This window comes from Girardinichthys multiradiatus, chromosome 14 (genome assembly GCF_021462225.1).
Source record: "Girardinichthys multiradiatus isolate DD_20200921_A chromosome 14, DD_fGirMul_XY1, whole genome shotgun sequence".
NCBI classification, from domain to species: domain Eukaryota; kingdom Metazoa; phylum Chordata; class Actinopteri; order Cyprinodontiformes; family Goodeidae; genus Girardinichthys; species Girardinichthys multiradiatus.
The window spans coordinates 31,726,906-31,849,062 of record NC_061807.1 but is presented as its reverse complement, the minus strand read 5'-3'; the positions used below and the strand labels follow the sequence as shown (position 1 = coordinate 31,849,062).

The following is a 122,157-nucleotide window of genomic DNA, read 5'->3' as shown; positions in this document are numbered from 1 at the left end:
TTCTTCAAGATTAGGCAGACCATCAAAGTCACTAATGACCTTGATGTCTCTGAGGAGGAGGAAAAAGAACGATGTCCTCTGGAAGGTGAGACCTCAATAAAAAGTAACTAAAACGTTACAAGAACAAAGCAGAGGCACATCTGAAATGGTTGTCCACAAACCATTAGAGGTTGTAATGAGAAAGTGGCAGGACAATAAGGTGGTTCTGATGCCTTCAAGTGGCTATTGAATAGAGCCCCAGGATACCTGAAGGGGAGGGTCAGCAGAAGAGAGGTGCCGCATTATTGTACCCAGACCTGCTTTTGTGGCGGAGTACTACAAAATATGGGTGGGGTTGATTTCTGTGATCGCATAATCAGCTTTTACCCAAAGTCAAGCCACACTAAACTACTGACTATTCATACTATCACGTTTTTGATCGGCAGCCACAAACAGCTGGATTGAGTGCAGGTCAGACCACCAGGTGTTTGGGAAACCAGAGAGGAAGAAGCTACAGTATTTTGACTTCAAGTTGCGTCTGGCTGAAGAACTGATTGCTCTGGTACAGGGTAGTCTAGGTCAGCAGGCTGGCAAGGTGGCCAGTGATGATGATGAGAGGAGCCATGAAGATGAAGAGTACATTCAAGATGAAAAGTACAATACTAAGAGAAGGCATGTTGAACCCCCACCCAAAGATCACATAAAAAATATGGGTCTCTCCGTTTGACAAAGATGTTAGAGGCAGTACATTTATCACGGTGCTGATTTTTTGTCTAATTGGTATTATAAGCACTTCTTAATGCCATTCACTCAAATGTTCTGAATGTTTATGAACTTAAAAAAAAGATTGATCTGTTTTAAGTATTTAGTAAATGGAATTTATCAGTTTTAAATGCTCATTAAGTGAAGAAAACTTTTTTTTAACCATGCAAGACCCAATGTCCAGTGTAAGAGACGTTTGATAAAATCTAAATAAATAACAATAATGAAAAAAAAAATGGTTGCAATATGTTTCTTTCAACCTTAATACTTAAACTATCAAAAAAAATCTAAATACCAAGTTACTTTTCTTCTGGGTCTCAGGAGGAAAAAATACATTTTGTTGACATAGAATAAAACAAGTTGGCATCTTTTTAGCACTTGTAAATATCTATTCATTAGCTAATAGCTAATTATCAAGTGGTGTTAAAGTGGCACTTTATACTTATTATACTTTGACATACTTTGTTGCCGCTGTTGAGATTACACAAGAAACTGAGGTCTTCCTTTTCCTGCCAGTGTTCAGACAGTTTTTACTTTAGGCAGTGACTAAAGCTGGTTTACTAACAAAATTAGCCGGACTTCCATTCATAGCAGAACTAGCTTAATATAGCAAAAACACACCAGGTATGCATCTATAGCTGTAATACAATTCCTATTAAATACTACAAGCAGCATATTTCTGTACATGGCGTCCTCCTTTCGTGTACCAGCATTAGCAGTTGGCTCGCTTCGTATGAAAACAAAGCCGCACGGCCACATAACGGAGCGGTGCGTGGGCTCCGTCTATTTTCCGGGCCACTACGTTGACACGTTCGTTGCTACCTTCGTGAGTCAAGAAACGACCGGGTCAGTAAGCAAATGTGTACATCTGTTAAATATAAAAGAGCTTAAAGCGTCTTTGTAATTATCCAACTTCATTTTTGGTATAGATAATAGCATCAGGGCCTGGGATGCGGCTATATGCTGGACAGCGGTTATATATCATGGCAGCTTATGAGAAGTGTGTCACAGCGAGCTGTTGATGGAGGAAGCGCCTAACCTAACCTGACAGTGAGGGTTTTTATATGTACAGCTAAAAGTGTCGCAGACAACAGGCGGTACATCGTCAAACGGGGATATAATTATTAGTGTGGCGTCGTAACGTTACCTCCACGACGAGCACCAGCAAACGGCCAGCTCAGCATCGACGGCAGCCGATGAACCACCCGAAAATAGCCACAAATTCCGCACCTCCCCGATGAGAAACCCTTCGTTTTTATACTTACATCATCGTCTGTGTGCCAATAATGCTCCAGTGTTTGTCTGAGACTCTTCAAGTCGATAAGAAAGGAGTTATTTCTGCTCCGGGATCTCCATCCTCCTCCTTCCTGCCTCCGCTGCCCGCCCCGGCACCGAGCTCAGAGAGGGAGGAAGGAGGGCACAGAACCCCGGCTGCTCAGGTTACACTTGGCTTCCCTAAAAATGGGAACTGCTACTGGGAATTCTCATTTCTCGCTATGCTGTATCATCATGGAAAATAAAGCAAAAGAAAAACAGCTGAAATACTGTTTGGCACTACCTCTTGGAGTCAGTCTTAATCCTATTTCACCCATCGCTCCTATTTTTTGCCCGAATAGTACTATTGTAGGGGTAGGTAGGATGTAATAATAATAATAATAATAATAATAATAATAATAATAATAGGCTCTGTGTAGAAAAGGGATGATGATGGGACACCGTTCTCCACCAGTTAAAAATCTGATTTTCATGTCTTCCAGTGTATTTTATTAAGATAAAAATTAATATTGTGCATTTGATTGCGATATTTTCTGAAATGTCGTTTTTTGGCATTTTAGAAATGCAACGAAATTCCCGTCAAATAGCAAACATGATATAATAAGCCAAACATATCTTAAATAAATGGTAGTATATTTATATTTGAGTCATAAACAAGTTTAATCTATTTGCTGACTTTCCTGAGTCTGATTCTGACAAATCACGTTTCATTAACTGGTCCACTTGTGGACTCATATAGAGGAACACTCCTCGATGTTCTGCAGAGACCTGTACTTGGACTTTTTTGTATGTTATAACTTCAAGAATTGTGTTTATGGACACAAATGCAATTTCCTTTCAAATGGAGCATCGTTGAAAGGCAGATGAACAAGCTTTCCAACAAGCTTTCTTCCTGGACTTCTTATTTGTGTGTCCCACTCTTTAGTCTGGATGGATGGATATTTTAGCCACTACCTGAATTGAGTGCCATGAAGTAAGTAACGGGTTACCATAAAAAATGTGATTCAACATTAAACTTCAAGGTAAAATTATTTTTGTAATGTTTTTTTTTTCTCCTTTTGTTTGATAAACTTTAATAAATCATTTCTAAGGTTGGAATCTACATACAAACAGATGCTATGGTTGGTTTATTCTGTCTATAAAACTAAAAAAAGGCAAAAGCAAAGATTTTCAAGCTGTTAGGATTATGTTGCCATAGTTTAATATAATCTCTTTAGCCATTCAGAATTTGTGCCACATGGGCAAGTTTTCAGGTCATCTATTTGCAAACTCTGGTTTAACTTTTTTTCTGAATAAATACAGTCTAGTTACCCACTCAGGCCACACTGCAATTGTAATCACAAACATTTTATTGTAAAGAATTGTTAAAAAGATATAGAAATATGTGCTCATAACCCAATTAGGTTTGTGATCCTTTGCAAAATCCATGTGAGGTTACTCAATCTCAGCTAGGTTATGTCTCAAGAACTCCTCCAGTAGAAGACAGAAAACCCGGAGCACAAAACAGCACTCAACCTGTTGTGCCTACGTCTGCAATAACCTGATACATAGTAACTGGTAAATTGACAGTAAAAAAAAAATAAACTAAACAAGCTAAAATGTTGCATGATGATAAGGCCCTGGAAGTGGAGCGTTGTGTGTCTGGATAGCAGAATTGACAGTAGAGAAATAAGGCGCCTTTCAATAGAGACTAAATCAATATTATTCAGCCTGTATTTTTGTGGTCCAAACATGATAAGAGACAGCCTTAAAGCTGCAGCGGGTCTAAATATCAGTGCTCTGGTTGTGGCGAGGGTGCAATTGTTAAGTGCGACCCATGTACAGAGGCCTTGGTCCTTGTCGTGGCTATCACGAGTTTTGAGTCCCAGCGTGTGTTCTGCACCAAAGCTGAAGCAAAGCAGGCAGTCAACACCAAAGCCAAAAATGCTGTGATTATAAATAGAAGCTATCAGTGTTAAGAACAATTAGTTTTTTATGCATGGATTTGGTTCAAGATTAGATTGAAGGTCGAATTTCTTCTTTCTCCACATATTTCCCTGCTCTGAATGTCTAGAATCTCTTCTTGGCAGTAGATACCTAGAGGTACAACTGTTCTGCCAGTGAGTGCACATCCAAGCACATTGTTATATTGGCCATAAGAATCAATGCTTTCCTTTGAATTTAACATAACAAACAGGAGCAAAGCTGTTTTACAAGCTTTGTAAGATATTTGCAAGATCAAATTTGCATTATTTTTTATGACGGTGCACAATGTCTATGATAATATGTTCAGGACAAATTCTTATTTTGTCCACACACCTGCTGGTGTCGCAACAACCGTATTTCGTCTCTACCTCCCTGACCCCATTATCCTTCAAAGATGAAAGCTCCTGCTTTACTCAAACACTTCTGAGAGCTCAGTCACGCTGCAACACAAAGAGCTACATCTGAGCACAGCAGGGAGGAAGTCTGTACAGAGGGAAGGAGAGCAGTCAACAGATGTACCCTGTTGTTCTCAGCAGGGACCATTATGTGATCACCGGCCATGCTGACTTTAAAAGATGGATGAAAACGAGTCACAGATGACTCCTTCATTCTGACTCAGCTTCGAGTGGTGTCACTAATACCCCTGCATACAGGGAAATTATGCCCCTGAATTGTTCACAGCTTGTTACACATCTAGAAAACTTAAGAAGACCTGTACCACTGACAGGTATTTTGGCAAGTTATGTCAGAGCACATCAGCCTACTGGAATAAATGCTCACCACAGAGTAAAATCATTTATTTTAAATATGTTTATGCTTTACTCACCAGTTTCTGCACCACAGTTGCTGTCACATGGTTTCCCCATGTATGTTGGTGTATTAAAAAACAAGTGTCACGTGGGTCTAAACATGTGATACATTAAGTTACATCAAATCCTTTCCCTTTGTTTAACTATCTGTGTCAGTTTTTATGCACTACGGGTTTTGAATATCACAAGCATAATGGGTTTGAGGGTCTAGTATTCACGGTGTTCTGCTGCATCAGGATTGGGTATGTAACTTTTGCCATGAAGTCCCTGTCTAGTTTCATTTCCTTTCATATTTAATGATAAACTGACCACCAGGAAATGCTCTTCAATGCTCTATAAGTGTCACCAAGTGGTCAGATGACTACTCAAAAAACAGATCATCCGGTCAAGCCTCCTGCATGCCAATTTCACGTGAAACATAATCAGTGCAGGTTAAGATCTGTTATTACTGGGTCACTGGTGCAGTATATGTAACATGTGAGAGTTGCAGAGCTCATGCAATGGCATTGTTGACATGTCCAAAAAATATTTGGTGGCATATCTGGTGATCAGATTGTGTATATGAGAGTGTTAAATGTGTGGGAAAGGCAGTACTGGAGCATTTTTAACTTATGCATATGCCATTGAAACATGGCAGATATGCTGTTAAGAAGAAATAATTCTGTTTCAGAGAAAAACCAAGCTGTTTTGGTTTCCCAGTAGAGTCGGTCCAGGCTGTTGAGGGTCGCTCAGATTAAAACCAATGCCTGAGGTCACAATCCAAACATGATAATGCGGAAAGTGGTGCAAAGTAGTTCTGTTCTTTTTATGTTAGGCTAAGACAATGAAATGCCTCTATAGGCATGAAAACACCGATGAAACAGGCACAATCAATGTGTGTCAACAGAAAGCCTTCTATAAATAGCTCCACAGGCCTATGACATTAGTCATAAAACAATTGCACCTAAAAATATTCAACCCCTACTGCAATTAGGAATATCAGCAACATAAACAAACTAGCAGCTGTTTGTAATGAATAAATCAATCAAGATAAATTTAAATAGTTAAATGCAACTAATATCGCATGGTTATAATGGTTTCTCCAAAATAAAATGCCACTTTTAAAGAAAACTGCAGTCTCACTCTTATTCACCTCCTTCATGAAAAGCATCTTTAGTACTAGTGGAGCATCCTTTTGATGTTATGACCTGCATGACATGAATCACAGCCATACACTAGGTTTTGGCAGCAATCCTGAGGAATCTAAGCCAGCTTCTCATGGGCAAAGGCCTCCAGTAGAACTCTTGGGATTTCCTGCTGGAGGCCAATGATCTCTTCTATCTTAATCACACCCGACTCCACTGCTAATGTGTGCTCTAATAAAGAAATCTATTCAGGGGATTGAATAAGTATGAGACTGGAGTAGTCAGCGAAAGTAGGACTATTTGAAACATGGTCAAATCCTTGTAATATTACTTTAAATGAACCATTTAAACTATTCTTGTGTAATTGGTTAATTGCAAACACATGAACAATTTAGGATTTTAACAGTAAACATTATTTAAAATGGTCTCACCCATAATAATAAACCCATTATTAAACACTTTCAGTTTGAAGTATAGGAAATACAGGTCCTTCTCAAAAAATTAGCATATTGTGATAAAGTTCATTATTTTCTATAATGTAATGATGAAAATTTAACATTCATATATTTTAGATTCATTGCACACTAACTGAAATATTTCAGGTCTTTTATTGTCTTAATATGGATTATTTTGGCATACAGCTCATGAAAACCCAAAATTCCTATCTCACAAAATTAGCATATTTCATCCGACCAATAAAAGAAGAGTGTTTTTAATACAAACAACATCAACCTTCAAATAATCATGTACAGTTATGCACTCAATACTTGGTCGGGAATCCTTTGGCAGAAATGACTGCTTCAATGCGGCGTGGCATGGAGGCAATCAGCCTGTGGCACTGCTGAGGTTTTATGGAGGCCCAGGATGCTTCGATAGCGGCCTTTAGCTCATCCAGAGTGTTGGGTCTTGAGTCTCTCAACGTTCTCTTCACAATATCCCACAGATTCTCTATGGGGTTCAGGTCAGGAGAGTTGGCAAGCCAATTGAGCACAGTGATACCATGGTCAGTAAACCATTTACCAGTGGTTTTGGCACTGTGAGCAGGTGCCAGGTCGTGCTGAAAAATGAAATCTTCATCTCCATAAAGCTTTTCAGCAGATGGAAGCATGAAGTGCTCCAAAATCTCCTGATAGCTAGCTGCATTGACCCTGCCCTTGATAAAACACAGTGGACCAACACCAGCAGCTGACACGGCACCCCAGACCATCACTGACTGTGGGTACTTGACACTGGACTTCTGGCATTTTGGCATTTCCTTCTCCCCAGTCTTCCTCCAGACTCTGGCACATTGATTTCCGAATGACATGCAGAATTTGCTTTCATCCGAAAAAAGTACTTTGGACCACTGAGCAACAGTCCAGTGCTGCTTCTCTGTAGCCCAGGTCTGGGGAATGCGGCACCTGTAGCCCATTTCCTGCACACGCCTGTGCACGGTGGCTCTGGATGTTTCTACTCCAGACTCAGTCCACTGCTTCTGCAGGTCCCCCAAGGTCTGGAATCGGCCCTTCTCCACAATCTTCCTCAGGGTACGGTCACCTCTTCTCGTTGTGCAGCGTTTTCTGCCACACTTTTTCCTTCCCACAGACTTCCCACTGAGGTGCCTTGATACAGCACTCTGGGAACAGCCTATTCGTTCAGAAATTTCTTTCTGTGTCTTACCCTCTTGCTTGAGGGTGTCAATAGTGGCCTTCTGGACAGCAGTCAGGTCGGCAGTCTTACCCATGATTGGGGTTTTGAGTGATGAACCAGGCTGGGAGTTTTAAAGGCCTCAGGAATCTTTTGCAGGTGTTTAGAGTTAACTCGTTGATTCAGATGATTAGGTTCATAGCTCGTTTAGAGACCCTTTTAATAATATGCTAATTTTGTGAGATAGGAATTTTGGGTTTTCATGAGCTGTATGCCAAAATCATCCGTATTAAGACAATAAAAGACCTGAAATATTTCAGTTAGTGTGCAATGAATCTAAAATATATGAATGTTAAATTTTCATCATGACATTATAGAAAATAATGAACTTTATCACAATATGCTAATTTTTTGAGAAGGACCTATATAGGGTCCATTCCATATTGTTTTGTTGTACTCGAAGGTTCATGGGAGTTTGCCCAACTGGTCCACTTGTGTTTTGTAGACCTGGAGAAGGCTTTTGACTGTGTCCCTTGCCTGTGTCCCTGTGGGGGGTGCTGCAGGAGTACGGAGTCGGGGACCCTTTATTAGTGGCCATCCTCTGTATAAGTGGAGCAGGAATTTAGTCCACATTGCCGGCACTAAGTCGGTCTGGTTTGGGGACCAGTGGATTTCGTCTCTTCTTTTTGCAGATGACGTGTTCCTGCTGGCCCCCTCTAGCCAAGACCTACAGCATGCACTGTGGCGGTTCGCAGCCGAATGTGGAGCTGTTGGGATGAAGATCAGCTCCTTCAACTCCGAGGCCATGGTTCTTGACCGGAAAAGGGTGGCTTATCCTCTTCAGGTTTGAGGAGAGTTCCTGCCTCAAGTGGAGGAGTTTAAGTATCTCGGGGTCTTGTTCACGAGTGAGGGGAGAATAGAGCGGGAGATCGACAGACAGATCGATGTGGCTGCCGCAGTAATGGGGGCACTGTGCCAGTCCGTTGTGGTGAACAGAGAGCTGAGCTGAAAAGCGAACCTCTTGATTTACCGGTCGGTCTACATTCCTACCCTCACCTATGGCCATGAACTTTGGGTCATGACCGAAAGAACGAGATCCCGGATACAAGCGGCTGAAATTCGGGAGGAGCTCGGAGTAGAGCTGGTGCTCCTCCACATCGAGAGGAGCCAGTTGAGGTGGCTCGGGCATCTATACCGGATGCCTCCTTGACGCCTTCCTCGGGAGGTGTTCCAGGCACGTCCCACTGGAAGGAGGCCCGGGGGACGACCCAGGACACGCTGGAGGGACTATGTCTCTCGGCTGGCCTGGAAACGCCTTGGGCTCCCCCTGGAGGAGCTGGAGGAGGTGTCTGGGGAGAGGGACATCTGGATGTCTACTGAGTCTGCTGCCCCTGCGACCCAGTCCCGGATAAGCGGAAGAGTATGAGTACGAAGAAGATGGGTTCTGTTTCCTAGAGAGCCAAGACCTACAGCGTGCACTGGGAGTTACAAAATTAACTTATGTTAAGTAGGCTATCCCATACAATAATACCGCTAATTACCATGTATAGGTATGTTGGTGTAGTTATTATATATGTAAGAGTGTGGATTTAAAACTTTACTTGACTGCATAGATGCATCACAGTTGTAAACAGATTTGTGTACAAAAACAAATGTTTTGGTGTCAGTATACAAGTTTTGTTCAATTGTGGACTTCACCCACATGGACTAATGATGTGATTGACATTATGTGATGAAGATGAGGGTACTGTACTAGTTTGCTTGAATTTTTGCCCATTCCTCTAAACAGAACTGGTGCTGCCGAGTCATGTTTACCTTGCTCACACACACCTTTTCTGCTCTGACCACATATTTTCATTGAGACTGAGATCAAGGCTTTGTGATGTCCACTCCATAACATTGACTTTTTCGTCCTTAAGCCACTTTGTAACTGATTTAACAGTAAACTTATAGTCATTGTCTATTTGGAAGACCCTTTTGTGCCCAAATATTCACTTCCTGGCTGATGTCTTGAGTTGTTGCTTTAATATTTCCCCCAACATGACTCTCTCTGGGTGCATTTACAAACAGTAATCTGGCTTTTTTGCTGCTTTTGGAGTAATGGCTTCTTCCTCTCTGAGTGGCCTTTCTGGCCATAGTGGTACAGAACTAGTTTCACTGTGGATAATGAAAGTCTTTTACTAGCTTTAGCCAGCATCAAAACAAGGTTCCTTTGCTTTTGTTCTGAGATTGATGTGCACTTTCTGCACCTTAAACACGGTTCTCTCTAGGACACCGAACCCATCTTCTTCCTGAACATTATGATGGCTGGACATTAATGAAGTGTTTATATGAATGTGGCATCTTCTGGCATTTAGAAATTGTACCTAAGGAGGAACCAGGCATGAAGAGATCCATAGTTATTCTCAATATCTTGGCTGATTTCGTTATTTCTTTATGATGTCACACAAGGAAACAGTGTATTTGAGGTGTTGCCTTAAAATATATCCCCAGGTGTTCCTCCAATTAACTTAAATGCTGTGAATTAAATTAATCAGAAGCCTAAATATTAAACTTTTATTATAAAAACGTGAAAAACATTTTTGAAATTGAAATTTTCTTACCATAGCAAAAATCTGACGCTCTTTGTGCTGCTCCACCTAGCTGTTAGGGTTAAAACTAATGAATGGTTTCTTAAAGTGAATGTGCTAAGAGAGTTATCTAGTGTAAACAAACCCTTCATGAGTCTATAAATCACCCTAAATTGAGACACAATGGTAAGATTTAAGCAATGATTATCATCCACCAACCATCTGCACATTAACATTCGCTGTAGCAGGCTACTTTGGGTTTAATGAGTTTCCACTGGACAACATCAGTTACATTCCCCAGCCTTCACATGAGGACCCAACACATATGTTCAATGATGTGTCTTTCTGTTGGAAGATTATTTTACCTCTGACAAAAACCTTTGAGGTTCTGTTTATCTTTATGACAAACTGCAGAAACGATACACAAATGTTAAAAAGTTCCTAATTACTTTTTTTGTACATTACGAAGATAAGATGTATTCCTTGCCTTCCTTGCTACACAGGTTTTACATTTAAATAAAATGTGATAATTTGACTTTGGTTTAAATCTTTGATTTAAATGCTTCAAAGTAAAGTAGTCCTTGCACCAAGCCATAAATTAAAAATACAACATCTCCCCAGGAGCTCTGGTCACAAAGCATCTTTGATGAGTAAGGAGAGTCTTCTGAAACCCTGTGGACAGAAATGTTTGAGATGACAGTCAGGTCTTTTTACCAGTATGAGTCGTTGCGTGTTTTTAATCTTACTTTTCTATTTTACTGCATCGTGTTAGTCTGCATACTTCATCAATCTGCTCCGGTGTGGAGAGGGAAAAGGCTGCTCTGACGTAGGGACAGGGGTCGCCGCTGTTGATCATAAAGACGCCTCCGGGAACCAGCAGCACCTTCGGGGATGTTTATTAGACAGTCAAAACAACGACAGACAAAACGTGATCTTGGATTCTCATTGTTTATTTGTTTAAGCTTTACGTTTCCTGCATTCCTTCATCCCATGTTCATTATTTGACTAAAACAATTAATAAAAGTATAAATGAGTGCACTTTTCAAGCTGCTATAGTAACGTTTGTGTTCAAATCTGGTAACATAGAAGATGTCAACAGCTTTAGACCTATTAGCATATACCCAGTTTTATTTTTCCAGGGTTGTAGAAGACAGATTAATTGCCAGATTTAGTAAAACACTTAAACAGTTTGCAACTGCCTACTTGAAGATAATTAAAATTAACCTTGATCAGGGAGGAGTAGCGGGAGCAGACCTCTGATTTAGGCCACGGTTTTTCCACAGTCAGTCATGAAATGCTATAAAGAAAACTGACAAATTGTCATATCTTTATACTGATAAAAACCCCAGTTAAATTTAGAGCTATACAGCATATTGCAGATTTATCATGATTGTTGTATCAGTGTGTGCAATATCAATAACGCAAAGAACTGCGTGGATTGCAATAAATATCACCTGTTTACTGTATATAAATACCATGATACTCACTACCTGGGGTCTGTGACTGCAATAAACCCAAATCAGACTTACATTAAAACTGCAGAGTTAAATATTTACTTATTTAACACAAGTCATACCGTCATTGCGACATTCACTAAGATTATTGCATACTGCATATTTTTCTGATATCATTTAACCCCAGTTAAATTGTGCCTGAGTAACAAACACCAGTGTGTGAAGGTCAACAACACCTGCTTATCCATTTAAAGCTTTTTCAGTGAGAGTGCCACTAGGGTCAGTTTTAGGGCCCCTGCTTTTTATATCGACATCAATACCCTACCAACTATATGTAAAAATCTTCACACAATACTGTATGCTGATGATCCAGTGTTGTACACCCATAGGAAAACTGCATCAGATGATGTAATGACATTAAGACAATGTAGTTGAATGTTTTTTTGCTTTGTTTTTTTTTTTTGTTTTTACCAAAAGGCAAAACCTAGGGAGAGTCCTGATATTCCAGTTAACATGTACGTACCTCTTGAATTATTATATAAGGCCACTTTTAAGATTTATGAAACGTTTCTCAGTACCACTGCTATATAATCATTAAAAATAATAAATATTTTTAATTCTCTATTGTTTATTTTTATTCTTTTTGCTCTAGTGGCCTTTATTCAACAGTTATTTCACAGAAAGCAGGGTGGAGAGAGAAAGGGTATGACCTGAGACGGGGAGTCGAACACAGCAACTGCTCTACCAACTAAGCCACAGAGTGCACCTACATTTTGAACATGTAATTATGTATTCAAATGTTTTCCTATGTTTTTAAATCCTTCATAATAGTATAAATCTTTTAAGATGAGGATGCTACATTCTACGATGTAAAACATCATTTTGGAAATCGTTTTCTGTCATGGCTGTTAATCAGTGGCATGCTCTTCCAACTTACCGACTCTTATCTCCAGACTTTTGGCTTTTCTTGCACCAACAAAGCGTGGATTCTAATAAACATCTTGTATTCATGGGTGTGTTGGGGACTCATTTCAGATATGGAAATTTTATTTTTCACTTTGATGCTTAAAACTGTCTCACTGCCTATATTTAAAGCGTTAGTAAACAGATCACTTTGTACTTCAATATATATTTTATTGTTATGAATTTATGCTCCAAGGACTCCAAGCAAAAAGTAGACAATTTGCTACAACCTAATGGAATTCATCCTTTTAACAATTTTACAAGGTTAATGTTTTTGTTGTGCATTGTTCTTGATTAAATAAATACATACCTACTCTAATCTACCTAATTGTGTGAGGGCTTTAAACGGTCAAGATAAGGAGGAGATGGGCTCACTGTGCACAGACCTTAGAAAAGCCTGACTTCGCCCACTCACAGTTAAACAAAGCCAATCAGCTATTCGTCATAAAGGTTTTACACTCTGTGTGTGTGTGGGAGGAAACACCGACAGTGTGCCCAGTGCCTGCTTAATGTTCACCAACCTACACTCCACTGAGAGACAAAACCTAGCACGACCCCAGTGAAGCACATTTTCACAGACACAGATATCTCCAGGGTACCTGCAACATGCAGGTTAGAGTGTGGTATGTAGAAGTCAACATGAGGTGCAGTTAGGTCAGGTGTTAATATCTTAACAACGTGTGTACTGTGTCTACTGACCTCTTTCTCCAAAGCTTTCTCCATTATGAGCTGCTGGCTATCTTTTATGCCCTTCAGTTTCATCCACAGGAACATGCCTGCTGAGGGGGCGTGCCACTCTGCCACATCTACAAACAAAACCACAAAGCGAGTCTTTAAGTGGGGCCTTTCTGATCTAATTTTCATTTTTTTAATACTGCAGCACATTTCTGTCCAATACACTGTAAATGAAGACAGTTTGTTTATCTCCTGTCAACAATGATTCACCAAGATTTCTTCACTCTTGGCGGGTACGTTGTTGAAACAAGATGGTTAGTTGCACAGAACCATCTCGGACAGAATTTGTACCAACAGTAAAGAAAAAGCCAGAAACTTGGGGATACATTTCTGCAGGAATACAGGTCCTTCTCAAAATATTAGCATATTGTGATAAAGTTCATTATTTTCCATAATGTCATGATGAAAATTTAACATTCATATATTTTAGATTCATTGTACACTAACTGAAATATTTCAGGTCTTTTATTGTCTTAATACGGATGATTTTGGCATACAGCTCATGAAAACCCACAATTCCTATCTCACAAAATTAGCATATTTCATCCGACTAATAAAAGAAAAGCGTTTTTAATACAAAAAACATCAACCTTCAAATAATCATGTACAGTTATGCACTCAATACTTGGTCGGGAATCCTTTGGCAGAAATGACTGCTTCAATGCGGTGTGGCATGGAGGCAATCAGCCTGTGGCACTGAGGTCTTATGGAGGCCCAGGATGCTTCGATAGCGGCCTTTAGCTCATCCAGAGTGTTGGGTCTTGAGTCTCTCAACGTTCTCTTCACAATATCCCACAGATTCTCTATGGGGTTCAGGTCAGGAGAGTTGGCAGGCCAATTGAGCACAGTGATACCATGGTCAGTAAACCATTTACCAGTGGTTTTGGCACTGTGAGCAGGTGCCAGGTCGTGCTGAAAAATGAAATCTTCATCTCCATAAAGCTTTTCAGCAGATGGAAGCATGAAGTGCTCCAAAATCTCCTGATAGCTAGCTGCATTGACCCTGCCCTTGATAAAACACAGTGGACCAACACCAGCAGCTGACACAGCACCCCAGACCATCACTGACTGTGGGTACTTGACACTGGACTTCTGGCATTTTGGCATTTCCTTCTCCCCAGTCTTCCTCCAGACTCTGGCACCTTGATTTCCGAATGACATGCAGAATTTGCTTTCATCTGAAAAAAGTACTTTGGACCACTGAGCAACAGTCCAGTGCTGCTTCTCTGTAGCCCAGGTCAGGCGCTTCTGCCGCTGTTTCTGGTTCAAAAGTGGCTTGACCTGGGGAATGCGGCACCTGTAGCTCATTTCCTGCACACGCCTGTGCACGGTGGCTCTGGAAGTTTCTACTCCAGACTCAGTCCACTGCTTCCGCAGGTCCCCCAAGGTCTGGAATCGGCCCTTCTCCACAATCTTCCTTAGGGTCCGGTCACCTCTTCTCGTTGTGCAGCGTTTTCTGCCACACTTTTTCCTTCCCACAGACTTCCCACTGAAGTGCCTTGATACAGCACTCTGGGAACAGCCTATCCGTTCAGAAATTTCTTTCTGTGTCTTACCCTCTTGCTTGAGGGTGTCAATAGTGGCCTTCTGGACAGCAGTCAGGTCGGCAGTCTTACCCATGATTGGGGTTTTGATTGATGAACCAGGCTGGGAGTTTTAAAGGCCTCAAGAATCTTTTGCAGGTGTTTAGAGTTAACTCGTTGATTCAGATGATGAGGTTCATAGCTCGTTTAGAGACCCTTTTAATGATATGCTAATTTTGTGAGATAGGAATTTTGGGTTTTCATGAGCTGTATGCCAAAATCATCCGTATTAAGACAATAAAAGACCTGAAATATTTCAGTTAGTGTGCAATTAATCTAAAATATATGAATGTTAAATTTTCATCATGACATTATGGAAAATAATTAACTTTATCACAATATGCTAATATTTTGAGAAGGACCTGTAGTTGCTTCCTGCCTCCGGGGGAAATATTCTGAAACTGCTTGTAAACTCAGAAGGTGGCACATAATTGTAGTAATAGAAATTTTATACTTTGTTTACATTTTGTTTGCACAAATAAAAATCAGAGTCCACTTGTGTGTAATTTAATCCCAGAAATCTTTTCAGCAATTCTTCATAATCTATCTGTTAGTCAGAGAAACAGCTAAGAGCTCCATAGTATATCTGGAGGAGCTGCAGAGGTCCACAGCTCAGGAATCTGCCGACAGCACAACTATTGGGCATGTACTCCACAAATCTGTCCTTAATGGAAGAGTGGCATACAGAAAGCCATGATTAAAGGAAAGCCATGAGTCCAGTTTGCAGTTTGCCCTAAGCCATGAAGGAAACGGAGCAAAAATATGTAAGAAGACACTCTGGTCAGATGAGACCAAACCAAAACATTTTGCATACATGCAAAATGTCATTTGTGCAGGAAATCTGAGACTGAACATCACCCTGAACACGTTATGCCTACAGTGAGACATGGTGGTGGCAGCATCCTGCGATTGGGAGGCTAGGATGTTCTGGTGTTTTGAGCAGAACATCTGAGGCCTCTTTCTGTCATCTTTGACCAGAACCAAGTTTCTAGGACAGCCTTTTTCCTCTGGGATAGAAATATTCTTTTCCAGAGCAATGCAGAAAAAACAGTCCATGTATGTATTACTGCCCTAGACTGTGCTATTGTATTTCTATATTACTGGAAAGCCCCAAAATGTATACAACTCTTTATTTTTTCCATTACTCTACTTTTACAGGTCTGATGATAAAGATTTTTTAACTTACCTGTATTGTTTCTTTATCAAATCCAGAATGTACAGTACTTCTGAATTCTGCTTCCTACACATCAACCCCTTAATATGCAAAAAGCTCCAACTTACATTAAAGATATGATTGTGACATATAGTTAAGGCAAAACTTATTCACATCCTTGGCAGATTTAGATTTAAAATAGAGCTGTAGAACAATACATCATGTTGCAGCTGTCAATACAATTGCAGTGTGTGCAATAATGCGATAGTAAACGACTGCTTCTACACAGTATTTGGTCGGATGCTACCAAAGTGTCAGACTGTTGCATTCTGAATATAGAAAATATGTTTTCCCGGATGCCTGGACTGTCCTTAATGTCCACACCTGATGTAGATCTTTAGTGGCTGAGAAAGAAAGAAACATGTTGGTAAAATATAGGCGTTTGGTTTAAACCCTATGATTTTCATATGTTTCCATGGAAATAAGTTTTGAAAAAACAATCCAGAATTCCTCATTTCAGCACACAAATCTGCAAATCCAAAATGAATAAATGTACATAAAGAATGATGTTACCATGTAAACAGCTTTTAAAATTATATTTCAAAAACTGAAGTTAGCTAATTGTTGAGTGTTGTTTTCACGGCTGGCCTTCAGTGAGTCTACTAACCTTTGAGCCACTTGTCAGCTGAACTTATCATAGCATCTCGCTGCATCCTGTAGAACCCAATCACCCTGCAAACACAAAGAAAGCCACTGTTATCATCTTATTAACTTTGTGCAGCATAACAGGATCTAAGTGCGTCCTAGGCGGGTCAGACCTGTCATGAGGGAACAGATGTACCTGTCTATGTGCTGGAGGAAGCCCTCTTGTCCCCAGCTGTGCAGCAACTGAGACACCATGAGCTGAAAAGGGAGAAAAACATCCTGCTTAAATGACGACATTGCTTCTCAATGTTGCTAAACGAACCTTTAGATATTTTTTCTTGTTTGAACACCGTTATTAGAAACAATATAAATCATATGTTGTTATTACAAGCCTTTTTTACCTGCTTGTTTCAGCCTGTTCGTGTTTCTGTTTGATCCCTACATGGTTCGAAGCAAACAACACCTCTTATGGCTTTCTTTCAACAATGGCTTCCTTCTTGCCACTCTACCATAAAGACCAGATTTTTTGAGAACATAACTAATAGTTCTAATGTAAACAGATTTTCCCAACTGAACAGTTGATCTTTGCAGATCCTCCAGAGACACCATGGGATATAAAGTCTTTCATAAGACAATGTTAATCTTTCATAAGGTAACCTCATACAATCAGATGAGGGTGGCTGTAGCTGGTTTCTAATTAATCCTCCCTTGTTGACGCCACCTGCTCAGATAATCCTGCCCCGTTTCATTTGGTGCCAAAGAGGCATGTCTGGAAGGTGGGATGACTAGAGCGGGCAGAGCATTCAAGTGTGTGATGACGCTGCTCTAAAGTATGCTTCAATGTAGGCCGAGTGAGTGCAGAACCGAGCCATCCAGCTTTTTGTTCTTTGAGGTTGGAAAAGTGTTGCAATGTCAACGGTAAAAAAGTGAAAAACCGAGGAGATCAAAGCTTCACTCACTTGGGTGAAGGTGCTGGTGTGCATCGTCGAAGCCTGGATGTGCAGCACAATCCTGTCTACGAGCGGTTTGGGACCCGTAACAAACCCAATCCTGAGGCTGAAAACAAACACAAGACCAGAGCAATGCGACGAAATGCCGCAACATGAAGCAGAGGTGCAGCTGTGCATATAACTTACTGTAAAATATTAACTCTGTTAAATCTGACAAGCTGCAACTTCTAAATCCAAATTCACTTGGCTGGCACACATTGTGCTTCAGTGTGCAGATTTCCATTAACAGAGAGGGTAGATAAATAGTGATGGGAAGATCTAACACTGTTTGTACCTGATAAAGCTCAGTAAAAAGATTCAGAGCATCTATAAAATCCTATTGCTGTTTATTTTATTTTTAAAATTTTAATGTCAGATTACTTCTCTGCAATAAAAGCTTAATTCATTTAAAAGCTTTCTTTATGCGTCTTCACTAGGGGAGATCATCATTTTGTTGCGCAACATGAGACAAATGGGTGTTAACTTTCTGTTGAAAAACAAAAACACGATCCTCCACCCAGAAATATGGCCCCCGGTCTAGCAGCCGCTGTCAGGTCCAGACTTGTTGGGGCCCATCAGTCAAACCAGACACTACAAACCTGGAGAAAAACACCGCAAGGAATCAGATGCTCACCCTGATGATAGGATCTTAGAGAAAGAGTCTGTCCTGATGATCCTCCCGTCTACATCCATAGAGAGAAAAGTGGGAGCCCATGGCTGCCGCAGAAAGACACAGGTGGAGAGTCAGCTTCATTCAGGTAGATCTGACTCATTTTCAGCCAAAAAACAAGGACAAAGTCGATGAAAAGAAGGGAGATGTTTGTACCTTTTCAAACTGTAGGAAGTAGTAGGGGTCGTCCTCAATGATGAGCATGTCGTACAGCCGGGCCAGCTGTGAAAACATATAGGAGGTTATATAAATACAGTGAACCTTGTGGGAAACAGACGCACCAGCACTTTACTAAATACATTATGGAAATCTGAGGATTCAGAGTGAGTCAATAAGATCAGCAGGACGGCAGACAGACACCTTATCTGTTTGTGTCTCCATGACTTCACAGAATGCACAAACCTCATACACGTCCCTCTTCCTCTTTGCCGTCATGGAGGCACCGGTGGGGTTCCCTCCGTTTGGGATGGTGTAGAGGATTCTGGGAGCCGTGCTGTCGGGCTTGTGCACCTCTGATGGGTCCCAGCGAGACAGGACCTCTTTCAGGGCTTCAGGGATCATGCCGTGTTGATCACTGGGTACGTTTATAATGTTACATCCAAGAGGCTGGAGCTACAGAGGCAGACAAGGTTATGAGGTCAAAGCAGCTGGAGTTGCCGTACGTTTGCGACCCAATGAATAAAAATGACTCACCGCTGCAAGCGTGCCAGAATACGTGGGTGCATCCAGGAGAACGTTGTCTCCAGGGTTAACCAGCATCTCAAACACCTAAAAAGACAAACAGGTCAGTTACAGCGCACAAAAAAAAGTTAACGATGCAAGTTCTAGTATAGGCTGCTTGTTTAAAAGGTTTGAAAGACACTGGTCAGTTAAAACTACTTCAGCCAGCCCAGAACCACAGTATTTCAGACTCTGCCCAAGCTTCAAGACGTGACTAAAAACCTTCATCTAAGCAGGATGTTACACACAAACCTCAGGACTCCTGAATAATTTCATTTCAAAACTCCAAACATTTTCAGAATCTAATTTCCAGAGTTCTCAATGCTTTAAGCCAATTTTTTAAACTATACTTTATAGTTATCAGCCATAATACTTTAAATATAGTGTGAAAGGGATGGACGGACGGACGGATGGACAGACGGATGGATGGATGAATGGAGCTTTCAGAAGATGGAATAGAGAATAAATGCGGGAAATATAAATATTTTTCCATCGTCTACTCTATTTTCCCATATTTATCCAGACCAAGAACATCAAAAGGATCACATTCCATAGTTTTCCTGACTCCGTAGGAAGCACGTCTGCTGTGTGGTGATGCTACCTTACAGAGCCCCTCCTGACTCCCTGTCGTCACACACAAGTCCATCTGTCCCTTCTCATGACTGTAGCTTATGGTTGGTGGGTTGTGTAGGTCCTTCTGCAGGTTCTTCATCCATGTCAGCAGTTCAGGGATTCTAACACAGGTGGAAGTCTAACTTTAGTCATCTGCCTTCCTGCAGCCTAAAGGCTGCTCTCATACGCACCAGCTCAAAGTAGCATGATGTAGGAGCTTGGAGCTCAGCATGATGCTCTGTATACAGGTCCTTCTCAAAATATTAGCATATTGTGATAAAGTTAATTATTTTCCATAATGTCATGATGAAAATGTAACCATTATATATTTTAGATTCATTGCACACTAACTGAAATATTTCAGGTCTTTTATTGTCTTAATACGGATGATTTTGGCATACAGCTCATGAAAACCCAAAATTCCTATCTCACAAAATTAGCATATCATTAAAAGGATCTCTAAACGAGCTATGAACCTAATCATCTGAATCAACGAGTTAACTCTAAACACCTGCAAAAGATTCCTGAGGCCTTTAAAACTCCCAGCCTGGTTCATCACTCAAAACCCCAATCATGGGTAAGACTGCCGTCCTGACTGCTGTCCAGAAGGCCACTATTGACACCCTCAAGTAAGAGGGTAAGACACAGAAAGAAATTTCTGAACAAATAGGCTGTTCCCAGAGTGCTGTATCAAGGCACCTCAGTGGGAAGTCTGTGGGAAGGAAAAAGTGTGGCAGAAAACGCTGCACAACGAGAAGAGGTGACCGGACCCTGAGGAAGATTGTGGAGAAGGGCCGATTCCAGACCTTGGGGGACCTGTGGAAGCAGTGGACTGAGTCTGGAGTAGAAACATCCAGAGCCACCGTGCACAGGCGTGTGCAGGAAATGGGCTACAGGTGCCGCATTCCCCAGGTCAAGCCACTGTTGAACCAGAAACAGCGGCAGAAGCGCCTGACCTGGGCTACAGAGAAGCAGCACTGGACTGTTGCTCAGTGGTCCAAAGTACTTTTTTCGGATGAAAGCAAATTCTGCAGGTCATTCGGAAATCAAGGTGCCAGAGTCTGGAGGAAGACTGGGGAGAAGGAAAAGCCAAAATGCCAGAAGTCCAGTGTCAAGTACCCACAGTCAGTGATGGTCTGGGGTGCCGTGTCAGCTGCTGGTGTTGGTCCACTGTGTTTTATCAAGGGCAGGGTCAATGCAGCTAGCTATCAGGAGATTTTGGAGCACTTCATGCTTCCATCTGCTGAAAAGCTTTATGGAGATGAAGATTTCATTTTTCAGCACGACCTGGCACCTGCTCACAGTGCCAAAACCACTGGTAAATGGTTTACTGACCATGGTATCACTGTGCTCAATTGGCCTGCCAACTCTCCTGACCTGAACCCCATAGAGAATCTGTGAGATATTGTGAAGAGAACGTTGAGAGACTCAAGACCCAACACTCTGGATGAGCTAAAGGCCGCTATCGAAGCATCCTGGGCCTCCATAAGACCTCAGCAGTGCCACAGGCTGATTGCCTCCATGCCACGCCGCATTGAAGCAGTCATTTCTGCAAAAGGATTCCCGACCAAGTATTGAGTGCATAACTGTACATGATTATTTGAAGGTTGACGTTTTTTGTATTAAAACACTTTTCTTTTATTGGTCGGATGAAATATGCTAATTTTGTGAGATAGGAATTTTGGGTTTTCATGAGCTGTATGCCAAAATCATCCGTATTAAGACAATAAAAGACCTGAAATATTTCAGTTAGTGTGCAATGAATCTAAAATATATGAATGTTAAATTTTCATCATGACATTATGGAAAATAATGAACTTTATCACAATATGCTAATATTTTGAGAAGGACCTGTATTTGGTGGAAAATGTGAAAAGGAAGAGTTTTGTTCACCCGTTAGAGGCGGAGTACTGTAGGGCCCTCTTCATTGCAGTCTCGTCAAAAGTGACCGTCTGACCGTTTTTTACCTGGATGGACGCCGACTGGAACGGGAAGGTGTTCGGGTTCGGAGCTCCACCAGCCAGGGAGATGAGGGATGGAGGCGACCGCTGCTGGAGTTCAGCTTCATAAGAGAGACAAACAGAAGACACTGAAGCATCAGCTCATATTATAAGATCTCAATGGATCATCATGAGTGTTGGGAATAACCATTATTAATATGACTCATAGCTGTTTTCCCCATTTATACCATAGTGATATAAAATATAAGTTCTAATGTTTCCCTTTTGTTAGAAGAGGATAAGAATGCTCATCGACACACAGTACAAGGATAAATAGCCCAACGTTTGTCATAAATGACCTGAGGCTGAGGCACTGGGTAGATAGTGGAGCAGCTGGTATAACTGGTTTGATTAGAAAGCTACAGCACACTTAGATTAAGTATGGACACCCGCTACTATACAATCTAACAGAAAGACACCACAATGGTGACACATAGTCTGCTGATAATTACTGAGGGACGGAACATCCATTGCATTGGAGAACCAGATATAAAACCTGTATGTGACCTTCTATCGAGGCTCTTTGTCGTCCTCTATCAGACGGCGACGGTCTCTGATCTCTGTAAACATTTCTCTGCCTTAATTTAGATTAAAGGAGCTAAAAGTTAGAAAATGGTTGAGATTCGTTCCTTGACGAGTCATCGTTAGATAGAGAGTGTGATCGCTTCTGGGGACCAAGTACTGGAGGAACTCCGAGGAGTCTGACCGCCAACAGGGTGCGGTAACTCGGACATAAGCAACACCATCAAATTATAAAAGGAAAGGTTTGGTTCTACCAAAAGCACACAATGACATCTGTATTTTACATCTGGGTAGTTGTCATTTTTCAAGAATGTGAATAATTTAAAATAAAAATAAAAACTCATGGCCGTGCATGTAATTACATCACATTTTGGTCAGTTTAATATCAAAACGTTTTTTATAATGTCTTAACAAGACAAACTTTGTTTAGCACATGTATTTTAAATAGTTTATGTTTTATAGCAACATTTTTGTGCCTGGATTTGTGTAAACGTGGATGTATTTCCTTACATTTGAAAGGCAGAGCATTACCTGTGAACGGCTGGTTCCAGCTTTATTAAACGGACCAGCTGCTTAGTAACTGGTTTGATCTAAATCAAGCCATTAAAATCCTAACTGCTGAAAATAGAAGACGCCATTGAAACAGTCTCAACATGTTCATTTTCATGGTAAGCAGATAACTGTGATCAGACCACTCAAATTGAATTTTAAAGCCAGGTGTTAACGGTCATTGTTAAGCTTGCCTACTTCTATCTGAATCAGCCAGATTGCACTTTAATACCAGGTCTGAACAGGGCCATGGACCAACCCAGCCATCCTGTGAGTCGTTCAGGCTTTTGTCATTTGTGGGATGTGTCCTAACGATGTATGTGGGCTGTTCACATTGTTACAGTTGAAAATACTCGTTAAACTGACTGAGAAGACGAACCAAAGCAGCACCACCGGTGTAAGAAAGACAAAACGCAACCGATAACAGCTCAGATCATCAGAGTATTCACCAATAACATTGTAATTGTATGTTTCTTCTAAGATTGTGTAGTCCTAGTTGGAGAACACAGACAGATGACTGTTTGCACAATCTCTCTGGATGAGCTAAAGTCCTGGGTCTTCTCTTATGTTCCCCCACAATTTTTATTTAAAATGTCCTGGTATTTCAAGGAGTTCTTTATGCCATGCACTCCAACATGGTCCCCTGAGCATTTAACAGAGGAAGAGGCCCACAGCATCACAGATCATGTCACATACTTAACAGTGGACAAGAGGTGCTTAACCACACCTTCATCTTTTTTTTATGTCAAACCCACCTGAAGTGTCTCATGGCAAAAAGATAAATCTTAGGTTTATCTGACCAAATAACATGGGTCCAGTTGAAGTCCAAGTATCATTTAGTGGACCTAGCATTTTTATTTCTATGATATTGGGATAAAAATGGCTTTTCCTGCCTGGTAGGCATTTAGATCCCATCTATTGGTAGTTATTAAGACTGGTGGCCAAGATGCCACTCCGTTACGGTGATGTTTGGAGATTTTTATTTACCCGCCTTACCATCTTGCTCACTGTGTTGGGTGGCATGATAAATATGGCTCCTTCTTTAGCCAAGTGGTCAGGGGCTAAAAGAAATATCTTAGAAAGTCAGAACAACCTTGAAAGAGTAAATGATAGTTATGAATGCTTCAGTTAAATGGTTAGGCCTACCCATAATTGTGTCTGCAGTAATTTTGTTAAAAACAGTTGTCTTACATAGAACGTTTTCCACACTCAATATATGTACTTAACATAAAGATCAGACTTTCCGATGTGTTGGTAAATAAATGTGACTAAAGTTTAAAGTAATTACTTCAATGTGTGTGTGCTTTTGAAGTGTGGGCATGCAGTCCATTAGATTTAGTTACATTGAAAATTACCACACCCAGGCTGTCTCACTGCGCAGAGTTTACAAAAACACAACAGACTGGAATGGGTCCCCCTCAACCAAAAACCAAACACCAGCTAAGCCATGTTTCAGTGCATTAAAGCTCTGTGATCCCACATGGAACCTCAGGTGGTTGTGATGGAGAAGATACTCACTCAGCATCCTGATCGGGGACGGTCTTCTGGCCCCACTGACTGCTGTAAGAAAGCGAGCGTAATTCATGGTTCCTGAGAAATACAAAAAAAAAAAAAAAAGCATGGAAGAAATGAAGTTTCTCTCACACGTTCTTCTGCAGATCAGCTGTTTTCAGTCCAGGTCCCGCATGATACATACAGAACCATCTGGTGTGTTTTTGTGAGTTACAATGTATTTTGGGTTTAAATGCGTTCTCAGTTGAACTTAGGATGAGAGAGAAAAATTATATTAAAGATTTTAAGATATCTTTTCAGTATGCTGTCAACAGGAATGACTTTATACCGAACACTTGGAAAATCAACTCGCATGTAAACATAAAACCGCGACTAAAAATTAGAAACATAGCAATAGAAGAAATACACACACAAAGCTGTTACTGCGACCACGCTTTTCTATACGTAACTGACCTTTAACTGTGTCGCGCTCGCTCTTCCCGGTGGATTCTGGTTAATGTATTTCTACGACGGGGATGCCTGCAGTGGTCCGCAGCTGTTACCTGAGCGACATTATCCGAGCTAAAAAATAAAAACACATTTAAGAGCAACCGTTCCGCTTCATAACAACAGCTGCATGAGAAATGGCTGTCAGTCCTTCCCTGGGTGCAACGCGCTCTCCAGCTTTTCCCGTTTCTGTCCAGTAGGGGGCAGCGGCGTACCGTTTCTAGTGACGGGAAACGGAAATGACCAGAAATACGACCGTGTTGATAGCTTAGCCCATCTTGGCTTAACTATGCAACAGCTCTGTTAGAATATTTTTTCACGTAAATAGATAAAAAAAAACTGTTTGCTTCAAACGGACCGAGTCGTTTGTGTGTCGTCTCAGTGCCCAGCAACACTGAACAATACCAAATACTGTACTTAACAGCCGCTGGTGCCAGTTAAGGTTAAAAAATGATCGCATGTCTTCTGTTGTGGTAGGAAACCAAGACATCGAGATTCTTAAAGACTTTTTGTTGACAACATTGAGATCTGCGTTGAGATGTAGAGCTGCAGACGTTGCTTTCTGCCGTTTCAATGGGGAAAAGGAAGGACATGATTCACCCCAGGTTTCTTGGTAAGTAACCTATAAACCTGAGGGTTAATTTGAACACTGTTTCCACCTACTCCAGTTTGTGGTTTGATGATTTTTGGTTTTCAGTTAGACCGCATGAGAATCGATTAGAAATAAAACAAAATTAAGAGATCATTTGATTTTAATACTGAAGGTTAAATTGAAATACAACTTTTTATTTTTTCAAAAACAGACAGGTAGCAGTGCTTTGAATTTGGTTTGTATTTATTTTCAAACATAACATAAAACAACTTGGTGGCAAAAAAAAAATTAAAATAGTCAGTTTACATTTACATTTGCACTGGCAGAGTGTGTGCTTCCCCCCGTGACGTCACTGTTCATATAGTAGGATTGACTGTTTTCAGCATTGGGCTATCAATGCTATAAAGACGTAACAAAACAACTTTTTATATACCTGTTTTCAACCAGACTCGTCCATATTTTAATTTTAAGGGTTTTCACATTGCATTGTTAATCTATTTGTTCCATGTCTTTGAGGTAGTAAGATATATAGAATTAGATGCCTGACTCGGAACATAAAAAACGGGCGCATTTTTCATTTTTGTTTGTCTTTGTTTTTGTTATTTTAAACATGAGAAGAACTCAAACTAAAGTTGATTTCTACTAATCCGTTTAGGATAACAAAAAAGACCAAGCGCTTGTATTGCAATTAAAATGTTCTTTTAGTTCAAGGTAAAAATTAAATAACCACATGCTTTCCGTTTTCATTCTTGATTTCTTATGAGAACATCCAATAAGCAAAACATGCATGGATTCCGACAAGAAGTGTTGTCGCAGATATTGCTGCGTATTGATTTATTACTGTGGAACATTTCTATATGTTTATTTGGTATTTGTGTCTTTTTCTCGTTCGCTGAAGATGAAAGCAGCTCCAGCCTGCACAGCATCCACAAGCGGAAACACAAAAAACACAAGAAGCACAAGAAGAAACACCACAGCTTTGCCGAGGCCCCGGAGCCAGAACCCATCCCTGTCCCAATCCTTCGGCCTCCGTCTCAGTTTAGACTGAAGATCAAACTGGGAGGTCAGACTCTAGGCACCAAGAGGTTAGCTGCATGGGCCTAGTTTTAAAGTGAGTGTTTATTTATCCAGATTCACAATCACCTAACGGGGTGATGTCTGTTCCAGTGTTCCCACCTTCACGGTCCATCCTGGCGTGGCTCGTCCTCCCTCACCATTGATGATCCTTGATAATGATGTGGACGACGATGATGATGATGATGACGATGAGCCCTCTGTGCCTCTGGAGCAGTATCGAGCCTGGTTGGGTAGGTTGCATTTAATACTTAAAGCATAAATAATGGGCCAAGGTAAATTTTTTAACTCCTGCTATTTTGAGGATGAAACCATTAGCTGAAGAAATACGTTTCACAGCTCAGACAAGTTGCAAGAATTTGCTTGTGTTTCTTTGGGTTATACATCCCAACCGAACCCTCAGAGAGAGGATAAGCAGCCTGAATATAGTGAATATAAAATAATAATAATATATTGTTGCCCCTGTTAAGACTATTATGTGCCAGCATGTTCTTTCTCATTTTGCCCCTTATGAACTAGCCATACGTAGTGGCAAACAGCTCTAGTTAAACCACCACAGAATATAGCATCATAATCAATGAAAATGATCATGTAAATTCATGATCTGCTGATTAACTTTTTAAACTGTTGCCTGAGGAAAGTAACAGTGACGGTAACACACCGATGATTGTATCTGTGGAAGGCCATTTTAAAGAGGTTCTCCCTCCAAGTACGTTAGGTAATAAATATGCCGCCATCTCTGTCTGTATCTACTTTGTTGTATGTTAGATGAAGACAGTAATATGGCTGCATCCCCTCTGCCAGACATCGACTCTGACTCCATGCTGGGTGGGCCTGTGGACGAGGAGGAGAGGTGGCTGGATGCTCTGGAGAAGGGAGAGCTTGATGACAACGGAGAGCTAAAGAAAGAGATCGACGAGTCTCTGCTCACCGCCAGACAGGTGAGATGGAGACCAGGGATGGTGGAAAAATGTGTGGATGTTTACAACATAATAAAACGTTCCTGCTTTAAATATTTTTTACTTTAAAACGCAATAAAATACACTGAAGTTTCTGTTTGTAACATGAGAAATTTGTAGGAGTGTGAAAATGTTTGCAAAGTACCATAAACTAATCCTTTAGGGATTTATGAAATCCGCCTTTTAAGGAAACATTTCTTAACGTCGCTTGGTATGTCTTCCATGTTCCTCTTCAGAAAGCCCTCCTGCACAAGCAGCAGAGTCAACCTCTGCTGGAGCTACCCATGGGATACAAGGAGAAAGAGATGACGGCAGAGATGATGCAGAAACGGGAGGAGAGAGCTCGGAAGAGACGTCTGCAGGCCGCCAAGAAGGCGGAGGAGAACAAGAACCAGACAATAGAGAGACTGACAAAAACGAGCAAGGCCAAGATCAAAAGCCTAAAAGAGAGGAAGTCCAAGCAGAATCAGTGTCCCATGATTCGCTACAGCGACTCAGCACAGGGAATCGCTATCTCTTTCCCCACAGGGGTCCCCTCGCCGGTGCCGGCACCTCCAGTTCATCCACCATTGGCTCCGTTGAACTGCGGCGTGAGTGGGTGCACCAACTTCAAAAAGTACTCATGTTCTAAGACCGGGGTTCCTCTCTGCAGCCTGGAGTGTTACAGGAAGAACCTGCAGCTTGTGCAGAGCGCAGCTTGAACCTGATTGGTCTGCATACTGATGAAATATTCGTCAGATACCCTGATTGGAACGGTATATTTTTTTTATTTAAAATATTTTGTGAGAAATGAATGAATTTTTAGTTTGGAGTGACGTCTCAACATGGTCTTTTTGTTTGTCTGCTTTTAACCAACTTAAATGCTACAAATGTTTGTACCAAAATGTAACCAAATATTTATGATTTCTATCATCATCATGGCTACAGAGAGAAATCTTTCTAAGTTCTGCAAAAGGTAGTCAACGTTTTGGTTATTGTTAAAATTGTAAATTCTGAATTATGTTTAAAACTCAACACAATCAAGTGAATTTATCTTGAAATAATAAAAGGTTGTGGCATTTTAATGTCAAATAGTTTTTATTATGTAACAATTCTCCATACAAAACTCTAAAAAATTTAAATTAACAACAAACATTTACTATTTTGCATACAAAGAGTGAAAACATTATTCTAGCATCACCGACTGACAGGTTGGAGGTTCATGCAGCAGCATCCTTCTCTTTTTTCAGTTGTAGAGATGTAAAGTTCACAGCACAAAACCATCAAGGCAGCTGGTCATAATGGAAAGGAGGTATTCACTCATTGAGACGCTTACCATGCACTCATGGTGAGAAAAAACAATCTGTTCTGAATCTGAGGTCTGCTTCTCATTTATCAACATGAAAAAACCTCTGTAATGCTCCACTGCTTATCTGTAGAAAGACATCTGGAAGGTAAAAGCCTTTCTAGGAGAAAATAAACCTCACTGTTGGATCAGAAACCCCAATGATGACACACAGGAAAGAAACGCAGGAAATCTTCATATCGTCATCCATCTCCGATGAGGACGAAGCATCAAAAAGCCAAACCAAAGGACAGTCTGAAGGCCATCTCCACAGGAACCTCCGGCACAGAGTCATGGAAGCACACATAAAACTCCTGAGGAACTGGCTCCAGCAACATCCGCCTGGGAATGAGAACAAAAGAAAGATGTTTATCTTTGAAAGAGGCTGGGAAAGGAGGGTGTCCCGATTTAACCCCACCTGATCCTCCTGCTCACTCATGACACAGGATACGGGTACATTTGCAGCTCCATTCACTTTAAAAAAAGATCCTAGATTATGAGAGACATGTTTGTTTTCATCATGGCAGATAAAAACGTGAACCTCCAGTTTTCACCAGCTGCCTGTTAATCAGCAGCTGCCAGACAGATTAGAAACGTCTAGAGCTACCAAGCTGTATTATACCAATTTGGACACAGACGTACCCTATTACCCAGTAAGTCATGGTGGGGGCTGGTTTCCTCTGGTCGGTCCAGTTCTCTGGCTTGCACTGAAACAGAACCCCGTGTTCTTTAACCGGGCCCAGACCCCAGCAGGACCTCTGAGGCCGGTCTGCTGCACGGCGATTCTACATGAGACAAAGTAACACAGAGAGTCATGCAATTTCAGCCGACAAACGCAAAGGATGCTGGGAAGACAAGCGGGTTTTCTGTGGGTGCAAAGTTTTTTTTCTTCAGATGTGAAACAAAACACAGGCAGTGCCTTGCAAAAGTATTAACACCCCTTTAACCTTTGCACATCTCGTCAGGATACAACTACAAACTAATGTACTTTATTGGTTATTTAATGCAATAGTTCGATGCAAATAGTGCAGAATGAAAAGGTTATTTGGTTTTAAACATTTTGTACAATTAAAAATCTTAAAAGTGTGGTGTACATTTGTATTCAGCCCCCTTTACTCTGACACCCCTAGAGCCAGAGATACAATGGAGTGGTTTAGATCAAAGATTATTCATGTGTTGCAACGGCCCAGTCAAAGTCCAGAGCTAAATCCAGGATCACTGACCAGATGTGAATTTTATTGTACTGGTGGGTAAATAAACAGAATAAGTCCCAGCCGTAAGATGTGGGGTTAGAGTGTTGAACTAGTTTTCACACTGAGGTCTTTATCTATAGAAAGTGTTGATATAGATAAATTATTAATATAACCGCAGCAGTAGTTCCTTTAGGAAAATGAGTTTCATTCCAGCAGATTTTGATGTCAGGGAGTGTATTCCCCAAGGATTATGAAAGCATGGTTCTCTTTTTTTTAACTGATTGGATAAAATATAAACCTCGCTGTCATAATGTAAAATGGTAAAACAAAATTACTAAGATGACAAATCTACACAATTTAAAGACTTAAACTGTAATTATAAAAGACAGGGACTAATAGCAGCTTCCTAATGCTTTAAACATGAGTTCTGGAGATGCCTAACTGCATCCATATGGAAAGGTCTGAGGAATGATCACGTGGTTTTTAAGGCAAATGTCCAGACTACCTCTACCTAGAGCTTTAGGACCATTTTTAATACAAAGTTCACTATGGATCTACAGCAGATACTTCTACAAAGCTCACCTCTGAATCACCCGACCAACGGATGGACGAACAGACAGAGTGATTCAGTGTTTTGCTTTTTGGCTGAACCTTATTTCAGTCTTGCTCAGGTCCTGTCATCGTGTTCTTTCTCTCTTTATCTGTGCAGAAGATTAACTCGTTTAGAAGCCAGTGATCCGCCTCACCCTTGCTGGCAGACTCTGCTGGAAGGCGGCTCGTATGGAGAGGCAGCAGTGGTTGAAGTTGCGTATGAGCTGAGGGTGGATGGAGCCGCTGAGCTGAGCCACTTCTCTGTGAGTGGGAGCGATGAAGATCCCCTGCACGGTCTCCATCAGGACGTAGTGAAACAGAGTGTTCTCTGTACCCGAAGACAGTCTGTTAAGGACAAATAAAATCATCTGTTTTGAACCGACATTGAATACCTAAAAAACACACAGGAGACTAATTATTCTGCATGTCTTACTTTATGGTGTTGTACATTTCCTCTGTCTCCCTCTCAGTCAGGGTCTTCTTCAGGGTGCCTAGGTAGAAAGGGTTTGGGTGCTTCATCCGGGGCATCTGGACAGCGATAAAATAGAATGAAAAACTCCGAGGGTAATGTGATATGCAGTCAGGGCTGTTTTATGAAGCTCACCAGTTTTGCTACCTGACCTTTAGAGGAGCAATTAATACTTATAAAACACTGAGGATGCATCAAAGATGTCTGGCAGATACAGGGTCCATGTTTTGTTTGTAATTTAAGAAGAAGCTCACCAGGAAATAATGCCTTAAATCTTCTTGTACAATAATCATTTTACCTTCGTTTCGACCGTAACTTGAGCCAGATCTCCTTTAGTTTGCTGCTACAGGCAAACCAAGCAGTCTGTAACAATCCAAACAAACCATTTGAGGAGGCTACAACTGTACCTTAAAGAGGCCTCCACTGCCTCCACTTCCATCAGAACCACCAGACCCCAGAGAGTCCCGTCTCCCACCATGCCTTCTCGCTGAGTCCGGGGTGGAGATGGGACTGAGGCCTGGAGCCGCTGACCCAGCATCCATCTGAACCTCACTCCCACTGTCCGACAAGCTCCTCTGTGGGCTGGACTTGCGGGACCTCTCGCCAAAAAGGCTACGCCCCCTAGACCCGGATGGAGACCCTCGAATGGCCCCGGCCAGCCTGCTGAAGACGGGGGAGGAGGACGCCAGGCTGTCGAGGCGATCCCGGGTTGTGGCGGCAGGGAGGAACCAGTCGGCACAGGACAGACAGGGAGCAGAGGGGACATTTAGCCGCTCCTCCATACCCGCCTCCAACACCTCCAGCTGCAGAAGGGTGGCTTTCACCTGAGGACATGACATGACGCATCTTCATTTCAATGTGGAGTTTAGCAGATTAATTGTAGTTTATATTAGAATGCAACAAAACCTACCTGATCCACATAAACACAATCAGGTCCTGGAGAGGCCAGAGCTGGAGAAGCACAACCACCCGCCTCCAACAGGACACACTGCATTAAGTGCCTCTGTGGTGGAGACAGAATAAGGAGCAGGAAAGATTAGTGTAGCTTCGCAAAAGCAGCATCTTGCTGTGTTCATCTGCTTCAGAAAAAGAAAGCACGAGTTAACGATCTCCGTCCCTGCTCCTCACCAGCCCCACTATGAGGAGGAAGTGTCGTCCCTTAGGCTGCGTGAAGCCTGGCGCTGCACTGCCGCCTCCGCTAGCTCTCTGCTGAGGAAACACTTCCCTCCAGATGACCAGCTGACCCAATCGCTGCTCTGACGCCAGAGGCAGCAGGCAGAAGTGTTGGCAGTACAGACACACATCCAGCAGGTCCTCCTTGGGCAGATGGTTAGCAATCAGGTAGGACTGAGGGGAGAGAGGTGGAGGCTTCAGCATCTAACATATGGTGCTTTGCAGAAGTATTCATACCCTTCCAACAATTTATCAGGTGACAACTATAAACCTCAGTGTATTTGATTGGTATAAAGCATCGCAGGATTATAAAGTGGAAGGAAAACGCCACATGGCTTAAGAAAAATAGCTATATTCAAATTTTAAAAAAGTGTGGCACGCACTTGTATCCATTGTCCTTTATTCTGACACCTCTAAATAAAATGCAGCCTAACCAACTGCTTCCTAAACTGACAGCACAAGCAAGGAGCAAAGAAGTCTGTGGTAACTCTGGAGGACCTACAGACATTTACAGCTCAGGTAGGAGAATCTGTTGACAGGACAACTATTACCACAAGGTTAGCCTTTATGGCAGTGATAAGAAGAAGTCTGTAAAAGACTTGAAGCTGGTGTGGAGGTTTACCTTCCAACTGAGAACCAGTGACTGGACTCATGTTCACTGAAACTCTCCAATCTGACTGATCTTTAGCCATTTTGAAAAGAAAAATGGGCTTCAGTCTCTCGACGTGTAAAGCTGCCAGATACATATCCCAACATACCACCAGCATCGAACTGAAGCCTACAAGGACACTGACTCAGTGGGGTTCAATACAAATGCACGTCACCCTTTCCCATTTTTCCCCTTTGCAATTGTGCACTACCCTGTGTTGGTCTATTGCATAAAATCCCATTCAAATACAAAAACGTTTGTGGTTGTCCCTTGTCACGAACAAGCATGTGTGAGCTTGTTTTGAGTCCTACCTTGTAGAACAAACAGGAGCCGAGTATAACATAAAGACGCCTTAAGCCAAAGAAGTCCTCTGACTGTAAAAATAAAAAACAAAATGATGGGCATTAAAGAGGGTAGTTAAAGATGGAGATGTCACCTTAATATGTTGGACGTGATAAATGATAATGGTATTCCCCAGAACACATTTCTCAACTAACATGTATGGGTTTAAGATCCACTATTATGGCCCTAACACTCATAGAGTATGATGAACTGATGAATAAGCAAACCATTCAGTTTTTTAATGTGGAATAACAACCATTCTCACCATTTCTCCAAAGTCAGAGGACTCGAAATCAGAGAGGACTGTATCCACCTCCATCTGGGGAATACACACCACCAATCAATCACCAACAAATACATTTATTTTAATTCAAGTGTCATTTTAAAAATGAACACAGGAGGGCACCAGGGCTGCACAAATTAGTAATAAGACTGCACAGTTCTGCTCTTGTGGTGTGAGAATCCAGCTGAACAAACCTTAATTTCGGGAGGCAAGGTAAGCCATCGGACCGCCGGCAGTCCGTCCAGGAAAAGGCTCCCCGACACGACGGGCGATGGTGGGGAGCCTTCCCTCAGGCGCCACGGCTGGATGAGCTGCTGGAAGAACAAGCAGAAGAAATGGTCCAACCTGGGAGCATGGTCCGCCATACAGAACGCGCTGTAGAAGACACATCCGGGATGTCGAATGAATTTATGAAAGTAAATGAGAAAGATCACATTCCAACATCCAAGCAACTGAGGTTTGAGAAGGAATGACAATAAGGAAAGATTGGTAATTAGATTATGCTTTCCTGAAAGAACATTACTTTCATCAAAGTTAGGATTGTGTGCAAAACAATGAAAGGAATCCTTGAGAGACTTACCTATCCAAGGAGCCGTACATCACCTTTAATGTCCGCACCACGTCTCCAACCACCGTCTGCAGAGACAGCAGAGGAACCCTGCAAGGAAACGGGGATAAAGTCAAACACATACCTGGCTAAACTCCGGCTTCATAGTTCGTGCTAACTTGGTGTTAGTACCATCTAAAAAAAAGAAAAATACGGTTGAAACCAGATGTTTACATACACTATAGAAAAAGACAAATGTTTTCCTCACTGTCTGACATTATATCAGACTAAACTTCTCCTAATTTATGTCAGTAAAGATGACCAAAATCATTCATTTTTGCTCAATACCAGAATAATAAGAGGAGAGGAAACTGTATAACCTGAGTCAAACATTTTGTGTATCCTTTTACAAGTCCCTCATAATACCTCACTGGAATTTTCAGCTCATTCCTTTGGATAGAACTGGTGTAACTGGGTCAGGTTTGTAGGCTTCCTTGTGATGGTTTCCAAAACGGTGTCTTTGTTGTCTTCAAACTTCTTTGTAACTAGGCACGACCCTATGCAGAAGCTCTAGTCCTCAATGTGGCTGTTTCGGGTTCGAGTCCTGGACCTGGCGACCTTCACCGAATGTCTCCCCCTCTCACCAGTCTCCCTACTGTTAAAAAATGAAGGCCTCTAGTGCTAAAAAAATATATCTAAAAAAAAAACTTCTCTAACTAATATGGCTCTGATCACCGCTGGACTGCCCATCAGGCATACCAAGCACTTTCTAGGTGGGCTGTGGTACACAAAACTGGTAGATCAGCCCATTAGTCATGATTGATTCTGGGCTGGACCAATTACAGCAGCCAGGGCTGATGCCCCCTCCCTCTTGGGCCACGGCTGCCAATCAATCAATCATACACAGAGAGAGGATAAAGGAGAACGACATGGAGAGTGGCAAAAAACAAAAGGGAGGCGTCGAAAGAAAGATGCTTTCAGGCAGATGTGTGAAAATAACACAGATGTTTGCTGGAGGCTGCGGTGGAGAATCTGCTTCAGCAGCAGCATCCGAAGCAGGTGCTGATGGTGGAGGTGGCCGGCAGGTGGAGGGGAAAGGGCGGCAGGAGGAGGAGAGACCCGCGCAGTGCGAATGTGGGGAAATCTGTGCTTCAGGTGAGAAGTGATGAACTGCAGTCTGCTGGGTCAGATATAAATCAGGTCAGTAGTTACATGTAGGCCGTTAAACAATTTAGTTTCTATGATGTTATACTAGTGATAGTGATCTTAGTGCGTCAGTAACTTTATTTTATTCATTTAGTTAAACACAGTCTTTATTAGTTTGGTAGTTAAACATATTAGTGTTTATTAATTGATATGTAGGCAGTACACAGTACTCAGAAACAGCTAAAGTGCAAAAGAGCCAAAATGTTCACATAAAACCAAATGATTAGGCCATTATTCATCATTAACCTTCCACACTTGCAGATATAATTTAGATTGAATCAAATCAGGATTTGCCAGATGTGATGCTGTTCATAAACATAAAAGTTGCATGAAGTGTAAAGAAGCTAGTTTAATGTATTTGTCTTTTGTACATAGATATCCTCTTTATTCTAGAGGAGTTGTCTTTTTATCTTATCCTTTTTTTCCTAACATTTATTAGCAAACTCTTGTGGACTATAATGACGTTTATTTTTTTTATGTAGGCATGTTACCGTTCAATTTAAAATACTTTTTGGTAAAATGTTCTTATGGCCCTTTGCTAATTTCTTCAGCTTGAGGTCGTAGTTATGACATGGTATGAGTATAGTATGGGGCCACAGTTGTTGTACTTGAAAACAGTAAACGTAAATAGATTGCATTTGTTATATTATTTGTTCACCTGGTTTATGTTTGTTTTTACTGAACAGCTATTTGGCCATTAAATTACTGAATATCGTTAAACTTATACTTCTTAAAGGTTTCCATGTTTGCCGAAATATTCTGAGTTGCTGTGCTGAGTGTTGCTGTTGTGGAGGTCTAAGGTGACCTCTTATTGATTTGATGAGTACATAATGTGTAAAAATATCACCGTCACAATCTGTCATTTATACATTTTAATATACATCAATTTCATACATAATATAGTCTCTGTCCAAAGTTCAGGATCCTATTATACGTTGTGTGTGCATTGTTCAGGAGGTTAACTACATCAAGCAGGCTTTTGGTCCCTGCTCAAAATGACTGGTCCAATTTATTGTCCCAGTCCAGCCCTGGCTGTGACCTTAGGATCATTGTCCATTGGGAAGACCTACTGTATTTGCACCTAAGATTTAACTGCCAGGCTGATGATTTGAATTGTTGCTTCAATATTTCCACATTATGCTCTTTTTTCATGATGTATTTAGTTCCATAAGGTGCACCAGTCCCCCTGCAGAAAAACACACAAACAACATGGTGCTGCCACCCCCTTACTTCCCAGCTGGGATGGTGTTTTCAAGCTTGCAAGTTCCCCATTTTTTCTCCAAATGTCACAACAGTCACCGTGACCAAACACTCTAATGTTAGTTTCATCAGACTACAGGTGTAGAAGAACATTTATAATTAACTAGGCTTGTTTATCCTTATGTATGTGAATAAGGTAAGGTTAGCAGTAGACGTTAAGCTTGAATGCAGCAAATAGGAAATGGGAAAATGCCTGTGTGACATTTGTACTTGTACAATTAGACTGCAGGGATCTAGGAGTTATCTGAGCAGAATGTCAGCCCATTAAGGAGAAACGGAGCAAACGGATGAGTGCAAGGACAGAATATTGGAGTTAAGAAAGTTAGCATATTTCCATGCTGGGAAACTTTGTGAATGTGGGTGTTGCATGGGGGGGGGGGTTTGGTAGTGGTTATAAAGACTCTGGGTGGTAGCTGAGCTTCAAAGTGTCATTGTAAAGCCTGATGGTTTTGTTTGATACTCTCATGTTGCAACAGAAATAAATAGTTTATTCTACTATAACCAACAGTTTGTTTCTCCAGATTCTTTAAAGGTTTAATTTCCATCACAACTGGACAGGTTTAAATGTTAAAATAAGTGTACAGGAGGGCCTCCAATTACCTGAAAGGTTGTAAATTGATCAGAAAACCATGACGTCATCATTATCATCTGGGCTTTCCCAAATTCTTTAAAAGACAACAATCTTTCCATAGAGAAATGAAAGAATAAAAACAATATTGAAAACTTATCTCCCTCATTATTCTGGCATTTTGGTCATTCTGACCTAAAACAGGAAATGCTTCGTCTGACTGAATGTCAGACAGATAGTAAAATGTGTCTTTTGATACATGTATGTAAACATGTGGTTTTATCTGTAGGTGCATAGCTTTCATGCATTAATTATCCTCTCTGGGGTAGGTAACTTGGCAAACATTGCTAATGGAAGCGGCTCCGTCCAAGAACAGTTGCTCCTTTAAACAGACATTCATCTTCCAAACAAAAAGAGTAAAGAGAAGCACATGTTTAAAAGCCATCAGCAGATGGGCTTTTCAGATGCTCTCTTAAATCTTTACTTCTACAAATACATATTTTTAAAGCACTTTGAAAGACTCAGACAGCAGCGTTAGAGTCCTGTTTTTCATTATACCCACTGCTGTTTGTGTAATAATAGGCCCTCAGATATGTGTGTACGTGTTGCATGGGCGGGTTTGGTGCTGCCTGCCTCTACCTCTCAGCAGGAAGGCCGACAACCAGCAGGTTATTGTGCTCCTTCCAGTAGCCAACGTGAACCAGATGTTTCCCGAGCAACAGAGACGAGCTGAGCAAGGGAACAGGAGAATGGAAAGAGATAAAGAAAAAGGAATGCCAAGGCCAACGGATGAACTCAGCAGAAGAAACGTTGGATTTACATGGATACAAATAGGGTTTAAAAAAGAATTACCACCAATCAAAACTTTCCCCAGCTTTTGGCTGAAAAAAAACACTAAATTGGCATTTGCCATTACATCAACATGATCAATAAACATTTCAAAGTTCAGCTGAGAGGATTGCATGCACTCGTTGGCCCAATTGTCACTAATTTGGGGTCTTTAACAATGAATTACCAACAGCTTCAGTGATTTATAAGAACAAGTTCACATCATATGTTACTATGGTTTTCCTTTAGTCCAAACATGATCACCCTCAAATAGATTTATACATCAACCCTAACTTTTGGCTAAATGTGGCAAGTTGTACCTCACTCACAAGCTTTTGACAGCCAATAACAAACTTGTATTCAATTAAGATTGCTGGTTTTCTGACACTGACGCCACTTTTAAGAACAGATTGTACATTTTTAATGGAGTTTAGGTCAATAAAAAAAAAAAAAAAAGACTCCAGGATCTTAATGTTAGCCTGCTTCAACTATCTCGAAGTTTTACGCCCGTATTTCAAGCTTCTTATCCAAACTGCCACCCTCAGATGAAATGAAATAGGTTGGTGATGTACAAGAACAGCCCATGACTTTCCAAGGTTAAAGCCTGCAAGGAATTATAAACTGCTGAAACATCTTTTCCATGTCCACATCACTATGGGTTGAGTGGATGTCGATTAAGCAAAAAGCACAGCATTAAAATGGACACCTTCAAGCTCGACTAAAATCTGCACGCGGCCACAAGAACAAGCCAAATATAATCTGGAGAAACGTTTTATAGTCATCAGAGTCAAAGACTGTGATGTTTGACCCCAATGAGGAGATTAATGTTTGGAGGGGTCAAGCTGAGGCTTTTAAGTCAATGAAAACTTTACCAACTACCAGGTAGTAGGGTGTTGACTGCACAAAAGTGGATGCAATAACGAAGAAGGACTACATCTAAATTCTTCAACTTCATAACAAACACACATCAAACACACATCAAAACTGGCTTTAGAAAGGATAAAGTAGGCTGTAGTATAGTTTTTCCAAACTCCACCTCAAATTTATGGACCTTGGCTAAAACCCAGGTTCATGCTAGGGAGTATCCAGCCATCCAGTCAGAACTACTCCAGACATTTTGCTGATGCTACAAAAAGTTTCTGGTTGATTTGCAACTCGTTGAGGGATATTTCACCAAATACTAGTGGTAGTGTAGTGATTATATTTGAGCCTGGGTATATAATTACAAAAATGGTGAATTATGCAAAATCTGCTAAACATTCAAACTTTGGAAACCAATTCTAGCATTTCAAATCTGTCTGCAGATATATACGGCTGGAGAAAGGCGATGGATGAATGGATGGATGTTTTTATTATCTTTCCACCTCAAAAGGAACAATCCAGATGGTCTTTAAAAGCTCTAAGTTACCCAATAAGACATTCATTCTCATGATGACATTTTCCAGGCAAGTCACTGTCCCAACCTGATGATCTGTCCACCTGTGACATTCTCCAGCATGTCGCACAGAGTAAGGAAGATGCCTCTCACTCCTTTCAGCTGGCTTGATGCTTCAGACATTGGGTACTGGTACAGGATTTCCTCCTAAAGAGATAGATGGTTAATTTTAGAAACACACTGTGTAAAATACTGCCCGGTGTCTTGAAAATTACACACAAGCAACTAGATGTTTTGGCTACCTCAGTAATGCTTGGCTGGGTTCATTTTAACCAATACTTCTCTATGGAACCACAAGAATGTATCTTTTCGGGTGAGAGAAACCAGAGTATTTGGAGAGCATCAATTTGTGGTGCTGAGAAGAAAATCTTAACAGCTCGTCTTCACTGTCAGAAACTGGTTAGCACACTAAAGTGCCTCAGGGATGTGTTCAGACCCCTTAAAGTTTTCAAAATTACATCATGTTACAAATACAAACTTCAATGCATTTTCAGGGGATTTATTTAACAGACCAACACGCTGTAACTGTGCAGTTGAAGAAATATTACACTGAGTTTTCAAAATTATTTTACAAAAAGAAAACATCTGAATTGACCTCCTTTTACTCTGATACCCCTAAATAAAATCCAGCTAACCATTGCCTTCTGAAGTTATTTAATCAGTAAATAGGTGACCTGTGAAGGCCTCAGAGGTGAACAAACAGCTTCATGGAGACCAAGGAACACAGCAGATGGGTCAGTTGTGGCGAAGTTTAGAGGAGCTCTGAACATCTCATAGAGGACTGCTCAGTCCATCACCTAAAAATAATGTCTGCAAAAAATAACAAAACATGGCCGTCCTCCTAAACTGCCCAGACAAGGAGAGCACTAACCAGAAAAGCAACACAGTAAAAGAACACAGTAACTCTGGAGGAGCTGCAGAGATCTACAGCTTAGGTGGGAAAATCTGTTGACAGGAGAACTGTTAGTCATCCCCTCCACAAATGTTGTCTTTGTGGAAGAGTGGCGAGAAGATCGCCATTGTTAAAGGAAAGCCAGAAGATGCCCTGTTTGCAGTTCACTACAAGCCACGTAGGGGACACAGCAAACATGTGGGAGGAGCTTTGGTGAGCTTTAGTCTGCAGCATAGGCCCTGTCCCAATACCCACACTACACCCTACGCCCCTCTATGAAGTGTTTACTTTGTACAAGTGCATGTAGGGGTTGAAGTGCGCAGGTTACAAGCTGCAAAATTGGAGAATTGGGACAGTAGGGGTTACGTCCTCGACTTGCACCTCTGAACCGTAACTGCAACATCAAAAAGGGCGGGAACCAGCGCTGTTTTCAGTCTTGCTGCTAAAAAAACTATTTAAAACTGCAACAAGCAATTGTTTTAAGGAGAATAAAGTGCAGGAAGCGAAGGAGGCTTATACACCAGACTCTCGCCATGTCAGTGTTTGTTTGAAAGGTAACTTCAGTGTTATGACCTACTGACTGCCCAGACTCACTCTGAACCCACTGGTTTCTTACAATGTTGAACCTGGAAAACCAGTAAAAAAATATATATTTGTCGGCTTGCTGTCTAAAGTTTACGCAGTTTTTATTATTCTGATTTGATGGTTGATTACGTTGACGGTTGTGATTGGTTTTTGCTCAGAACGTCATCTGCAGCAGTGAATTGTGGGTAATATACTTCATCGAAGTCTGCTTAGATGTACACTTAGCCGAAGTGCGGATTGAGGGCACAAAGGGGGCGGGGTTAAGGACCACTCTGGAGAATTGTGACACACTACACACTCGAACCCATCAACGGGAACGCACAATTCAGGGACACAAGGGTGGAAGTGCGGGTATTGAGACAGGGTCATTATGGTGTGGGGAGCACAGAAAGGGAAGCTAGTCAGAGTTGATGGGGAGATGGATAGAGCTAAAAACTTGTCCATTCCTGAAGAAAACCTGTAAGAGGCTCCAAAAGCCTCGAGACTGGGTCGGAGGTTAACCGACACTAAACGTGTAGCCAGAGACACACTTTCCATCCAATCTGACTGAGCTCAAGCTACTCTGCAAACAATAATGGATGGAAAAAGCAGTATGTATGTGAGAAAAGCTGGTAGACATACCCAAAGCTGGTTCTATGATGGTTTTGACTCGTGAGGCTGAATACATTTACATTCCAAAATTTCCTGATTTTATTTGTAAAAAAGAAAAAGCAAAAAGAAACCATACACTAATTATTGTTGCTCTTACATATAAATTCCAGATCAAATACATTGAAGTTTGTGGCTAACAGGACAAGATGTAAAAAAGCGAATGGGTGTGTAGACTTTTGAGCGACAGTGTATAACACAAACCTATTATTTCTGTGGACAAATTCAGGGCATTGCTGGTTATTAGTTTTCCTTCCAGCAAACCGGCTGGTTTGTGGGAATTCAGGGAAGGAATGGTGGGTGTGGGAACTGAAAACCCTGAATGAACTGCAGCCTTGGCAACCGAAGCAAAAGACTCACAAAAGATATTGACCATTAGGTGAGGAATGCAGGCTTGGAGGCTGCTGTGTGAAAGCGTGAGAGCTCACATCAACAAGCTGTTGCAAACTCCAACCTGCAGCAGCCGCTGAACATCTCACGTTCTACCACCCTGAAATCATGAGACCAAAGAATCAAAGTCAGGGTTTAGAGGGTTTGTGCACAGTGCTGTCATTTAGCTGCTCGCTGATGTGGCTCCGGACAAACCTGACTCTCCTTCACCGCCTTAGCTTAGATCAAGATAAATAAAAGATCTGGAGAACAGCAAACGCGACCACTGAGCTGAAATCAGCGCACCACAAAGAACATGTAATTACACTGCCAGAAGTGCTTTTCACAGCAAGCTGTGTCCTAACTTATGAGCAACAACTGGGTTCTGATCAAATAAAAACTCACTCACTGCTGTTACGCTCTGATCCGAAACAGATTTGCTTAAGACTCTACAGAGTGCAGCTGACAGCGTTTAAATTATGGATCATTTGCCTTAAGAAGCCGCACCAATCATGAAGCTTTCTGACTTTTCTTTTCCTTTGACCTGGTCACAGACGGAAGTCGTCCAGAGCAGTAGTTTCCGGAAAGCATCTGGAGAAATTCAGAGAAAGCTTTTTGCTTTAATGCTGTGATTTCCTTTGCGACTTCTCCTCTTAACACTCGATTACTAGGATCCACTTTTTGAGAATGAACACAATTAAAGTGGTCTGTGCAATGTTCTAATGGTGGTTTATAAGGGTTGCTAAGAGCCATAATAATGATCTGGTTTCCCCTTGAAACGTACTTTCCAAAGGGATGGAAAAGTGTTTAGACATCCAGTCTTTCAGCAGAGGCAGCCTTTTTGTTCTGTTCATTCTGCATATGTGGTTTTTATACTGACCCTAACAGCCTCCACTGCATGCTTGGCTTAAAGCTTCTCACCGTTTCCTCTAAAGGTTTTAGCCTTAGCAAACAATCCTATAGACTGTATTCCTGGCTTTGTCTGAATCATTGATTATTATAACCATTTCACACCAAGTTGTTTTACAGTGTTGATGATGATGAATGGATAATGAATAACAGATGAATGGATGGATGGCAATGGAATAAGTAACAAAGACTGGACATAAAGTCATTTCTCCATCGCTAATTTTCTCACTCCATACTTATCCAGACCTGGAAAACAAAACTCCACACTTTTCCAGACTGCAAACAAACCCTCTGCATTAAGGCCCGAAACATTTAATGGTGGAACTGCAGAAGAAACAGGCTAACAGCTTCATGCTCCCTTGCTTTATTTGTAAAATATGTGCTTCTAATCAGGACCTTTCAGTGTAATAGTTCTGACAGACTGTGGACAAACTGACCTCCTCCTGCAGAGATGTTGAGTCAAGCTTCAGTGATAGGTACATGACAATATGTGGGATGTGTCCTATGGCCATCTGGAGTTCAGCCGTGTCTTCCCCCCATAATAAGCGCACCAGTTGGCTCACTGGTGGAGAGGCCTTCATCTTATGGACTGTCGAGGAGTCCCTGGGCCCACCCCTGTGATCTAGATCCGCCGTCTCCAATGTCAGCTTCACCTGGAGGAAAAGAGGGGGACAGATGTATAGCATTATGTAAAGAAGAGGACATACTCAGGACAGAAATAACTACTAATAAGAAAGTAGCAATAAATAAGAGTGTAAAAGAAAAATGTTCTGGCTGGTTATTGCATCTAATGGTAAAGCCCCTCTCTTTGGTGCTTCAGATTTATCTAAAAGTTGTCTAGGTCACCTCCCACCCACATGATTACACTTGATTTGATTTTAACCAGGTTCCTGAGTTTGTCTATTGGAAGCAGATCTATGGAGATGTGTGAATAGTAGCAATTCTGTTATGTTACAACCAGAAACCTCGACGTACTTAATTGGAATTTAATGAGACAGACCAACACAAAGTGGTGTATAATTGTGAAGCGGAAGGACAAGGCTACATGACAGATTTTCAAAATGTTAAATAAAAACCTGAAAAGTGTGACACGTACTTGTTGTCAGCAACATTCACTCTGATGCACTTCAGAAGCTTTACTAATTAGTAAACAGAGCCCACATGTGGTAGATGCTTTGGTTAAATGAGACAAAAGTTGAACTTTTTAGCACGCCAGCAAAACGGCGTGTGTGGCGGCAATCTAACATTACACATCACTCTTAACACACCATCCCTGCAGTGAAACACAGGGCTGGCAGGAGGCTTTTGTTCCGAAGATTTAAGGATTCTGGTCAGATGTTTGTGGCCATAACACGAGAAAGGGTGGTAAAGATGGTATTGACTCATACAACATGTATGTGCCACATGCCCAAAAATGTAAAGACTTCAGTAATTAGATTTTCACAAACAGGAACAGGATGGCAGCCATAAGACAAAAAACAGCTTTTTCATCTAGGAACCAGGAATAGGTCTGGGTGTTTCTGAGCATTTCTGATAAAATAAAAACTAAGTCAAGCCTTGAGTGAGTGTCCAGTCAGGAGATTCATGCATGCCTCAGTGTTACGTTTAATCTTGCTCATAATATAAAATAATCGAACTGCAGACAGTTCGATTTTTGGAGCAGTTTAGAAATTCAACAAACACACAGACTTTGAACAACATTAGAGGTCAATGCTTGATGTGCTCCTTTTGGTTTATGGTCGTTATTAAACAATCGAAATAAAATGCAGCGCTGTAACGTATGATATTAACAACTACAGTTCAAAACTTATTTTTTCTCTTAAAAGTTAAAAGGAACACAGTTAATATTTCAATGTTTTTTTTCTTTTAACACAGAGTTCCAACACATTTTCATGTCTAAATTTCATACTTTTTTGGATGGATGGATGGATTCAACCTTTAGATAATGGGATATGATATAAAGTCCAGAAAAAAACTAACATTTTTCAAATTTTATTTTATTTTTCCATCATTTTCCAAACTTGGAAAATATTCATTTTAAATTCCAGGTTTTCCATGCAGTGCAGGAAATCAATAGGTTTAATGTAAGCATTATTTGGATCTTTAGGAATAACATAAAAGCTGCAAAACAATTCTAGGTCTGTATATTTCTCTGTTTTCGAGCTTATGGCAGTGACCAAAAATGGTGTAAAAAAAAGATCAAATTACTGTGTCAGAAATGTGGAAGCTATATTTTTCTAATCCAGCAGTCTGTGTAGAGTCGGTCAGCTCTAACCACAGGCCACCGGCCCCTCAAACAGGCCCCTACATCAGGGCTCCCAGCTATTTTAGCCACTTTTACTGGAAGACTGTTATTACACAACCGGTAGGAAATTCTGAATCATCATAAGATGAAAATTTCCACTTATTATTCTGATTAAATAACCTGTCTTAGTGAAATTCCGAATACAGCTAAAAGGATTTAACTTGACCTTTGTCTTTAATTATTTGGGTTTCATAAATGATGCCAGTGAAACTGACCCCAGCGCATCAAATGTAGACATGAGTAAACCAGCTCAGACCTCAGAATCAGGAAAACACTGAGGAAAAAGCCTGAATGGGCAAACTGTGGTACTTTCCTTCATCATAAATTACACGGCTGTGGTTAGACATGAGTGTGCTTTCACTGAAATTCCAGCCTGTTGATGTCAGTCATACACCAACCATCCACTGATGGACACACACACACTGGAGACACTGTAGTTAGGGTTAGGAAATGACACAGTGGACTGACTTTAATGCTAATATTCGTCCCTCCTGACATAATAAGCTCTGTGTGTTCCATGTGGGATGGCCGCCACAGAAAAACCACCCAACATCAAACTCACGCTTATATGAATAAAAAAATCATTCTGTCAGCAACACAACTCTATTTCCAGTCTGCAGCTCATTCCTGTGCCCAGAGAACCTTGCTATTTTTCCATAAAAGCCTTCCCTGCATGTAATTTAGTTTGTGACTACGTCTTCTAATCAGTCGAGCCTCCTGTCCCACAACAGCTTCCTGTGGCGCCAAAACTGTCAAACAGCGGTCCGGTTCACCCAACATGTTTCGCCTTCAGCTCTGCACACAGTCTATCATTTACAAATTCCTGCTTTTTGATGGTTTGTAGTTTGAGGGAAAAATGCTCAACTGAAGATTGAGGACTTTTGTGTTTTGTTTTTTTGGATCCAGTCAAAGGATATTTTTTTCAGTTACTGAAGGTTTTCTATGGTCAACCACTCTGTTCTGTGCTTTAAGTGCATATTTATGACATTCTGAAATCCTGAAGCAATAAATCCAGCAAAAAAGCAGTCAGAATAGGTAAAAGTGTTTCAGAAAAACAAGACATTAACTAATTAAAGCTTGGCACAAGAAACATTTACAACAATAATTCAGGTTTAAAAGAAAACACAACTGCTATTGAATTTTGCTCATTCTTAAAGAATGACCTGACCTTGTAAAAGAAGAAGAGGTCTCAGAAATACTTTTATCAGAAAAAGATGTTTGGGATTCCGGGCTTAAAGGGGTTTCTGTCTATAAGAGCCTTTAGGAATAGGAACCTCGGAACTTCCATCACACTGACCTGTGTGGGTCCAGGGATGCAGGACAGAACCCTCTCGATGTTCTCAGAGGTCACGTCAACGTCGTCCACTGCTAAGAGCACATCGCCTGAACAGAGTTCAGAGACAACAAACCTAAAATGCTTCGAACATTTCTCTACAAAATCACCTACAGTCCCATGAGGCATGGCTTTACTCCATGTAGTAGCCCTAAGCTGAACTCCGTACGTTAGGTGACCTAACAAAGCAGATACAGAAATATATTCATTCTCAGCTATTACAAAATACCTGAAAACACACACCTTACCAGCATGTTGTCGGGTTTAGAAAGTTATAAAACTGTTGGCATTAGACATCTGTGTTTTTTTTGTTACCTGCATGAACCCAATAAGAGACGGTTAAACAACTTCATATGCTTGTGATCAAGGCCTGCCTGCTGCCATTTTAGTCTCTGCAGCTATTTGACTACTCTAACGGGTCAAACATGTTGCTTTCAGGCTATAAACTAACTAATAATAATGGACTAAACATCCAGCACACATCTTATACAAACACTCGGTTTACAGTGCTTTGCAAGAACAATTTCATGATTGTACCTTAAAATTACTTAATTGTATTTTATTGAATGCGTGGATCTAGACCATAAAATCCCGTTTTATGCAACAGATCAACACAAAGTAGCACATATCTGTGAAGTCAAAGGAAAATGAAACGGCTTTCAAAATGTTACAAACAAAAATCCCACAGCTAAGGTGTGGGTGTAGGTCCTCTGTTTGGCTTCAGGGGGTTAGTTTAGAAAAAGCTCGGACACAAATGTTGATCTAAACCTAAAATAAAGTTCCATGGTCAATTCATCCCTGATTTACAGGGATATGTATGCAGCTCATGATCCTGCCAGGTAATTGCTGGTCGGTTAGAAGAACTACCAATGTAAAATCAGACCTTGTTGAAAAAGATAAGAGCTCCTGCTTATGTTCCTGTAGCCAACCAGGCTTAACTACAGGTCAAATGTTTTGAAGCAAGCCCAAGACAGATACGACAAGTTCCTGTTTATAGTGAGTTTCTTTGAAAACCTAGTTCTATATATTATAGGATGTATTTACTGCATGGTCACCCTTAGTTTTCATTAGTAAATAATTCTGTAAAATGTATATATCTGAGCAGTAGAAACAGTGTGTTTGCTGAGATGACACATCTTCTGAAATATTTGATAACTGATTTTCTTGAAGTTTGGGCACCCCGTGTTAATGTTTAGATTTATGACATCGTTTTAGATTTAAATGCAAAACAATACGGGCAGCAGGCTGCAGAAGAACTGTGACCTGTAATGGTTAAGATCTCTTACTGGTTAGTTAACTCATAACTGCATCTTGGTGTTAATAAAATTGTACACATGTTCTCATGGAGCTGTAAATAAACAGTTAAATCCATGTTGTAGCAGCAGGGAGAAAACTGGCACTAGTTAAGCATTATAAACATCCAGGTCTAATAATGGCATCTAAACTTACTTTTAAAGCATATTAAAAAACTCTGAGCGAAACTAAATTTGACATATTTTTGACACACAATTAAACTGCTCAGACTTTGCTGATCTACATGAACGCTATGATTCTGGCATGTTAATTACTGGATGATCAGTTGGACACGAGGAAAGGATACTCCCCAGTTAGTAAAAAATCTACATAAACTGATTTTTTACTGAAAAGTTTATTTTGTTGCAATGCAAAATAAAACTATGATTTCGTTATGATGTTTAAAGACATTTAAGATGAAAATGGATAGAAATTATGATAACCTAAGGTTGCCTGATGCACTTTACAGGTATATAAGGGTCTTACCGATCAAAATTTGACCACATTTTATAGCTGGACTGTTTGGTATTAATCCATGAACAGTCAGTCTCCCCTCCGTTCGGACCTCCCATTGGTCTTTCTGACCTGCAGTCCAGGCAGGACGATGCACCACCCCCAGCAGTGCTTCCAGCAGTCCTCCTCTGTCACGCAAAGGGGCTGGCGGACTCGCCAAGCGTTTGGGGTTCAGGTAGACGCACGCTTCCTTCAGCCGCCGCTGATGAACGGTCATGCCCTGCCGCTGGCCTGGCTGGTTCTTTAGGATGGAAGCTGGAGGCAATGAATTTGATTTGCCTCTACTGCCATCCTTACTTCCTTTCCGCTGAGAGGGACGCCGTTTCCTCCCCAGGATCCTGGCGAGCTTTTTGAGAGTGGGCTCACCTTTCTTTCGTGAGCTGCGTCTCTGTGTGTTAGTTTGCTCTGTGATGACCTCGGCCTCCTTTTCACTGAAGCGGACGTGGTTAGTGGATAAACAGTGGTTTGCTGTGACCTGAGCCAATGCGGCCTCCTCCTCACCCTCACTTAGTTCCAGGTAGAAAAGTTCCCCGTTCTTCTGAATGTCATCCAGCCATTCTGGTTCCAGGTCACTTAGATAAAACAGAGAATTACAAGCCAAGATGAACAAACCCTGGTAGAAAATATGGAATCACAATTTTTACTTTCTAAGAATTAAAAAGGTTATTAAATGTCTCCAAATGTAAATCTGCTGACAACATGTTGAAAGATATTAAGTACGAGAACCTAAGTTTTACATCACAGAAAAAGGTTTGTTTAGAAAAAAACACAACACACTAAACAACCCCAGAGGAAATCTTTCCTATCTGTGGCAACAAACTTCATGATGGAGAGACGATTCAGCACCTTGGAAAAGCATTCATACCCTTCAAATCTTTTCACATTGATCTAAATTAGATTAGAAGCACTTTTCAAGTTTTGCTATTTAATTTACATCTGGTCGGTGACTAGGCCATTCTAATATGAACATGCTTTGGTTAACAAACTTATATATCTAGCTCTAACTTTAGAGCTAGACATATTTATTGCTTTATAACCTAACCCTGCTTTAAACCTCTCCACAGCTTCCTCCCTGACCTGTCTGATGTGTTCCTTGGTCTTCATGTTTTTTGTTCACTAATGTTATCTAACAAGCATCTGAATCCATCATAGAAAAGTTGGATTTAATTACACAGGTGAGCTGTTCACTATATGCTGACTTCTGAAAGCAAATGGTTGCACTAATTTTGTTTAGGACTATCAGCATGAAGGGGGCTGAATACAAATCCATACCCAAATAATGATGTACTACTTTGTGCTTTTATTTCACATAAAATCCCAATGCAATCTACTGAGTTTGTGTTTATAGTGTAACAAAACATCCTGTTTACAAGAAATTAGCAAAGGCTCTATTAATGTGCATCATTTGTAATATATATATTTATATATATATTTATTCTTCCTCATACTAGATATAAAATGCAATGGAAGCCAACTTTAAAGGGACAGCTCTATTAAAAATGTATTTACATGGCCTTACCTACTGAGATAAAAAAAAACAAAAAAACAGTACTCTTAGCCAGTGTTTTTCCAACCCTGGTGGTAGAGCCAAACTAACCAGCATGTTCCAGATGTTTCCCTGCTTTAACACACCTGATTCAGATTATTACAGTTCAGCAAAAAAAAAGCTGTAATCAGCCATCAACTGAAATCAGGTGTGCTGAAGCAGAGAAACATCTGAAACATGCAGAGCGGTGTGCCTTGAGGAATCAGGGCTGAAAAACACCACTCTATTATAGATAGAAACTGCATAGATGAGAAAATCCATACTCTACAAAACTGAGGGTTTCCTGGTATTTACTGGGGCGTCCCATCCAGAAATCAGCTTTGTATTCTACCTTTCTCGACTTTTAACTGATCTAGGGCAGCACAATACCGTTGGCTGGCACTGTTGTTGCCTCTAAGCCCGGACTGAAACAGTTTCTTACTCGTTGTAGTCGGAGCTGCTGAAACTCGATGATGTGGATTCGCTGTCCCCATCTTCTTTTGCTCTCTGGGCTCTCGAAAGTGTATTTTTAGAACAAAGTCCAGGGCTCACGGACGCCATTGTGTTGTAATACCATAACATTCGAATATAAACCAATAAAACCGGATAAAAGTGTATTTCAGATCTTTATTTCTGCGTTAAAACAAAAGCGAACTATTTTCGCCATGTTTGATGTAACGCTGGCGAACGTCCAAAGAGCGTCACGTGACAGAAGAACGTGCGTTCTGATTGGTGGATGCACCAGTTGCCCTTAACAACGCACAAGCGTCGTCTTACCAACGGTTCGCAGTCGTTTCGGACTATTTACACAGAAAAAAGACGATATTCCGTCTCCCAGATATGGGCTCTGAACTGGTTAGAGCTTTAATGGATATTTTCGTCAGGTTCACTGACGCATCAACAGTAGCAACCAGCTAAAGATAAGTAGATTACATTTGCTTACTTGTCAATAAGCAAATAAATTAGAATTCAAACCTGAAATTAAAGATTCACGCCATTGAACTTGGCTCCTAACTCAGTAAATGACAGAGAGTAAAAACATAAACATAAACAGGCAAATAAAAATTCAAGATACAACATGGCACATCTATCCGGGATTCAGCATGTAGTCAAATATTGAAAAGCACATCGATTGTCCGAAGTTGTTTTGTATAAAATGAAACATTAACAAGTTGATTTATAAGCTCAGCAACTCTGCAGACCTCCACGGGGCTTTTTAAGTCCCGTCGGCATTCACCGCAGGTCCCCGGCTCGCAAACAAAAGTACACGATCGGCTTTGTAAAGAAATCCTAATATAACTTCTATGTAAATATGAATTCATACGATTTCTGACCAGATCCGACTGACCTGTAAAGCAGAACACTGCGGATGGAGTCAAAATCCTCCAAATTATTTGAGAAGGAACTTCCAACTGTAAGATTAAACATCCTCTGGGTTTCATGTTTTGAAACGATGTTATCAGTGAACAAAATAAAAAGGTAATTGCATTCCTTTACAAAAATCTGATCCAAAGGCACTGCTTTCCCCTCAAAATCATGACTCTGACTACCCCAACTAAGGCAACGTTAAGGCTGAGCTCCCTGACGGATCCTCCCCTCAGTTTCCCACGTCAATCACGGTTTGTTTGCTTTTTTCCGGCTATTTTAAGTCCTGAGTATTTCTCCAGGACAGCAGAGTGGAATTTACGCCGGCTATCTTCTTGGTATTTTGAGAAAGAGCCCACCTACAACAAAAAGCTCAACAGGGAAGCTTAAGATTCCAGTCAAAACACAAGGATGGAGTAAACAAGTCTGCCATTGATGACTCAAATGTTCACTCATGCTGCACCACGTGGTCTTATACAACTCACAAATGTGGGCTAGCACACAGCTTAGTGTTGCAGTTACTAATCTGGTTTTGGATATTCCAACAAAGAGGATTATTCATAATAAAACTAATGCAAGATTATTCATTACTGATGACATGTCGTACATAATATATGAAGAAATACAGTTAAAAAACCAGATATTTACATACACTGTTTAAAAAGACAGCCTTTTTCTCGTTTGATGTTAAGTCAAGAAAAACCTTTGGCAGAAAATGACATGTTTTTTTTTTTTTCTTTACCTACAGAGAGTTACACATAGCCCGTTTGTTGTGCATTTTAAACTTATTTGGGAAAGGCTCCGGGAACCCTCCACCTCTCCCAAAACAGCATCATGTTGTGGGGATGTTTTGCTGCGGGGAGGACTCGTGAACTTTACTAAATAAATGACATCTTGACAAAAGAACATTAGGTGTAAATACTGAAGCAAAACATCCTTACATCAGACAGGGAGTAAAGAACAACAAAGTCAATATTCTGGAGTGGCCATCATCTGATTTCAGCCCCATAGAACATGTGGGGGCAGCACTAATGTGTGTGTGAGCGAAGCAGCCTACAAATCTGACTCAGATACACCAGTTTTGTCAGGAGAAATAGGCCGAAATTCCAGCAAACCATTGTGAGAACCTTGTGGAGAAATTCTCCAAAAATGTGGCCCAAGTCATGCAGCTACTATCAGATACTAGGGACCCAAAACAGGAAACTTATATATAGTATGATTTACCTCATGCAATGAGGAAACAAATTGTCATGTTTCTATTTTTTCAGTTTGTCTCAACATCTAGTTTCAAATGAATGTGTCACTCGACAAGCAAAACGTAGGATTAGAGTTTAAAATCTGCCATTGACAAGCTGAAGTTAATAGCATTACACCTATTCACAGCATCTTGTAGGTTGTGACTCATCTCTACCTTTAGTAAATCTATTTAAAAATATTGAGTTTACATTAAATATTAAAGCAGAACCACTCTGACCATACTCCAACCCTCGCTGCTTCCGAAGAAGTAGTGAACGGTCATCAATGGTGGAGAGCACATGAAATTAATCATAACTCTCCACCCGCTTCGCGCTCAGGAAGGAGTATCAGTAACTCATCATCGTGGTTAGCGAGACCATACAAGTTAGAAACACATTTCTCAAGTTAAAAACTATAGAAATGATCCCTGAAAGTATAGTCTTAACTTCACACAGCTCCTCCCCGCCTTTTAGTATGAACGTCCTGCTCTTCTCGGTGACGGTGCGGGCAACACGTTGCGCTCTCTACACGCAATTAAAGTCAAATTAATACACACACCGATAGCACAACCGGGTTTCTTATATATATCATTATAATTTTGTATTATTTATTATTTCTGGATTTATCGCACCCTGTAGCAATTTATTAATAGCGTTTAATTGTAAATAATATTTCACTACTACAAATTTCAATCATTGGGGTACATATAACACGCGAAATAATTAACATATGACTCCTTTTTTAGAATTAAAAGCTATACAAGCATTAATAAGGCTTATAAATTGTATCACATTACCCACAATGCATTGTGGATTTGTTTTCCGCCTCTCATTGGCTGCCTCGATCCCACATGGTAGCACATGAGCCTTACATACTAACAACAACAGAGGCAGAATCACCGCGTTATAACAGCCGAGGTCTGAAATAATGTTCAAATCATGCGCTTTGATTAAATGCTACAGTAACGACTGGTAAACAGACTTCCGATAGAAACAGACCGAAAGACTCACAAGTGCGCCGGATTTAACAACCGACTAAAAAAAGAGGACAATAGAAATGGTTCCTACCAAACGCAAGCTTGTCAAATTTTGAATGTTCTTTTCTACGGACACAATCACTCATGTGAAGTAAATATTCCGTGTCATAAAAGCATTAGCTTATAGATCATCTAATATTAATATGACGATTTTTACTTTAAGGAAAACTGTATGTTGGACTTAAAGTGCAGCTTTGAACGGACGAGACGTCCTAAAAAAGTAGCTAATATGCTGGTTCTTATAATTTATTTCTCCATGGCGGCTGAAAATATAAGAAGCTGGACCACATTAGAACAGGTTCAGCTCACAAACTAGACTCTTCAAACCTGGACCAGATTATTCTACACTAATAGCAGAATATTTCAAACCCAGTTTGTAATTTGTGAAACCTATATTTGATTTGTGTTAACAGTAAAAGAAAAAAAAAAGGCCATATTAATAATTTTTTGCACATGGACCACATTTGAACGGGTCCAACTCAAAAACTACAATCCTTGGACTCTTTAAACCTGAACTAAATTATTCAACACTAATAACAGCTATATATGCACTATTGGTTTATACCTTGTTGATTCTCCGTGAGAGAGTAAAACCCTGTTTTTATCTAAAATTAAATTCCAATGTCTGACTTAAATTTATGAATGGTCTGTCTTGTAATTATATGATTTCCTAAACAGATACTTTTACTAATTTTGGCTGTTAATAAGAATACGGTTCATGTTACTCAACCTAAACACAGAAGAGGAAACGTCTTGGGGTTATTTCTACCTATTTTCATTTATATGTTAAGTTTGTGTCTATATATTAAGAGATTTTGGGGGAGAAAAAAAAAAAAAAGTCCACTTAACTTAGGTTCCTAGCATCAGAACCAGTCCACCCTGGCCGCTGTAAAACGTCCACTTTGTAAAATGTCTCTTGAAGTTTGGGTTTTTAGTCAATTTAATCTATCGCGCAACTGGAAAGTGTTATAAGAAATTAAAAATTAACTGGCTAAATCAGGGTGATGGGTGGCCATGCTAACATGCTACAGCTAGCTACACTTTAAAAGCTACTTAGATTACTTTGTTGCGGTTAGAAGCTTTGTGGGGCAAGGTTATGTATTTGTATTGCGTATTAACTTTTTTGGACGAATACAATAAAACTAATTTAAGTTAAATCAAAACCTGTACTCACCAAAACTGTTGCAACGCGGTTTGGTGCTTAAAGGGCAGAACTGAACTAAACCTGTAAAAGGTGCGTTCACGGTCCATTGAAATGTGTTTCATTTGCGCAAGTTGTTCACTGTAGAAGCTGTATGGTGTATATGCGTTTAGTAATGAGGCAGTAACTTCTTAAATATTGAAAATATGACAAAATATCACAGTTACATTTAAGGAGCACACAGAGCTACAGTTTTACATAGTCAAACATCAATCTTATTTGTTTTAAAAACTTTAAACTGCATACTGGATGTGATTGAATGATTGATTGCATAGAGAAAATGTTCTGATCACTCTACAGCTCTGCTCCTTTATGGGCCCATATGGCTGGTTAGGCAGTTCAACAATAATCACTCAGATATTTAACGAACAGTTGTATATTGTTTATAATGTTTAAATACTTCTCTAAATAATATTATGTGTACTAGCGAATTAAAAGTTAAATATTAGTTTGACTGAATATGATTGAGACGAAAATAGCGTTTTAATTTACCCTACTTGTTCTGGTAATTGATTTTATTTCATTTCATTCAACGTTGTAGCCTCCACTGCCCTCTTCTGGTGGATCGGCGCCACTGAAACGTTCATGTTTAAAGGGACAAAATGTTTTTGTATTTCTTTTTAACTTCACTACCCTGCATTAAATACATTATTCAATTAGCTTAGTAAAGTAATCTGTAAATGATTTTCCCTTTCCCCTTTACTTTTGTTTACTCTGACGTCATTCACCAGGAGCCTTCACGTGTTCGTAACCAGGAAGCGAGTTCAAGCATGTGTCGCATGTATTTCTTTTTCTTCTCTGCCTTCGTAACTCATTTTCGCTTCTGTCATCGGGTTACAGTTTGGGTTTAAGATAATTCCAAAATATTACTACTAATAATAACGAGTTACCAGTGCGACCGTAACAACATTATTCTTGATTTTTACTACGCCCCCAGACTCTCGCACTCGTCTTGATCAACAAAAAACAACCATAAAGGGGATATTTGCAGCGAAACAAGAGGCCTCTGGAGATTTTTGAGTAAAAATAGGGTATTCCTTTCTGCAGATGATGCCTCTGGACCCCGCAAAACAGCAGCTGAGTGAAAAGCAACGGATTTCGCCAGAAATGTGTGAGACCGAGCTGGATGAGGTTTCAGAGCTGATGGATCTGCTGCGCATGGACCTGGAGGCTGATGGAGAGGAAGGAAAGGCTGGGAGAAGAGATGCAGCGTGTTCCGTACGTAGGACAGATGAAAAAAATCTTACAAAAAATGCATGAATCCGAATTTGTTGCTTTATGTGGGATTTCCTTTTTAAATACGGACATGATCGAAAGTTTTAGCAGGGATGCAAAGGTGTTTGGAAAACTTTGCAGCCTCGAATAGCCTTGGTGAGAGGATACATTGCTTTCGGATTATTGTGCAGAGTTATCAGATCCATATGCATTTATAACATGCAGTTTTATAGTTTTAAAGAGACGATTTTATAAAAAAAAAAAAAACCACATATTACTGTATTTTACGAAAAATTATCAGTTTAAGTCTACAAAACCGGGACAAGCGTGGCCAAAATCATTCTCCTCTTGTGTTTGCAATCGTTAATGCCCAAGAAAAGTGTGAAGCTATCATTGCTTTACATCAAAATGATCTCACATATAAGAATATTCCAGCTGTAATAATAGTTTTCAGGAACAGGAACGTAAAGATGAAAGGTTCAGTGACAGTAAAGAAGGCTGCAAGGTTTCCAAGGGTTTCCAGCAACCTCCAACCTACAGATAGATGTTGCTTGTTCAGCAGTTGGAGCATCTGCCTGCACAACAGCCTTATCCTTATAGAAAGCCAGATAGTGGGTGGATAAACAGAAGGCAGAAAATCATTATCAACTCTAATAATAATGATAAGAAAAATTCGCAGTCAGGATTTGGTCCAGAGGTTGATATTCAGCATGTCGGAGTGAACCCCAGAAGTTATAAAGAAGGGTCAATGCTGTAGATATTGACTCTTCACATGAATTTCATTATTTGCTTGTAAAGGTCCTCATAACAAAAACTAATAATACATTTAAAAATAATAATAATCTAAAAATGCTTCAGCAATTTGTTTCACCGCCAAACCCTTTAGCCATCACTGTGCTCAGAGAAGACAATTATCTTAAATATCAACGTATTTCAGATGAACTGTATTCCTTTTTTACAGCATTTAAATGTAACTTAAATGATCATGGTCTAAAACAATGTTTTCCTGAAAGCAAACAGGGTATCAACATATCAACACAGTATCAACATATTCATACAGTGATGCAGCAGCAACATTCTAAATGTAAAAGCTGCTCTGATATATGAATTTAATTTGAACTTTAAGGAATCATTTTTCCTTTACCATAACCCAGTTTTTTGTAATTTCTGTGTTCTAAAGCTCTGAGTAGCTCCTTAACACAATCAATCAAAGATATTAATGTCTTTTATTGGGATTTTATGAGATAAATCACCAAAAAGTAGCCCATCACTGTGAAGAGGAATAAAAGGAGGCATGATTTTCAAAAGCTTTAACAAACCATAGTCTGAAAAGTGATGCATGCAATTGTATTTATGCATACTGTGAACCACCGTTTGTTGCAGTAACAGCTACAAGTCTTTTGCCTACTTTGCACAGCCAGACTGAAATTATGTGCTCCTTCTTTGCAAATAGCTCAACTTTTACTGGACTTTTCTTACAAATGAATATGCTTTGATCTAAAACAGTCCATTGCAGCTCTGGCTGTATGTGTAGGGTTCCTGGTTGCTGGAAGGCTAATCTCTTCCCCAGTCTCAACCCTTCTGCCGCCTCTAATAGGTTTTCTTTTACCTGTTTTTGCCTAATCCCATCTTCCCATAATTTCTGACCAACTTCACTGTCTCTGTTAAGGAAAAGCATCCCACAGCATGATAATGCCACCACCATGTCTCATGGTAGGGATGGTGTGTGTGTTTCATTTTTTTTTTATATTTCATGAGCAGAAGAACGTACTGAGGAAGCAGCGACACTGGGAGAGGCAGCTGGCTGCGAAGAAGAGCAAACGAAAAGAAGAGAAACAGAGGAGGAGGTTGAATCGGGCCCAGGAGTCCGGTAACGATGGAAGAGAATTAAACTGCTGCAGAAATTCTGAGGATTATTATCTAATTCATCAGTTTTTATAATATTTTCTTCTTTTTATCAAGGTGCTAACACAGACCCCGCTCAGTTTACCAAGCGAGTCATGAAGGCAATCACCAAAGAGCGTTTAGCAGCGGCTCGGTCCACAGGTCTCAAGCTCTGTGTGGATCTCAGCATGACGGACTGCATGTCGGACAAGGTGGCTGGTAGACCATCCTTTGTTCTGAGACAAATCCTGTAGAAGTGAGCATAAGAAACTGACTTCCCTCTCGCTCAGGAGATAAGCCGACTTGCAGGCCAGTTAAGACGGCTGTACGGATCTAATAAAAAGGCGACTCGGCCATTCCATCTGTTCCTGACAGACTTAAAAGAGGACAGTCGACTCTACCGGGAGTGTGTTCGAATGAACGATGGCTTCCTCAGCTACACTGTGATTATTGTTCCTATTCATCATTCTTTGATTAACACATTACCATAAACAGTCAGATGATCTCTATGGAACTGTTCTGACTAAAGAGTAAAATAATATTTCACTTTTAAGCTATATTTTATACAACATCTTTCAACATTAATGCTCGATTTCTTGTTGCCTCACTCTCATTTTCCTTTTTTTGTGTCATTTGTTTCTAGATGGAGATAACAGAGGAAAGCTGTTTAGACCTGTTCTCTTCAGAAACCATTGTTTACCTCACCCCAGATGCTCAAGAAGGTCTGGCAAATTTCTGTTAGTTTCTTACGTACACAGATGCATCTCAGTAAAGGAGAATATCATTGAAAAGTTAATTTGTTTCTGTAATTCAATTAAAAAAGGGAAACTCATATATTAAATATATTCATTACACACAAAGAGAAATATTTGAAGTGTTTATGTCTATTGATTTAGATGATGATGAACATCCCAGTTGCTTGTGCGCTTTTCTCTAACACACTTTTTTCTTCCACTTAACTTTCCATTAATGTGCTTAGATACATTGCTCTCTGAGCAACTAGCTTCTTCATCTGACTCTTAAGGGTTACCTTCCCTGTGAAGGGTATAAATCACTGTCTGCTGGACAACTTTCAAGTCGGCAGGCTCATGTCCCATAATTGTGTCGATCAAACATGGCCCTCACGCCATTTCTGTTTAAAACAAAATCAGTTTTCTCTAATATTAATATTCCCTGGGACACAAAATTTTTGATTTTCATTAGCTGTAAACCATAATCATCAAAATGAACAGAAATAAACATATAAAGTATACCACTCTGTATAATGAACCTATATAAAATCAGAGTTTTAGCTTTGAATTGAATTACTGAAATAAATTACCTTTTCAATTATCACGATGCACCAGTATTGCTGTTTATCTATGCAAAATAAGTCCAAATCTTTGGACCTATGGATTTTTATTGCATCTTTTGTCCACCAGAGGCTGCAATTAGACCATGTTTTCTCGCCGTTTAAAGACCAAAAGTGACACAATTAAATATATAAATGAAGCATTAAATTGCTATTTAAATCAGAATCAGAATCAGAAAAGCTTTATTGCCAAGTACGTTTTTGGACATACAAGGAATCTGTTTTGGCGTAGTCGGTGCAATACAATACAAATTAAACAGTATAAACATATCTACAATATAATATAAATTTATGTGCACAGTTTTAAGTGAGTGAGAGTAAATATAGAGCAGTATTGGGTGCGAGAGCAGTACAACAGTGCAGGTGATCATTGTGCAAGTAAAGCAGGAGTCCAAGCTGAGCGTTAATGTAACGCATAGAGTTGCAGGTTACAAGTGTCCTGTCAGCAAAAAAGGGGGGTGTGGGGGAAATATACGTATTTATTTCTTTTTATTGTTGTATATTATTGTGTATTCATGAATCTATTTAATGTCAGGATTACACATCACAGTCAGTGAGCCATGCTAATACTGTTAGGGGAGAAATGCTTAATCTGCACTTAGCTGCTTTTGAGATTTGAAGATAGTGACAGGTTTTAATTATTTCATAATGGACCAAATACTGAAAACATGCAGAACAGACATGGTATATTCATGTCCACATTGTTTCATCGTTTATCACAGCTTTGGAAACGGTGGATGCTGACAAAGTGTACGTCCTTGGCGGTCTGGTGGATGAAAGTATCCAGAAGGTAACATAACACAGACTTTCAAAATAGGCCCATTTAATAAGACTAACTAACTTATTATTTGCCTGTTTTAATCACTACATGCCCTTTGCTGATCAGTTTGACTCATAAATGAATGACTGAGTTGATCTTCAGCTTTCTCGTCATGCTGCTGCAGAAGCTGAGCCATTCAAGAGCCACAGAACTCAGCGTCCACACCACCAGGCTCCCTATAGATGAGTACATGGTGAAGAAAAACAATGTGAAGAATTTCCACTCCAAAATCCTCGCCGTTAATCAAGGCAAGCGTTAATGTCCGTCTCTTAAGTCTTTTATTTTTATTTTTTACCTCCTTTTGAATATTGTGTCTTTGTCCACAGTGTTTGACATCTTGTTGATGTTCTCGGAGACCGGCAGCTGGACACAAGCACTGCAGATGTGGTTTCCTGCAGGAAAGGGTTATGTCATCTCACAAGAAAGCTCAACATGTTTTCCTGCTGCAACACAGACTCAACAGGAGGAGCAATGAGGGAATTAGTATCATGTTTTTTCCAGAGGTTCATATGGACGGACAATAAGCTGCAAAGACTCCTGATATTGCCTGCTAGAAGGTGGTACTCTATGCCGTATTCATGGTTTATGCTACTTGGCACCCAGTTATTAGGTCTCAAAGTTAGGAAACCAAACATGCATTTAGTGTGTTTTCTTTCCTATCAGTCTTACTTACGCTAAGACTCGATAGAAATGTTAGAGCTCAGCCAGCTGGGTGACAAGCTTTAGGTCCAGACTGTTTTTTCAGACGCCTCTCTGATGTTTTCTTCATGGAGAGCTTTCTATTGTCCTCCTGCCTCACAGAATAATTCCACTCCCTCCTTGGATGTTTTTTTGCTTTTTTAAAGCAATTATAAAGTCTCTTCCAAATAGTTTGTCACGTGCCTTTCCTCGCTCCCAATGATGTATGAAATGTAACATTTAAAGCTCTAATTCAGAATACATATTGATAGATGGAAATTTGACAGAATAGTTCAGTAATTTCCATTGTTGTAATTATTTTTTATATTCTGGTAAATGTCCTTGTAGGAATTAATTGAGAGTGGTCATTCAAAGACATTTATTTATAGAAAGTTGAAATATTTTACCAAACGCATCCTAATTTAACCCTTTCATTCGGTAATCACAACAGTGGATAACTATCCAAAACCAGTCTTCCTGTATGTGTGTGTGGTGGTGGATGGTATGCATTTACAAAAGCTACTTCATTGGACTAATCTGGAATATTGAAACATTTTGTATTTCATTCTTACTGCGTTTTCATTTGTTGTTGTGAGACATGCTGAACAAAGAAGGAAGAACTGAGTTTCACAGATATGACTGCAGATGTTCTACCAACATTGGTAATGGAAACGTAACATTTACTTTTACTACATTTACAGTTAACTGGTACTACGGACTGCCCCTAGGTGAAGATGAGTATTTTGTGACCAGTCAATGTTATGTACTCTCTGTTACTCCTATGAATAAAGGAGGAAAATTCTGGCGTTTTGCATTCACTTTGATGGTTGGTTTTCTTTTTTCTCCCTCTAGGGATACAGTCTAGTACACTAGAGTTACAGCTAGAGTTAGGCTGTGGTCTTTAATCCCAATGAGTTTTGTTGAGTGTTGATCTCGATCCTTGCATTTTTGGGGCCTAAAACAATGATTACATGTGAAAATGATTATTTAGTTTGTATTCATTTATTTTTAAAGCAAATATAAGTATTTATTTCTTTTTATTGTTGTATATTATTGTGTATTCATGAATCTATTTAATGTCAGGATTACACATCACAGTCAGTGAGCCATGCTAATACTGTTAGGGGAGAAATGCTTAATCTGCACTTAGCTGCTTTGGAGATTTGAAGATAGTGACAGGTTTTAATTATTTCATAATGGACGAAATACTGAAAACATGCAGAACAGACATGGTATATTCATGTCCACATTGTTTCATCGTTTATCACAGCTTTGGAAACGGTGGATGCTGACAAAGTGTACGTCCTTGGCGGTCTGGTGGACGAAAGTATCCAGAAAGTAACATAACACAGACTTTCAAAATAGGCCCATTTAATAAGATTAACTAGCTTATTGTTTGCCTGTTTAATCAGTACATGCCCTGTCAAATGACAAACCAGGGCAGGAGCTTGTTGTATGAGTGAAAAAAAAGTTAAGGCATTCAAAGATTTCCTTAGAAAACTTGCAATGAATCTTTATGACTATGACTATGCAATGTTTTTAAAAATAATGTTTAGTACTTAGGACAGATGATCCACAGATGTCAACAGAATAATGAAGCATCACTCCAATGTTGTCGTACTCGTACTCGTGGTCTTCCGCTTATCCGGGACCGGGTCGCGGGAGCAGCAGAATCAACAGAGACACCCAGACGTCCCTCTCCCCAGACACCTCCCCCAGTTCCTCCAGGGGGAGCCCAAGACGTTCCCAGGCCAGCCGAGAGACATAGTCCCTCCAGCTTGTCCTGGGCATCATCAGGGACACAGTCAAATGCTTTCTCCAGGTCCACAAAACACATCTGGACCGGTTGGACAAACTCCCAGGAACCCTCGAGTACCCTGTAGAGGGTGTTGCGCTTCGTCCAGTGTTCCACGGCCGGGATGAAAACCATACTGCTCCTCCTGAAGCCGAGGTTCGACTATCGGCCGGACTCTCCTCTCCAACAAAGAACAATGTACTTTTACTGAAATGCTGTCTCAGTTTTAAGCCAGATGTATTTATGTGAATATAATATATAGGCAAAGTTGTTTTGATGTATTTAAATCTATGCACTATGTGGGGTGTTGCTAACTTCTGGAGTCAGTATTTATGAGAAGTATATATTTACTGAGAAAAGCATTGATGTGTTCAATAATTAAAGGACCCTACACATACGTTTTATTTAAAACCAAATACATCAGCATATTTGATTGAGTGAAGGTTTGTGACTGAGAAAAGGTTTAAAGCGAGCTTTTGGGAGACCAAACAGAACCTTTGACTCAAATTCTAGCAGAGTTTTCTGCACAAATGATGTTTAAATGTTAAATACGCTAATCTTTTATCATGACACAGTCTCAGCAGCACACAGATGGATGGATGGTTACAGGCTGGCCTACTATGGCTGGAGCTTGAGAAATATTCCTAATTAACATTCTGCACAGTGTTCTAATGTTTAATGAGTATCAACATAATGTGTTAAAGTGTTTTGATTTACAATCAAAGATAGGCACAAGACTCTTCTGCCATCATCTGCTGGGGAAGCAGCATCAGAGCCAGGGACTTAAAAAAGCTCAAAAGCTGATAAAGAAGTCTGCCTCTGTTCTGGGGACTCCTCTGGAACCTCTGGAGATCATTGTGGAAAGACGGATTCTTCATAAAATGAAGAACATTATGGAGAACCCTGAGCATCCTCTTCACGAGACTGTCCTACAACAACAGAGTGTCTTCAGTCAGAGGCTTCTTCAGATCTGCTGTAAGACGGAGCGCTACAAGAGATCCTTCCTGCCCACAACCATGAGCATCTACAACGGCTCTTAATATGAGCTACAACAACATTTAATTTCCCTTTGGGATTAATAAAGTATTTTTGAATTGAATTGAAGACTTACAAGAAGCAACAAGCAATAGTTTATTAAAGTCTGACATTTTTTTAAAAACTTCACAGCACATTTCTCAGGGTGGTTTTCTCACTTACAGTGCACTCTGATTTATTGCTACTGCACAAGAGTTTGAATAAAAACATGTTTTCAGTCAAAAAAATCAGTGTTTCATGTTACAAAGCTACATATTTGCTACATACGGTGTTTGTATATAAAACGTCATAAAAAAGTAAAATACTGAAAAACCAGAAAATCAAAGTTATAAATAAAAAGTGTGAAGTTAGGAAAATTATACGGTGAAAAATGTTACCTAGCAAATAAATGTATAATAATCTGGCTCATGGTTGTAGATATCAGATGTAATTGTAATTGAAGAATTGGAGCATAATCCTTATGCCTTCTTCTTGGGATGGACTCCCTGCGCCTGTCTCTCAAGAACAAACTGGACCAGCTTCTTCACCCAGATGGACCGAGGGTTGAGACAGACCTTCTCCCCGCTCACCAGATTGGCTCTGATTTGAGAGATAACAATGACATTTAAGACCACGAATAAAGCGGATCTAAAAAAAGCATCCCAACCCATACCAAATATTTTGGACTGGGCGGAAAACGCCTACATGTGGAGGCGTTTACGGGTTATTTATCCTATGCAGAAGCATACACCTTATCTGCTAAACCCAACAACCAGTCATTGTCCCAAAACATGCAATCCATGCTGAAATATTTATCTAATGATATCTGAGATTTCTGGGGCTGTGTTGAAATAGTTCACTGTCCTAACAGGTAGATTTTGATCACACTGGAAAAAGTTTTGAAACAACCAAAAGCACTGATCAGATTTCATGAGTGACTCAGCAGACAAAACCTTATGGCTTTTTTTTAACGTTCATAGTAAGCCCGTGCAGTTGGGAGATGTATTTCACAATCCTGGTACACAGTGAAGGCACGTCATAACATTGTTTTGAATAGTTGTACCATAAGATGCCAGATTTCCATGTAAATCAGAATTAATCTGATCATATCCAAATACATGCAATTCCATGCCAAAACAGCTTATTTTGGTTTATTGTATACATTCTTTGCACTTAATACAGTACCCTCCACACTTATTAGCTCTTCTGCTAAAATAAACTCAGTTTTTAATGAAGCATTGATATCTTTTTATTTAACTCATTTTATAGCAATTTAAATGTAAATTTATTAAGTTTTTAGGAATTTTCAGTTAGCAGCCCTGTTTCCCTAGGATATAAATATGATGTGACACAGAGGCCAATTTTATGAGGACCCATATTCACAATGGCAGCACAAAGTGGCATCTTGGGATCACCAAGGATCCATAAAAACCAGAAGATGCTCTCTACACACCAAGCAGTTGTTTGGGAACAATCCTTGGAAAAAGCCTTTTTCCTTCCACCTTAATTGAGCTTTTTAGCATCAAATCAGGGTTTGGTGTAAAACAAAGGATGAATGTGTGCTAAAGCACATCATGCCCTGTTAGATCTGTTATGTTTCGGGCCTGTTTTTTGTTTAAAGGTCCTAGGAACTTTTCTGGAGGGCATGGCATCATGAACTCCCAAACCCCAAGATACTGCCAGAAAACTGGCAGGGAAATTGGTTGTCATTGGGTCTTTTATCAGGACAATGGACCAACACATATGACCAAATCAACACAGAGATACATCAAACCTTTCAATATCTTTGCAAAGACTTAGAACTGTCCAAGTGTCAAAAGGGGACTGATCAAACTATTAGCAGGGGTGCCAATAATTGTAGCACTGGTGATTTTTTGTTAAAAACTATTTCCTATCATTGGATTCTCACCCCAAAGATTAAATTCACTCTAATTGAGGCTGGATGTTGTAAAATTTTCATTCGGATTATGCATCAATAATAATTATAGACGCTTAATTTCTACCTCATCTTGGGACAAATAAAAAGCACGTTTTGAGGCAAACATGTTCTTCATAATTAAATTTTTAATTTGGGGGAAAAATATATTTTTTGACGTGATATGATGAATGTGTTTCAAAGATCTGTGGTTGTTTTGTTCCTCAAAACTTCTTCTGGAAGTACTGTCCTGCTTACAGCTGTTTTCATGTTATAACAATTTGCTTTTTTTTTTTTTTTTCTTATCAAGACAAAACCAGGAGAAAGAATTCAGAGCAGGGTCAGTCAGTTTTGGCTTCCATAGATGTGGCCCATTATAATTCAGATGGTCTATTAGGATGCTCAAGTTTTTCTCTCCATTTAGATACAATATGTGCTTAACTGTATTTGAAATGAATCCAGTGGGAATTGTTTGTTTTCATATAAAGACTAAGGCTCTTTGCATACAAACAAATCCAAACGTTTGTAGTGATTTGGTGCAATGTATGAAAAAAATCATTTAAACATTATATAGTTTCAATTTCTGATAACTAAAAAAACAATCCAACCTAACATTTTTGTTCCTAATTTACTCACATGACTTCTGATTCAGCACAGTTGGGCCCTTCAGGGACCAGCTTGATGCTCTTCAGGTTTTCCGGAGGGATGATCCTTGACTCGACCTGCAGACACCGACAGTGTGTGTTGAGGTCCCTGCTGATTGGCGGCATTCCTGTCATCAACAGACATAAATAGATTTTTAGCACTCTAACCAGTAAAACAGTCAACCTAGTGAGTTTTTACTTCTTATCTGAGGTTTTGAAAATAAGTTGTGAGTCTAAAATAGGAGTGTCTGATTTACTGTGGGTCATGGGAAGGGTCATAAACATGCACAAACATGCATAAATTTAAAAAACCTTGCAAAAGAATTGATATTTGTGACATTTTCACATTTTGGCATGTTATGAATACAAACTGTAATGTATCTTATTGTGATTTATGTTATGCTAACATAGAGTAGTGTAGAGTTGTAAAGCTGAAGGGAAATGACAGGTCGTTTGCAATTTGTTTTACAAAAAAAAAGAAAAGCATGACGTATTTAGCCCCCCTGAGTCGATATCTTTTGCTGCTATAACTGCAAGCCTCTACAAGCTTTGCACTTCTAGAAACCGACATTGTTCCTCATTCTTCTTCAAAAATAAAAATATCTTAAAACCCAGTCAGATTATATGGAGATTGTCTGTGAAACACAATTTTCAAGACGTGCTGCAGTTTCACCCTTGGATTTAGTCCTGCACTTTGACTAGGCCATTCTACCATATGAATATCCTTTGATCTAAGCCATTCTATTCTAGCTCTGGTTATATTTTTTTGTGTTGTCCTGCTGTAGGGTGAACCTCCACCCCAGTTTAAAGTCTTGTGCTGCCTCTTAAAGGTTTTTCTCTAAGATTATCCTGTATTTAGCTCTATTTATCTGCCCCAGCATCTCTGGCCAGCTTCCCTGTCCTTGCAGAGGAAAAGCATCCCCACACCATGATGCTACCACCACCGAGTTTTAGAATAGGGGTGGTGTCTGGCAAATGTAGGCCATACATAGTATTTTTGCATGTAGACCAAAAAGTTTAGTTTTGGTTTAATCTGATCAGAGCACCTTCCTCTAAATGTTGGCTTTCTTTTAACAATGGGTCTCTCCTTGTCTCTCTTCCATAAAGATGGGATTTGCAGGGATGTTTCTGGTTGTAAAATGACAAAATGTGGACATGTACATGGCTTATAAGCATTTTTGCAGTGTAATACATCACTCTTTTTGACATTTCCTGTTGTATCCTTTTTCAGACTGAGAGTTTGTTTTTCTTTGGCTGCATACAAGTAGGATCTTAATAAGCTGCCAATTCATAAATCAAATCTTTGCAACTTCTACTTTACCCGCATGTTTCATCACATCCAGTAACTTGTGAAATACTCTAAACGACTTATTGACAATGAATCAACACAGTTCCACATTCCCCATGAACACAGCCGCTTTTCGTGAAGCAGCAGTACTACATAATGTAACACCATTGCAGTTTCATGCTCTTATGATGGCATGTGACTCAGATACACTAAGGTCAGATACACATAAGTGTGATCTCAAGGTTGTAATGCATTTTAATCAGAAGTTCTTGAATTGTAAGACTTTACAGGGATCTTTTGTGGATAATCGTACAGAATATGAATTTCAGCATCAGACAAACGTTTAACTAAAAAACATCAATTTATTTAGAAAAATATTTCATATGGCCAAAACCTGCCACCTTTAAATCCTTTCAGACTGTCATATCAGTAGAAAGAGCATACTGGATTGTTCAACAGAAATCTAAAATATGATTCCATGTGAAAGATTTTGATATTTAAATGTTCCTGAACTAGGAAAATAAACATGAGTGTTTCCACTCTGCTGGTTGTTACATACTGTAGTTCCAAGTAAGCACAAGATGTATGATAGTCAATACCTTCGTGCAGTAACAAAACTGTTTCAACTCCTTGATTTTCCCTGGCAACCTTCCTAATTCTGGACATTATTTAAAGGTTTTTGGAGCTCTTACCGTCAGTGAGCACCACCAGGGTCCCGAGCACAAACAGGATGCAGAGCTTCATCTTGTTCCACCAGCCTTTTGTTGGGTTCTCTTACAAAGACAATCAGAAAAACTGTGTCAACTACAACCCTACCTCAGCACTCCAATATTTATACATGCAGTGATCATGTGCTCATCCTGAAATTAGAACAATACCCAAAACGGGGTACGTGTGTGGTTTCACTTTGGTGCGTTCACATGTGCAGCAGCAGAGAGTCATGAGACGGTGGGTTCAGGGAACGACTGAAGGCCCTGCTGAGGTTAAGACACAGCATGCCTGTGGCCAACAGCCACAGAAATTATTCAGACAGGTTTAGCATGTTTATGTGACCAATCAGACAGCAGCGTCTCTGCTCTTATCTGCTTGTTGTGGATTTGGGGAAGAATTCACCTCTGTTCACCCCACTTCTGAGTCCAGAAGACTGCATGATCATCAGATTTAGTTTTGTAAATATTTTGTTTATCTGCTCCCACAGTATGACCCTGAAATGTTGTTATTGTTGAAAGGTGGTTCTACTGGTGTTTCTTTTAATATTGCACAAATAAAACAGTACGCTAAAGTACTACACTTAGTGTCTCTCTGTTATTGCTGAATAGTCCTGTTGTTTTTCATTGCAGCCCCCTTTCTTTTAGGTATTTTAGCTAAATTAATTAATTTAAAATGAATATTCTTCTATCTTTCTGGACATTTTTCATAACTTTTTCAGGCATTGTGTGACACAAAGATGTTCAGGATTTTTGAAGTAGGATTCTGTTAAGATATTATAAACAGTTAATATTATACCCTACAATGGCAGTAGATAACGCTCCTGTTGTCTTCATTTACTACAAATCTAGTAGATTGCCAACTCCAAGAATATCAAAGCAATGTATTTGGGTGATATCTTTTTAACCTTTAAAAAAGGGCTACATGATATTAGAAAAATATGTATTTCCAATGCTAAAGCTGAAAATTGTGATGGTGATATCAGTTATGATTAGCACTCATTTTCTTGACTCCTACCACTGAACAATGTCCCGACCCCTCATTTCAGCCACCACAAAATTGTACTTTAGGTTTGGGCTTTAACGGCAGTTAAGTCCATCCAACCGGACAGATCATTACTATGTAGAGCGTGAAGGTGTGACACTTAAAATATAATGTCCTGCCAAATATTTTACCCAAGCAGGACTTTGCGGTTGTGATATTTCACACAGTCATATTTGGATATTAGGATAACGCTTGGGATTCGATATATCCTGCAGCTCTACTTTAATCTGTAGCCTTTTGTTTGCATTGAGCAATTATTTACAGAGAAGCTGATGATTATTTAATTTACAGGAAATAAAGATACGAGGCAACACTCCACCAAAAATCTTCCTGTGGCGCACTACTTTCCACCATTTTCTCATGTAAATAATTTTTAAATGAAAATATGACCGTTTAAAGATTCCTAAAATAGCTATTACATAAACCATTATGACATTTTTGAGACTGGATTCATTTTAGATTGTCGAACTCTTCTTTGGTTTTGTCCCCTCTTTGACTTGTCATTAGCTCCAGCCTCTGGGACTAACTAATCTGGATTTATGGTAAATGAAGACTCCAGGAGAGTTTCTTCTGCAGATAGGATAAGAAGTTAATACAATTTTAACAGAGCTTAATTTTAAAAATCCTTAACTATCCTTTTTTAGAATGCAGAAAACCTTCAGGTCAGCTCAACCCATCCCCGACTCCTACCCCAGTTTAACTCTTCACATAACTTGTTACTGTAAAAAAATTTATTTGCACTAATGTGGTTAGCCATTCTTTATGAGATGATTTCTCATTTTTATGATTAACTATCTCTGATAAGTTTGTTTTTAGCAGATTTTATAGATTTTATATATTGATCTGATCTGGGTTTGGGGCCCATTGACTGGTTTGATTTTCTCCCCTGATCGAATCACAGTAACTCAGTGATCTCCTGCTAGCAGGTGCTGCTCATTTAGCCTCTTCACCATGTTGTTCCTGTGTAGTTTTGATTGTTTTGTACCTGTTTTGTTGTATGAAATGGAGCTTCCTAGGATGTTTAAACTGATTTTTTAAAATCCTCTCAGAGTCTACTTTAGGGAAATGTACTTTCATGACTCCAGTAATTAATATCTACCTGCAAGTGGATGCATTGCATTATTTTAGTTTGATTTGGAGCCACAATCTCTCATATTTCATAACAGACAACAAAGAAAAATGGGAAAAGAAAAGTGTGATACAAAGATTACAGAAGAAATATATGCAAATAGATTAATCTATACATGAGATTTGAGCAATTTTTATGATTATTTAACTCCATAAATTGTAGAAATACAAATCTGTAAAGTACTCGTTCTCACACTTGTCGTCTTTCGCTTCATCCGGGACTGGGTCGTAGGGGCAGCAGACTCAGTAGAGATACCCAGACGTCCCTCTCCCTAGACACCTCCTCCAGTTCCTCTGGGGGGAGCCCAAGGCGTTACCAGGCCAGCCGAGAGATATAGTACCTCCAGCGTGTCCTAAGTCGTCCCTGGGCCTCACCCCGGTGGGATGTGCCTGGAACACGTCCCGAGGAAGGGGTCCAGGAGGCATCTGGTATAGATGCCTGTGCCGTGATGTTTTCCTGCAGGAAAGGGTTATGTCATCTCACAAGAAAGCTCAACATGTTTTCCTGCTGCAACACAGACTCAACAGGAGGAGCAATGAGGGAATTAGTATCATGTTTTTTCCAGAGGTTCATATAGACGGACAATAAGCTGCAAAGACTCCTGATATTGCCTGCTAGAAGGTGGTACTCTATGCCGTATTTATGGTTTATGCTACTTGGCACCCAGTTATTAGGTCTCAAAGTTAGGAAACCAAACATGCATTTAGTGTGTTTGCTTTCCTATCAGTCTTACTTACGCTAAGACTCGATAGAAATGTTAGAGCTCAGCCAGCTGGGTGACAAGCTTTAGGTCCAGACTGTTTTTTCAGACGCCTCTCTGATGTTTTCTTCATGGAGAGCTTTCTATTGTCCTCCTGCCTCACAGAATAATTCCACTCCCTCCTTGGGTGTTTTTTTGCTTTTTTAAAGCAATTATAAAGTCTCTTCCAAATAGTTTGTCACGTGCCTTTCCTCGCTCCCAATGATGTATGAAATGTAACATTTAAAGCTCTAATTCAGAATACATATTGATAGATGGAAATTTGACAGAATAGTTCAGTAATTTCCATTGTTGTAATTATTTTTTATATTCTGGTAAATGTCCTTGTAGGAATTAATTGAGAGTGGTCATTCAAAGACATTTATTTATAGAAAGTTGAAATATTTTACCAAACGCATCCTAATTTAACCCTTTCATTCGGTAATCACAACAGTGGATAACTATCCAAAACCAGTCTTCCTGTATGTGTGTGTGGTGGTGGATGGTATGCATTTACAAAAGCTACTTCATTGGACTAATCTGGAATATTGAAACATTTTGTATTTCATTCTTACTGCGTTTTCATTTGTTGTTGTGAGACATGCTGAACAAAGAAGGAAGAACTGAGTTTCACAGATATGACTGCAGATGTTCTACCAACATTGGTAATGGAAACGTAACATTTACTTTTACTACATTTACAGTTAACTGGTACTACGGACTGCCCCTAGGTGAAGATGAGTATTTTGTGACCAGTCAATGTTATGTACTCTCTGTTACTCCTATGAATAAAGGAGGAAAATTCTGGCGTTTTGCATTCACTTTGATGGTTGGTTTTCTTTTTTCTCCCTCTAGGGATACAGTCTAGTACACTAGAGTTACAGCTAGAGTTAGGCTGTGGTCTTTAATCCCAATGAGTTTTGTTGAGTGTTGATCTCGATCCTTGCATTTTTGGGGCCTAAAACAATGATTACATGTGAAAATGATTATTTAGTTTGTATTCATTTATTTTTAAAGCAAATATAAGTATTTATTTCTTTTTATTGTTGTATATTATTGTGTATTCATGAATCTATTTAATGTCAGGATTACACATCACAGTCAGTGAGCCATGCTAATACTGTTAGGGGAGAAATGCTTAATCTGCACTTAGCTGCTTTGGAGATTTGAAGATAGTGACAGGTTTTAATTATTTCATAATGGACGAAATACTGAAAACATGCAGAACAGACATGGTATATTCATGTCCACATTGTTTCATCGTTTATCACAGCTTTGGAAACGGTGGATGCTGACAAAGTGTACGTCCTTGGCGGTCTGGTGGACGAAAGTATCCAGAAAGTAACATAACACAGACTTTCAAAATAGGCCCATTTAATAAGATTAACTAGCTTATTGTTTGCCTGTTTAATCAGTACATGCCCTGTCAAATGACAAACCAGGGCAGGAGCTTGTTGTATGAGTGAAAAAAAAGTTAAGGCATTCAAAGATTTCCTTAGAAAACTTGCAATGAATCTTTATGACTATGACTATGCAATGTTTTTAAAAATAATGTTTAGTACTTAGGACAGATGATCCACAGATGTCAACAGAATAATGAAGCATCACTCCAATGTTGTCGTACTCGTACTCGTGGTCTTCCGCTTATCCGGGACCGGGTCGCGGGAGCAGCAGAATCAACAGAGACACCCAGACGTCCCTCTCCCCAGACACCTCCCCCAGTTCCTCCAGGGGGAGCCCAAGACGTTCCCAGGCCAGCCGAGAGACATAGTCCCTCCAGCTTGTCCTGGGCATCATCAGGGACACAGTCAAATGCTTTCTCCAGGTCCACAAAACACATCTGGACCGGTTGGACAAACTCCCAGGAACCCTCGAGTACCCTGTAGAGGGTGTTGCGCTTCGTCCAGTGTTCCACGGCCGGGATGAAAACCACACTGCTCCTCCTGAAGCCGAGGTTCGACTATCGGCCGGACTCTCCTCTCCAACAAAGAACAATGTACTTTTACTGAAATGCTGTCTCAGTTTTAAGCCAGATGTATTTATGTGAATATAATATATAGGCAAAGTTGTTTTGATGTATTTAAATCTATGCACTATGTGGGGTGTTGCTAACTTCTGGAGTCAGTATTTATGAGAAGTATATATTTACTGAGAAAAGCATTGATGTGTTCAATAATTAAAGGACCCTACACATACGTTTTATTTAAAACCAAATACATCAGCATATTTGATTGAGTGAAGGTTTGTGACTGAGAAAAGGTTTAAAGCGAGCTTTTGGGAGACCAAACAGAACCTTTGACTCAAATTCTAGCAGAGTTTTCTGCACAAATGATGTTTAAATGTTAAATACGCTAATCTTTTATCATGACAGTCTCAGCAGCACACAGATGGATGGATGGTTACAGGCTGGCCTACTATGGCTGGAGCTTGAGAAATATTCCTAATTAACATTCTGCACAGTGTTCTAATGTTTAATGAGTATCAACATAATGTGTTAAAGTGTTTTGATTTACAATCAAAGATAGGCACAAGACTCTTCTGCCATCATCTGCTGGGGAAGCAGCATCAGAGCCAGGGACTTAAAAAAGCTCAAAAGCTGATAAAGAAGTCTGCCTCTGTTCTGGGGACTCCTCTGGAACCTCTGGAGATCATTGTGGAAAGACGGATTCTTCATAAAATGAAGAACATTATGGAGAACCCTGAGCATCCTCTTCATGAGACTGTCCTACAACAACAGAGTGTCTTCAGTCAGAGGCTTCTTCAGATCTGCTGTAAGACGGAGCGCTACAGGAGATCCTTCCTGCCCACAACCATCAGCATCTACAACGGCTCTTAATATGAGCTACAACAACATTTAATTTCCCTTTGGGATTAATAAAGTATTTTTGAATTGAATTGAAGACTTACAAGAAGCAACAAGCAATAGTTTATTAAAGTCTGACATTTTTTAAAAAACTTCACAGCACATTTCTCAGGGTGGTTTTCTCACTTACAGTGCACTCTGATTTATTGCTACTGCACAAGAGTTTGAATAAAAACATGTTTTCAGTCAAAAAAATCAGTGTTTCATGTTACAAAGCTACATATTTGCTACATACGGTGTTTGTATATAAAACGTCATAAAAAAGTAAAATACTGAAAAACCAGAAAATCAAAGTTATAAATAAAAAGTGTGAAGTTAGGAAAATTATACGGTGAAAAATGTTACCTAGCAAATAAATGTATAATAATCTGGCTCATGGTTGTAGATATCAGATGTAATTGTAATTGAAGAATTGGAGCATAATCCTTATGCCTTCTTCTTGGGATGGACTCCCTGCGCCTGTCTCTCAAGAACAAACTGGACCAGCTTCTTCACCCAGATGGACCGAGGGTTGAGACAGACCTTCTCCCCGCTCACCAGATTGGCTCTGATTTGAGAGATAACAATGACATTTAAGACCACGAATAAAGCGGATCTAAAAAAAGCATCCCAACCCATACCAAATATTTTGGACTGGGCGGAAAACACCTACATGTGGAGGCGTTTACGGGTTATTTATCCTATGCAGAAGCATACACCTTATCTGCTAAACCCAACAACCAGTCATTGTCCCAAAACATGCAATCCATGCTGAAATATTTATCTAATGATATCTGAGATTTCTGGGGCTGTGTTGAAATAGTTCACTGTCCTAACAGGTAGATTTTGATCACACTGGAAAAAGTTTTGAAACAACCAAAAGCACTGATCAGATTTCATGAGTGACTCAGCAGACAAAACCTTATGGCTTTTTTTTAACGTTCATAGTAAGCCCGTGCAGTTGGGAGATGTATTTCACAATCCTGGTACACAGTGAAGGCACGTCATAACATTGTTTTGAATAGTTGTACCATAAGATGCCAGATTTCCATGTAAATCAGAATTAATCTGATCATATCCAAATACATGCAATTCCATGCCAAAACAGCTTATTTTGGTTTATTGTATACATTCTTTGCACTTAATACAGTACCCTCCACACTTATTAGCTCTTCTGCTAAAATAAACTCAGTTTTTAATGAAGCATTGATAACTTTTTATTTAACTCATTTTATAGCAATTTAAATGTAAATTTATTAAGTTTTTAGGAATTTTCAGTTAGCAGCCCTGTTTCCCTAGGATATAAATATGATGTGACACAGAGGCCAATTTTATGAGGACCCATATTCACAATGGCAGCACAAAGTGGCATCTTGGGATCACCAAGGATCCATAAAAACCAGAAGATGCTCTCTACACACCAAGCAGTTGTTTGGGAACAATCCTTGGAAAAAGCCTTTTTCCTTCCACCTTAATTGAGCTTTTTAGCATCAAATCAGGGTTTGGTGTAAAACAAAGGATGAATGTGTGCTAAAGCACATCATGCCCTGTTAGATCTGTTATGTTTCGGGCCTGTTTTTTGTTTAAAGGTCCTAGGAACTTTTCTGGAGGGCATGGCATCATGAACTCCCAAACCCCAAGATACTGCCAGAAAACTGGCAGGGAAATTGGTTGTCATTGGGTCTTTTATCAGGACAATGGACCAACACATATGACCAAATCAACACAGAGATACATCAAACCTTTCAATATCTTTGCAAAGACTTAGAACTGTCCAAGTGTCAAAAGGGGACTGATCAAACTATTAGCAGGGGTGCCAATAATTGTAGCACTGGTGATTTTTTGTTAAAAACTATTTCCTATCATTGGATTCTCACCCCAAAGATTAAATTCACTCTAATTGAGGCTGGATGTTGTAAAATTTTCATTCGGATTATGCATCAATAATAATTATAGACGCTTAATTTCTACCTCATCTTGGGACAAATAAAAAGCACGTTTTGAGGCAAACATGTTCTTCATAATTAAATTTTTAATTTGGGGGAAAAATATATTTTTGACGTGATATGATGAATGTGTTTCAAAGATCTGTGGTTGTTTTGTTCCTCAAAACTTCTTCTGGAAGTACTGTCCTGCTTACAGCTGTTTTCATGTTATAACAATTTGCTTTTTTTTTTTTTTTTTCTTATCAAGACAAAACCAGGAGAAAGAATTCAGAGCAGGGTCAGTCAGTTTTGGCTTCCATAGATGTGGCCCATTATAATTCAGATGGTCTATTAGGATGCTCAAGTTTTTCTCTCCATTTAGATACAATATGTGCTTAACTGTATTTGAAATGAATCCAGTGGGAATTGTTTGTTTTCATATAAAGACTAAGGCTCTTTGCATACAAACAAATCCAAACGTTTGTAGTGATTTGGTGCAATGTATGAAAAAAATCATTTAAACATTATATAGTTTCAATTTCTGATAACTAAAAAAACAATCCAACCTAACATTTTTGTTCCTAATTTACTCACATGACTTCTGATTCAGCACAGTTGGGCCCTTCAGGGACCAGCTTGATGCTCTTCAGGTTTTCCGGAGGGATGATCCTTGACTCGACCTGCAGACACCGACAGTGTGTGTTGAGGTCCCTGCTGATTGGCGGCATTCCTGTCATCAACAGACATAAATAGATTTTTAGCACTCTAACCAGTAAAACAGTCAACCTAGTGAGTTTTTACTTCTTATCTGAGGTTTTGAAAATAAGTTGTGAGTCTAAAATAGGAGTGTCTGATTTACTGTGGGTCATGGGAAGGGTCATAAACATGCACAAACATGCATAAATTTAAAAAACCTTGCAAAAGAATTGATATTTGTGACATTTTCACATTTTGGCATGTTATGAATACAAACTGTAATGTATCTTATTGTGATTTATGTTATGCTAACATAGAGTAGTGTAGAGTTGTAAAGCTGAAGGGAAATGACAGGTCGTTTGCAATTTGTTTTACAAAAAAAAAAGAAAAGCATGACGTATTTAGCCCCCCTGAGTCGATATCTTTTGCTGCTATAACTGCAAGCCTCTACAAGCTTTGCACTTCTAGAGACCGACATTGTTCCTCATTCTTCTTCAAAAATAAAAATATCTTAAAACCCAGTCAGATTATATGGAGATTGTCTGTGAAACACAATTTTCAAGACGTGCTGCAGTTTCACCCTTGGATTTAGTCCTGCACTTTGACTAGGCCATTCTACCATATGAATATCCTTTGATCTAAGCCATTCTATTCTAGCTCTGGTTATATTTTTTTGTGTTGTCCTGCTGTAGGGTGAACCTCCACCCCAGTTTAAAGTCTTGTGCTGCCTCTTAAAGGTTTTTCTCTAAGATTATCCTGTATTTAGCTCTATTTATCTGCCCCAGCATCTCTGGCCAGCTTCCCTGTCCTTGCAGAGGAAAAGCATCCCCACACCATGATGCTACCACCACCGAGTTTTAGAATAGGGGTGGTGTCTGGCAAATGTAGGCCATACATAGTATTTTTGCATGTAGACCAAAAAGTTTAGTTTTGGTTTAATCTGATCAGAGCACCTTCCTCTAAATGTTGGCTTTCTTTTAACAATGGGTCTCTCCTTGTCTCTCTTCCATAAAGATGGGATTTGCAGGGATGTTTCTGGTTGTAAAATGACAAAATGTGGACATGTACATGACTTATAAGCATTTTTGCAGTGTAATACATCACTCTTTTTGACATTTCCTGTTGTATCCTTTTTCAGACTGAGAGTTTGTTTTTCTTTGGCTGCATACAAGTAGGATCTTAATAAGCTGCCAATTCATAAATCAAATCTTTGCAACTTCTACTTTACCCGCATGTTTCATCACATCCAGTAACTTGTGAAATACTCTAAACGACTTATTGACAATGAATCAACACAGTTCCACATTCCCCATGAACACAGCCGCTTTTCGTGAAGCAGCAGTACTACATAATGTAACACCATTGCAGTTTCATGCTCTTATGATGGCATGTGACTCAGATACACTAAGGTCAGATACACATAAGTGTGATCTCAAGGTTGTAATGCATTTTAATCAGAAGTTCTTGAATTGTAAGACTTTACAGGGATCTTTTGTGGATAATCGTACAGAATATGAATTTCAGCATCAGACAAACGTTTAACTAAAAAACATCAATTTATTTAGAAAAATATTTCATATGGCCAAAACCTGCCACCTTTAAATCCTTTCAGACTGTCATATCAGTAGAAAGAGCATACTGGATTGTTCAACAGAAATCTAAAATATGATTCCATGTGAAAGATTTTGATATTTAAATGTTCCTTAACTAGGAAAATAAACATGAGTGTTTCCACTCTGCTGGTTGTTACATACTGTAGTTCCAAGTAAGCACAAGATGTATGATAGTCAATACCTTCGTGCAGTAACAAAACTGTTTCAACTCCTTGATTTTCCCTGGCAACCTTCCTAATTCTGGACATTATTTAAAGGTTTTTGGAGCTCTTACCGTCAGTGAGCACCACCAGGGTCCCGAGCACAAACAGGATGCAGAGCTTCATCTTGTTCCACCAGCCTTTTGTTGGGTTCTCTTACAAAGACAATCAGAAAAACTGTGTCAACTACAACCCTACCTCAGCACTCCAATATTTATACATGCAGTGATCATGTGCTCATCCTGAAATTAGAACAATACCCAAAACGGGGTACGTGTGTGGTTTCACTTTGGTGCGTTCACATGTGCAGCAGCAGAGAGTCATGAGACGGTGGGTTCAGGGAACGACTGAAGGCCCTGCTGAGGTTAAGACACAGCATGCCTGTGGCCAACAGCCACAGAAATTATTCAGACAGGTTTAGCATGTTTATGTGACCAATCAGACAGCAGCGTCTCTGCTCTTATCTGCTTGTTGTGGATTTGGGGAAGAATTCACCTCTGTTCACCCCACTTCTGAGTCCAGAAGACTGCATGATCATCAGATTTAGTTTTGTAAATATTTTGTTTATCTGCTCCCACAGTATGACCCTGAAATGTTGTTATTGTTGAAAGGTGGTTCTACTGGTGTTTCTTTTAATATTGCACAAATAAAACAGTACGCTAAAGTACTACACTTAGTGTCTCTCTGTTATTGCTGAATAGTCCTGTTGTTTTTCATTGCAGCCCCCTTTCTTTTAGGTATTTTAGCTAAATTAATTAATTTAAAATGAATATTCTTCTATCTTTCTGGACATTTTTCATAACTTTTTCAGGCATTGTGTGACACAAAGATGTTCAGGATTTTTGAAGTAGGATTCTGTTAAGATATTATAAACAGTTAATATTATACCTACAATGGCAGTAGATAACGCTCCTGTTGTCTTCATTTACTACAAATCTAGTAGATTGCCAACTCCAAGAATATCAAAGCAATGTATTTGGGTGATATCTTTTTAACCTTTAAAAAAGGGCTACATGATATTAGAAAAATATGTATTTCCAATGCTAAAGCTGAAAATTGTGATGGTGATATCAGTTATGATTAGCACTCATTTTCTTGACTCCTACCACTGAACAATGTCCCGACCCCTCATTTCAGCCACCACAAAATTGTACTTTAGGTTTGGGCTTTAACGGCAGTTAAGTCCATCCAACCGGACAGATCATTACTATGTAGAGCGTGAAGGTGTGACACTTAAAATATAATGTCCTGCCAAATATTTTACCCAAGCAGGACTTTGCGGTTGTGATATTTCACACAGTCATATTTGGATATTAGGATAACGCTTGGGATTCGATATATCCTGCAGCTCTACTTTAATCTGTAGCCTTTTGTTTGCATTGAGCAATTATTTACAGAGAAGCTGATGATTATTTAATTTACAGGAAATAAAGATACGAGGCAACACTCCACCAAAAATCTTCCTGTGGCGCACTACTTTCCACCATTTTCTCATGTAAATAATTTTTAAATGAAAATATGACCGTTTAAAGATTCCTAAAATAGCTATTACATAAACCATTATGACATTTTTGAGACTGGATTCATTTTAGATTGTCGAACTCTTCTTTGGTTTTGTCCCCTCTTTGACTTGTCATTAGCTCCAGCCTCTGGGACTAACTAATCTGGATTTATGGTAAATGAAGACTCCAGGAGAGTTTCTTCTGCAGATAGGATAAGAAGTTAATACAATTTTAACAGAGCTTAATTTTAAAAATCCTTAACTATCCTTTTTTAGAATGCAGAAAACCTTCAGGTCAGCTCAACCCATCCCCGACTCCTACCCCAGTTTAACTCTTCACATAACTTGTTACTGTAAAAAAATTTATTTGCACTAATGTGGTTAGCCATTCTTTATGAGATGATTTCTCATTTTTATGATTAACTATCTCTGATAAGTTTGTTTTTAGCAGATTTTATAGATTTTATATATTGATCTGATCTGGGTTTGGGGCCCATTGACTGGTTTGATTTTCTCCCCTGATCGAATCACAGTAACTCAGTGATCTCCTGCTAGCAGGTGCTGCTCATTTAGCCTCTTCACCATTTTGTTCCTGTGTAGTTTTGATTGTTTTGTACCTGTTTTATTGTATGAAATGGAGCTTCCTAGGATGTTTAAACTGATTTTTTAAAATCCTCTCAGAGTCTACTTTAGGGAAATGTACTTTCATGACTCCAGTAATTAATATCTACCTGCAAGTGGATGCATTGCATTATTTTAGTTTGATTTGGAGCCACAATCTCTCATATTTCATAACAGACAACAAAGAAAAATGGGAAAAGAAAAGTGTGATACAAAGATTACAGAAGAAATATATGCAAATAGATTAATCTATACATGAGATTTGAGCAATTTGTATGATTATTTAACTCCATAAATTGTAGAAATACAAATCTGTAAAGTACTCGTTCTCACACTTGTCGTCTTTCGCTTCATCCGGGACTGGGTCGTAGGGGCAGCAGACTCAGTAGAGATACCCAGACGTCCCTCTCCCTAGACACCTCCTCCAGTTCCTCTGGGGGGAGCCCAAGGCGTTACCAGGCCAGCCGAGAGATATAGTACCTCCAGCGTGTCCTAAGTCGTCCCTGGGCCTCACCCCGGTGGGATGTGCCTGGAACACGTCCCGAGGAAGGGGTCCAGGAGGCATCTGGTATAGATGCCTGTGCCGTGATGTGGAGGAGCAGCGTCTCTACTCCATGCCCATCCCGGATCGCCGAGCACCTCACCCTATCTCTAAGGGAGTGCCCAGCCACCCTACGGAGGAAGCTCATTTCAGCCGCTTGTATCCGGGATCTCGTTCTTTCAGTCATGACCCAAAGTTCATGGCCATAGGTGAGGGTAGGAACGTAGACCGACCGGTAAATTGAGAGTTTCTCTTTTCGGCTCAGCTCTCTCTTCACCACAACAGACCTGCACAGTGTTGTGACTATGAATCTGAAAATACTCGTACTCGTACTCGTCGTCTTCCGCTTTATCCGGGACCGGGTCGCGGGGGCAGCAGACTCAGTAGAGACACCCAGATGTCCCTCTCCCCATACATATCCTCCAGCTCCTCCGGGGGGAGCCCAAGGCGTTCCCAGGCCAGCCGAGAGACATAGTCCCTCCAGCGTGTCCTGGGCCGTCCCCTGGGCCTCCTCCCGGTGGGACGTGCCTGGAACACCTCCCGAGGAAGGCGTCCAGGAGGCATCTGGTATAGATGCCCGAGCCACCTCAACTGGCTCCTCTCGATGTGGAGGAGCAGCGGCTCTACTCCGAGCCCCTCCCGGATGGCCGAGCTCCTCACCCTATCTCTAAGGGAGTGCCCGGCCACCCTACGGAGGAAGCTCATTTCAGCCGCTTGTATCCGGGATCTCGTTCTTTCGGTCATGACCCAAAGTTCATGGCCATAAGTGAGGGTAGGAACGTAGACCGACCAGTAAATTGAGAGCTTTGCTTTTCGGCTCAGCTCTCTCTTTACCACAACGGACCGGCACAGCGCCCCCATTACTGCGGCAGCCGCTCCGATCCGTCTGTCGATCTCCCGCTCCATTCTTCCCCACTCGTGAACAAGACCCCGAGATACTTAAACTCCTCCACCTGAGGCAGGAACTCCCCTCCAACCTGAAGAGGACAAGCCACCCTTTTCCGGTCGAGTACCATGGCCTTGGACTTGGAGGAGCTGATCCTCATCCCAGCCGCTTCACACTCGGCTGCGAACCGCCACAGCGCATGCTGTAGGTCTTGGCTAGAGGGGGCCGCAGGACCACGTCATCTGCGAAAAGAAGAAACGAAATCCACTGGTCCCCAAACCAGACCCCCTCCGGCCCTTGGCTGCGCCTAGAAATCCTGTCCGTAAAAGTTATGAACAGGACCGGTGACAAAGGGCAGTCCTGCCGGAGTCCAACATGCACCGGTATCAGGGAACAGGTCCATCAATGTGGACCAAACCCGTGCTCCGCTTGCACAGAGACCGGATGGCCCCTAATAAAGGGCCCCCGATTCCGTACTCCTGGAGCACACCCCACAGGGCACCAAGAGGGACACAGTCGAATGCCTTCTCCAGGTCCACAAAACACATGTGGACCGGTTGGGCAAACTCCCATGAACCCTCGAGTACCCTGAAAAGGGTGTTGAGCTGGTCCAGTGGCCGGGACGAAAACCACACTGTTCCTTCTGAAGCCGAGGTTCAACTATTGGCCAGACTCTCCCCTCCAATACCCTGGCATAGGCCTTACCAGGGAGGCTGAGGAGTGCGATCCCCCTATTGTTGGAACACACCCTCCTGTCACCCTTCTTATGAAGGGGACCACCAACCCGGTCTGCCAGTTCAGAGGCACTGTTCCCGACCACACGCAATGTTGAAGAGGCGTGTTAGCCATGATGGCCACACAACATCCAGAGACTTGAGATACTCAGGGCGGATCTCATCCACCCCAGAAGCCCTGCCACCATGGAGCCTTTTGACCATCTCGGTGACTTCAGCCTGGGTGATGAAAGAGTCCAACCCTGAGTCCCCAGCCTCTGCTTTCACCAGGGAATGCATGCCGTCAAGATTAAGGAGATCCTTGAAGTAGTCCTTCAACCGCCCGATAATGTCCCCAGTCAAGGTCAGCAGCTCCCCACCACCACTGTAAACAGTGTTGACGAAGCACTGCTTCCACCCCCTAAGGCGCCGGACGGTTTACCAGAATCGCTTCAAGGCCAACCGGTAGTCCTTCTCCATGGCCTCACCGAACTCCTCCCAGGCCCGATCACACCTCTCCAGGTGTCACTGTCTTTTTCCCATATGGGCGTTGAAGTCCCCCAGCAGAATAATGGAGTCCCTGGGAGGGGCACTGTGCAGCACCTCTGACAGGGACACCAAGAAGGCCGGGTTACTCAGCACTACCACTCGGCCAGTGGGCCGTAACGACAGACTCAGAGACCTGTCCCCAACCCAAAGGCGCAGGGGGTGCGACCCTCTCATCCACTGGGGTAAACCCCAACACAAGACGGCTGAGCTGGGGGGCAACAAGCAAACCCACCCAGCTCACCGCATCTCCCCGTGGGCCATTCCAGAGTAGAAGAGAGTCTGGCCTCTCTCGAGGAGATGGGTTCCAGAGCCCATGCTATGCGTAGAGGTGAGCCTGACTATTTCTAGCCGATATCTCTCGTCTGCACATGCACAGGCTCCATCCTCCCAGCGAATTGACATTCCACGTCCTTAGAGCCTGGCTAAGCATCCGTAAATCGGGCTGCCGAGGTCTCCACCTTCGTCCTCTGCCCGAACCTCTTTGCACCGGTCCCTCATGGTTCCTCCTGCAGGTGGTAGGCCCACTGGGGGATGTCCTCGCGTCTCTCGTTTGGGCTTGGCCCGGCCAGGTCCCACGAGGAGCAACCCAGCCACCAGGGGCTCTCCGACGAGGCCCGACCCCAGGCCTGGCTCCAGGGTGGGACCCCAGCTCCGCCGTACCGGGCGATGTCACATGCCTCGATTGTGTGGTCCTCATGAAGGTGTCTTGAACTGCTCTTTGTCTGACCCATCACCCAGAGCCTGTTTGCCATGGGAGACTCTACAGAGGAATTCACTTCCCAGACAACATACCCTCCAGGATCATTGGAGCACTCAAACCCCTCCACTACGTTAAGGGAGCAGTTCAAGGAGGGGATCTGTAAAGTAAAATACAGTAAATACATTTGTTAAATACATGGTTACAACATGATTTGTTTACAGGTAGAACATTGAAGAAGAAAGGGAAGAAATGACAATACGTAACAAAATGATCTTTTATTAGATATTATTGAATTTAGGAATGAAAGAACCTGAACTGGAAGAGTAAGAAATGGTAATGAGAAAAAATGACCAATGTGTAACCCAGTGCTCGACTGTCCTCCCAAAAATGGCTCTATAGTTTGTCCCTGAACTCTCCGAGCAGTGCTCTGTAATTATTGGTGTCTCAAAGGCCACCAGGGAGTTGGCATCCACTAACATAGCAGTGGTGTTGTGTTTATTTCAGTCTGTGGTGTTTTAGCGTTAGCCTTAAAATTATTGCCTAAATTTGACCATGAAGTGAGAAGGTGGTTTAAGGAACTGCTGAAGTGGTAAACGGCCTAAACAAATACGCTTCAAATGAAAAACAGGGGGCTGCACGGTGGTGCAGTTGGTAGCACTGTTGCCTTGCAGCAAGAAGGTCCTGGGTTCAATTCCCAGCCTGGGGTCTTTCTGCATGGAGTTTGCATGTTCTCCCCATGCATGTGTGGGTTCTCACCGGGTACTCCGGCTTCCTCCCACAGTCCAAAGACATGCCTGTTAGGTTAATTGGTCACTCTAAATTGACCTTAGGTGTGTGCATGTTTGTTTGTGTGTTGCCCTGCGATGGACTGGTGACCTGTCCAGGCTGTACCCTGCCTCTTGCCCATAGACTGCTGGAGATAGGCACCAGCTCCCCCGTGACCCACTATGGAATAAGTGGTAGAAAATGACTGACTGACTGAAAAACAGTTGTGAAAGGTTTTGAACACCTCCAAGGTTTTGGAATGACTTTAAATTGAGCTCATGTAGATACAGAAACGAAAGACTGCAAATAGTAATAAGCAACTGAGATCAACATAAAGAAATTAGTTGCAGGGGTTTCGGCTCTACATGTTTGAGCCAGAAAATGACTCTAATGACTCACAAGCCATGATGCATGCTAACATCAGAATCAAATCAGAATCAGAATCAGCTTTATTGCCAAGTTCGTGCATACAAACAAGGAATTTGACTCCGGTACACTTTGCTCTTTTGCATTACAGAATATACAAATTTACAATTTACAATGTACAATATACACATATCTAATAGAAAAGGTGCATTTGCAACATCTGTATGCTGTTGTTCTGTACTCTATTGAATGTTCATCAGAGAAACAGCCTGGGGAAAGAACCTGTCTTTGTGGCAGCTGGTTTTAGTAAACAACATGGAGCTGAGTCTGAAAGAAAAGGCGACGAGGATAATGATTGTCCTCAGAATTTTAAACACTCACAAAACAGCTCATGCTCCCATGATCAGCTTTAAGGACTGGACTGAAAATCCCTCTGAATATATATCAATCTGTGGGGATGCTTATCTTCAGCATAAAATCTCTAGAACTATGCAAGACGTTTTAGGTGGTATAAATGGCTACAAGCATTATTTATATAGACAAAATTTTAAATTTTTTTTAAAAACTGTTATGTAGTGATGACCTTTCCAGGGTGTACCCTGCCTCTCACTGGTAGACCACTGGATAGGCACCAGCTCCCCCACGAACCTGTACGGAAGAAGTAGGTATAGAAAAAGGATGGATGAAAGGATGTTTTTAAAAAGCTCATTAATTTTACATTTAACTGATAATTCTGATCACTACAGGTGCAATGCTGAGTTAAGATGAAGAAAACTCTATTTTTTTCCAGCTCCATTTAGGTTTTAGATAACTGACTGATGTCCTGTAGAAATGTTTGCTTGGATTATTAGGAAGACCCTGTTTAAGCAGATGGAAATCAGACAAAGGATAATTTTTCAGACAGAGTGAAACCACATCCAACCTCAGCGGTAGAAGCTGTTATGATTGCTGTGGTTTCACTTAAGAAGCGTTGCTCCCTCATGATAACAGACACGTGTCCTTCAGCAGGCTGTTTAGTTCATAAAGGAGGAACTAAAGTGGGTCAGTAAAAAAAACAATCCTCCTCATCACATGACTGCAAGGAATTAAACGATGTATCACAGGATGATTCAGCAAAGTTACCATCTCCTAAAAACAAAATAACATCCATGCTATACCATAAGTTTATTGCACTGATTCAGGCTGGTGAGGAGTCTGAGGGAACAGGTGTCTACCTGTTATACAACAATTATCCACAGAAACTGCTGCTGAACTGAAGTTAAAACTTAGATAGTGTAAACACATTTTCTGCCAGAATTGAAACGTTAGTCATCTGCTTTGGAAAAACTAAAGCTAATATTAACAATCTTGTCCCTCAGACTTGCAGTCTCTCTGACATCAAACTAAATGTGTGATCTGGCAGCTCTTTGAAGGTGGAAAAACTGGTTTGTTGGGGTTGTGAAATCAATCGTTTCCCACCCTCTGCTCAGATAAGGCCCTAACTCTCTGTCACACTCTCTGTCACACTCATGGAAAATTCTTACTCATGCATTCATCACCTTCCACCCAGGCGACCTCAGTACTCAGTAGGCTGGTCCAGATCAAACGACTCAGTCTGCCGAAACTCATAACTCTAGAGATGACACACCTTGACATGTTTCTTGTCTGTCTCTGGGTTATTTTAAGATTGTATTAGTTACTGCTCACGTTTTAAATGGTCTGTTTCACAGATCTTCTAAACATCCAACCCATAAGAGCTTTCAAGTTAGATGCCTTCTCACTGTCCTTGTGTGACCCGTGTGTGGAGCAAGACGCCACAGAAGCAATGTCAAGGAAGAAACAAATTATAAAAAAAACTGTTGCAGGGTGATATCTTAACTAGTTATTGTTGCTTTGCTTTGGGTTTTTAAAACCCACATGTAGCAAAATCAAAGAACCTTTCTTGTCTGCTTGGTACTGTCTTGACTGAAGGCTCTGCACTTGCACAAGTGTAGGCAGACACTTTTAAACTCACTCTGTTCTAGCATGGATCAAATGTCTAAATATTTTTGCTTCCTATAGGTCAGTGGTTCTGAAAACCTCCCCTTTCAAGGACCACCATGTAATATGCAAAACTATGCAAGTAACCCATCATGAATCATAATAAATACTGTTGTGCAGTAGTTTTTCAACTTTTCAGGCCCGAAGCCTGACTCTATGCCAAAACAAGACAGGTAGAAAATGATGCAGTTATTAATTGTATTTAAAGAATAAAGGAAAATAGACATCTCCCAAATTCTTTCAAATTTGTAATATTTATTTTATTATATTCTTTCTATTTTTGCTGTGTCAATAAAAAAACTGATTTTGTGTCATGTTGTCCTCCATGTTGTTTTTTAAATAAAGAAACATTCAAGTAGGAACTTGACTTTTCTGAAAAATATCTATTTCCATCATAAGAGAGCTGCTGATGTCCATATATCAATCCATACATCCATCCATTTTCTATACCCGCTCCTTCCGTAGCAAGTTGTGGGGGTAGCCTATCTCCAGTAGTGTACGGCGAGAGGCAGGGTACTTCCTGGACAGGTCGCCAGATTATCGCAGGGAAACACAGAGGCACAAAGGACAAACAACCATGTGCACACCTAGTCACGCCTAAGGGCAATTTAGAGAGACAAAATAACCTAACAGGCATGTTTTTGGACTGTAGGAGTAAGCCGGCGTACCTATATTTCTATATTTATATTTAAAACAGTAAAGACATTATACCCGGCCAACAGCTGCTGAGCTGGATGTGTCACTATGATCCAGCGATGAAGGTGAGCAAATAACCAAACCCATAACCCGCAGGTGGAACACTGCATCGAAAAAATAACACCGCTTCAAAAAAATATCTCAGAAAAGAAACTCAGATATCAACCAATTTGTCAGACTGGTTTTCAATAACATTTTTCAAGACCAAGGCTGTCTTTTAGGTTTGTGCCTCTAGTTGTCAGACATAATAGAAAAGTCTTTGTTCATCTCTGACTCTCCACTACAACACCAACAACAAGGGTTAAGGTTATCCCCAGCTTCCTCTTTTTTATGTCTCTTAGTCCAAACAATGTTTTCGGGCCAGAACATGTGTTCGGCTGTGTTCCTACCTTTAAATTAAACAAGTAAAACTGGCCAAATCTAACATCATCTAGCTGGATGGAAAAGCTTTAACCGTTACTGTCTTTCAGGTAATTTTGCAAGACTTCCATTCTCAGGGACTCAACGACACCTGTGAGTGTTCCTAACTTCTCCTCTCTGCCAGCTTTCTTTTTCATTTACTTGATCAAGGGTAGACATTGTTTGCCAAATAAATGTGTCTTTCTTTTTGCTACTGCTAATTTGGCTACACATTTAACACAGGAATTCATGGTATTTATCAGTTTGCTGCTTTTAATGAAATAGAAAGGTGTAATGGTTTGATGCCATCATTGCGAAGAGCATCACTACATACCCAGGGAGATCTGAACTTATTCTCTAGCCCCACAGCAACTGAACATGAACCTGAATTATTCTGAATCATATTTTTCCCTATTATTCACATTATACTGATCCCTAAATTAGCTAAGTATGAGCCTAACTATGTTCACTGTCCTCCTTTTCAATGTCCAACATCCTGAAGACCGGCAGTAGCAGGTGAGGGTTGTGATCTCTCCCCATTCCTCTTCTCCCTGTACACAAATGATTGCACCTCAGTGGACCTGTCTGTGAAACTCCTGAAGTTTGCAGATGAAACCACTGTCATTGGACTGATCCAGGACCATGATGAGTCTGCACACAGACAGAAGGTGGATCGGCTGGTACGCTGGTTTGGTCAGAACCACCTGGAACTTAACCCACTCAAGACTGTGGAGATGATGGTGGACTTCTGAAGAACAACATGAGATGGTCCTCACACATAGACAAGGTTCAGAAGAAGGTCCAGCAGAGACAACCCAAGAAGTACAACCTTCCACAGGAGCTGCTGGTCATCTTCTACACTGCCATTATTCAGTCTGTCCTGTGGTCGTCCATCTTAGGGTGGTTTGGCTCATCCACAAAACAGGAAAGGTCCAGACTGCAACGAAGCAGTCAGGTTTGCAGAGAGAATCATCAGGGCTGACCTTCCCTCCACCCAGGACCGATATAGGTCTAGGGTCAGGAAAAGGGCAGCTAAAATCTCTGTAGACCCCACACACCCTACACACAAACTGTTTAGGCTTTTACCTTCAGGTTGCGCTACAGAGCGCTGTCTGCTAAAACCAGCCGCCACAGAGACAGTTTGTTCCTCCAGGCTGATGAACACTTGACAGCCCAGAACAACACCATACATGCTTAGACTGATCTCACGTTATATTCTATTGTAAAGTGAACTGTGTATATATGTACAGTAGATTTTAAAGATATTTTATATATTTTAATTTCCATTTATATTGAACAAAAGAGTCAAATTTCTTGTTTGTGTGCACAAATTTGGCAATAAAGCTGATTCTGACTGAACTAACTCTCTTTTCATGTTGCAGACATTAGTGTTGTTGTATTGCTTGTTTAAAATAGCTGATACCAAAATACCAAAAATGAAAAGGTAGTTTTAGAGCTTTAGGTCTGAGAAAAATTATTTCAGAATAAGTATTCACATTCAGATTTTGATGTTTTGATGCAGCACTGTCATACTTTGGGGTTTGCACCGTCTCTGTCGGATTTTGTAGTCTCACATGCTATGAATTGCTGCTTCCTTGTATTCATGAAAAACTACCAAGGACACACTCTGGTGTAATTGTTATAATTGTGGTTTAATATAAAATATTTCCATCAATGGCATCATACAACATCACTAGCTGTAGTGTACATTAAAATTTTAACTAAAAACAAAAATACAACTCATATTGCTATTAAAAAATTATAATATACATGTTGAAATCCTTCAAAGTATACAAATAAATGCTGTGATAATCAAAAGTATAAATGTACATAAATAGCAAATTACATCCGTCAATTTAAAAGAGTAACTAAATTATGTTACATAAAATTACATCACACACAGAGAACTCACTGATTCGAAAGTCACAGTGTACTAAGACTTGATGACAGCTCTCTAAGCTAACTTTGTTTATCATAAAAACTGTTTCAGTCCTTTGTTGAGCAGATCAAAACCACACGAACAGCAACTCTGGCTTTGATCCACATAATGCATGTTGCAATGATGCTGTTGCTGCTGTCGTTGTTTATAGGTTGACTATTTTCTTCTTGTCAGCAATGGTCTTCAGCCTGTGAAGAAACAAAATCAGAGACAAACATTTTGAAACTACACCTGTAAATCAGACACATTTAAATCAAAGCTATGTGACAGTTCAGTTATATTACATTTCAGCCCTAATACAGACATAGAGACACATCGGGTCACATAAAGATCTTATGTAAGTTAATTATTATCATTTGAATATTTTTTTTATTCTCTCACAGTTATGTTGATAACAAAAAAAAGCATTAAGTGTATGACTAAACACTTAATGTATAGTAGGTTAAAACTGCTTGTTATTCCAGCTGTTCCTATTTATTTCGTTCTGTGCACACTGGCATTTATGCAGCCCTGTTGTGCAGAGCATCATAGTGACGATTTTATGCGCTACTGCTACTACACTTCACCTACTTAACTTATTGCATTCAACTGATGTGAAAGACCTGTAAAAAGAGACCATTTTTCACGTACCTTTTCATTATGTTCAGGACTACTTTGGTGAAGTCTGACTCAGGGTTCAGACAGACCTTGCTTTTATCTTTCAGGATGATGCTGCAGGAGATGAAAAACAGGTTTAGGAAAACGGCCTCTGATTAATGCTCGCTGGCCATTGCAACCTTTATTTGTTTCTTACATCACTTCCTGTTTGCTGCAGTATGGACGAGGTTCATGCACTCTGACATCAGTGATGAGAGCGGGATCTACCGCTTGCGTTGTCTTGACACACTGGCAGTTCTTAATACCTGGGGAAAACAATGACAGCATAAATTAAAAATATCGGAAATGCCCACTAAAACAAATACACCTCATATTATTTTATAAATATGTTTAAATATAGGCAGTATGAATGGAAAAAATCTTGTACAGCATACTTACTAGCTGAGGTACAGATGGCGATGCAGGCCAGAAGAACGATGCACTGGATTGCAGAATTCATTTCTGCTTCGAATGGAAAGGATTAGTAGAGTTTATTTAGCAGTGATTTCTCCTTGATGTGTAGTGTTCTTCACTCCTGTTGCTGTCTGACTGTGCAGTACCATGAGCTTAACCTTTTATGCTCTCACATTTAGGTGAACACTTGCCAAGTAGGTCTTCTCATGAAATTAACAAAAAAAAAAAAAAACAGATTTGACTATCTTCCTGACATTTATTACGCCCTTGTCCTTTTCCTCTGAATCTGGACTCCTGTGCGTCACAAACATGCTCCTCGTGTCGAAACTCAACTGCCTTCAAGGCACTTTCTCTGCTGTGGGTGTTGGGTTGGGAAATGCTGTTTCTGCTGGCAGGATATGATGAATACCTCTCTCAATCTTCTCAGTGCTGGTCTGAAATGATCTTGGATTGCTCACAGGCATTTAATTATAAGGCACATGAATGAATGCTTTCATTGTATGTTTCATGAAGTACAGTAATTTTTAAGAACTATCTTTCACACATATCATTTATGATGAGGCAAACATAGAAAAAGGTATGTGGAAAACATGTGGAAGAAGGTATTCTGGTCAGGTGAGACCAAAACTGACCTCTCTGGCCTACATGCAAAACACTATTATGTGTAATGGAAAAGTAATACTTCACATCAATCTGACAAAAAAGCCCCCATAGTGAAACATGGTGTGAGCTGAATCATTCTAATTTATTGCCAATATGGATGCAACCGTTTGTTATACTGTCCTGCAGCTTCCGATGGGAAAATGGTTTTAATACTTTTTTGAGTCAATGACAACAGCAGGGGCTCATAGCTGAGAGACACACAATGCTGCCACCTCTTGGCTCACTCTGTAAATGCTGCACGATGACAGTTCTTCATGGTACAGTTGCATTGTATCAGCAGGTCATGTGAATTCTGGATCAGAGATTTTTTCTCAGAACTTTTAAATTTTTTAGCTTACTACAACAATCTGCCTCTGCGATACTGGCGCATAACCAGGAATTTACTAGGAATTTACTCAACTTTAAGAAAGATTAGGACAAAGAATATTAATTGTAGCTGAGATTATGAAATAATTTCTGTGAGTGGGAATGTGTTACAACCTGTCACTGGTGGGAAACTGTTGAATGCTCAGTAATCTCATTTTTGCAGGTATGATGTTGAATCATAAAGTGATTGACTTTCAAATAGACTGTGGCGCTACTTGTAATGTGATACCTGTGCACCTGATAAACCCAGACACACAACTAGAAAGGACTGAGAAAGTACTAGTGATGTACAACAAGAGTAAAATCAAGCCACTGTGGAAGTGTAAAGTCAAGCTCAGAAATCTGAGAAATTACAAGTTATACAGACTTGAGTTTCAAGTGGTAGACCAGGAAGATAGGATCCCCTTACTTGGGAGAAAACCAAGTGAGGCGATAAAGCTGATTAAAGTTCAGTATGAAAACATCTTGGCCATAGACAACATTGTGACAAAGCAGCGTACAGAGCAGACACGAGAAAGAAATGAAGAGCTAGCAAACTTGGACAGAATAAAGACTGAATTCAGAGATGTTTTTACTGGTGTGAGCTGTCTAGAGGGAGAATATAAGATAGAAATCGACAAAAGTTTTCCACCAGTGAAAGTTCCAGTACCTTTTGCTATGATGGCACCGCTTAAGGACGAGTTAAAGAACCTGGAAAAGAAAGGCATCATTGCACCAGTGGAGCACAGCACAAACTGGATTAGCAGTATGGTGTCTGTGACTAAACCAAATGGAAAAACGAGGATCTGCATTGACCCAAAACCGCTGAACAAGGCGCTGAAGAGGAGTCATTTCCCTCTTCCCACGATTGATGATATTTTACCGGAGCTCTCAAAGGCCAAAATATTTACTGTGTGTGACGTGAAACATGGATTTTGGCATGTTAAACTAGATAAAGACTCTAGCGACCTCACAACATTCGCAACCCCATTTGGGCGGTACCGTTGGCTTAGGATGCGAATGGGTATAAGCCCAGCGCCGGAAATCTTCCAAAGAAAGCTGGTACAGGCACTGGAGGGCTTGTCAGGAGTGTATGTCATTGCGGATGATATACTTGTCACAGGTGAGGGAGGCACACAGGAAGAGGCCAATGAGAGCCACAAAAAGAACTTAAGACACTTTCTACTGCATTGCACGCAAAGAGACATTAAGCTAAATGCAGACAAATTTAAGCTAAGGCGAGAGTCTGTTCCGTACATTGGACATTTACTGACTTCGGAGGGCCTTAGGATTGACCCGGAGAAGTACGGGCAATCAAAGATTTGCCCAGACCTACAAATGTTAAAGGAGCACAGAGACTAGTAGGGATGGTGAACTATTTGTCTAAGTTTTGTGCTCACCTTTCTGATGACTGTGAGGTTTTGAGACAACTTCCACACAAGGACACTATGTGGGAGTGGACAGAGGTACATGAGATAGCTTTTAAGAAACTCAAAGACAAAATAGGTGACGCACCACTACTGAAATACTATGACCAGACTGAGGAGCTGACACTACAACGTGACGCTTCAGAGACGGGTCTAGGTGCTGCCCTAACTCAAAAAGGTAAACCTGTTGCCTTTGCAAGCAGAGCCCTGACTCCCGCAGAAAGAGGTTATGCTCAGATTGAAAAAGAATGTTTGGCCATCGAATTTGGAATGGAAAAGTTCCACCAGTATACGTATGGTAGAACAGTGACAGTGCAGAGTGACCATAAACCACTCGAAAATATAGTAAGAAAACCACTACTTAGTGCACCAAAAAGGCTACAGAGAATGTTGCTCAGAGTGCAGAAATATGACATTGATATGACTTATGTGCCAGGTAGAAATATGCTGTTAGCTGACAGATTGAGCAGAGCGTACTTACCTGACTGTAATCAGGGTGACACGGAATCAGAACTAGAGAGTGTGAACATGATAAGCTACCTGCCCATTTCTACTGAGAGACTGTCTGCCATAAGAGATGCAACAAGGGGTATGACAAGTTGCAGAGAGTGATAAAACTGATCCTAGCAGGTTGGCCTACAAACAAAAGTGGCATTGCGCAGGACATTCAACACTATTTTACATTTCAGGATGAGTTAAGCTTCCAAGACGGGACCGTGTTCAGGGGTGAAAGAGCAGTTATCCCGGACGCTCTCAGAGCTGACCTCACCCGCCGTATACACTTGTCACATCTGGGAGTGGAAGGATGCCTCAGACGTGCCCGTGAGTGTGTGTACTGGCAGGGCATGACTGAACAGATTAAGACGTTCATATCCAAATGCGAGGTCTGCAGATCATTAGACCCCAAACACCAAAAAGAGACTTTACAGACGCACGATGTCTCTCACAGACCCTGGTCCAAAGTGGGTAGTGATTTGTTTTCATGGCATAACAAGGGCTACTTGGTGACTGTGGACTATTATTCAAACTTCTGGGAAGTTGACTACCTCCCAGACACAAAGAGCACCACAGTGATTCACAAGTTAATGGCGCATTTTGCTCACCAAGGTATCCCAAACGTGCTGATTTCAGACAATGGACCGCAGTTTACATCACAGGAGTTCAGGGCGTTCACTCAAAAGTGGGAATTCGAGCACCGAACATCTTCACTGGGATACCCACAGAGCAACGGAAAGGCTGAGTCAGCAGTAAAAACAGCAAAACGGCTCATGCAGAAAGCTGCAGCTGCAGGAAAAGATCCATACTTGGCTAAGCTAGACCACCGTAATACGCCAAGCCACGGCCTCGACACAAGCCCAGCACAGAGACTTTTGCTGTGTCTAACGTTTCCATAGACAAAAGGAACTGACCCGTTAATCAGATGAACTCTGACCTTTACTGAGACAAGAGAGGCCTGCATTGCTCTGTTTTTTTTTTTTTTTGAGACCTTCTGGATGATTGTCCTTGAAGAGCTGTTATCACAGTAAGGTGAACTTCATTTAGTCTGTATTTAAGAGATACCTCGGCTTCTTTTTTTAAGCTTCATGTAATGTTTTGCCCAAAGCCATATTTTCTACAGAGTAGTTGTTCTCATGTTTGATTCTTTTAGCTAGATGGACTGTGATTGGAAAACAGGCCGAAAGAGGAATTTAACAGTGTGTTTACCTACAAGTTAATGCTGCCTGTCTGAGAATGAAGTGCCTTGCAACATATCCTGTAGTATAGATTAAAAAATTGGCATAGCAATTTGGCCTATTATAAAATGGTGCCTTTCATGAATTTTGCATCTTTGACCACAAAAAGAACACGGAGGGAAAGTTTCTGTAGTATAGTGGTTATTAGATTTGCTTAAGATGCAAAAGGTCTCTGGTTTGAAACCAGTCAGGAACAGCTTTCACAGGTTCTACTTTTCACAGTTTTTTATGTCAATATGATAGTGATGGGATATTCAAAATTTGTAATTTTGGTAGATTCACCAGTCCTGGGAACCTTGACCGCTGTTCCATGTGTACAGCCCTTACCCCAGTTTATTTGGGTTGTTTTCTTTCTCTTAACAAATTAAATGTGATGATTTAAAACATCCATTCATCCATTTTCTATACCCGCTTCTTCTGTACAGGGTCGCGGGGGAGCTGGTGCCTACCTTCAGCAGTCTACAGGCAAGAGGCGGGGCACACCCTGGACAGGTCGCCAGTCCATCACAGGGGAATCTAAAACATTTGAAGTGTAAAGAAACACAGACATTCTGATTCATTTATGTTCATTATTGTCTGATTGATGTGTGCCTGATAGATCTGATTGGTATTTTGGACCTGCTTTGCTGCTGAAAACTGAAAAACATTCTTCTTAAATGTACGGTACCATAAAGAAATATGGCTATGAGATGCTAACAAACATCGACCAACAGAATAGTTAATTTGATGACTCTATAAGAATGGGCTGACAGACCCGAAGAGGCACCAGAACCACAATCCACGGAAATATGCTTTGATAAAACATCTTCAGAAAACAACATTTTGACATAATTTTTTCTCTCTGCATAATTTATGTAAATCCAAACAAGGTCAAAGCCATGACTTAGTGGAATTGACTCAGATTTACTATGAAATCCTTTGCTGTCATCAGTTAAAAAAATAAAGTGAAAACAGAAGTCACATTGACACCCAGTGTTTATACAGATTTGCATTTATTGTAATTTGCCAATGAACATCAAGTAGTTATAATTTACAATGCCATAAAAAACAAAAATGCCACATACTTATACCCATATATATATATATATATATATGAGTTAAAAAAGACGTGATAAAAATAATTACATCCTTCAAAAAATATATATGGAATGATGCGCTAACCCAGAGGCTTTACTTATAAATACCATTATCAACAACAGCCATTAACCTTCATTAGTTAAATACCAAACAACCTATTAATTCACTAACAGTTTGCTGATTAACCAGGGATTCAGTCTTAACAAAGACTCTTATTGCCTCAAATGATTAATTTAGTTTTAGCTTCTAGTGCAAACAATGTTGTTTAGACAAAACCAAAAAAACAAACAACAAAAAAAAAAAACAATCATGATAAGAGCAGCCTTAATGTCACTGCTTTATGACAGATGATGTTGCTGCAGTGGCTGTTATTGAAGGGTTTTGAGATGCCTTTATCCTGTAAAGAAAAAAACACAACATGTAAACATTTTTTAGTCACTGCTGTTACTATTTCTGTTAAAACTATTCTAAACATTTTTACTTGTTGATATCTATACAGTATAGGACATTCTGTTCTGTGGTTAGAACCTAAAATAAATAAAACATGTTCTCCATGAAAATATTTAAGAACCGATTTCTTAAGTTCCTGCTCCTGTTGGTAGCAGAAAGAAACACTATAACTACTGCAGATGACCATTCGATGCACTACAGCTCCTACGGCTGCCACTCAGTACTTGTTTAATCTGTTATTTAAAACTTAAATGACTACAATTAAAAAAATAACTTTTCCTCTTACATTCTTGAGGTTTGCAGGAGTATTTTGGTGAACTGTGACTTGGGGTCAAGACAGACCTTCCTTTTATCTTTCAGGGTGACTCTGTAATAAAAGAAAAATAATTAAGTCATCAGTCCTCAGTGCTGATTCTGATCTTTTTGGTCATTTGTGGTTCTGCAGGTACTTACATCACTTCGGACCTGCTGCAATATGGACGAGGGGGCTCCTCCTTCACATCAATGATGAGATAGCGTCTTATTGCCAGGCTTGTTCTTACACACTGGCAATTCTTAATTGCTGGGGGGGAAATGAAAGTGTAAATTAAAAAGATACATATATGCCATACATATATACTTTTATGATTTAAAGGTTGAATGGAGAAAATCTCTGCTGACCACACTTACCTGCTGAGGAGCAGATGGAGATGCAGGCCAGAAGAACGATGCACTGGATTGCAGGATTCATGTTTGTCTCAAATGGTAAAAATGAGAGAAGTGTATTTTTGCAGTGATTCTCTCCTCTTCAGTGTGAAGGATCTCCCCTCTCTGTGAGTATCCTGTCTGACTGTGGAACGCCATGAGCTTCACCTTTTATACATTGACAGTTGCCAAACATGCCTTCTAAAGAACTAATTTAAAAACGTCATTCCTGCTTATCCACTTTCACTACCCCTACTGTGTAATCTATTCAGTTTCCTCTGAACCAGGAGGGCCCCCCACCTCCTAATATGGACATCCAGCACTAAAGGGAACGACTCATTCACCAAGAACTTTATGCGTCAGTGCTGTTGGGGTTGGAGTGAAATTAGCGTGAACTTTTTATTTATGCTGATACAGAAACACTGGCCTCTGTAGAGCTGGACCTGCTGATAAGATAGGTCAGTACTTTTTGTGTTTTACAGCCTTTCAGATATTAAGCACATGAATGGCATGGACAGCTTTCATCTTTTTACATCTGATGTAGAACAGGATGCTTCCGAGATAATCTTCAAGATGATCCGGCATAATTGTTTTGGTTTAACAAACAATCTGCACTTAGGAGATAAAAAGAAGATGATAGAAGTATTATTTCTTCAGAAGAAGTATATTAAAAATTGGACGAATTTAAATCCAAACAGACATGAGATTTGACACAGTTTAGATTTACTGAGCTGTTCTGTTTTGTTCCATTAATCAATAACTTTCAAACTGAAATAAACCTACTCTGGCTTTTCAGAATCAGAATCAAAATCAGCTTTATTTCCAAGTTTGTACAGACAAACTTTTGACTCCTGTACACTTTGCTCTCAGTGAGGATTTTTTTTTTCAATACATTCTATACAACAGTGGAAATAAAGAATATATTTTTAAATGTACATATATACACAATTGACTTTACAAGAGAATATAATGGGAGATTAGTCCAAGTATGCATGGTGTTGTTCTGGAACTATGACCGTCAAGTGTTCATCAGAGAAACATCCTGGGGAAAGAAACTGTCTCTGTGGTGGCTGGTTTTAGCAGACAGCGCTTTGTAGCGCCAACCTGAAGGTAAAAGCCTAAACAGTTTGTGTCCAGGGTGTGTGGGGTCTGTAGAGACAGGTCCCCGGTCCACCACTGAGGCATTCAAAGAAACTACTCACAGCAGAAGTCACACCTAGGTGCAATGTAGAGTGACTTATTCGCATAACTCATGTTTTTGGCCTGCAAGAGGAAAGATGAGTACCAAGAGAAATCCCACACCTCATGCATTCAAAGAATATGTTAACTCTAGGCTTCCGGCCTACTGCCAACATCATTCCCAGTACCCACTTTTGCCCTCAGAACTGCCTGAAGTCTTCGTGGCATGGATTCAATAATGTGCTGGCCAATATTGAAGCAATAGTATCACACAAGCCAAGAAAGGGCTGGAGCTGTTTCCTAGTAGTGGGTGTAGGCGAATCATGAACTGCTTTTACTTTCAGAGGATCCGAATTTACTCGTCCACCTTTAAATATAAAACCCAGGAAAATAATTGATTTAATGTGGAATTTGCACTTCTCTGTCTTTACAAAGAGTTGGTTTTCCAGGCGCCACTGCAGAACCTATTTGACCTGTAGTTTGTGTTGTTCTGGATCTCTGGAAAAGATGAGATCTTCATTCATGTACACAAATACAATGATGTTTATAAAGTATCTCAGGCTGTCATTGGTGAGAGCTTGGAAAAGAGTGGGGGTTTTGGTTAGGTCAAAAGGCATAATTATTGTATTCAAAATGTCCAGTATGAGTTTTGAAAGCAGTTTTCCATTCATCGCCCCCTCAAATAAAAAACCAGGAGATAAGCGTTGCGGAGTGCTAACTTGGTGAAGATAGTGGTTCCCTGCACAGGCTCAAAAGCAGAGGAAAGGAGGGGAAGTGAATATTTATGATCTAAATAAAACCCTTTTGGTCTACACAAGGTCTTAGAGTTTTAACTTTTTTTGACACCGAAAAACCCTGCACCAACTGGTGAGGATTTGGGGCAAATGACAACAGCTTTGACTGACTCGTTGACATATTTTTCGAATGCCTCACGTTCAGGACAAGAGAGATTGTAGGGATGACAGGAGGGGAGAGGAGGTCAATCGGTGTGGAAAAGGCGACAAAGCTAGGTCTTTGCCAAAAACCATCTGTAGGTCATGATACTCATGATACTTTGTGAGGTCTGGAGAAGAAACTAAAGCAGAGGTCTCAGAAGGTTCTGGAAGAACAGCAGACTGGAGGCAGGTGGCAAGACAGTGAGTTCCCAGGATTCAATTTGAGAGTCAGCCCAGTTAATAAGAGGATTGTATGTTTTAAGCCATGGGTGGCCCAGGACAACAGTAGCGATTTTCCAACAAAGGAACTCTCATTCTTGAACTGGTTCACTTTGCGTGCCTTCAAACTTTGGTGTTTTGTTGAAAACCAATTCCACCTGTTTCCACCAGTTTAGGGAACCAAGCATGAGACATCAACGGTGCGTGTTACACAGTGTAGTAGCGAGACAGTGCAGTTGCTGAGCTACAGTGGATGTCCCTTTTAATACAAAAAGAGAGCATCCATACACAACAGTTACGAAAAATACGAAAAAGGAGACAGGGACTCCGTGCAAGAACAATGGTATGTACAATGTTTTCATTTGGATATGTTCAGCATTCACAAGTGAAACAGAAACAAGTAGTTATACAGTGTTTAGTGTGTCTTTGCAAATATATAAATGTTTATACAGTACGTTCTATGTCTTCGTCTTCGCTGATGTACTTGTTCCTTCTATTGTCCACAGCTTCGGCCTGCCCATGCGTGACATTGAGGTTCGTGCAGAAAAACCAAGTATTCTGCGGTGCCCGAGTTCAACCAGAGTTTGTGCACTGGAACATTTGTTCGTTGATGTTAACACTCGTCACTGGTTCGCAATCGCATTTGGGAACCTGAATGGGCTGCGAACCGTGTTGGTGGAAAAGAGGTACAGGTGACTCTCTTTTGGAAAAAGCTGAGAAAAAAATAGAACCCTGATGATTGCCTGTCGCAATAAACCTAAGTGGAAGGGTCTGTCGGGTAACTGTTTCTAAGGAGCTCCTATCAAGAGCTGTGAATTTAATAGGGGAGAAGAAATGTTCAACAGGAATGTTAAATTGCTGAACGAGAGAGGGTCTTTTTAAAGTGTGTTCTGACCCAGAATTAACAAGAGCCGAACAGGCTCTTATTAATTCAACCCGGTGAATTGAATCTGATCAATGCACCGGGTTGAATTTAACTGGATACAAGGGAAATCAGGCTGATAAACCCGCACCGGCCAGAATCCCCCAGACTAATGGGGGGGCTTTGTCTTTTGGGTGGACTTGGCATGAAACAGCAATGACTTTACTTAGATGGTTCGTTATTTTCCCTAAAGTCCTTGCTCATCTGTGTTAATCAACCTCTGCTGGACATCTTTCTTTTGTTCAAGTAGACATATGTGTTGTTAGAAATGCTCAAAGCACTTTTTCTTTTACCTATATGACATGGCTTTAACAGTAAGGCTATGGCCATAATCAAGGTATTAAGAGTCATTTAAATTCATATTAAAGTAAGTATTTTTATAATTTCCTCTTTAAAATCCCAGTTAACAGCATGTTAAATAATAACTTCCATTAGTTCTCCTTTCCGACAATTTCTTCAGAAAGCGGAAACTGATTCCTCAAAAAGGACTTTGAGTTTCAGTTACACAAAGTATTCGCTGACCCATCCAAATAATTTAAATCAGGGGTTCCAACTGTTAAAGAATAGGTCGCTCTCAGGAACTCAGTGAATACCAGTCAGGCACTTTGATAGGAACAGTTTGGAGATGGCCCTTTCCTCTTCCAAAACGACTGTGCACCAGTGTACAAAGCAAAGTCCACAAAGATGGATGAGACAGTTTGTTGTGGATGAGCTTGACTGGCCTGCACAGACCTGACCTCAACCTGATAGAACACCTTTGGGATGAATCAGAGCGGAAACTGAGAGCCAGGCCTTCTCGTCCAACATAAGTCTATGAACTTACAAATGTGCTCCTGGAGGAATGTTCACAAAATCCGATGAAGACGCTAAACGTTCCCAGAAAAGTTGAAGCTGTTATACCTGCAAAGGGTGGGTCAATGTCATGTTGAACCATATAGATTTAGAATGGGATGTCACTTAAGTTCATATGCAAGTCAGGGCAGGTGAGCAAATACTTTTGGCAATATAGTGTATGTCACTGCCCTGCTTCTTGTTCTTCACCGGTTATTAAAGGTCAGTTCATTATTCCAGAGGAAAGACCAGTTTTATACCTATGCTCTATATATGGAGACAAGGGAGCATCCAGCGCTTATATAGAATCAAAGACGTCCCCAGGGTGTTTCTATGGTTGCTCCAAGTTTCACAGTGGTGCATGAATGGGTGATTGACTGAATGGAATGTCATGCCATTTACCAAGCCATCTGAGCTTGCCCGAGCAGGGAGCTGTGAGTCCTAGTTGGCAGCGGGATCCTATGAGAGGAGCAGGGAGGACAATAAGAAAAAACACAATGCCTGAATAAAGAGAGAAAGACAAAGCGCTTAGCACTTAATTTTTGAGAACTCCAAGTTCTGTTTTCTATTTTAACTAGAATTTTATTGCCCCATCCCCCTTTTAAACAAAGCTTCATACCATTGTCAGCAAAACTAGAATTTCTGACTCTTCTGGAGGTTGCTGTGATGGTTGGGATCTGCTGAGAGAGACATAAGGGACAGAGACAAAAACATAAACTAACTTGTCACATTCAGGAGCACATTCTCAATGAATCATCTGCTACATTCACTCTGTAAGTCCAGTTATAAATAAAATAAAATAATAAATATAAAGAAAAAAAGTGTTGCTGACCTTGTGGTTATCCATGTGGTGGTTTTAAAGTTAATGTGGCCCCTCTAGTTAGTTATTTTCCCATTGTGCCTGAGAATTAAATAACTTGAAAGCCAACATTTGCCTGTTTATGAAACCTGATTATATTTCAACATCCAACAAACTTTAGTGGATACTACAGTCAAATTCAAATATTTAGTCCTTGAAATTGGGACATATTTACAGTCTCGTTTCACATTTTGTCCCTTTACAACTTAAAGTTCATAGTTGTAAAGGGACAAAATGTGAAACGAGTATGTATTTTAATTGAATTTTATGTGATAGACCAACAAAATGTAGCAACACAATGTGAAGTGGAAAGAAACTTCTACAAGGTATTAGGATGTTTTTACAAATAAAAATCCATTGCAACCAAATTCATTTAGAAGTCACTTTATTAGTCTGCCATGGTTTAATTTAATCTTAATACAGCTTGTTAGAGAACATTAGTAAATAAATAGTATGATGATGGCCTGAGGACACACCAAACAGACAGATCAGGGATAAAGGTACGGAGAAGTTTAAGGAAGGGTTAGGTCATTAAACAACATCCAAAGATTTGAATATCTTGGAGAGCTTTGATGGGTAACTACCAAGTCTTGGTCGTCCACCTAAACTGTATACCTTTAAAAAAACACAAATAAGTATTTTATAAGATATTTAAAAGTACAATTTCTTCACTCTGCTGTGCCTTCTGGCATTGCTGCCTGGTTGTAATGATACTCCAACAGACTCTATAACTTGCATTGTTCCAAAAACACAAAATAAAGAATTAATTTCTTTTTGTACAGTAGATATCCGAGGGCTTTTATTTATCCTCTTTGCTGTTGTAGACTGGGTATTTCAACACAGGGGGACAAATATAGAACTATTATATTCTATTCTATGAATGCTAAGCCACTTTTACATGATTTAACTTTATTTTTCAGAGTGATCATAGTATATACAAAGTTAGTTTTTTTTTTATTTACCTTGCTATTTGAATGACTGCTATGGTGAAGGTAAAGTTTGGCTCAGGGTCAAGACAGTGAGCATTTCTATAATGCTTAATTACAAGTTGCATAAATAAAACCTTTTCATAGTGTACTAAGCACACTTGCTTGCAAAGCTGCAGATGACTACACAGCCCAAGACTGTGATTCACTGGATTGCATCCTTTTCTTCATTACAATTTACAAACTGAAATTTAGGAAATATCTTTTAAATGCACCGATATTATCTTCTACAAACTGAAATCTGTTTCCTTTTTTTCGTTCCCTCTGTTTAAACGCAGTCCTTCATAGATGGCTGCTTTGGCAGTCATTGTTGAGAATGACCTGGGGCTCTCACTTCCTTTTATAGACTTCCTGCAAAAAAATGAAAAGGATTTCTCCACGTAGTGATTTGGAAAAACAAATTGGCTTGATAAGTCCTTACCCGTTGTCTGCTTAATAGTTGTGTTGACACAGAATCTTACAGTCTGTAGCAACTCAGATAGGGTTAATGTCTGGCATAAATATTTTCCATCTTTTCTGGTTCAAAGCAAACTTTTAAGATTGGCTTTAAGATTAGAAAACCCTTAGAAAATTCTCTTTTTGCTAATTCAGTTTTTAGAAATGAAAACATGTAAAGAAAAATCTGCGATGAGAGTGAATGCTTTATAAATATTCCTTAGGTCAAATAAGAAAATAGTTGTGAGTCAAAACAGTATTTTTTTTTACAAATCACCCACTTCTTGTGTCATTTTACCTGTAATTAAATTGTTTTTGTTTGAACTTTAAGTTCAGTTCACTTCAGTTTTATTTGTAGAATACCAACAAGTATAACAGTTGTATAAAAGTATGACTGAAATTACTGTACACCAAAATACATTAAAATTAAAAACTAAAATGAACTGCTTTTAATTAAAACTGCAAACAGAGTAAAATTGTTTCAACTCCTAATAAAAACATTGAATTCTAAGTTTATAATAACATATAGCAGTACAGAAGATCGGCTCAGGGTCTCATCATCAAAGCATTTTGTATCGGCATTGGAAATCTCACAGAAAAATCTACTCAGGGTACCGGTTTGTTGGCCTTTTATCTATTATTATGTCAACTGTAAGATGTGTGGTCACATTTTGCAACTTTAAACAGCCTATTTATTTTGCTTGGCTTGTATTATACTGACTAACTGTTGACTAATACCTACTTTTAAATAGCTTGGATTTTTGTCTGAGTCAGTAAATCCAGATTAGAAAGTATTTTAAGCCGTTGACAGAAATTTGTTTGGCATTATGAAAATATAACTTTTTTAAACCCAGGTATACTGTGCTACCAGACACCAGTCTGTGTCTAAAAGTGAATCACACTCCGACAGCAGCTGGAGGATGCGCAGTTATAGCTCACTGGCTTAAGCAGGAAAATGGCTTGAGAATCAAATAAATGTGAAGGTGAAGACAGCAGCAGGTCATGGTTTGCACAGACTCCACACAGCAACCCGGTTGGTGAAACACCAATGCAACATCACTTTGAGAGCCAGGGCTTGGTCAGAACAAAACACACATGTAAACTGATGATGAAGACACCACAACGAGGCTTTATCATGCTCACCATTGTCACTGTATTTTAAAAATGTCCTAAAATGTCGTATGACAAACTGAAATTATTGCACAGACAGTGAAGTCTATTGAGTTTTCCTGGTTTATTACTAATGTCATCACTGTATTATCATTGATAGTAGTAGAACATCATTGATCATTTTACTTTTACACACTTTTATATTCATTATCTTCTCAACACTGACTGTTATTTAAATAATAAAAACAACCTTTTAGCTCTCAAACGTCATTTAATGACACTGAATGAAACCGTTAATGCAGGAACAGAGCTTGGCGTCAGTTTCCAGTTAGGAAACGTTTACAAGTATTGTAAACATGCACACAATATGTAATAGACCAATTGTGCCCCTGTTTTGACACTGGATATTACCTATTTGAGAGTACAATAAACAAATAGTCACAGACTAATTACAGGCAGTGTTTCATAGGACCGGTGATTATCCTAGAAAAACCCCTAAGTTGATAACAAAAGGCACATAAAAAAAGTTTGCAAATTTGGATTTTTTTTCTCATACACTTGTCTAATTTCTGACTCAAAGTTTTCATTAGTTTAAGAAGTTGGTGTTTTTCGTATTCCACCACTCATTGTCTCCGATGCTGGGAAATTGACCCATGGGTCCCCAAAAATCACTTCAGCTCTTCCGGAACCCCCTTTCTAATTTAAAATATAAATATAGCAATAACATTTTCCTCCGTAGGGTGGCCGGGCACTCCCTTAGAGATAGGGTGAGGAGCTCGGACATCCGGGAGGAGCTCGGAGTAGAGCCGCTGCTCCTCCACATCGAGAGGAGCCAGTTGAGGTGGCTCGGGCATCTATACCGGATGCCTCCTGGACGCCTTCCTTGGGAGGTGTTCCAGGCACGTCCCACCGGGAGGAGGCCCAGGGGACGGCCCAGGACACGCTGGAGGGACTATGTCTCTCGGCTGGCCTGGGAACGCCTTGGGCTCCCCCTGGAGGAGCTGGAGGAGGTGTCTGGAGAGAGGGACGTCTGGGCGTCTCTGCTGAGTCTGCTGCCCCCGCGACCCGGTCCTGGATAAGCGGAAGACGACGAACGAACGAACGAACGAACGAACATTTTGAGTTATATGACTGATAAATACAGCACACTCCACATTTAGCACCCTCTGGAAAAGATATGTAAAAACCCTTACATTAAAGTCATCTTTTACTGTAGCAGCATCGTTTTACTATTTAAAAAAATCAGAAGAGTCCAGCCTTGAATTTGTGAACATTTATTCAGAGGCCTCTTTATGTTAGCCACTTTTCAAAAGTGGAAAGACAAGAGATCATGCCATTCAATTAAGGAAAATGTGTGCTGATCTTCATAAGTCAGCAAATCACTTGCGTATTCTACAGTTGTAAATAAAAAGCTTAAAACAACTTGAACTGTGACAAAGGAACAATGCTAAACAAGGACCCAAGTTTATTTTGTCAACATGCACAGGGAAGAGGATGGTAAGGAAGGTAAAAAGTAATCTGCAAAGCTCGCTGTTTGAAAAGTCAAACTAAGAGTGGCATCTTCAAGTCCGTAAGACTTTATAATATCCTTTCATTTTAAGATATTTTACACATCTTTAACAGGGGTGCCATTAACTACGGGAGATGCTGCAGACTTCGTCCACTAGATGCCCTCAGTTGAACTGTTATCAATGTGTTTCTGTATTGCTGCGGTTTTTAATCTCTATGTGACATCTAGTGGTTTGCTGTGGTGGTACAGCATGTCATTTTGACACTATATGTAAATATATCACTCTTTATTTGGTTTAAGTTTATTTTAATAATGTTGAGTAAAATTAAATCATATAAAATGGAGCAAATGTTGATGACTTAACCTATTATTTTTACTATATTAACAGCTCTCTATACAGTAGACGCACCAGCATTGAGATCATAATTGAAAATAAAAACACTTTATATTGCTTCCAGTAAAGAATTCTCAATTTCGATAGTTTCAAGTGTTTCTAAACAAAATTTCCCAGACTTTCTGAAAGTCGTTAAAAATGCCAAAGTACTCCTTTCCGTCTATTTTAGGAAAACCCGTTTTTCATGGCCCCTTCATGACAGTTGAAGAAAGTTTGGTTTCTTGCAAATAAAATGTAAAAAATAAGGTGGAGTGTACAGTTCTTTACAAAGGTTTTCTCTTTTGTTTTCCAAATAAAATCATTATATCAACATAACATGGCTGTAAGTGAAACCTTAATTAAAAAATAGCTCTGAGTATATAGTTGAATTATATCATAATGGTACTTGCACAACAAAACATGCACAGAAATGTTGCCGTACACGTAAGAGGAACCTTTCCCATATTTGGGAGTGTCACAAGAGGCAGGGTTGTAAATGAAACTGAAACTGAAATAAAATGCCATATGAGCTCAGCAGTGAAGAGTGCAGCTCAGGATGTGGTGACATATTTTTAAAAAGACTTGTCAGAAGCGCAGAGGTTCCAGTATAATACATTAATATCAGCAATCACTGTTCTCTGGAATCAGGAGAGAGACAAACCCTCACCAGGACAGCACAGACTCTGGGGGAGGGACTGAAAAACCAGGAGTCTGACTTGGTAAGTTGCATTTCTAAGCAAACTGTGTCATAAGTACCAGAATAGAGCGGCAGTCTCAGCCTAATGCTAACTAAGTGGCTGGGTTGCACAGTGTTGGCATGTCTGACAGGTTATTATTAGCAAAGTCAAGCAGACAATCTCTGACATAGGAACAAAGTTCATCTGAAGTTAAGTCTCACTTACAAAATATGTTTAAATAAAGACTTGTTTGTGTGAGAGAAAGCTGAGAGGATCACAAAAAAAACAAAACTTTGCAGAGTGAATGTCACAGTTTTGATCTACTTGATGAACAATGTTTACTTCCAGATATTTTACAGAAACAGAAAGGGACTCCAGTATTTAACAAAAGGTGAGTTAGCAGTAATGTGTTGAAAATCATTGGTTATATGTACTAAAAGTGCACCTGGTGATTGTACACTGCGCTTAACTTTTTCCCACATTTTGATAAGTTCCTACCTTATTTCAAAAAATATTACATTATACTTGCTTCAAACTTCTACCCTCAAAGGGATCATAATGATAAATGAAAAAAATATTTTTACAAATTTGTTTTTAAAAAATTACACGTACATCTCCTCAGAGCTCGAGGTTTTTGTGAACGGCCTTTAAAACGAGCACCGCTACGTTTAATGTCTGTCTGCTCGCAGCTAAATACCCCAGTTAAAAGCACAGAGAGAGTAGTTGTGGTTCATGTTATTTCGCTGAATTACAACAACACAATCCAGCCCGAAAATACTGCTTACGACCAGAGATTTCACATATTTTGATGTTGCAGTTACGGTGCAGAGGTGCAAGTCGATGACGTAACCCCTACTGTCCCAATTCTCCAATTTTGCACGCTTATAACCTGCACACTTCAACCCCTACATGCACTTGTACAAAGTACACACTTCATAGAGGGGCGTAGGGTGTAGTGTGGGAATTGGGACAGGGCCATACACTACACGAGAGCGCATGCGCGCTTACCTCCAAAACAGAACGGTTGCCAAGGAGATCAACGTGTTCGATTTAATGGACTGGGAGATTTTACACAGGTGGTGCACAGCCATAAAACCGCTGCTTGCATTAAGACAGAATGAACAATAAATCACTTACCATCAGAATTTTAAATAAAAACTGCAAAAACAACTGAACTGTCAAATTTTTAATTTAAATGGAATCAAAACTTGACCACAATGCAGAGAACAATAACTTATTTGTTCAAAAGAAAAGACGGAAACTGAAGATGAAAAGTTATGCATCAGAAAATGGTTTATTATTGTTTCATACATGGAAGTTCTTTAACAATTGAAATGTATAAATACACAGATTCTACATGGTCAATTGATTCTAATGTCTGCCTTATACAGACACCCTACAGTAAAGTAAAATATTGATACATTTTATTTAGTTTGAGTTTGGACTTTGCTGAGAGAGAGAGAGATCTCAAGGGGGCCACAGATGAGCGTAAAAATTAACACACACACACATTTTATATATATATATATATATATATATACATACAGTACAGACCAAAAGTTTGGACACACCTTCTCATTCAAAGAGTTTTCTTTATTTTCATGACTATGAATATTGTAGCTTCACACTGAAGGCATCAAAACTATGAATTAACACATGTGGAATTATATACTGGACAAAAAAGTGTGAAACAACTGAAAATATGTCTTATATTCTAGGTTCTTCAAAGTAGCCACCTTTTGCTTTGATTAAAACTCCGCACACTCTTGGCATTCTGTTGATGAACTTCAAGAGGTAGTCACCTGAAATGGTTTTCCAACAGTCTTGATTGAGTTCCCAGAGATGCTTAGCACTTATTGGCCCTTTTGCCTTCACTCTGTGGTCCAGCTCACCCCAAACCATCTCGATTGGGTTCAGGTCCAGTGACTGTGGAGGCCAGGTCATCTGGCGCAGCACCCCATCACTCTCCTTCTTGGTCAAATAGCCCTTACACAGCCTGGAGGTGTGTTTGGGGTCATTGTCCTGTTGAAAAATAAATGATGGTCCAACTAAACGCAAACCGGATGGAATAGCATGCTGCTGCAAGATGCTGTGGTAGCCATGCTGGTTCAGTATGCCTTCAATTTTGAATAAATCCCCACAGTGTCACCAGCAAAGCACCACCACACCATCACACCTCCTCCTCCATGCTTCACGGTGGGAACCAGGCATGTAGAGTCCATCCGTTCACCTCTTCTGCGCCGCACAAAGACACAGTGGTTGGAACCAAAGATCTCAAACTTGGACTCATCAGACCAAAGCACAGATTTCCACTGGTCTAATGTCCATTCCTTGTGTTCTTTACCTCTTGAAGCTCATCAACAGAATGCCAAGAGTGTGCGGAGCAGTAATCAAAGCAAAAGGTGGCTACTTTGAAGAACCTTTTTTGTTCAGTATATAATTCCACATGTGTTAATTCATAGTTTTGATGCCTTCATTGTGTAGCTACAATATTCATAGTCATGAAAATAAAGACAACTCTTTGAATGAGGTGTGTCCAAACGTTTGGTCTGTACTATATAAATATATATATATATATATATATATATATATATATATATATACATGTATATACACGTGCATGCATATATGCCCCCAGTACCTGCCCAGCCCTCCCTCTAGCTCCGCTGCTAAGTACCAGCAAGAATTCAAAACTACTTTCACCCCTGGATAGGAGAAATATCCAAAGGTCAAAAGTCTCTGGAAAGACCTAAAAGGGCTGTCTATAGATGCTGCCCATCCAACCTGACTGAGATTTGGCCAGGCTTGTAGAGCTATGCCCAAGAAGACTTTGGCTGCCCTTGTTGGAAAAGACACTTAAAGAAAAAATTGTGCGAAGAATGCAAGCACTTATTTACATGTAATTATATTGCTTATATATTTGCCAAAAAAATAAATCAATCAATCAAATAAACTTTTTTGACATTATGGGACAACATGTTTAAATCTTTGCGTGAAAATAACTTTAATTCATTTAGAATAAGACCGTTATTAACAAAATGTAGAAAAAAAGAAAAGATGCAAATACTTTCTTTGAACACTATGACAGTTATGTCCAAAATTATTTATGCACTTGTCAGATTTCAGTTTAAGATAATCTTTTTTATTTTACCAACATGTTTCTAATGATTGTGAATAATATTAATGCTTTAATTTTATTAACCCAGCAAGAGTCCCGACTTTTATCTCATAGAAAATCAGTGCAGGAAGCTAAAGATTACGGTGATGGCAAGGAGCCCTTTTAACGTCAAAGATTTGCAGCTCATCACCAAAGATAAATCATTAAAACACCAATGAAAACATGCAAAATGCTGGTCTTTAATAATAGGAAGGGTTTGCTTTAATAAGGATTTTATCCTGATTATTATTTGTTTTTAACATGCTTTTTTATTAAAATGTAAATAAACATAAATTTTTCTTTTCACAGTAGATACTCCTTTATCATTGTTATCATTATCTTTTGAGAGATGCCTCTCAAAAGATTTCTGATCTCCTATCAGAAACAAATCTTTTGGATGCATGAAAATAATTTTAAGCTAAACCTGCCCAGGATATGAATGGTTTTATACCTTGAAACAGATGATTAAAAATGTTTTGGTTTTGTTTCCTTTCTAGAGCGACCCCCATCAAAGGGAGGAGCAGTTCAAACTAGTGATTAACGATTTCACTAAAATGAAACGTCTGCTTCAACCAAGAAAGACAGATGCGGTCATCCTGAGAGGCCACGAGGAGGGGCGAATAAGACCTAGTAAACCTGATGGACTGAGTACAATAGAATTAGAGAGGAGAGTTAAGCTCCCTCAGGATTTAATAACCTTTATTAGATCCAGCAATGCCATTTGTAAATACCAGAGACTCTTTCAGCAGCGCTTCAGCGCTCCTGTATTCATAGAGGTTGGGTTGGACTTGACCCTGTTTAGTATGTACTCTCATGACCTGGATGAGGCTCAGGCAGCAGTGGTGGAGGATCTCAGTGTGGAGATTGAGAAGCTCCAAGGTGCTGTCGCTGTATCTCCAGATACAGACAGAATAAAAGAAACCCTCATAATCGCAAAGAAAGATTTAAACCGTTATGAGCTTATGGTGAACTTCAGTTTCATCCCCGTGCAAGGTGCAACCCCAGTGGCCAAAGTACGCCTGGTGGGCTACACTGAATATGTGAAGAAGCTCAGAGATGTTCTTCAGGATTACCTGTTGAATCAGGTTACTACTAAAGAAGTTATGAGCCTGCAACATCCTGAAATGGTTGATTGCTTTGACAAAATCCTAGAACTTCTTAGGATTAAGCAAACAAAAGTTACTTTGAAAGCTTCCCTTCTTCCAAACCCGTGTGTAGCTATCACTGGTCCACGTTGCCATGTTCAGGAGGCCCACAAGGCTCTTAGGTCTGGTCTAGCCAGTCTGACACTAGAAAAGTTGATTTTAGATGGTCCTGGAGCTCTGAGCTACTTCCAGGCAGATGGTAAAATGAGCAAGGAGCTGGTTGAGAGCTCCTGTCAGGTTCTTATCAAGGAACGACAAGGTAAGCACCATCAACATTAGTACGAAGAGTCTTCTTTTAGATTCATCTGGCTGTATCTAACCATTCATGCTTGACTTAATTTGCAGTGTCAGTTCCAAGACGTCTTTATTCAGCCGTAAGCCTCCTTCTTACCACTACCACCAGTCACAAGTCCTCCTTCCTGTTTGTGGGTCTCCAAAGAAAAAATGTTGATGAGGCCATAACAAAGATTAGGGATCTGTACCAAGCTCACAGCTCCACAAAGACCTTCACTCATCACGATCTGGCAGACCTCACACAGGACGACAGGAAGAGTTTAATGAACCTAGTTGAAACTCAGGGTCTGTATGTACAGGAAGATCCCTACAGCCAGGGTGGATTGACGGTGAGCGGGTTGAAAGCTGGAGTCAACCAGGTGGAGCAGATGCTCCGAACAGTCACACCTCTTAGGAGAGAAATGAGAGTCAAAGACGAGGAAACTCTGTACCCTAATGTAGCTTGGTGTATCCTGGGACAAAACGACAGCTGGGAGAGGGTCCCAAAAGCAGCCAATTATAATCTGGAAAATCAAAATATCACAAAAGGCATAGTGGATGCACAGGGGCTTACATGGAGTGTGAATCTACTACAGATGGAAGCCAAAAGAAATTTAAGTAGACAGACTGCCAAGCTGAAACGGCTTGAGAATTTGCCAGGTAAGGGAAGAAAAGTTTCAATATAATTTGTGTTGGTTTGAGTGTTGGCTTAATTAAGGTTTTCCATTAGGTTTAATCCCAAACCTTGTTGGAAACTAGAAGAGGCCGTATTTGTCTTTTACCTTGTAGACTGGCTCTGTTACCTCAGTCTAACTGTTGCGTTGCAGTGCAGTATGAAGATATGCAGTACGCTCCAGCATTGTTCCTTTGGCTTTCTATGAATTAAATATTGTAGCATAGGATTTCTGGGGCAGGTCAGGCTGAATCTTTTGGACATGCTGAAAAAACATGCAGCAGGAGCATCACATTAAATCATGCCATTCGTACCACTGTATAAGCACCATGCCTCCCAAGGTTAGAGCTACATGAATGTTACCCAAATGTTGCAGGAATAATCCGATAATACCTTTTCTTGATTTTATGCTGAGCAATGCAGATCCTCACCCTGGCATGCCGAATGCTTGGAGTTGCTCACATGGAAGGAGCACATGGCAGGAGTTGAGCCAATTTCCTGAACAATTCAGCTAACAATTATTAGACCACTATGGGGTCTTTGTAGACTGTGGATAAAGCAATAAACTCATCACAGGAGGAGCAGGTCATCATTAGACATGAAAATACAAAAAAAAAAAAAACAGACAGTAAAAAAGTCAAAGAGTCCTGACAGAGTAGCAGACAGTAAATGTTGCATCCTTCATCCCAATGGATCAGAATGTTGATGGCGATGCTTCATAAAATTAGCTTAATATCTTAACATTTACACTTAAGCAAAACGTCTTTTTACATACTCTGAGACACAAAGCAAGATAAGAAAGTGGTAGCAGCATATGCAAAGTCATAAAGTGGCACAAAGTGCTTTTGTCTGTTAGCCAGTTGCCATAAGCTCTACATTTTTATATCACTCTCATCTGACATGGATTGCTGTCCTGCTGATATACAGTACTGTGCAAAAGGTTTAGGCAGGTGTAAAAAAATGCTATAAACAAAGAATGCTTTCAAAAATGGAAATGTTAATTATTTATTTTCATCAATCAACAAAATGAGTTCAATGAACAAAAGAGAAATCTAAATCAAATCAATATTTGGTGTGACCACCCTTTGCCTTCAAAACAGCATAAGTTCTTCTAGGTCCACTTGCACACAGTTTTTGAAGGAACTCTGCTGGTAGGTTGTTCCAAACATCTTGGAGAACTAACCACAGATCTTCTGTAGATGTAAGTTTTCTCACATCCTTCTGTCTCTTCATGTAATCCCAGACACACTCACTGATGTTGAGATCAGGGCTCTGTGGGGGCCATACCATCACTTCCAGTAAGTCCTGTTCCTTTTTACGCTGAAGATAGTTCTTAATGACTTTGGCTGTATGTTTGGGTTCACTCACTTAGCATTTTGTAAATTGATAAAAATAAACAATCATTTATATTTTTGAAAGCATTCTCTGTTTACAGTGTTTTTCACACCTGCGTAAAACTTTTGCACAGTACTGTATGTACTTAGAAAGAAACAAACACATTTTAAAACGTACCCTTACTCTGAAATAAAATTTTAAAAGAACGTTAGCTGGACCGGAGATTTACAGATGTGAAGATTTGTTCAGCGGCATTTATTTGAAGCCACATGTAAACGGTTTATTACCCTCCAGCAGAGAGCGATAGCCAGTAAGAGCTGATTAGTCTTTAACACTCTTTGACTTACTGTTAGAAGTTCAAACAATAATTCAACTTTGCATATTTTCTTTTTCAAATAACCTTGCTAATATACCTGTTTCATTGCAGATATTTTGTCAAAACATGTTCAAAGGTAGAACTTCCTCTACATGGAATGCAGCCCTCATTGAAGAACCTTTACTGTTCTGTGTCTTACTGTTTCAACTAAAAATGTGAAATATTCTTTCAGATCGCTGGAGTTGTACAGTTACATTATTTGCTTTTAAGAAATAAGATATTGCAGAAAAACAAATCCTCAAAGTTTTATTTACTTTGCTATGATAAAAAGTAAGCATTTAAACTAAAATACCGTGCCTGATGTGTCAGTCAAAGGCCAAACATTTATTCATTTCACCAAATGTCTGCATAAATTTGGCTCATATGGGTCAGCTGTTAGATTTGACAATTGCATTTATCAAGTTTGCTAAAGATAATTTTTGCATGTGTTTCAGTCTTTAAATAAAGGGTGATTTTTAATTTCTTCTCATTTTAACTGTGGCACGGCTAGACTTTACTTTTCCACTGTACTGGGACAATATGTCTAAGAATGAAGATCTGAAAGAAGTGCTACTGGACCCTTCCTCTGCCGAGTACAGAACCGTCCAGCAGAAGTTCATCAGTACTGCCCAGAACAAAATCATTGTGAAGGTGGGGGGCTTTTTTCAGTTGGCTCCTTCATCTTGTCTTAAACAGTGTTATGCATTCATAACAATCGTATGACATATTGGTTCAAAACCCAAATAATGAATTGTATGACAGATCTCTTTATTGAACCAATTATATTTTCTTTTTCTACTTGCCAGATTGAACGCTTGCAGAATGTTCACCTGCGGCGTGCATATGAAATAGAGAAGAAACACATCTCTGAAAAGAACAAAAAAGATGGTGGAGCAGGTGAAAGTCTTCTGTACCACGGGACAAGCCAGGAAAACCTCGACTCCATCAAAACCAAAGGGTTCAACAGGAGCTTTTCTGGGAAACATGGTAATTACCATTTGTTTCAACTGTAACATTTCTTTAGTCATTAGGAATAAAATAGAAGGAAGTTGTTTTAACAGTATCCATTCATCTGTTGGAGATATATAGATAATATTACTGTTGATGCAAAAATCTGTTTTCTATAAAAATTTGTGTTAATTAGCTCTTTTGCAGGTGAACGCTGTGGTTATTTAGGATGTTTAAAGAAGTTGTAATACTTTTCTGTACTATAAAATATGAACATTTCATCCATTTTGTCTTTCACAGCGACTCTCTATGGTCACGGAACCTACTTTGCTGTAAATGCCAGCTACTCAGTGAGCTACTCAAATCCAGCAGCAGATGGTACCCAAACCATGTTCGTGGCCCGAGTCCTGACGGGCCGTTACACTCCTGGCCGCAGCGACATGAGGGTACCTCCGCCTCGCAACAGCCAGCAGCCCTATGACCGCTATGACAGCTTGGTGGATCGAATGGACAACCCCGCCATATTTATTGTGTTCCATGATAGCCAGGCTTACCCAGACTACCTCATTACCTTTCATTAAGTAAATGTGCTCAGGGTGTTGAACATTTGGCTAATTGACCAATTCCTGGCTTCACAGTCTTGGACATTCCTATGTTTTTACCCACCTTGGAGAGGTACCTTACATGCTTTGAAAAATGAAGATTTAAAGTAGTTAGGCCCGAGCAACGAAGGCAGTGCCAAGGCCAGAGATCATCCTGGTGATGAACATTTTTAACAGAGATTAAAGGCCTTATCTGAGGTTATTGTGGCTTAGTGGGAAGAGTAGTAGTCTTGCAATGTTGAAGTTGTGGGTTAAATTACAGCTTCCTTTTGCAACATGTCAATGTGCAATTGGGCACGCATGTAACCTTAAGTTGATTCCCGGTCAGTGAATAGTTTTATGAATGTGTGTGAAATTGGGTGAATGTGGATCTAGTGTAAAGTGCTCTGAATAGTCGGTATGACTGAAAAGGCGCTACATAAGTTCAGTCCATTTTCCATTTAAAAGGATGCTAATGCTTTGGTCTGGGCATATGAGGGAACGAAATAGCCACCAAACCAGGAAGACTGAACTGACTTAGCAGCTGAGTTTGCAGTCGTCTCCTAGTGATTAGTATGTTGTCATTAGTTGTAATTGTGATTATTATGTGAGATGAGGGTGTTTTAGGTGCTTAGCAAACACATTTGTTTTCTGTGGTATCTTTATGTTCTGAGCCTTCATTAATATTTTATTTAAGAAATTTTCAATTGACGGAGGCTAATGTAAAAAAAAAAAAACTGCTTCTTGTCTATTGGAACAGGGCTGGTAATCCTGAACTCTGTCCTTTATGACTGCAAATCTAGTAGGAAATGGCCTGAGATGATAGTTGTCTTTCATCTTTTATTTCAATAAGACTACATAAAACGATTATAAAACAGTTTATTTGATAACTTAGTCATCCCCCAGGGCAGTTAAGAGCACAGCACAGCTTTTTCTTTCTAATCAGCTCAGTGACAACTCACCCTTTGTTCCTTCCTATTTAAAATTCAATCAGAGAACAACAGAACTGGTTGCTTACATCCGGAAGTATACTTGCAGCATGTTCGCCAGTGTAACATAGATCTCTTTCCCATCTTTGAGCTAAAACCAGAATTGAGTCTGGAAGCTGCTTTGACATCAGGAGATGTAACAGATACTGACATGTTTGTATGTATTATAACTTTCTTTAATGTTTGGCAGTGCAACATTTTGAGATTTTTAGAACTAATTAAATAAACAACTAAACAAAAGCAATGTGTTTGTGGATGATATTTAAAAAAACTCAAAACCCTCTCATACATCACATTGCAAAGTAGGTTTTGTCGTCCCGCATTGCGTATAGTAGGAATGGTTGTTTTTTGTGATTAAAATATGCATTTTTGACATACCTATCTTTTTCCAAACTCGTCAACATTTTAGATATATGTTAACTTTATTTGTCTAGTTTCATTTATATTTTATTGAAAAAATATTTCTGGTAGAAAACAAGTCTTTAAATCTGTAGCCCAGTTTCACCCCTCCCAAACACCAGCCGGTGGAGCATATCCCAAAAGTTATTTTCTATTATTAACAACTAAAACTATGATTACAAATTATTAACTACTGGCCAAAGATGGCTTAGAGATGCTTTAGTGTAATCAGGGGTCATAATCTGTCATATTTAATTCAACTGACCCCAAAAGGCATCAGAACCATAACCATGGGTTTCAAACTGGCTCTTAAAAATAAACTGGATCAGCAGATGCCAGGTCCATAGAAAGAGAGTTCCAGAGCTTGGGACCCACTGAAGAAAATGCTCCTTTTGTTTTCATATTTGTATGGCGCACCATCAGCAGGCCCCGAACCACAGGACGTCAGGGCCCTGCTTCAAACCTCTACATGCAAAAGCCTCTACTACCCTCTGGTGGTGAGAGAAGAGCTCTCCAACTCAGTACAAGAATCTTAAAACGTCCCCAAAAATAAACCAGCAGCCAACATGTGGTTGTATCAGGAGTGAAACACGTGCGAACTTGGCTGATATTATTAGATGCTTGGCAGCAACAGACTTGCAAAACACTGCAAACATTGTTATACGGTTTTCTGAGATATTTAAAGTGCTTTGCAATAATCCAGACATGACAAGAAAAAAGCATGGATAATTATTTCATTATGAGAAGGACGGTATAAAATTGGGTTTGAATAGTTAAAAGGGCGAACTGACCTGGTGCTCAGTTAACAGCCTGCTCTGCAAAGGGCAATTTTGAGCAACAGCTGCATGATCTCCTATGGTAAACACATGAACACATGGGCTATTCCATCTACTAAGCTTGTTGAAAGTGAGGCTATAAAATCATTGCTTGGAAAATATATATATTCCAGCCACCCAAAGGGTGCTCCTGAGAGACAATATAGTGTTATGAGGTTTGGGTTATCATGGGAATGTTCAGTTCACCATTTTTCAGTTTAACTTATTCCTTTTCCTCTCTGTTCATTGGTGTAGGGGTGCTGGAGAGGCAGAGTTAGATAGAAACAACTCTGCACCATGAGTTAAAGGTCTGTTCTGTTTAGTGACTTCCTCTGTTTGTTCAAAAACAGGTTTCTGGCAGCTGTACCTTGAGCAGCAGCTGAAGTTCACACTACAGGTTCTTCTCAAAATATTAGCATATTGTGATAAAGTTCATTATTTACCATAATGTCATGATGAAAATTTAACATTCATATATTTTAGATTCATCGCACACTAACTGAAATATTTCAGGTCTTTTATTGTCTTAATACGGATGATTTTGGCATACAGCTCATGAAAACCCAAAATTCCTATCTCACAAAATTAGCATATCATTAAAAGGGTCTCTAAACGAGCTATGAACCTAATCATCTGAATCAACGAGTTAACTCTAAACACCTGCAAAAGATTCCTGAGGCCTTTAAAACTCCCAGCCCGGTTCATCACTCAAAACCCCAATCATGGGTAAGACTGCCGACCTGACTGCTGTCCAGAAGGCCACTATTGACACCCTCAAGCAAGAGGGTAAGACACAGAAAGAAATTTCTGAACGAATAGGCTGTTCCCAGAGTGCTGTATCAAGGCACCTCAGTGGGAAGTCTGTGGGAAGGAAAAAGTGTGGCAGAAAACGCTGCACAACGAGAAGAGGTGACCGGACCCTGAGGAAGATTGTGGAGAAGGGCCGATTCCAGACCTTGGGGGACTTGCGGAAGCAGTGGACTGAGTCTGGAGTAGAAACATCCAGAGCCACCGTGCACAGGCGTGTGCAGGAAATGGGCTACAGGTGCCGCATTCCCCAGGTCAAGCCACTTTTGAACCAGAAACAGAGGCAGAAGCGCCTGACCTGGGCTACAGAGAAGCAGCACTGGACTGTTGCTCAGTGGTCCAAAGTACTTTTTTTGGATGAAAGCAAATTCTGCATGTCATTCAGAAATCAAAGTGCCAGAGTCTGGAGGAAGACTGGGGAGAAGGAAATGCCAAAATGCCAGAAGTCCAGTGTCAAGTACCCACAGTCAGTGATGGTCTGGGGTGCCGTGTCAGCTGCTGGTGTTGGTCCACTGTGTTTTATCAAGGGCAGGGTCAATGCAGCTAGCTATCAGGAGATTTTGGAGCACTTCATGCTTCCATCTGCTGAAAAGCTTTATGGAGATGAAGATTTCATTTTTCAGCACGACCTGGCACCTGCTCACAGTGCCAAAACCACTGGTAAATGGTTTACTGACCATGGTATCACTGTGCTCAGTTGGCCTGCCAACTCTCCTGACCTGAACCCCATAGAGAATCTGTGGGATATTGTGAAGAGAACGTTGAGAGACTCAAGACCCAACACTCTGGATGAGCTAAAGGCCGCTATCGAAGCATCCTGGGCCTCCATAAGACCTCAGCAGTGCCACAGGCTGATTGCCTCCATGCCACGCCGCATTGAAGCAGTCATTTCTGCAAAAGGATTCCCGACCAAGTATTGAGTGCATAACTGTACATGATTATTTGAAGGTTGACGTTTTTTGTATTTTTTAATACACTTTTCTTTTATTGGTCGGATGAAATATGCTAATTTTGTGAGATAGGAATTTTGGGTTTTCATGAGCTGTATGCCAAAATCATCCGTATTAAGACAATAAAAGACCCGAAATATTTCAGTTAGTGTGCAATGAATCTAAAATATATGAATGTTCAATTTTCATCTTGACATTATGGAAAATAATGAACTTTATCACAATATGCTAATTTTTTGAGAAGGACCTGTAAATTAAGTATACTGCTTACTCTTACAGGGCTGTTGAAAAGTTTTCACTTGCTCTTATAACCTGACTTGTTGCCAGCAGGGTGAAATAAAAAATAGAATAGGTGATTTCCTTCCAGAGCAGTTAAATTGGACTGGGGTGCAGTTACAGCTTTGATTAGACAGGACTTGACTGCAACACGAAACCACTTAATCCCACTTACTTCCACTTCATAACCAATCCCATTTGAAGTTAGCCCTCTTCCAGAAATCCCGACAGCAGCAGACTTTACCCAAGAAGAAACCGCCTACGCTTGAAACCAAGATCACTGCTTGTCATCATACATTATTATTACATATCTATTACTTGAGTTTGTTTTAGATATGTATGATCAAGAGTCAAAATGACAGGTAGAACAAACCTGCACAGGAGTCAAAGATGTGTGTATTTAAAAACAATATTTAAATTGGGGACAAGAACAAATATCAATCAGTCATTTTCTACCGCTTATTCCATAGTGGGTCGCGGGGTAGCCGGTGCCTATCTCCAGCAGTCTACGGACGAGAAGCAGAGTTGAGAGGTTCAATTACAAACCTCAGGTGAGGAATAAATCTCCACCCTATGTTAAGGTCCTACCTCAGTAACCAGTTCCTGACCCTGAGCCCATGCTGGTGGGACGTACCCGTCTCACTTTAGAAGAGAGACAGAGACGCAGATTATCCAAACAGTGCTTTTACTGTGGCTCTTCAGATCATTTGGTAGCTACTTGTCCTGTTTGCCCCGGGCCACCAAAAGACAGTGTCCATCAACTTTGAAGGGGGTGTTGGAGGACCAAGCACAGATTAGTAAAACCCCCAGATTCAGTCTACCTGCTACTATCATAGTGAATCAGCAGACCATGACTTTATCTGCTTTGATTGATTCTGGCTGCGAACAGAATTTAAGAGATGCAGAACTGGTAAACCAGGCAGGTATTGAGGTGGAAACACTTGCTCTTATTGGTAACAATAAGATAAAGCAAAACAAAGGGTTTTGAGGGTGGTTTTTGCAATTTCTACACCTTATAAAGGAGAAAGCCAGACGGTAGATGTGCCGCTGAACAGGTAAAAAAATGGGTTCCAAAACCTCAAAAGCATCAGAGGTGGGTCCTTCTCCAGACTCTGTGATTTATAAAATAATGAAGAAAAAGGTGAGGATGATTGTGTTAAATGTGCTTTAATTTGGGAAGATAAGACAAGTTTTTTTTCCTGCAGGGAGTTTCGTTTGTCTTAAATACAGCAATCAGTCGGAAAAGAAGGTAAAAGTGAAAAGGGACATTAGAGATGGGAAAAGAAAGTTGTTTTAGAAAGGAGTATAGTTCATGTTGTGGAAGGAAGAATGTGGAAGACACAGAAAGTAGAATTCAAATGAATGACAGGCATGCGGACAACTAACTGACTGACTGATAATATTTCTGTGTGCAAAATCTGAACCTATACTAAACTTTTTCTTCTGTCTCTCACACACACAGACACACACACACACACACACACACACACACACACACACACACACACATATATATATATATATGGGATTTGAGTGCAACATCTGCGTTTTTGAGTCTGGACTTTAGAAACCTGCCCTTCCCATGGCTACTCCACCAGAGACGCTTCTTCAGCCTGAAAGAGAGAGGGTCTGCCTGCCTGCTTGCTGCAAATGACAGTGTGGCCCAAACCCACTGAGATGGACAACGATCCATGCTGTTTCCCAGAGCCAGAAGAGCGATACACTGGATTTATATTGAAAGCACATCTTATTTTATTCAAAGGCATTCAGCGTTTGAATGACTCTGTCACCAAGCAAGTCAGTTGAACAGAGCCCCGATCAACATTTACACACAGTATTTATACCAGAACATGACAATGTTATCTCAACTGCAAAGAGTCCATGTTCATGACCCCAACCCTTCGTCAGTTCAACAGTGACAAGGTTATCTAGGAACAGACCTAACTGCCCTTCCTGACATTGTCCTAAAGATGGGTCTGAACCCTTAAACTTCTGACAGCTTCTTCCTCTAACACAGATGTTCTGAGGAGTAAGATAAAAAAGGTTATACACTGTGAAATGCTTACTGCAAGAATTTCCATTACACTCCCTTCTTCTGATTACAAGATAATCACAACTAAAGGAAAATTCTTAAAAACCATCACCCCTCTCAGCTAACAGATAATCCAAAGCCATTCTAGTTTGCAAACTCATAGTTCTTATAGCCTGCTGCTCCGTAGTTAGAACAGTGAAACCTTCCTCAGATAAAGCAGTAAGATTTTCTAACTCAACTGACAACTCATTAATCCTATGGGCGGCGTTAGCAGCACCATAACTAGGAAAAATTGTACCCAAAATCCCTTTCCAATGTGGGATCCTAGCTCTCCTTTGCCATTTGAGCATTGTCTT

General features: G+C 40.2%; 9 protein-coding genes and 1 non-coding gene across 21 annotated transcripts; 3 read left to right on the top strand and 7 right to left on the bottom strand.

Moving 5' to 3' along the window:
• Positions 1–10,082: 10,082 nt before the first annotated feature.
• aadat (aminoadipate aminotransferase) lies at positions 10,083–24,879 on the bottom strand. Its single transcript, XM_047386097.1, has 14 exons — positions 24,671–24,879; positions 24,224–24,295; positions 21,528–21,696; positions 19,624–19,756; positions 18,996–19,070; positions 18,705–18,914; positions 18,459–18,524; positions 18,267–18,349; positions 17,603–17,699; positions 16,840–16,901; positions 16,666–16,730; positions 13,227–13,333; positions 10,892–10,993; positions 10,083–10,782 (listed from the first exon to the last, which is right to left on the bottom strand). Exons 2-14 carry the CDS (start codon positions 24,288–24,290, stop codon positions 10,741–10,743), a joined length of 1,278 nt encoding a protein of 425 aa, XP_047242053.1. The 5' UTR covers positions 24,291–24,295; positions 24,671–24,879; the 3' UTR covers positions 10,083–10,740.
• A 77-nt stretch (positions 24,880–24,956) lies between these two features.
• On the top strand, positions 24,957–30,691 carry ino80b (INO80 complex subunit B). 3 transcript variants are annotated; one of them, XR_007041455.1, is made up of 6 exons: positions 24,957–25,316; positions 26,194–26,380; positions 26,463–26,602; positions 27,138–27,310; positions 27,565–28,083; positions 30,555–30,691. XR_007041455.1 is itself a non-coding variant. In XM_047386093.1 (5 exons), exons 1-5 carry the CDS (start codon positions 25,277–25,279, stop codon positions 28,027–28,029), a joined length of 969 nt encoding a protein of 322 aa, XP_047242049.1. In that variant the 5' UTR covers positions 24,957–25,276; the 3' UTR covers positions 28,030–28,392. The 3 variants fall into 3 exon arrangements, 2 of the variants coding, with proteins under 2 accessions (XP_047242049.1, XP_047242048.1); XM_047386093.1 differs by lacking the exon at positions 30,555–30,691 and having other exon boundaries at positions 27,174–27,310; positions 27,565–28,392; XM_047386092.1 differs by lacking the exon at positions 30,555–30,691 and having other exon boundaries at positions 24,958–25,316; positions 27,565–28,392.
• intu (inturned planar cell polarity protein) lies at positions 28,387–54,486 on the bottom strand. 8 transcript variants are annotated; one of them, XM_047386090.1, is made up of 18 exons: positions 50,011–50,835; positions 48,017–48,615; positions 46,202–46,287; positions 43,037–43,252; positions 39,225–39,343; positions 37,573–37,662; positions 33,933–34,010; positions 33,547–33,727; positions 33,335–33,388; positions 33,039–33,101; positions 32,034–32,252; positions 31,816–31,908; positions 31,313–31,729; positions 30,870–30,964; positions 30,592–30,781; positions 29,295–29,437; positions 29,071–29,126; positions 28,387–28,994 (listed from the first exon to the last, which is right to left on the bottom strand). In XM_047386090.1, the coding sequence occupies exons 1-17, from the start codon at positions 50,148–50,150 to the stop codon at positions 29,084–29,086; spliced, it is 2,826 nt and encodes a 941-aa protein (XP_047242046.1). In that variant the 5' UTR covers positions 50,151–50,835; the 3' UTR covers positions 28,387–28,994; positions 29,071–29,083. The 8 variants fall into 8 exon arrangements, 7 of the variants coding, with proteins under 7 accessions (XP_047242046.1, XP_047242041.1, XP_047242043.1 ...); XM_047386085.1 differs by lacking the exons at positions 29,071–29,126; positions 50,011–50,835 and adding an exon at positions 54,380–54,486; XM_047386087.1 differs by lacking the exons at positions 29,071–29,126; positions 50,011–50,835 and adding an exon at positions 50,917–51,348.
• Positions 52,397–52,612, bottom strand: LOC124881402. The gene has a single exon (XR_007041652.1). It is a non-coding gene; the product is annotated as a small nucleolar RNA U3 (small nucleolar RNA).
• A 576-nt stretch (positions 54,487–55,062) lies between the features above and the next one.
• On the top strand, positions 55,063–71,451 carry trmt10b (tRNA methyltransferase 10B). 2 transcript variants are annotated; one of them, XM_047386095.1, is made up of 9 exons: positions 55,063–55,624; positions 57,383–57,491; positions 57,584–57,717; positions 57,796–57,948; positions 58,149–58,227; positions 59,579–59,646; positions 59,801–59,924; positions 60,003–60,080; positions 70,360–71,451. In XM_047386095.1, exons 1-9 carry the CDS (start codon positions 55,454–55,456, stop codon positions 70,428–70,430), a joined length of 987 nt encoding a protein of 328 aa, XP_047242051.1. In that variant the 5' UTR covers positions 55,063–55,453; the 3' UTR covers positions 70,431–71,451. The 2 variants fall into 2 exon arrangements, with proteins under 2 accessions (XP_047242051.1, XP_047242050.1); XM_047386094.1 differs by lacking the exon at positions 70,360–71,451 and having other exon boundaries at positions 55,079–55,624; positions 60,003–61,172.
• LOC124880760 (interleukin-8-like) lies at positions 63,268–67,859 on the bottom strand. The gene is made up of 3 exons (XM_047386096.1): positions 67,703–67,859; positions 65,715–65,850; positions 63,268–63,763 (listed from the first exon to the last, which is right to left on the bottom strand). Exons 1-3 carry the CDS (start codon positions 67,752–67,754, stop codon positions 63,643–63,645), a joined length of 309 nt encoding a protein of 102 aa, XP_047242052.1. The 5' UTR covers positions 67,755–67,859; the 3' UTR covers positions 63,268–63,642.
• A 2,154-nt stretch (positions 71,452–73,605) lies between the features above and the next one.
• LOC124881077 (interleukin-8-like) lies at positions 73,606–78,137 on the bottom strand. Its single transcript, XM_047386569.1, has 3 exons — positions 77,981–78,137; positions 75,992–76,127; positions 73,606–74,040 (listed from the first exon to the last, which is right to left on the bottom strand). The coding sequence occupies exons 1-3, from the start codon at positions 78,030–78,032 to the stop codon at positions 73,920–73,922; spliced, it is 309 nt and encodes a 102-aa protein (XP_047242525.1). The 5' UTR covers positions 78,033–78,137; the 3' UTR covers positions 73,606–73,919.
• An 11,158-nt stretch (positions 78,138–89,295) lies between these two features.
• On the bottom strand, positions 89,296–90,915 carry LOC124881203 (growth-regulated alpha protein-like). Its single transcript, XM_047386729.1, has 4 exons — positions 90,637–90,915; positions 90,395–90,503; positions 90,232–90,312; positions 89,296–89,789 (listed from the first exon to the last, which is right to left on the bottom strand). Exons 1-4 carry the CDS (start codon positions 90,695–90,697, stop codon positions 89,747–89,749), a joined length of 294 nt encoding a protein of 97 aa, XP_047242685.1. The 5' UTR covers positions 90,698–90,915; the 3' UTR covers positions 89,296–89,746.
• Positions 90,916–95,792: 4,877 nt separating this feature from the next.
• Positions 95,793–97,177, bottom strand: LOC124881141 (growth-regulated alpha protein-like). Its single transcript, XM_047386663.1, has 4 exons — positions 97,016–97,177; positions 96,800–96,908; positions 96,633–96,713; positions 95,793–96,293 (listed from the first exon to the last, which is right to left on the bottom strand). Exons 1-4 carry the CDS (start codon positions 97,074–97,076, stop codon positions 96,227–96,229), a joined length of 318 nt encoding a protein of 105 aa, XP_047242619.1. The 5' UTR covers positions 97,077–97,177; the 3' UTR covers positions 95,793–96,226.
• Positions 97,178–106,961: 9,784 nt separating this feature from the next.
• Positions 106,962–116,762, top strand: LOC124880289 (protein mono-ADP-ribosyltransferase PARP14-like). 2 transcript variants are annotated; one of them, XM_047385331.1, is made up of 7 exons: positions 106,962–107,108; positions 107,415–107,457; positions 110,721–111,627; positions 111,714–112,301; positions 114,516–114,655; positions 114,811–114,991; positions 115,253–116,762. In XM_047385331.1, the coding sequence occupies exons 3-7, from the start codon at positions 110,778–110,780 to the stop codon at positions 115,531–115,533; spliced, it is 2,040 nt and encodes a 679-aa protein (XP_047241287.1). In that variant the 5' UTR covers positions 106,962–107,108; positions 107,415–107,457; positions 110,721–110,777; the 3' UTR covers positions 115,534–116,762. The 2 variants fall into 2 exon arrangements, with proteins under 2 accessions (XP_047241287.1, XP_047241286.1); XM_047385330.1 differs by lacking the exon at positions 107,415–107,457.
• The last annotated feature ends 5,395 nt before the right edge of the window (positions 116,763–122,157 follow it).

Excerpts from the sequence above, each read along its gene's own strand:
- LOC124880760 (XM_047386096.1), bottom strand. The coding sequence starts at position 67,754 with ATGAAGCTCTGCATCCTGTTTGTGCTCGGGACCCTGGTGGTGCTCACT. Across the intron at positions 65,851-67,702 it reads CCTGGTGGTGCTCACTGACG|GAATGCCGCCAATCAGCAGG; the intron begins GTAAGAGCTCCA and ends TGTTGATGACAG. Across the intron at positions 63,764-65,714 it reads TGTGCTGAATCAGAAGTCAT|AGCCAATCTGGTGAGCGGGG; the intron begins GTGAGTAAATTA and ends CTCTCAAATCAG.
- aadat (XM_047386097.1), bottom strand. The coding sequence starts at position 24,290 with ATGAATTACGCTCGCTTTCTTACAGCAGTCAGTGGGGCCAGAAGACCG. Across the intron at positions 18,350-18,458 it reads ACTTCCTACAGTTTGAAAAG|CCATGGGCTCCCACTTTTCT; the intron begins GTACAAACATCT and ends TTTCTGCGGCAG. Across the intron at positions 16,902-17,602 it reads ACACCAGCACCTTCACCCAA|CTCATGGTGTCTCAGTTGCT; the intron begins GTGAGTGAAGCT and ends CTCCCTTTTCAG.
- intu (XM_047386084.1), bottom strand. The coding sequence starts at position 50,150 with ATGTTATGGTATTACAACACAATGGCGTCCGTGAGCCCTGGACTTTGT. Across the intron at positions 29,438-30,591 it reads AGCAGAGTCTGCCAGCAAGG|AATCGCCGTGCAGCAGACCG; the intron begins GTGAGGCGGATC and ends TGTCTCATGTAG. Across the intron at positions 28,995-29,294 it reads ATGACTTACTGGGTAATAGG|GCGGATGTTGCTGGAGCCAG; the intron begins GTACGTCTGTGT and ends TCTCATTCCCAG.
- trmt10b (XM_047386095.1), top strand. The coding sequence starts at position 55,454 with ATGATGCCTCTGGACCCCGCAAAACAGCAGCTGAGTGAAAAGCAACGG. Across the intron at positions 58,228-59,578 it reads CACCCCAGATGCTCAAGAAG|CTTTGGAAACGGTGGATGCT; the intron begins GTCTGGCAAATT and ends CGTTTATCACAG. Across the intron at positions 59,925-60,002 it reads AATCCTCGCCGTTAATCAAG|TGTTTGACATCTTGTTGATG; the intron begins GCAAGCGTTAAT and ends CTTTGTCCACAG.
- LOC124880289 (XM_047385330.1), top strand. The coding sequence starts at position 110,778 with ATGAAACGTCTGCTTCAACCAAGAAAGACAGATGCGGTCATCCTGAGA. Across the intron at positions 111,628-111,713 it reads TCTTATCAAGGAACGACAAG|TGTCAGTTCCAAGACGTCTT; the intron begins GTAAGCACCATC and ends CTTAATTTGCAG. Across the intron at positions 114,992-115,252 it reads GAGCTTTTCTGGGAAACATG|CGACTCTCTATGGTCACGGA; the intron begins GTAATTACCATT and ends TGTCTTTCACAG.
- LOC124881141 (XM_047386663.1), bottom strand. The coding sequence starts at position 97,076 with ATGAATCCTGCAATCCAGTGCATCGTTCTTCTGGCCTGCATCTCCATC. Across the intron at positions 96,714-96,799 it reads TGCAGCAGGTCCGAAGTGAT|AGTCACCCTGAAAGATAAAA; the intron begins GTAAGTACCTGC and ends CTTTTATTACAG. Across the intron at positions 96,294-96,632 it reads CTCCTGCAAACCTCAAGAAT|GATAAAGGCATCTCAAAACC; the intron begins GTAAGAGGAAAA and ends TTTTCTTTACAG.
- ino80b (XM_047386092.1), top strand. The coding sequence starts at position 25,277 with ATGGGGAAAAGGAAGGACATGATTCACCCCAGGTTTCTTG. Across the intron at positions 25,317-26,193 it reads GATTCACCCCAGGTTTCTTG|ATGAAAGCAGCTCCAGCCTG; the intron begins GTAAGTAACCTA and ends CGTTCGCTGAAG. Across the intron at positions 26,381-26,462 it reads CAGACTCTAGGCACCAAGAG|TGTTCCCACCTTCACGGTCC; the intron begins GTTAGCTGCATG and ends TGTCTGTTCCAG.
- LOC124881203 (XM_047386729.1), bottom strand. The coding sequence starts at position 90,697 with ATGAATTCTGCAATCCAGTGCATCGTTCTTCTGGCCTGCATCGCCATC. Across the intron at positions 90,504-90,636 it reads CGCCATCTGTACCTCAGCTA|GTATTAAGAACTGCCAGTGT; the intron begins GTAAGTATGCTG and ends TGTTTTCCCCAG. Across the intron at positions 89,790-90,231 it reads GTCCTGAACATAATGAAAAG|GCTGAAGACCATTGCTGACA; the intron begins GTACGTGAAAAA and ends GTTTCTTCACAG.
- LOC124881077 (XM_047386569.1), bottom strand. The coding sequence starts at position 78,032 with ATGAAGCTCTGCATCCTGTTTGTGCTCGGGACCCTGGTGGTGCTCACT. Across the intron at positions 76,128-77,980 it reads CCTGGTGGTGCTCACTGACG|GAATGCCGCCAATCAGCAGG; the intron begins GTAAGAGCTCCA and ends TGTTGATGACAG. Across the intron at positions 74,041-75,991 it reads TGTGCTGAATCAGAAGTCAT|AGCCAATCTGGTGAGCGGGG; the intron begins GTGAGTAAATTA and ends CTCTCAAATCAG.